The sequence below is a fragment of the Drosophila subobscura genome, chromosome J, assembly GCF_008121235.1.
Source record: "Drosophila subobscura isolate 14011-0131.10 chromosome J, UCBerk_Dsub_1.0, whole genome shotgun sequence".
Classification (NCBI taxonomy): Eukaryota; Metazoa; Arthropoda; class Insecta; order Diptera; family Drosophilidae; genus Drosophila; species Drosophila subobscura.
Genome location: NC_048532.1, coordinates 3,508,752 through 3,648,585, shown reverse-complemented (window position 1 = coordinate 3,648,585; position 139,834 = coordinate 3,508,752). Strand labels below are relative to the sequence as shown.

The window sequence follows — 139,834 nt, the reverse complement described above, 5'->3', positions numbered from 1 at the left end:
TTGCTTTACAAGCAAAAAGACACAAACACAGATACAGCTACAGCTACAGCTACAGAGCTGCAGCGACAGAGGCAGCTACACAGACACAGACACCAACTCAGAGAGAGGATGAGAAGGTGGTTCAGGGCTGAGCAGCAGGACTTGGCAAATACGCAACATAGGCTGGCTTGGGAGCAGGAGCGAGTGAGCGAGGTAGCCCGTCTGCCATACGCATTCACTTCATTACACAGCCAGCCATGCACTCGGAGAAACGAATTCCAGACTGCAGGCGGATCATGAAGCTCCTCTCCTCATACAACTTTTGCTCAGTGCAGTTTGGGGGAAGAACTAAAAAGTTATTCGTTCTCTAAACACAAGCACTTGTCTTCTGCTCCGAGCCGTGCTCTGGATCGGCATTGGCATTGGCATTGGCATCGTCCCTCCCTGTTTGTGTTTTCATGAGTGTGTGCTCCGTAAACAGGCATATTTCAATCAAAATTACATATTGAATTCTCAGCAGCTAACCGAAAAACTCGAAGCGAGAGCACGCACACAGCACAGCACAGCCACTGCAAACTTTCAGCCTCAAGAGCCACTCCTGTTGTTGTTTCTACCCTCGTTTCTAGGGGGTATTTGAGTTTTCTTCAGTCCCTTGCGACATATATACATATATATATTCAAGGATATTCACGGTAGCTCTGCCCCTCTGCTACTGTTATTGTTGCTGCTTGAAAGTTTTGTTTTTATTGCTAGCGTTCACCCACGGTTTGGAAAATGTTTAAAAAACTTGCAATTAACAACAGGAAATTAGTGTTTACAGTTACATTTTGCTCTATTTTGTGTGGATCCCGAAGGGAGGAGGAGAGAAACCAGGCAAATGCAAAACTATTCTCGCAGTCTAATGGCTCTTTAAGCGGGTCTCTTAAGACTTTTAGTGCCGTGTGCTTTATACCCAAAAGCTGATTCATAAGCTCACTCAACCCCCTCCCTTGCCAGTTAAATAATATCATGCAAATAGCCTCGGAAATAAGCCGGAGTCAAAGTCAAAATCGGAGGCGCTTTCGTCTCGACAATGCAAAATTAATTCCAAGTGCTTGTCATTTTATTACGTCTTCAAATCCCAACGATTTTCAACGGCTTTTGTGTGCAAGCTGATGATGATGATTCATCCTTGCAGCAAAAGTCAAATTGAATCAACAATATTAGCAACAAAAGACCACCTCAACTCAACTCAACTTCTCCGAATAGAACCGAACTCAACAGAGAACAGAGAAGTCCTCCAATCCAATCCAATCCGAGCCCAGCCGAGCCGAGCCGAGACGAGTTGAAACCCTTCTTGCACAGCTTCATCATCATTATCATGCTCAATATCTCAGAGGCGGCTGCCATTTTATATTATAAATTGCATTATAATTCAAATTCTGCAATAAATCTCAATTTCAACACACAAAGGCCAAGAGCAGGACGTTGCTTTGAGGGTGGAAAGAGGGTAATGGCAGGGAAGGGCAAAAAGTTTATAGCCCTCGTCGAACGCACCTTGAAAATGAAAAATGGAATCACCGCTCAGCCCAGCACAGCCCAGGCAAATCAATCGATTACGCGACTTAACTTTTCAATGGCCTAAACGACAGGCGGCGAACAGAACTTGGGAAATGGAAAATGGCAGAAAGGGGGTAAAGGAAGTTGAGACTCCTTTATGTTTATGATAATAATAGCCAGCAATGGCTTGGACCAAGAGGATGAGGATGGACTGCTGTCAGGTTAGTTGCCTTTCATTTGTATGACCAGCCTCAAAGGATATTGTTAGAGGAAGTTGCTGTCGATGCTCCTGTCGATGCTCCTGTCTGGCAGAAGTTTATGATTGTATTACTAATAGAGCTCTTGGCTTTGACTTTGAAATGACAGCGAATGGCGCAGAAAAGTTGCCATCATTATTACCTACTTTGATTGTTAAAGAGGTTTAATTTAGCATATCAACAGAAGGGGATCAGAATCAGTGGCTGAGAGACTGACTCCCCCATCTTTAATCATATTCTCTGTGCCATAAGCTTCTCTATTCTCGGATTCCTCTTCCCTGCTGCCTTTCATTCGTATAACCATGCTCTCTCTCTAGTTGTGTACGAGTATGCTTTCTAATAAGCGATAAATCTATGCCAAAGCAGGGCAAAGAAAATTGAATCAGGCACAACCTGGCCTCGAGTCCCCGTCCCCGTCCCCGTCACCTTCCCCGGCTTAGACCCGGGCAAGTGCCAATGGCAACGATATATATTAAATATTTAGAGTCACGACACACAGCACAGCACACAGCACACAACACACAATGCTCGCACAGCACTCATATGGCGTTGTCTCTGCCAGGGTTGCCATTGTTGTGTCTAATGCAATAACTTTTCTGTGAGCCACCGACAGAAAGGGGTCACCGAACAAAGAGCAAATGGGCCGAGACAGGTTGTTGGTTTGCCTCCAAAACACATAAAACATAAAAGAAGAAAAATTTGGGCTTTATTCTTTCTTTCTTGTCTTTTAAGCCAGCGACACTCTCACTGCCTCTCACAAACACACACATACACACAAACTACAGACACGAACACACACTTTGACCCATTCGGCAATTCTTCAATCAATTTTGGGGACAACCGACGTAATGATAATGGCCAGAGGGGATGGGCTGTACGAGCAGAGAGGGGTAGCTGTTGGGTGGTGTCAGGTGGTGGTAAAATATGCATTAGAGTTGCGGAATTGAAAGAGCCAAAACAATTTTTCAGTATTCACACCCACAAATAAAGGATGCTGCAAGGATTAACATAATTTAGCCATTTTCATAACCTAAAAAGCAGCCTTAACCCTTTTGCGCCAAGGTAATGGTAATGGCCATTTGGCAATTTAATTTCTCGCACGCACAATCGACGAACGGCTCGCCCCAGTGCGTCGTCCCCACACTTTCCACACCCACTAACAACACACGCACACCCAGAGAGAGAGAGAGAGTAACGCTTGGTGAAGAATCTTCCTTTTCGCAATATTGCCAGCCATAAATCCTGCTTAAATTGTGCATGCAGACGATTTTTGTTCCAGAACGGCAACTTCCAAGTTCCGCCGCTCATCTTTTCCTCTTCTCTGCGTCTGTGCCACTTAGCCGCCTGGAAATTCCTCACTTGCTCATCCACCCTCTCATTCGCTTCCTCGCTCGGATGCTCCCCTCATCTCTTTCCCTGTGGCTGTCTTTTGGCTCGTGCATATGTTAATAACCGTTAGCTTTGGCTCCTGAGAGGGCCATCTCTCTCCCACTTCCTGTTCTCTTTCACCATTTTTTATTTGATATTATTACGATAATTTATTTGGGCAATAAATTTTGCAAAGAAAAATGCATTTTCATTTTTTCCTTTGTGCCATAATTTCAAACTCTTTTCTACCAGCGGTCACAGTTTACGGGATTACAAGGAGTTGACCGACTCGAATCGATTGCTGTGGGAAATCTCCACCCCACCAGGAAATAACTCTTTATTAAAAGCTCATTCAAATCGAGAATAATGCCATGACTCATTTGTGGAGCATAAAAAACAACAGAAACTATTGAAAGAAATCGTAAATTTACAATGCTATTTCCACGCAATTACAGATGAATGCACTTTTTTAACGACATCATGGTTATTATGATTATTATTACTATGGATATTATGTCTGTTCGATAGATGTTGGGCATGCCAAAGTGTTGAAAAAAAGCGAACAGAAAGCAAATATAAACGTGAAAAAAAAATATATATAGAAGAAGTAATGGATGGAAATACTTAGAGTAGAAAGAACAGACACAAACCGAACCATAGCAGACAAATGAACACACAGCACTACTCGTAAAAACAAAATCATAGCTTTTCTTTATTTTTTTGTTTTGTTTGTCCTGAAGCCTTGTTTGCCGCAATTTCAATCAACGATGCAGATACAGATGTAGGAGATGCAAAGGATTTCGACTCACACTGCAAACCAAAACGGGGACAAAACACAGAAATCATGCAGAAAAAACCCATAAAAGAATGCAGGGCAATATGAAAGGAAAACAGAAACATTTTGATAAATCGAATGCATATAAATTAAAGTAAATAGCTTGTAAAATGCATAAATCAGAGCGTTAATGGGTTTGTCTTTTATTACCCGTTGCCCGTCGGTTTGGTTCGGTTCGTGCGTGAACCCACTGTACTACACACCTCACAGTACACACTCTATACACACTCTTTTGCACTACACTACCAATTTATCATCACTTTGCACAAACACTCGAAACACTTTTTGCTGTCAGTTCTACGGGAGTTTTGTTTGTACGGTACAGAGGTACGTATAAGGGTGGGGAGACCGGATCCAGGACACTGTTGACACGCTAATTTAAGCGCTGGCAAACAAAGTAAATGCTTCGGAGCTGGAATGCCGTAATAAATCATAAAAACAAAACGAAAAGCAGTTCCGATAATAAAAGAACGAAACAAATATCGGGAATTTGTTTGCAGTGTTGTTTTCTATTTTCGAAATTAAATTAGCATTTTTTTGTGCTGTTGCTGATCTCAGTTTTCTGTTTTTATCTGTTGAATCTCTGTGGTGTATGGTAGAGTTGAGTATCTTGTTGATTGTTTTCGTATTCATAATCGTTTTGTGCCATGTTTCATTTGTATACTTGTTGTTGTGCTTGTGGTTGAATATTGTTGTCTTAATCTGGGGACTGCGTGATGAATCAAACAAATATCATAATGAAAAATAAGCACATGGATACCGCTCTCCTCTCCCAAAAATCAAAATCATAATGAAAAGTTAATCAAATGAGAGCGAACGCGTTCCGCGTTTCTTCTTAATTATTTTGTATTTTATATTTACTCTTGTTTTTTTGGTTAGATGCTCACGCCTCACAGTTGGCCTCAGTTTTGGACGGTTTCAATCGGAATTGAACTCCCCAGCACACCAAAACACGTCGAAAACTAAGGTCCATTGTGGACAGTATTACTCTGTATGGTTTTTTCCGGGATCTCTATCGATATAGGTTTGTGGAGGCACTTTGTATTTGTACACTTATTGGACATTAAAGACGGAACTCAACTGATGGATGAAACCAAACGTGCAAAATAAACAAATCCCAGACGGATGTAACATGCTAAGGCATACGCTAAATTCTCTGTTAGTTTATACTGCGATATTGGGATCCTCATACGTTACCCTAGTGGAATACACACGAACATATGTATGTATATTTGTCGGTTGACTCACCTGAAAACATAGACAATACAGATAATCATTAGTTAAAAGACCGCACATTATCCACTATTATAATAACAGAGCAAGAAAATGAACTCCGAGGTCCGGAAAGAAACCGGACCAGAAAGCAGAAGAGTCGCTCAACTTTTTTAGCGCTACGAGCCAACAAAAATATACACTCCGGGACCTGCAGTTCTGCTGCTGGGAAGTATATCAAAACTTGTTCAATGTTTGCGCACTCTGTTCGAAAAAGTTTCCAGCAACCGCCGGATGGACGGACAGGGCAGGACAGGATAGGACTGGATCGGAAATACCGCGCTATGCGCCGCGTTGCATTTTTGTGTCGGGGTCTGGCACGACTCCCCTTCCTGTTGACACTGGCCGACGGAAATCGGAGTCAGTTTCTTAACGCCACATTAGCAGCAGCGGCAGCAGGTGCAAAGCAGAATATGTGGGTTGTGATTGGGCATTTTAAGTGGTGGCAAGCCAACGAGGAGAAGCAGAAAATTAACAAGCTGACCGCATCTAATTCAGGCAGGCCCTTCAAAACTATTAATTATTCAATTCAAATTTTTCTCCATGGAGTTGTCTGGCCGAAGGGAAGTACTCGAACTTCATTGCTCTCGAGTGCCATCGAGCCTCACCTAATGCCAATTCCACTCTGTTCTCAGCTTTATTCACAGCACTCAAAAGCCACACAACACTTCTGGCCAAGCCAAGCCACGACCGCAGGTCCACACTCCATCCAGTCAGCGCACCAGAAACCCCCTCCCAGCAGATTCAATCGGACTAAATTAAAACACGAATTGAATTAAACGAATATGTACGTGTACAGCAACGAAATTCGAATACGAGAGAGCTCCGGGTGAAATATGCACGTGGAATAACCGCACAAGAGGCCACTCTTTGGTTAAGTTGACCGTATTTAATTGGCTTTGCCCCGTCCAACCTCTTCAGCAGGAACTTATTACAGCAGTGTGGGGAAGTTTACTGTGGGTATGAGTGAGTTTGTCTGTATCTGTGATTGAGGATTGAGATGTGTGTATAACGAGCATCGTTCGTACGGCTTGCTCATATTTTCAATAGCTCAAAATAATCACTCGAGCTGGAGCTGGGGCTGAGGCTGATGCTGTGCGCAGGTCAGGTCAGGGAAAGGAGGATGTATGGATGTAGCACACACGCACAAGTTCTAATTAAACAAACATTTTGTAATTTTCGTTTAACGGCAAAACGACGACACGTGGTCCACAGGGTGATCCACAGAGGACCGGCCAGGCCAAGCCAAGGGATGCGACAGAGCACAAACCACTTAAGTGCCAAAGCAATTTAAAGTCGAGGCTAAAATGCCAAAACGAGTTTACTCCACACACAGAGAAAGGAGACAGGAAACAGGGAGGCAGTGAGAGCCGAAGACAGAGGGAAATTCCTCCCCAAAAAAGAGGAAGGCAACATATGATGGCTCTATACTCGGATAAGGATGGAGGGGGGCTCGGAGTGCGGGGACCTACATATGTATTCTGTGTAAATATGTGCCCAACATATTTTGCAAAAATAAACATTGCCTCAAGCTATGGACCGACTGTGTGTATAAACAGCTCTCTCTCTCTCTCTTTCTCTCCCTGCAGATTCCTGTCCCAGTTCCCGCCCCGACTGCTCTGCTATTTTCTGTTTTTTATTTTTTGGGAAACAGCCGGGTCAAATATGCATTTGACAACCCTGACATAGAGGGAGAGCGGCCGTTTATGCATTTTAAATTTATTTGTTTATTTATTAACTGCATTTTATTCATTTCCTCTTTCGGCCTCGGGCTATGGGTTGGTTCGGTTTCGACTGTTTTCCAGATGGGTTTCTGGCCAGGTAGTGCTTCGAGGGTGGTTCGGGCTTCCCGCCAGAACGTCAGGCGGAGTATCAATCATTCGCTATCAGTGCGAATCAAACTACAGGCAGCTATCCAAGCTTGTTCCTCCCAGCCATGACGCTTTGCTGAACTGCGGCTGTCCACGAGGACCCTCCCGCTGCCAGAAATCAGCTGGGGGGCATTTATGCATATTAGCCTGTCGTCGTTTTAAAATGTTGGGGCATGGCAGGGGCTGGGTCTGGGACTGGGCCCACCTGACCGCACTCGGTGCCAATCAATCAAATTACTCAAAATTATTGCAAGGCAACTTCAGCGCAAAATGCTGACAGCTGTCATTAAAACATAACAGCGGCAGTTGGGGGGTGTACACAAAAGACACAGCCACATGGCCAAAAGCAAACAAACAAACGATGAATGAAAGAGCAAAGAGGACAATTAAAACAAGGCCAGAAGGCAACTCCGATTGCTCCTGTTCTTGTAACTATTGTGTCGATGCAATAATTATAGAAATAAGCAAAATACGCATAAAAGTCATCACCGAGTGACAGCTTTCCCTGTCAGCGACAGTCACTGCGAGCACAACTGTACCCCGTGCAAGCTAGTAGCTGAAGCTTGCTAGTCTTCTTTCTGCCCTTCTAACGGTCCATTCCATTCCTGCTCGTCCTGCAGTTGTTAATAACTTGGAAGTCATCAAGGAAATTAAAAATTATTAATAAGCCAGCGACCAGCGAAAGGAGACCAAGGACTCCGCCACCCATTTGATAGTTTATTGCAGTTGCTATTTGCTGCTGCTGCTTCTGCTTCTGCTCAAGAGAGAGAGAGAGAGAGAGAGAGAGAGGCAGAGAACTTTACAGTTATAGCTTTTTAGTGTGCAACTATTTTTGGTGTAAAACTTTTAATGGAATTCAGCAGGACCCAGCAATGGCAGCGGCAGCGGGCAAAAGGCACCACCCTCCGTTCGATAGAGCGAGGGGAGAAAACGCGTCAAAAAATAGACACCAATTTGTGAGGGGAGTGCAGAAGGCAGGGGAGGGGCCTATGGGGGAAGCTGTGACTCCAGAGGAAGTCATGGTAAAATGAGCGGAAATGAATGGTTTTAAATAACAGCAAATTATGAGTTAAGTTTTGCCAAGTAGAAGCGCAAAAGGCGAAAACTTTTCGACTCTACTTGGATGGCTTTATAAATAATTTTTGCGGATGCTTACCGCTCTCCGGTGCTTCGCCAGCCAAAATTACACTCGAAATAATTACAGAGATACTCTGTGTGGTAGATGTTCTCTAGGCAATCTCTGGATGACTTCCGTATAGTAGCAGATCCAGAGAAGTGTTTGGAATATTTTCAAATTAATTATTACACGTGTCCTCTGACAGGACACAACAAATTGCCAGAGCCACTCCAGAGACAGACATCAAGATCTGTCGTTGGTTGGTTGGAGGCCGGTAAAAAAGTTTCCCTAGCAAACTGCAATAACTCAAAAAATAATTTAGATTTCCCCTACAAGTTCTCAGAGAGGAAAAGTAGAAGAGGAGTGGAGCGGGAGTGGAGGGAAAAGATTGTGGCAACTCGGCGTTGTCGTTGCACAATGCCAAAAATGTCATTTGTCAAATGCAAACAGCTCTAAGAATAAACATCAACGGAAGTAATGCAGCCACAAAATACATAAAACAAGCAGCACCAAGACCCTGAAGTACGAGCAGTAAAAGAACGCTAGCAGAAGTACTGGCAGCAGAGCAACAACCCAACCCCTTGGAAAAGAAGGGTCGAAACGAGAGAGAAACAACAGATAGACAGACAGTGCAGCTAATTATCAAAGAACATGGAAGAACTCGGCAAGTCTCTGGCCAGGGCAAACAGACCATACCAAACCATTCCATTCCACAGCACACCACAGCATCCAGCAGAAGAAGAGGTCTGGCAAAAACTAAGGGTATTAATGAATAGCAAACGACTTTGACTTGGCTACCGACACTGCAGGCTGCCTCCAACTTCCCCTTCTCCATTGCGAAAGTGTCTCCCCGTCCCTGTACCACAGTTTTTGTAGAGTGTTGAGTAATTTACCCAAAAACTGAAGACCAAGATAATGATGATGGTAGTGGTAGTGCTAGAGGTGGTGGTGGTTGTAGGTGGAGGTATCCCCCCTCCCTGATGGCGATGATGATGATAATGGAAATGCATCGAGCTCTGCAGCCAGCGACATTGGCTATTAATCATCTTTAAACAAAAGACAGGGCATCCCAGCATCCTCTACAACCAGCAACAGCAACAACTACAACTACAACTAAAACATAAACATCAGGTTAACCCTTTCCGACGTCGCTGCATTATCGTTAACTTAAAACAAAGCCCCGGCACAGTGGTTGAGAGAGTCCATTAAGTGGAAGAAAACCCACCATCAGAAGAATAAGTTTCATTCCATCCAAAGATCGAGGAACTACTTCTAGAAGAAACATTCTCAGTGCACTTTGTTCTCTTCATTTAAAGCAAAAGTGCACATTAAATACCACTGTGGATCGCCTGCCCGTGGGGCCACAACAAGTGCAGTCAAGAATGACAGACGAGCAAATGGTCTGATGTACGATGGGCTGCTTGACTTTGCCTTGGCTGTGGGATGCATCGATGCTGCTGCTGCTCCTGCAGCTGCTGGTGGCGGGGATGGGGATTCCCGTTGATATATGTCGCTGGGCTTGCTTGTTTGTTTGTCTCCCTCTTGCTCTCACTCCCCATGCTCCCCACTGCCCCTGGTGGTACGAGTATTCCATGTTACTTGTCCCTGTCGTCGTCGTCATCGTTTGTCGCATTGTCAAGAAGATGCATGTTGCTTGTCTTGCCAAAAGTGCAGGCCTCCAGCCTCAGCCTCAGTCTCAGTCTCATCCCCCAACCCAACCTATCCACCATGCACTACTCCCTCTCATCCCTACATTATCAACTCCCCCCTTCGTTGGGGGCGCCGCATTAAATCAGCAATTGAAACAACATCACTCATGACACGTTTTGGTTGGGCTGATGTCTCGAGTCGAGTAGCTAAGGGAGGTGCAGCACTGGTCGGGGTGAGTATTGTGTATTTGTGTGTGTGTGTTCGTCGTGCTTAATTTGCGTCCAGCATAGCACACATACAGATACCCACACGGACACACAGAGCGACCCCTAAAGTGCATTTAGTTGCAAGCATTTATTGTTTGCGGTCAAATGTGCCGAGGCAGGACGGTCGTCCATTGTCTTCTGGTCCTGCGGCCAGCACGAAGCCCTCATTGTTGTAATTTCTGTGTATCTGTGTGACGTGAGTGCATGGGTGTACGTAGTGTGTGAGTGTGTGTGTGTGTATGCTTGTGGGGGACATATTGCAACGACATAAATGCATAATTAATTTGGCTTTCTCTCTGTTTTCGGGGTACGTCCCTGTGTTTGTCTTTGGCCCCGACTGCAGCCCGATTCTCACTTTGAACTATTCGAACCGATCCAGAGAGAGATAGAGAGAGAAAGAGAGAGAGGAGTGTGCCTGCCACTCTCGATAGCTGTTAACTGTTAATTAGCCAGCAACTGGACCCAAATATGGCCAAACCCGAAACAAAGCCAAGTACTCGTTTGGCAAAGGGCCAGCAAACACGAGTGGAAGGAGCCGTGTCAAAGGGGGAGCCGTTCTGGAGCAGTTTGATTTCCCGGCCATAAATATCCATTCCTACTCCACCGTCTGCCGCCTCAGCCAATTAACATTTTTACTTCAGCTTTCCCAGGGCACATCTCATATCATGGCATGGGAAACGGCGGATAGCTGGAGCTTATAGAAATCACAGACAGCAGAAGATGCTTTATGACTGCACACAGAGCTCATTAGTATCCATAATTTATGTCAAACTTCTTTATGTGAAGTGCCACAGATTGGAGTAGCTGCTACCGACTAGCGGGGCCATTGCCACAAATAACTCCACGCAGCAGTCAGGGGGCGAAACTTGCCTCATAAAACGTATGAGCATTGGCAGTGCACTCTGCGCGGACTGGCAAGGGGCATGTTGCGCTCGGCGCGTTGCAAGTGCGTTGCAAATAAATTTCACTTATGAATGAGGATTGCGCTGTAATCGTTTCATTTAATGGGAAGCACGTGTGAAAACTGCAATTTCTCAGGCATCAGCGGGGACGTCGCTGATGCCAGACTAAAATTACATTCCGGCAGGGCGAGTGCACTGAGCGAGAGGAGAAAAGAACTGGAAGTGCAACTACAACAGCAGCTCATTAATGCCGATACGACATCTTTCTGTGGCAACCAGTTGGTGGTATTCCCAGCCGATGAAGGAAGCGCCGCGGAAGGGTCAGCAGTGAGTGGCTAAAAGTAGGAGGCCCCTCTTCGATTGCCGCCTAGGGATTCGTTCATGCAACAGATTTGCCAATGATTTAGTTGCAGTCAGGCGTCGAGTAAATCATAAGCCAGGCAGTGGCTGGATCCGATCCTTGCCCCAGCATGTCTGCATAATTTATGCGATTCTCTTTAAAGTGTCACAAGTCGAGGGAACGCGCAACTGTTTTTCAATTAAGGCGGCACAAATGCAAATTAATGCAAATCCTTGGCCAAAAACTAAGCAACATCCGCATAGAACATGGACAAGAGACGACGCCACCCCAACCTCCACTGGTTGTACAGTTGCCTTCGGCCTTCAGCGGCTGCAAGGGGCAGTGGTGGATGGGTATGGGTTTGGGGCGGGCGACGCCATTTTGTGTCATTGTTTTTATGCATAATTTTCACCTAACAGCATGACGGAGCGGGAAGACGACAGACCAGGCTTGGTAGCGGCTGCGAATGCGGAAGCTGAGGCAGCGCACAAGATGGCTGATGGCCAAACTACCGTTACACTACCTTTCGGGTGCCCTACCGTTACATTGCCAGCGTTAAATTAATAAAACGTAAAATTTCCCATTTAATATTTATGAGTTTTTCGCGCAAATGAAATCATCAGGATTTTCCGCCCAAAGAAAAGCTCCCATGGTTGACTTTGGGTAAAATTTGCACCAAAGAAAGGAGGCAATTCAAGAGCAGTTGCCAGAGGGTTTAAGAGGTTCCTGCGATGGATCAATCATCGAGCTGTGCCACTGTCAGTCCTCTTTCTGACCCACACAACCATTTAAGACTGTCAATCGCTTCCTTCAACACACGTAGCCGCACCCCGTCTACGATTAAAATCAAGAGCAATATAAGACAATTTCTTCCATCTTCCACCTGTGGCTGAAAAAAAAAAATGAAACCCATCTAGCTTCCCAGCCACCCTTTTGGCCCTTCGTTTTTCATCTTTCTACTCCGTTTTTGGGTGGTTTTCTTTGTGGGCTGGCTGCCACCAAGTCGGTTGCCCACTGAGAAAAAGAGATTGAAAGTAAATGTGCGAAAAAAACGTCATTCGGCCGCTTCTCGTTCGACAAATGCAGCACAAAAAGCTGGTGGGACGAGTGAGAAGGGAAGGAAAGATGCTGTGTCCATGGCTAAAAGGGCTTCAAAGTCAGCTACAAGTCGTCTCCTTCTGCTCCCCCTTGTGTTATGTTTAATTGAAAGCGATTTCATTACCCCGATGCCTCGCTCTCAACGCCACCCCCAGCATTGGGAAACACCGCACAAACCGCCTCCATCATTGAACGGATTCGAGAACCCTGTCGCCTCTGATCCAACGGAAATTGAGGCATTATTGTGATTCACTCACTGATTTTGCGCTTTCCCCAGTCGTCGTCGATGCTGGCTCGTGGACTCGAATCCGCCGTAGTGGACTGCACTGAAGTGGACTCGACTGGACTGCAGAGTAGAGCAGTGTATAGAAGAGAAGCGAAGAGCGGAGTGGAGTGGAGTGTGTAGCACAGTGCCTTGTTGATTTTGGCATTTCAATGGGTTTTTGTGTGTTGGCGATTCGATCAGGTTATTAAGTGCACACACGCATACAGCGTGGTCTCCGTGGCACCCAGCACCCAACACATCCAGAACCCATCCCGAGCCCATCCTAAACCCATTCCAGCCATCAATCCGTTTTTGGGAGGCATTCAGTTTGCCATTCAATTGCTTTGTCGTGTCGTCGTTCTATGAGGTGCGAAACTAATTTGCGCTGAAATTAGTTTTCTTTCTTTCGACACAAAATTACGTTGCAACCCCGGAATTTGTTGCTGCTGCTGCTGCTATCCCGGGCACGGGGCTGCACTGCTCCGGTGGCGTGGCCAGCTCTGCAATTGCCAGTTTCGCACAACATTTCAATTTTTTTTTTCTTTTTGCCAGCGCCATTTTAATGAGTCGCACATGTCCAAACGGATGGACGAGCAAAACAGACCAGACCATGGCAGAGCACAGAAACGACGTCCAGTGGCCGCTGGCCTTGTTAAACATTTGAAGAGCTTCGTTAGTTGCCTCGGTGGAGGGGAGTAGTGGGAGGAGGGTAAGAAGACGCATTAGCAAGGCGTGTGGCATAGTGATGCCAGTGATTAGAGACATGCGTCGGGGGATTTTTCCGACAAACGTGCAAGAAGGAGGGGAGTGCAACGAAAGTGAGTCTCGGAAAACTGGAATCAATCCCGGAACGATCTTCAGTTGTGCGTCAGCTTCAATCAAGGTGGTTGGCGCAATTTAAATTGTCATATACGAGAGGCGGCGAAGCAGCGATGCGAACCCCTCATTAATGAAGACATTCCCGATGTTCTCTTTTGCGTGGAAATCCATACGCAACTAGGCGGCGAAACCCAAGAATGCACAACAACGGGGGACGGGAAAAGACGATAGGACTCAGACTTCGACTCAGACGCTGACTGAGCCCCCATCTGTAGCTGGAGACAAAAGGAAACGGAAGCACTGAGCACACTTAAGTGAAGCGCGTAATCCGAGCCACACAACAAATGCCACAGCAGCCGAGGATGCGGCTACGGATGGATATGAAGATAGAGTAGGGGATGGTGCTGGTGCTGGGGCTGGTGCAGGGGGCAAGCCCAAGAAAAAGTAAAGAAAATGTTAAGGAGGAAAAAAGGATCAACGGCAGCTTTGCACGTCTGCTGAAACCAAATACACACGCACACACAGACATACACGCACACTGTCAGGCTAGGGTTGGAGAGTACAAGGCAGGACCTTCAGTGGCTGACTGACCAGCGCAGTGCCGCATCCTCGGATGAGAGCAGATTCGGTTATGTCACACAAACAGCAGAGCAGAGCAACTTCTCCGGGCGGCGCATGTGACAACGTTAAACTGGAAATCATTGCACGGTCACGTGTCAATCTTTAATGGGCCCCGTCCCTATGCCCCGTCTGCCCCTGTTCGAGTTCGGCTTCAGCTACGGCTTCAGCTTCATTGGAATGCCGAGGGTGGCTGCTGCTGGTGGCCTGTCAGAACGCATTTGACTTGGCTCTCAGCGAGCTTCCTGCACACAATGGCCAGCAGCTGAATAAACTAACATAATGCTTAGATCTGGGCACAGGGAATCCCCTTCGGGGGTCAGGTGATTACCTGGCATGGTTTACAGTTCCCGGAAATGGATGCAGCTGGTATGTGAAAAGTTTAGGAGCCCAAGGAAGTGCCACAGAAAGTTAAGAATTGAAAGTAATGGTCGAAGAAAGTTCTTTCCATCTCGCCATCTCTTGCCAAATGAATGTGCCCGTGCTGTAATCCCCATAATCCATTGAATATTTAACTGCTCGAATCTCCCAAGATGGTCTCATTAGCATTCAAAGCAGTTGACTATTTGTGAGCGACAGAGCAAAACTCTTGTAATCCCTCTCCATTCAGTCCATTCAGTCCAGTCAGTGCTGCTGTGCTGTGCTCCTTCTGCCACCTCTGACAGCTCGAAACGAGGTAATAAACGTTTCCGGTGATTGTCTCCCAACTAATAAAGCCCTAAAGCCAAGCCCTCTCACACTCTGCCTCCCAATGATAACCCTTTCCACTGCTGGCCAAAAAGGACAAACACTTAATTTCAATTGCTGCAATTAAGAAAAACCCACATGACTGGATGGCGCCCATAAATATGCTTTAAAAAGTTCAACTCCGAGACACACACAACGAGAGGGAGAGACTCAAACCCTCCGCCATGCCCCACACCTCACGTGTCTAATTAAGCAGCCCAGGGAAGGGTCAAAGGTGGCACATGTCACATGTGAAGCTCGCCGGATGACCTTTTTTTCTAAATCACTAGCCACAAAGCCAGGACTCTCAGGGCCACTGTTAGTGCCCTTGGCTGGAAGGGTCAGACGCAGACGCTGCCGCTCCCAGTTAGACATCAGGCTGCGCCACCCCTTTCCTGACTGTGGCTCTGGCTCTGGTTGTGGCTGTGGCTCTCTTCTTGGCGAATCATTCAACCCTTAAATTGGTACGCAATGTTAGCGATGAATTATCTGAAACCTGCTAAACAAGCGAGGCAAAAACGGGACAGGACAGGCACAGGCACAGCCTTTAAGCCATTTACATAACTTTGCTCGAGCGTCGGCCGCCGAGTGGCTCTGAGTGGGTCTGGGCCTGGTCCTGGCAGAGCTTTTGTCAAATGTCGGACGGTGTCAGAGCAGCTCGCGACGAGGCCATAAATCACCAGCCGACAGTCCGGCCATGGTAGGAGAGGAAGCTTTAAAGGATAGGACTTTAAGGTTCACCGAACCCAAAACCGGCAAACTGGGGAAAGGGCTTTAAAGCTACCTTCTTAAAAAGATTCCACGGCATATCGATTCGATTGCACTTTTATTTACTGATTTCTATATCTGGGGAGGACTTTCAAGCATTTAACTTTTGTGCTCCTTCTAGGCAGGATGAGGAGGAGGCGGAGGAGGTCTGGCGTCGGACGCAACTCAAGTGTAAAATTAAAACTCAAGCAATGAAAAATCATCAACGTCAGCCCCACACACCCTCGCTTTTCCCCCGCCCCACAGCGGCGTTTGTAAGAGAAATATGTACATAAAAAACAGTAGCAAAAAATGTTTTTTAGGGGAGCCGCAGGAAGCTGAGGAGGTGGAGCCGCTGACAATGGGCAGAGAACAAAATATGAGCTACAAAAAACGCTGAACGATCAAAGGCAGCCCACAAGCTGCGGGCAAACTCCACCATCCTGACAGGGGAGAGGTCCCATTCCCACCCTTGATGAATGACGGACGAACGGATACGGGGACATAGACGAAATGCGAGGCAGTGCTACGATGAGACGATGACAATGTCAATGCCGACATTGAAACCGGAAAATTGCTGCGGGTCTTTTGCCAATTTTATCTACTCCCCACATTCGCAGTGCCCCCGAACTACAGCCACAGCTACAGCTACATCCCCAGCTTCTGCTCTGATTTCCTCATTTCACAATTATTGATAGTTTTTTAAGACATGCAGCGCGAGAGAGGAGTGTGGAGTAAGGGAGATTCCATGCCTAATTGAAACGATTAGTGGGCGGACTTTCACGGAAAGTACCGTGTCAGGCGGCGACCTTTGACATGAGTGCGTCCGTGTAATTTATAAACTAAATTGCGTCTTCGTTTTCCCTTAGGCTGTAGGAGAGGGGATTCCGTCTGTCATTGACATATTGCGCGTCATCACAAAAATATTAACTGTTCATTGACAGTTGGCTCCTTTCTCCCTCGTGCCTTGTCCTTCGCTCAGGGCCTGTCAATAGAACAGTTTCGTCTTCCGGTTCTTTATGCACTTTGCTTCGTAAAAAGTTGAGAAATGGCGCTAATAAAATTTAAGTCGTGTCTTTCTTTTTCTTACCGACAGTCGCCCAACAATCAATGCGGAGGAGGGATAAGCCGGCGGAGTCCTGTGCCCACTCGACGGATGGCCAGCGACAAGTGGAAACGAATCTGCTCGGACAACAATTTAATGAAACGTTAAATTGCTGACCAAGTCCTAAAGGATGTGTGTGGCAACGATAAGTGACGGGGATAATGGACTTTCTGGCCCAACTTGGCAGTGGGAAATCTCGCAGAGTTTCTCGAGCAACTTGGGGCAACTACTTAAGCAACCCTGCCAAATGCAGACAAACACCAAATGCATAACATTTTCCCCACAACTTAATTAATCCGCCCATTTTTCGGTTTTCTTCCGCTTTCCCTTCTCCTGGGAAAACGTCAATAGCACAAAAATCGCGAACCGCGACTTGCGACGAGGCAAATGGCAGAAAATATGCGAAAAACTACGGAGAAAGACGCCAAGAAAAGTAAAGTTTTTCCCTGTCGTCGCGGAGGATATTACAAAATCCATTAAAATTCTATTTCCTGCCATCAAACCGCCCAAAGTTAAATAAAGCGCCGCTCGGCCACGGGTAAAACTAGGGAAAGAAAACCGAAATAATAATAATAAACGACAAACAGCAAGCGGCGAGCAAACAAACAAGCGGCAAAAAGTTTTCCCTTTTCCTTCGTTGCCTTTTCGGTGCTTTGACCGTGGAAAAGGGGTAGTGGTGGGAGGAGGCTCACCGTAGAGCGGTCCTTGAGCTGTTCTTGAGCCACTTGGCAATGCAGTCGAACAAGCGCTGACTGCATTTTAAAGCAGCAACTTAGGAGGCAATACAGAGGACAAAACTAATAAGCCCATGGAGTGGTCTGTCCCCCCATCCACCCTCCACCCTCTTCCACCCTGCAGCATTATAAAGGTATAAAGCGCAGTTAATAAAGTTGCAAGTGGTCGTCATCGTCATCCTTATCGTCTAGCTCTGGTTATAGCTCTGATTCTGGTTCTGGAGTCTGGAGTCTGGTGATCCGGATTCGGATCGTTCTGGGGCTCGACTCTCGACTTGACTTTATTCTCTGGAAATGCTGCATCGTCGCTTATTAATCCCGAGTGCAAATCCCCCACCCCGCTTGGTCTGTTCCGACTATAATGCCAAGCCAAGCATCAATAAATGTTGTACAACCTCGAACTGCGGCATGAGGGATGCAGGAGGCACCAGTACCAGGGAAAAGTAGTAGAGATGATGCAGCAGGAGAGCAAAAAGTTGAGCAAATAAACCATAGTTTAGAATTTAATGAATGCAGCTTAACTTGGCTAAAATGAGCTGGCTGAGGCCACCTCTTAACCCCACCATAGCCCACAACCATCACATTTTGCTGTTGTTTGCAGTTTTCCACCCCCTCCACTTTTCCGTCTCAAGGCCTGCGTTTGGCATAATTTTCATCGCCATTTGGTGCTCAGGAATTTCCTTCTCTTTTTTTGCTTTTTTTTGGTTGTTCTGTGAGCGCACGGGATTTATGTTTTAATTTTCGCGGATTTTGGCGCATAATTAAAAAAAAAAATAAAATAAAAACTGTTGCTCCAGGGAAGACAGGAGTGGGGCCGAGTTATTGCCAGGCTTTTGGATATTTATGGGATGCAATAAGCAGCTCATAATGAGGCGGCTAAATCCTGCTTTCCAACCCAATAATTCCAACAGAATGCTGCCAATAGGTTTTGGCACCGAATGAATTAAATTTCCATCAGCAGCCCATCGCGGGTGAAATGGGAATATTTACAAATTATTTTTCATCAATTATTGACGAGAAAGTCGCAGACCCTCTTGCCAAAATTTTGGAGCTCACTTTGCACACGTAATTGTTGTGAAAATTGTTTCCAATCGTCAACGAGACGGCTTATTTGTCCAATCATTTATTCAAAGGCAACTAAATGTTTCCAATTGATATCATTCGGACTGGCGACTCCCACAAAACAGATTCCGCGGAAGGACAGGCAGTGTCCCAGTGGCTAGGCAGGGATTGTATTCGATTCGATTTTATTCCTCCGATCGATTCACCCCCCATCTCAAGCGATTCCAATTATGCAATTCTCGGCATTCATTCATATAAGCACACACATTACTCAATATGAATACCCGGTTTATCCCAGGCCCCCCACAGCATTTATTGTTTTACTGGAAAAATAAGGAAAATCGAGAAGAAAAATCAAGAGAGTGCGACAGGGAGAGAGAGTCAAAAGAATGAATAACAAACAACAAAAATGGAAGAATGGAATGGAATCCTCTCGAGTAACTGTCGAAATGAATTAAAAACATGCGCCATCTGCAATTTGTTACGACAACCAACGACAAGGACGAGAACGGGAACAGAAATGGGAACGGGAATGAGAGCAGGCAGGACCACAGAGAAAGGCGCGAGGGGAGAGAGTAGGAACATTGCATTCGCCATTCTTGCCGCCATATTTTTTCGGGTTCTGTTGCGCCTTCCCCTGGCCTGGGCCATGGCTTAGAGCCGACTGGAGAAACTGCAATAATGTTGGATTACGTGTGGAAATTACTTAAAAAGATTTTCAATTGTTCTCCGAGGAGACGGGCGGACGACGGGCAACTGCTGCTGTTTATTTTCTCCGGCCAAAAGGAAAACTTGCCCCGAAAACTGCAGAAATAATGAACTTTTGTTGCGACAAACTAGAAATTTATTGCCAAATGCGCAGAAAGCAGACCCACACCCCGATCCCACACTGACATAGTTGGGCAAAGAATTTATGGACCGTACATGGCCCATACAAGCGGAAGATCACGAGATCCAGACAGAAAATCCCATAGGCATAGAACTCCCTGCTCCAAGGAGTCGCTTCTTATGGATTCATAATCCCATTTCGATTCACAAAGGCGAAGGTCGCAACTCAATTTGTCCGCAAATGCGGGATAGCAATGAAAAGGGAGGAAAATTAATATTTAATACCCGGAATGGCGAGATAGAGGCACTCGCACTCGTTCATCCACTCACTCAACCACTCGCTTCCACTCATTCGTTCATTTTGCCGCCTTGGTAATTACGCTTAACTATCGTCATTGTCAGGAGCAGAAGCCAGATACGAAGCTGGAGCTGGAGATGAGGCCAGAGTTGGAGCAGTAGCAAGAGCTGAGCTACAGCCGAATCAAGGACTCTGAATTAAACATGCGGCACCCAAGGCTAAGGAAATGTAGCCCAACCCCAAGCCAAGCCCCAAAGGAAAGAAAAGAACAGTAAGTAAGTGAGAGAGGGAAGAGTGTATTAAGCCCAAGGAGCGTCTGCCTAGACGGAGACACGTTGAAAACAATGAACCCATGAGACAACCAAATGACACTTAATTTTTCAAAATAGTCGGCGTCGTTGTCGACGACAGAGGCCCAACACCTGTTCCTTGGATGCCAGACAGATCCTTAGCTCTGGCGTCTGGTGTCTGGAGTCTGGGGTCTGGGCTTCTGCATGTCTCCTGGGCAGGCTCTCAATCCTCGTGTTGCTCGCCATCCGCCCGTTTCCAGTCGTGTGTCGTATCCTGTCGCTCTGCGTAATTTGTCGCCCAAGTAATTAGTAAGATTTAAATTGCTTCTCGCTACTTCCACCAAGCTGTCTCTTTCTCACTCTCGTTCTCTTGCCACCTTCACATGCTGCCATCTCTGTTCATCCTCTCCCTCTTTCAGAGTTGTATTAAATGCATTAAGTGCTTGTCGCACCTAACTTTTGTCTAAGCGTTTCAATTAATTTTCATAGTCGCAACTTTCTCCCTCACTCGCTCTGTCCTTATCTCTACCACCCACTTTCTTCATCTCTCTCTCTCCCTGTGGTTCTTAACTTCCATCTGCGATTCGGCTGTTCCTCTCTAGGCCTGTAATTAGCTACAGTTATATCGCGTCGTTTCCTATAATCCGTGTCTTTTATACCCTTTTAAGTTTCTTTTTACCCAGAAGGACGCATCTTCAATCTTATAATCGACAAACTTCAAAGGGGGTCTCAGCTTCGGTGTGAGTTTTCTGCAAATAAATTCACTTTCAGCAGCGAAATATTTTTCAGGGCGGTGTGATCTAGGAGTGGGCGTGGCCCGTGGCGTAATGCGAGACAAACGCGTTAAATTAGCACAAATTGGATTTTAATTATAAAAAAAAGTAATTTCTCTTTCAAGCCAGACGAGGGACTCATCAGCTTCCAGTCCCAGATCTTCTCCAGATCCCTCAGAATGGTCCTCTGTCTGTCACAAGTGTCTTTTTGATTGCGTAACAAGTTGTTTCGTTTACTTGGTTGGAGGAGCTTGCAGGAAGTCTGGAAATAATACCCAACAGCACGCACCCCTTTGCAGACATATTTGACTGGGGACTTGAGATCCGCACACGTGCCTCATCCTCCTCTGCTGGCTTGAGTAAATATAATCAGGCTCGGCACTGGCTCTGGCTCCGAGTTTTTGTTTTTCCAGGGCCACGTGTTTATGGGCAAATATTTTCCCAATCTGTGCGCTGCACTTGCCCACCCAGAAGGGTGTTGGATTGGGGTATGGGCCATCAATTGCGTTCTTAATAATTGATTCGGACAAAGCGGTGGCTTCGATCGAATTTCAAACATTTGCGGTGGCCTTCAATTAAGGAAACCTTTTGGGACACTTTGCCCTCACTTTAATGAACTGCCAACAGACACTTGGTCGCACTTGCCTGGAGGCAGGCAAGGCCCCCTGGGAGGGTGTAGGAGGAAGGACGTATTTCGGATGAGGGCTCCGCCAATCAGTCTTAATTGAAATGTCGTTTAATTAGTAAAACTTACTTTGCTTAATTTCATGTTTCGGCACAAATTTTGCGCTAATTTCGCAATTAATTTGCCAAATTGCACATTCGCATTCATAAATGCAAAATGCAGAAATCGCCCGGTACAGAATGCGGTGTGGCAGAAATGCCGAAATGCCGATTGATGTTGAAGCTGTCGTAAATGCCGCGCACACTTGTCAAAAATCCAATTAGGCGTTGCTCTTGGCATACTTGCGGGGATGGACCCTAATGAGTTGGATAGCTATAAATGTATGTAGATGGGGGGATCACCAGTCTCCTGTTCATCGAAGGAATCTCCAGCAGCCGCTTAAAGTTGAATCTTTGGCAACAAATTCTGAGAAAAGATTCCTTCCCCTTCCGCATGCAATCCGCTTACTACTTTCCACCATTTAATATTAATGAAAAATTACAGAATTATTAACAGAGAACCTGGGACGGAAAGGAACGGAACAGACGACCAAGCGGCGACCTAGTTTTGCTTCGTTTTTCCGCATTGGAAAAAGCAAAGCCAAAAGTGCCAACTGCTAAAAAAGATACAAATTGCGCAATTGCCAGGCGTCGTTGAAATATTTAACAGCCTGAAGAAGGACGAGGGAGGACCAAGGAGCGAGGAGAGATTGCGAACAAGAATCGACGGAATGCCAGGACGTGCTAAATGGGAAAAAAGAAACTTGCAATCAAAGGCAAAACTGCAAGATGTAAGTAATGGCCAGACGAGGGGGAAAGAGCGGGCCGGGCAAGTCCATGTCTTGTGTCGTCTGTCTATCATTTGGTCAATCAGTGGCATGGCCCCGCCTGCCTCACACCCCTCTGGCCATGCAACTGCAGCTCAGCGATGCAGCTAAATGTTAAACGCAATTGCTCAAAACGTCTTGGCGGGACCGGGAATAGGAATGGGAATGGGAGTGGCACTGTGAATGGGAGTGGATCGGGGAGCAGTCTGCAGATGATTTGGTGGCATGGCGCGTGTCCAACGAAATGCTGTCATTTGCCAAAAGCAGCTGGAAAATCGTCGGGATTCAGAGTTGCTTTTCCCTCTCTCTGCAACTTCTTTTTGCCCTGGTCTGCTTCGTTTTTCTTTTTGGTCATAAACTTTGCTTACGTGACAACTTTAGTTTATATCTTAACGCGATGCAGCGGGCAGACAGGAATTTTGGTCGACTGCCTGACAGTGGCAAAAGGAGCGCACAGAGGGACAAAGGAGGCGGCCGAGGCCAGGCGAACAGCAGCTGTTGAAAGAAGAGGAAGCCAGCAATTTGTTCCAATGAGCAATGAGAGCAATTACAACTTTGTCAAGTGTATTATGCAACACGATGTCGGCAACCCTGGCTGGTATAATTCCCGTAGACTACTGAAACAAGAAAGAAACCCGCGGGCTGGCGTAAATCCCTTAGACTTATCACAAAACCCCTTAGCTGGTGGGTCAAACCCAACTCACGCCCCAACCCATATGCTGATGGCTATCCTGAGCCTGTTTGGTGTCTTCAATGTCGTATTACCATTGCAAGGATAACAGTCCTCTTCTCACAGCTCTGACAGGGCCCATCTGCGGTTGCTTCTACTCAAGGCGTAAGCAAACAGAAATTCTGGGAATGTAGGTAAGAGAAGAGGGGGGGAGAGAAACGCTTACATAACCTAGATTTGTTGTGACATAAAATTATTACGAAAAATGGTTATTACCCCGTTTACGTTTGAGTGAACGCATTTGTACGTGTTGACAATTTGTTAGCTTAGATAATGTTACAAGCAGCAAACGGAATGGACCCACAGCCATTGCCACTGCCACGTGGTGGGGAGGGGGAGTGGGTATGATGGGGAGCTGAGGAGCACAGTCATCATTTCTCTAGCCTTGTGTGCCTTTAATGTTTGCAGAGCGACTGCTTTTTCTTTCCATCCTTCGCTGTTTTTTCCCTGACAATTTTATAAATTTTTACTTTGGCAAAGATTTTTGCAAGGGTTAGTCGTGGGGAGGGGGACAGGCGCACGCACACACATACACACATGCTCAGCGGGTGTGACAGTTGGTCTGTGCGTGTCACCGGGCTGTCATTTTGTTGGCCACACCCTCCTACCCACCCACATCCGGCTGACATGCTGGAATTTTAAAATTCTTGCCCAGCACTGCTATGGTTGCTATGGAAATGTCAAAGTTTTAAAGCTGCCCCTCCTGCGGCTCTTCTTTCTGCAGGCAGCTGTTGCCAACGTTTAGCCTCAATCCGAATCTGAATGTGAATGCGAATCCAAATCCCGAACCCAATGCCAATCCATGGCATTCGAATCCTAGTGCTCCTGTGCGCCAATTTTATTGTCACGCTGATTGTCACAATCAGTGGTATTTGCCTTTGACCAGAGCCAGACCAGCTCCGAGCTTCATTGTTTGAAATTTTTGTGGGACAAGGTCCCACGTCCAGTCCTCAGCTCAGTCCACTGTCCAAGCTTACCCAAAATTGGCAGCATTTGTTCAACATTTTTGCTACTTTTCTTTTAGTTCCCTTTCGTTTTTTCAAGTTTTTAAATAAATTTGGTTATGGTTATTCTGATGGCGGGGAACAGAGGCGGGGACATGGCGAAAATGCAATAAAAGAAAATCTAAAATCTGTTGTGAAACGAATCCAGTTTAATTGGTGGTTATGTTTCTCTCTACGTCTGCTTTTTACTGCTTTCCTGATTCCCCAGCTGCATTTTAATGAGTTTTTCGGGAAGCATCCGTGGAAGGAGCAACGCCAAATGGCTCGATGAACGGCACCATATTTCATGTGGAAAACTTCGATAGTAACCTAATAAGTAGCCTATTAAAACTTCAGTTGCCCAAAAACTTGAAACTGGCAAAAGGCTGAGGCAGAAAGTGATAGACACAAAGAGAGTATGCATAACCCTCCGCGGGCACCGAATTAATGTCAAATTAGACTTCAAAATGCGTGCAAATTTCACTCGCGCTCACAAATGAGAATTATACCCTGGGAAAAACATAACAGACCGCAACATCAGCCACATCAACAGCTGAGCAACAATAGTACAAATTATATACCCACAGGGAGATATTTGTACGTAGTAGATGGATAGGGAGGCGCATTCTCTGTCCGTCTGTCAGTCTGCTTGGCTCTCCATCGTACAGACTTTTTTTTGCCGTTGCTGTTAGCCTTAGGCCAACTTTAGCGCTCTGCAACAGCAACATTTTCCCCGCTTTCCTTTCTCTCCCTCTCCCTTTTGGTGCTTTTGCAATGGAAACTCCCCCTGCTGGCTGAGGGCGATTGTGGTGGGGAGAACCCCGCGTACACTTTTTAAAGTGTTGCCATATTTTTGAAGTTGTTTTTGCAGTTTTGCCCCACAGTCTGGCAGTTTTTTGTTTCCCCTCGCATCGTGTCTGGTGTTTTGGGATCATTATTATCTCCGAGGACTCTAGGACAGAGTTTGGAACACCCTTTGGGGCTTGTTGTCATTGGTAATGTGCAGGCAAATTTACTGCCACTCCATCTATCTCTCCTTCTCTCTTGCTCCTGCAGAACTTTGCTGTGCAGTGTAGTGAGGTGTAAATCTGCGTGTCGCCCAATTTTTGTTTGCATGGTGTTGTTTGTGGAGCAGGCGGAGCATTAGTTTCATGAGCGACATACATATCCGGGTGTAGGAAGGAGGAATGATAAGGAGACACTACTTTCTAAATCATGAATGTTATACGAACTTCCACTACAATTAAAACAATTCCCAAAACTGCGGCCACGAACCACGAGAATCAATGCCTTAGAGGAGATCAAACTAGAAAGCTAAAGAAGGAAAAATTGAATCGAAACGAGCTGAAAACCCACAGAAAAATATAGAGGTAGAGAGAGGGAGTGTGTGAGGGAGAGTGTTTGTGAGTGGGAGGCAAAGAGTTGAATGACAGCAAGGTCCCAAAACGAAGACATTCGAAAAACAGCTGCAGGAGCCGCATGGAGTATGAGGATGCACGACTCGACTCCTTGCTGTGCGCGAATGTATCTGTTTCGCTGTCTATTATTTTGTTTCTGTGTGTTAGTATTAGTATGTGTGTGTGCGGTTAGCAAAAGCTGCAAATGCGCTTTCAGTTGATTAAATTAAATCGCTTAAGCAGCTGCAGGCTATGAAAAATGCAGCCAGAAAAAGCAAGAGACTCTCCCCGTCGCTCCTTTAGCATCATCATCGGCATCATCCAGCCCTTTTCGGAACAGAGCGGGATGTGGCCGGGGGGACAGTGCACTCAGCGTAATGGCGACAAAAGGCGAAAAGAACGACGACCGCAAAGTATTTACCTATTTTTTTTCGTTCTGTGGTTGCCTTTCATACATACATGAAGACATCAGCGGGCGCAACCCCAAAGCAGCAGCAGCATCTCAAGGATCCCACCTGCATCCCAATTGTCACACAAACACAGACACAAACGCAGACACAAACACGCACACACATACACATTCATTCGAGACATCCTTGCTGCACTTCCGTTTCCGTCAGGCTGCTTTGGCTTCAGCTTCATTTCAAGTATGTTTCCTCCCCATTTCAAAGAATAACTTATTGGAGGGGAAGTGGTGCTGGAATGGTGCTGGGTACAGGTACAGCAGTCGGTTGTGTCTTCAGGTTTCATCTCGGTTCGCCTTTCTGCTCTGTTCTGTTCGGTTCTGTTTTGTTCTGCTCTCTGCTGGGATTAGAGATTTTTGTCAATGAAGGTAATTTGCGGAAGATTTTGTCTAGAATTTCAATTAGATTGACATTTTCTTATATAGCACGCGGTGTTTTTTTTTGTGAAACACCGTCAGGCTGCAGCAACAACTTGTGGTACATTGTGGGGTGCTTGCGTATATCGTAAATATATATATATTTTTTTCTTTCCCACCCAAAAATGAAAGCCATTGCGACATAGGGGTTGCTTGGTTATCCTGGGGTTTTGCCAAATCGGTTTATGGGATTTCCAATTTTTGATTCTCTTTCATTTGAAAAGTTGCGTCAGCATTTCTTGGGGTTACTCTCAGAGGGGTCTCAGGATCGGTGGCCGGAATACGAGTATTCTTAGCTCTATGAACATAATTACAAATATTCCCAGCTATCTTCCTGTTCAAGTCCTGATCCACTTAAAGCACAGATGCAAATGACTTTATTAACTTTGGCCTTAAGCGGGAGCGGGAGTAAGCCGCGGGGATTATCAGTTGGTTAAATTAATGCTAATTAGTTACAAAATATATGAGAGTCGTTTGCCAAACGTCCAGGAAGGGGCAGGAAACAGTACTAGGGGGTAAAAAAATGCCAACGTTTTGTTGCATTTCCGTTTGGTGCTGAAAAAAAAAATGTGTATAAATGCATAAAATATGAAACAAATGCGTCGCAGACATGACAGCCAGGATCCTTGCCACAGTGGTTGTGAAAACACATTGCACTATGGGGCATTTGACCACTTTTCCTGGCCGAAACTCAGCGTCTTCGCAGATATTTAAGTTTTCGTAACATAACCTAAAGTTTGAAAATTCGGACTTGTTTGCTATGTTTAACTCAGTGAAGAAGAAAATTGCAGAAGAAGATGCCGATTCGCATTGCATTTATGTAGCAATACCTGTCACTAGCTTTGAGAACGATAAGGGGTATTTGTAGACCCTTTGAAGAACTTTTTCTTACAGTTTGTCGATTAAATTGAACAATTTCACGGAAAACTTGAAACAAATCAAAAAAAACTGTGCAGATTGGCTTAATTCGTGCTCAATCGTACAATTATAATAACGTTGAGACATTTCCAGTATCTCTGGACTGACGTGCAGTGCTCTTGTGTCCAACATTCAACAACTTAAAGAAAAGAAGCTGCGTGCAGTATGCAAGGAAGTCAATGTAAAAATCCGAATATCTTCTATTTTTCCATTTTTAAAAATCCGTGCACAACTTTTTTAGTTTAATATGGCATTGCTTTACATATTCCCATCATTTTTAGTTTGATTCAATTTAAAAATAAAATAAAAATTCGATTTTACCCTGAAGAAAAGGCGGTGCCACGCCCATTTTTTTTAACAAACCTTCCTTTCGCTATTATAAACTCATATCAAAAAACTAAATAAAAAAAAATTTTTTCGTTTGGAAGTTATTAATTAATGACACAAAAAGTGGTCAAATGCTCCATAGTGCAGTGGTTGAAAGTAGAGCCATCAAAATGGGACTCCGTCGCTATGCTGTTGGGGCCCACTGTGGCTTTGCCAGGCGCTTCCTGGCTCATAATGAATAATCATAAAAATTGCATAAATTATGTGCCGACGCCGTCTTGCTTAACGCCTGCCTGCGGCATGCGGCGGGATTGGCACTGGCAGTAGCACTGGCAGTGGCAGTGGCAGTGGCAGACAACAAACAGGTGAAGGGGAGTTGCAATGGGACCAGGGGATAGGGCTGGGAGGCGCGGCAGAGTAAGATATAGGTGTAGAAGGAGAGCACAAATGAAATGCAGAAATGTAAATCTAAAATAATTTACGCGTCTTTGTTGACTGCAGTTGCCGTGGCCATAAAAACCTGCCGCTTGCCACAGTGCTTCCCACCCCCCGCATTGCTCTTTGTTGTTTCCTTTTTCCTAGCCATATAACTGTTGCTACACAAAATGGCGTCATCGTTGGCAATTCTTTGCCTGAGCTCTTGGCTGCCTCCACCAAACCACCTCCAACCGCTCCTCTCCCCGCTCTTGCGACTGTTGCAGTTGGTTGGTAAGAGAGAAGTTATACGCCCTAGCCTGCATTTGCATTTATGGCATGGAATAATCCATTATCAGGCATTTTGCAGGTTGCCTTGGCAAGTAATGCAGCATGCTGAGACCAGGAGGCGGCAGACAGGAGAGAGAAGACAGGAGCAACAGGGAAGGCGCAATAGGGTTTGGGAATAGTAGTGGCACTATGACCACGGCTGGAAACTGCCACCCTCCTGGCATGTAGGGGTAGTTAAGCCTTTTGGCTTTAGTTTAAAAGTGGCTCGGACGCTGCAGATTAATTTGCCCTCAGGCTGGGGCCGGAACGGCGGATTAAGACATTGAAAGTTTGCCGCAGTCAGTACAGGAACAGGGAAACATTCAGCAACCAAAGAATGGAACGATATACATATGTCATGATTAAACTCTATCCTGATCCTCTAGCAGCTAAGTAACGAATGAGGTAAGGAAAAGATTCATATAAACATATGTACATACATAAACATATGTACAAATGTATTTATATACATACAGGACATGTGATATTGCCCTATAAAAACAACGCCATTCAAATCATTAATTGGGCAATTTAAGTGTTTGAATAACTAAATGCCTGCAGTAAATTAGATAAGCAACGCAATTGAAGTAATCAATGAATTCATTTACATTAAAATTAAAACAGGGCCGTGCCAACGAAACAAACCGAAAGCGCCCAAAACTCTCTAATGCGCAAATGGCAATAAAACTAACAATCATTAAATAAATAATTGTTTAATTAATAACAATAATTGACATCAATCAGACAACCAGTGCAGAATGCCAACAGAAAAACGAAGAGTTCAGGTTCAGGTGAAGGCAGGAGAGCCGCGCGGCTCCACACGGCGAGGCCAATGGCCAAACAAATGGAGCGTCAATTAAAACTTTAATTAATTTGCCGCACACACAGAGCGAAAACAAGAGCGAAAGAGATGGTGCTATTTATGGCGAAAGAGACAGAAGCAGGCGGGAGGCGCTGGGCCAATCAAATAAACAAATGAAATCAGCGATAAAAAAGAGTCTGGGCGAAAAAAGAAATTCAAAGAACTTAACACCAATGACTTGTTACACTTTAGAGGGATATGCGTGTTTGCAATTGTTTAAGACCCTGGTCCATGATAAACAAATTAAAAGTTGAGCTAAAATGTTGTAAATATTTGAAGATGCCAGAAATTGCGAGGAAAAAGAATGGGAGAGGTTGAGAGACAAGAGATAATTTTGATTGGTTAGGGTTAAGTCACGTGTACCTGATTTTTATCTGTTTCCCAGCCACCCAAACTAAGTTCAATAACAAACTGAACTCCAGGCAAACCAAATGGCAAGTCGCATAAGCCCAAAAATGAAGGGCACCAAAGGCCAGGGCATTGAGAACGAAACTCGCGGTGAAGTGAGACAAATCCTATGAGAGATTTGCGTAATTATTTTAATTGTTTAATGTCATGCGGTCAGGTGTCTGTATCTTTGTCTGTGTATAGCATGAAATCTGTGCAGAGGGCTTCCCCACATTAACAGTGCCCCACATGGGAGGTAAGTCAGGATTTGTGAGGTGGAGCATGTGGGGCCTTCAGCAGAACTACGAACGACTCACAATATAACAAATTGCGTTCCACTTGCGATTGTTTGTTTTACCTTAAATGATTAATGAGACAAGCGGCGTTTGCTCCCACAACATCCCTTATTCACTCCAGCCCAGTTGCAAGTGGAGGGGTAGGCTTTCCTAGTTCTTCTTCTTATGCGTCCCTCTTCCCCTGCTGCTGGCAGGTAAGTTGACACTTTGGGGCATTTCCCACACACAGTGCAACAGGGAGTGGAGTGCGGGTACAGTGTCTAGTATGGGGCACCCGCATAAATAGTTTCTTGGCAAAAAGTTGCAGCCAACACAACAAAGGAAAACCCTAATGAGTTGTCATTAGTTGGCCAGCCATCAAAGCTGGAACTACAGCCAGGTGTATCTGGAAAATAGGGAAGGAAAAGGCAGACTATCCAATAGGAAGGACAAGCGCATGGAAAATACTTTTGTTAATGTGTGAAACTCGCAGCCAAAAAAATACCGAGTTTAAAATATACTCGGTGGAAAACGTATCGCGCGAAACAGCACTGAGTCAAGAAATGATAGTCCCATTTTTGAAATAACTTTTGTTAGACCACTGTCGACCTTGGTCTCGTATCCCCATTTCCATTTCACCAATTCTTGGCTCTGCATAATTACGCGCGAAATTCTAATTACAAAACTCTTAAACCCGGAAAAATAGAGAGAAATGCGAGCAAAATAAAAAATGATTTTTATTCCCATTTTGCGAGTGAAATTAATTATCAAAAACTCATTTGATGGAAAATGTAAACAGTTTTGTGGGGGATGATGGGTGAGAGTGTGGAAAGCTTTAGAAAAATGCAAAATATTTTCTCTGTGCCCCACACACAGAGGGAGAGAGAGAGAGAGAGAGGAGAACTCTGGTTGGAGGCACATGCGTTGGCATGTCCTTGACTAGCTTTTGGTGCCACGATGCCGTTCGTCGTCGTCCCAATTTTTTTCATGATCCTACTGCCACGGCTCCTGCTTTTGATTTTGCTTCTACACTCGTTTCGGGGCTGTTGGGCTGTCAATCATGCAAAAACTGCAACCGCCGCATAACCGCTGGTTTATAATAGTTAGCCAGGAGGAAGGACGATGCGGAGCAGCAGGCCGGCGAGCAAGTCCTGGCTGTTGCCTGATTTCGGCAAAAGCTTTTCAAACTTTTTAATTATGCAGCAAACAGAAAACTTTGTGGTAATTTCGTTGCAACAGTTGGCTGGCAGGACGGCAGGACGACCCGACCGAAGTCAGGGAACGTCAACGTCAGGAGCAGCAGCAGCAGCAACAGCCAGTCAGGTTGACTAATTGAGTTAGGAAAGAGGGGGAGGGGAACAGAGGCCAGCAGACAGAAAGCAGGAGACTGAACTTAGGATGCAGGATGCAGGACCTCCTCATCATGCCTTTTGGCAATAATAATTTGCCAACAATTTTAAAGTGCATCAATCACAATTAGTGACCGGAATGTCCTCATGTAAGTCCGTGTGTGCGCGGTGGGTGGGTGGCCGTGTCGAACCTGGCGCTGCAGCCACAATGAAAATTCATAGAAAATTGTGTCAAATTTGTGGGCGTTTAGTGAGTGACATTTGGAAATGACTTGCATAATACGAGTAGCAGCAGCACCACTTTCTGCCGCTCAAAAGTTCTTGAGAACAACTCGAACTTAGGCTTTCCCCAGTCACACCCCATCTCGAGCTCATCAATATTTTCATCTTCATTCGATTACGAATGATTATCCTGCTTGGCTCTCGGAAAACCAATTTAAGCTCTTCTGCAAGCCGAAAAATTTTGCTTTAAGACCCATAAAGGAATTCTCACATTTTCCAAAGAAAAGGACTAACACACACAAAAACGAACAAGCACACACATGTGTACATATGTATGGCATATACATGTACAATAAATCTAAGCCGATTTAATAAAGGGCATTAAAAAATATCTATTTTGTCGAATGAAAAATATGAAATGGGCACAAAGTCAGCATCAGCAGGAAAAAGGCCAAGTCCAGGGACAACTTATGGGGAAAAAGGACTCACACACCCACACATACACTCACTCAAGTTGATTGGAAAAGTGCCTCAACGCTACTTGGGACGTAGAAGAAGCCCATAAATGATGTAGCATCACATCCCTCTGAGGGAACGGGGATTAGAGATGGGTTCTGAGCAGATGATGAAGATGATGACGATGGAGGAGGGTGGAAAAAGAATCAAAGGCTAACTGACTGACCGCCCACGCATGATTAAAAACCTGACTTTGGGTCCTAAAGGGGGAGGCAGGAAGGGAGGAGTAGAGGAGTGCACCTTTCAAGTTCAGTAAATGAGCATTGAAGCGTTCAAGATTATCAGTATGCATGAATGGGTGGAGGGGTGAGGAGAGGGGCGATCAAATTGTAGTTAAGTTCAAGTGGACACAGAATCCAGAAGCTGTTGGGGATATTGGGTATGAGATTCTGATATGGGTTTGTGTGTGATTAAGTGAGGGAATTGGTACCCTTTCCCTGTATTCCATATCTAAATGAAGTATTTACCCGCTCGTTTGAGCAGACAGCCACAAGAGGTACACGTATAGAATCTTGGGTATGTTTCCTATACGCATGTGCTTACCTGAGATACTTTCCGCCTGGAGAACCACTAAATTGAGCGGGCTCGGTAGTGTAATTAGCCTCTGGCCCCATGTCCATGGAAACACACTGCCATAAACGCTGCAGACGATCCTTCTGCGGGGTCTTAAAGTCTCACTCCATTGATATCGGCTCATCTTTTCCATGAACGTATTTATGTATGTACATACATACGAGTATGTGGAAAAAATCCTCCTCTTCACACCTGTCCTTTATCCCAGCCCTCCATCCAACCATTCCACTTGGCAGGAAAATTTGATAACCACAGAAACATGCAAAAAGCATTTCAACTTTTGCCTAGCCAGGTAATTCGGCAAATAGGTAAAATACTTACCAAATGCTCTTACTACAGAGAGCGCTGCAGAAACACTCGACTATACATCGTACTCTGTGTGTCGTTTACATGGAAAACTTTTCCATGTCGAATCTTTTCCGAGAACCAAAACTTTTCCAAGTTTTACGATGCCGTTGCCATTGCCACTGCCGTTGATGTGCATAGATGGAAATTATTAAAGTGCTCAAGGGGAGCTCTGGGCAAGGCGTCCTATTATGATTTATTCATTTCAATTGACCTGCCGTGCCAAATCCGATTATGCGATTAGTTGAATTGGTATTTTGTGGGAGAAAATGCATTGGAAATGCATTCGAATTTTCATTTCGTGGCAATTAAAGGCATTAAATGCATAATTAGAGCATCACTTTTTTTCCCATTACCATCAGACATAGAAAAATGGGACAATTAAATGGCTGCCAAAACATTTTTCCGCATTCGCCCCCCGACGGGATGCCATCAATCAGCAGCAGCTATTATCGATTGCATGCGGATCCGTTCTCTAGCTCTAATTGCTAATGAGAATGTGGCTTAAAAAATGCAATTCAATTGGATGCGCTGCGATACGATACGATACGAATCCTTTCCTCTCCGGTCAATTTTGCATTTTGCATTTGCTTGCAGAAACATTTCACATTCGGTCAGTGCAAATGAGTGCGCTTGATTGGACGGCAACAAACTGCGGCATATGTGGCAAGCACTCAAGAATTTGTGCTGTCTCTGCCCGTCTCCGTTACGGGAAACTAGGACAGTTTTTGGTCAGTTTCCAGCAATTAAATGCATTGTACGGCATTTCAACTTGATTTGATTTCCATTCTGCTCGGCCCATAAGCGGCAATTCGAAGGGAAATTACTGCTAGAAGGCAGAGTCCTCCTATCGACCTACCGTGTACTTGACATATTGTTAAATATTGGAAGTGCCTGCAACAGTGGGAAGGAATCGTTGTACATATGTACATATGTATGCACCGGCTCTGCATAATATGTGCAAATATTTATCATATGTCACGTAGATCGAGTTAATATTCTTGATAGGATAAACAAAAATAAGTATGTTCCTGTTCTGTACTCAGTCTCAATGCCGAACCAGGTAGGGTATCGGTTTGTCGATACTCTCTCTTCTCTAACCTTCCCCATTGATAAGTGCTGTGCTCGTAAAAGAAAGCCACACTGGAGAAAGCCCAGCAGGAAGTGTTGTAATTCGCACTTTGCCACACACATACACACCCACACAAACACCAGCACACTGCGGCTATCATTTCGTATACTTGATATCTGAGGGAAGAGGCTGACGATGGGGATGAGGTTGAGGTAGATATCTACGCACAACATTTTGCTGTGTTAGCCTGGGTTTTAATTGTGGTTGCTGTGTGTTGCTGTCTGTTGGCTCATAGCTGAAAAATATTTATATGCAGGATATGAAACGGTTTATGTGGCATTATGGCTCCCACCCCCCACTCTTTTTTGTGTGTGTTGCAGGACTAGGGATTTTACGACAAGCCACTTCTCAGTCCCATAACCCGGACACCCCTCTCTCGAATGCTAGTTATGTGTTCTGGCCAAAATATTCGCCTGCAATTAAAAACATTTTCAAGTCGTTTATTCTCGCTCGAGAGAGAGTGGTTCGAAGGGAGGAAATCTGTAGGATTTTGCTGGCAATTGCTGACCAATTTTGTGGATTTTGGGTTTATGCATTTATTGGAATTTTTATGGCCTACTTTTATAGCCTGCGCAGGAGGAGGAGGTTTAGTCATTGGGGTCAGATATCGCAAATTGGTTTATGAATATTAAAAAAGAGGGGGTAGAGTAAATGAATATAGTTAATACTGAGATTATTCCGGGATATAGGAATTCAGTTAATTTGAAATCCATGCGGATAGCCTGCCAACCCTTCCAGCTGAATGTGCCAGGGAAAATCAATTAAAAGCGAATGCTGGGCCCTCAATAAATAAAACCCCAAGAGCCAACCAAGGCCAAAACCCAATCTAAGCCCAAACATTTAGTTTAGTTTTCGAAACACTTTGCCTATGAAAACTAATCGAATTTGTGTGTGAAGTCAAAATGAAATCCTCTTTGCTCTCGAGCCAATTCCAGGACCCACCCATTCCTCGATTTCTAGACATGGCCACAGCAGCAGAAGCAACAATTTCAAATTAATTAATAAAATTTTTGCTTTCAAACAAACAAACAACAAACTGCAAATAGAGACCCTGAGAAAAGTCTTGGCCCCGTACGGAATTTTGGTCAAGAAGTTGCGTGTGCCAAGGCGGCACGGCACGGCACGTGTGTGTGTAATGTCCATTCCTGAAACATTCACCCTCAGACGTCAAGCCTCTTCCTAGGAAGACATGCCAGAAGACTGGTTGAAAGCCAAACCAAATAGCAAATACTTCAATAAACGAAATTAAATATTTGTGCATGGAATGAAACATTTTGCTCGGGCCACAGCAAGGGCTATGTCGAGGAATTGAAAATTGAAAAAGAATCGAACATTTTATGCCTCGAATCGACAACAAATTAAATAATTGCTGCAAAAAGTTTGCCATCTGCAAATATTTCAACAAATGAACGCAAATATACCCACCTACCTACCTACTATTGTTTTTCCACGCTTTTTCAATTATTGTCTGAATTTTTGGCCAAACATTGCCTTTTTGGTGATTTTCTATGCATTTTAATATATACATATGTACATACATTTTGTGGTATTCGCTTCGACTTCTTTTTAATCCACACTCTCTTCCTGATTTCCACTCTCGGGTGGCAGCTGTCAAATATTTTGTTTGGAAAATTGTTTAACTTTTGACAACAACTTGTACAGAACTCTTTCCTCACGCAAGTTTTCGACGCTCATTAGATGTTAATTGGGCAATTGTAAGCAGATCCGAAAGGTGGTTCTGGCCAAGTCCCCGCCTCGGGCCCATAGAAAACACCTTAGTGATGTCTGCCCTCTAGCAGGAGGCGGCAGCGTGAAACGAGCAACAGGCAGCGTCAGCGACTACTCGGCGCTGAATCAAACTAATTAGGCGCATACTAAATTAATATTTGATGAATTATTTGACCTTTTGTCTGATAACCATGTCTGCTCGAAAGAAGAGTAAAAAGTACCGAGGTTCCATTCGCAAAAAATCTGGAAGTGGCCCGGACAACCGACCGCCGACCCAAAAGACAGAAAAATAAAAAAAACTTTTTAAGGTTTTTTCTAAAATTGTGCTTCATTTGGCCAAGAAGAGAGGCTATGATAAGCTTGTCGCTAGGCAGGATGGGGCTACCACCAAAAGGACAAAAAATAATGCCTATGGGTGGGGAGTGAGGAGTGGGGACTGCTTCATGGTGCAATTCAAATCATAAAACGGTAAGGTGAGACGAGGCGCAAAAGTTTTTCTAATGTTTATTGGTGAAACTTTTGAATTTTTTTTACAACTTTTACAAAAAAAAAAGTTTTCCTCTTAATTCTCTTCGTCTGTCTGTTGCCCTGTTGTTGCCTAGGCCCCTGGTCTCCTGGTCATCTTAAAGTTTAAATTATACTCTGAGAAAGATAGAGATAAAAAGAATGCGAACAAAAGGAGAGAGTATGGGGTCTGAGTGGCTGGAATTCAGAGATTGTCAGCACATTAGGCCTAAATGGACGGAGAAGCCTTACTTCGAATTAAACTTTTATCGCATCAATTCCAAGACTTTTCCCAGCGCTTCCGTTGCCATTGGCAAAGTTTCATTGTTGACGAATTTAAGATATTAATTCGTTTATTTAAATTTGACCGAGTCCGACAACGCACAGCACACTTACCTGAAAGAAACAAAAAGAGAATACAAAATAAATTAAAATTACTTGGCTATTCATAAGGATCATCATAGAGCCCCACATCCCAGAAGCCTAGAATCGCAGTATCCCGGAATCGTATTATTGTCAGTTTATTGTGCTCTGATTGTGCTTCAAAATGATATCAGTATCTGCTATTGCTTTGCTCTGCTACAATCTATTGCTGTATTCGCTGGCATGGCACATCGGGAGAATTGAAGAGGGTAAGTGCCACATTTCCAAATGCACAATTAAATAATCACTGAAACGCAACCCATTTCCAGATCCACCCGACTATCAGCACAGCCTCTTGCACCTCATACCGATAGTTGGGAAATTTATTGCTCCCGAGCAGCCACTGATGAAATGGATTATGGACGACCCATTCAGCGAGTTCGGGGACAAGTTTTGGATCACAAATCTAGGGATAAACCTACTGCTACTGATGCCAGCTGTCTTCCAGGTTAGATCTTCAAAGACCTGTGCTTGAAATTCTATTCAAAGATTCCCCAACCCTATTTATAGCCCCGCGAACTTAGAACCAGGCTAGTGATAGCTCCAGTGATTTTTATTTGGAATTTGTTTATCTTCCAGCGGGTTCTGGTGTATATTTTCATGACCGCTTGGACACTCTGGCAGGGACAGATGGGCCACGATGTCTTTCAGTTTATCTTTTGCGGCCTGGCGATGAGCACCCTTCACATGGCTCTCATCTGTAGGTCTATATGTTTCTTAGTGGAAGAAGAAATCTGTAGCAAGTCCTGACCTATGCTCAAAATGATTCCGACACAGTTCATGGCGCCTTTAAGTGGGTCCCAGTCCGCCCTTCCGACATCCGTCACCGGCTTAGTCTTGCTACAAATACTGGGCCATCGGTTCAACTAATAAATATCCCAGAGACAAACACACAGAGAGAGGTATCCCCTGTACAGAAACTGAAACGGAGACACAGATACTCGCACGAGCATGGACAAATGAATCGCAGCTGAGCTGTCCAGGGCAGGGGCTGAGGCTGGGGAATGGGGAAATAAAACCATTAAATATTTGCGGTTAAACGCACCAAAAACAAACCGCAAAAGTAAATCATATCCAGAGTAGACATCGGACATGCCAAGGAATTTCCTCTGCTCTACTCTTGTACGCAAAAATATTAGATTAGAAATTAGGATAGCCAAGGCCATGGACAAGGATTGGGGCTGGGAATCGGAATGGGACTGGGCAGGCAGCAGACCATAGCGCCATTTACTTGAACATGGTGTGGGGGGTGGAAACACGAGCAGGAAACCAGTTACCCAACGGCCTGCCAAAAATTCCAAATGGTCCATGGGCGAGATGCATAAATCATTGGAGCTGACATTTCACCATTTCATTTGTATATGTGTATGCTAAAGGTTGCCCAAGAGGCCAAAGTCGAGGGGTTGCAAGATGTTCCACCGTATTGGTGAGGGTAAAGATTTTGCTTAAGAGATTTGTCGATTTCCTCAAATTTTGCCCTCTTTTTGCTTTGAAGTGAACGAACTAGTTCTGTGAGCGCGCACAATAAGATCAGCACTGGTCCATCCCTGGTCCCCGCGGGCCAGGGGCGCATAAAAACCGAGCCACATAAATCATTTTGCAATTGAATGCGAACGACGCTGACGGACATCCGAGCAAAGTGGAGGAGGATGCGGGACTCGACTCGAATTGACTCGAGCCCTTGCTCTGGGCATGTGACTGTGGATCGTAACTAAAAGTCAGTCGCCAACAGCAGAAGTATAGTGGCATTTGGGTTTGGTTTTAGCTGATGCAGAGTCGGCTAAACAGACTGGGTGTGTGGTTGTATCTAGTAACCGTATCCTACTCGTAAGTGAGTCAGTCGAACGCTAATCGAGTTAAATACTGGCTAAACTACCAACTCTTTGTTGGGTTTGGCAGTGTTGGCTAACGAATCAATGGAGACAAAGCAATCATACAGTTGGCAGGACTAGCTGTCAGCTGATTTGTTACACAATTTCATAGTTTTTTTTAGCATTTCTGTAACTCTTAAAGCAAAATGTCGCTGTGGAAACTACTGCGAATCTGTGGCTCCAGCCGCTCCAACGCGCTCTCAGTGGCGTCTCTGGGCAAGGCAAAGTACGACTACGATCTGGTGGTGCTGGGCGGCGGCTCGGCGGGACTAGCCTGTGGCAAGGAGGCCGTGGACAGTGGCGCCCGAGTGCTCTGCTTTGACTACGTGAAACCCACTCCCGCGGGCACCAAGTGGGGCCTGGGCGGAACCTGCGTGAATGTGGGCTGCATTCCCAAGAAGCTGATGCATCAGGCCTCTCTGCTGGGCGAGGCGGTTCACGAGGCGGTGGCCTACGGCTGGAACGTGAACGACCAGAACATCAAGCCCGACTGGAAGAAGCTGGTTAATTCCGTGCAGAGCCACATCAAGTCCGTCAATTGGGTGACGCGCGTGGACCTGCGCGACAAGAAGGTGGAGTACGTCAACTCAATGGGCGCCTTTGTCGACCCCCACACCATCGAGTACTCCGTCAAGGGCGGACCCAAGCAGCGGGTGTCCTCCGAGTATGTTGTGGTGGCGGTGGGTGGACGTCCGCGCTATCCACCTATCCTGGGAGCCACTGAGTTTGGTATCACCAGCGACGACATCTTCAGCTACGACAAGGAGCCCGGTCGCACCCTCGTAGTGGGTGCTGGCTATGTGGGTCTCGAGTCCGCCTGTTTTCTCAAGGGCCTGGGCTACGATACCACGGTGATGGTGCGCTCGATAGTGCTGCGCGGCTTCGACCGTCAGATGTCCGAGCTGCTGGAGGCCATGATGTCCGAGCGCGGCGTCAAGTTCCTCCACACAACGATCCCCAGCTTGGTGGAGCGCCAGGGGGATGGGCGACTGCTGGTCAAGTACCGTAACACGACGACTAAGAAGGAAGACAGCGACACCTTCGACACCGTTCTCTGGGCTATTGGGCGCAAGGGTCTGATCGAGGACCTCAACCTGCCGGCAGCCGGGGTGCAGACCAAAAACGACAAGATCGTGGTGGATGCCACTGAGGCCACCAACGTGCCACACATTTTTGCAGTGGGCGACATCATATACGGCCGTCCGGAGCTCAGCCCGGTGGCTATTCTGTCGGGCCGCCTACTCGCCCGCCGTCTCTTTGCCGGCTCCAAGCAGCTAATGGACTACGCTGATGTGGCCACTACAGTATTCACGCCGCTGGAGTACTCCTGCGTGGGCATGTCCGAAGAGATGGCCATACAGACGCACGGCCAGGACAACATCGAGGTATTCCACGGCTACTACAAGCCCACAGAGTTCTTTATACCACAAAAGAGCGTGCGCCATTGCTACCTCAAGGCTGTGGCCGAGATCACCGGCGACCAGAAGATCCTTGGGCTGCACTATATTGGGCCTGTGGCTGGGGAGGTCATACAGGGATTTGCGGCGGCCCTGAAGTCAGGTCTCACCGTGAAGACCCTGCTGAATACGGTGGGCATTCACCCGACGACTGCCGAGGAGTTTACGCGCCTCTCGATTACCAAACGCTCGGGTCGGGATCCCAAGCCATCCTCCTGCTGCAGTTAGCTGAATGGTGCCTCAAAGTATATTAAAAAGAGTTAAATAAACAACATAACCAAAAACTGCACACTTTTCAGGAACTGGACTGGCTCTCTCTGCCAAGACATCATTACACATGGCTGTCAGGGTGGGTGTGGAGTGAGGAGTGCGAGTCAGAGTGCGTGCACCCCGTAGGGCTTTGGGTCCTGGCCATGTCAACGGAACATATGCTCTGGGTTGGCTCCGGTCAAGATCCGCACTGGGGAGCAGTCACTGCCTAAAAAAGCGGACTCACAGTGACAATTTTGCGCAAAACGAAGACTAATTGTCTGGCACTTGACTGGCACGCTTCACGCACTGCTTGAGGAGGCACCCACAAGGCCCAGGGCACCACCAGTCGTGGACTGCATCCCTGCTCCGCAGCACACGCAACACACACGTTCTGCTGATTTGACACTTCAAAATAAATGACATCCCGGAAAAGCGAAAAGAGTCGAAAAAGGTTGGAGACGGCGCGGAATGGCTGGCTGGCAATTCTCAGGGCGTTTGCATTTTTGACATACGAAGTTTTAATTTATGAAGTTCTGCCAGAAAAAAAGCTCAGCTCTGTGCTACTTTTGGAGGTGGTCTCCCATATCCGATTTGCATCTTTGACCCAGAATGGCACCATAAACTGTGCCACAAACACAAACACACACAGGAAAACACTTTCCATGGCAAGGGATCTCCTCGGTATAGAAAAAATTTTGATTAATGTTTACTTCCGATTTGCATAAATCTTGCTTTAGCATTTTTTTTTTTTGGGGCAAATTTCGACTCTCCTCCTTTCGGCCTCTTTCTTTCGTTCGTTGCTTTGTTATAAATTATTTTTTTTTATTGCAGCATCCACCTCATCTCGTCGAAGGACGAAGGACGAGCGTATGGTCGTCCCCGGTTAAAATGTTTGCCTCGGCGTTATTTATTCGTTTGTTTGTGCCGGTCATCAGGAGTGGCCACCGTGGCCAGGTGGCAGCTCTCGTATCCAGGTCAAGGCGCCATTTACAGTGCATTGCAGTACAGTCTCCACCACTTCAGTTCTCCAGCCATAACTTTTCGATTAGCTTTGCCAACTCATTTAACAAATGGTCTTGCTGGCTGACAGAAAGAAAATATAACAAATTCTATACCCAAGAAAAAGGAGAGCAGCGCCTGCACTCGTGCTCGTAGTTTCCATTGCAACACCTTGGAATCATAAATTGTGACCTGACCGCCCCGAGATCTAGCACCAGCTTCAGCTCCAGCTCCAGCTGCCGGACGAGCAACTGGAGAAGCACTGAAGAAGGGCACGGGTGAGTGGCCAGTGAAAGTTTTGTTCGTCCGAAAGTTCGGCTGTAAGTTAAAGCACCCGCGGGTAATTCGATAAAGCGTAAAATTTTGCACTTAAACTATTTTCATCTTCTGTTGCACCCCAGCAGCCAGCAGCCAGCAACCGGCACCATCGCTCTGGCATTTGGCAATTGCATTGTTGCTCCCATTATTGTTCTCCGGTTTTTCGGTTCTTGTCAGCATGACCTGTTCCGTAGAACAGAATAGCTGGAGAAAAGTCTTGAATTACAATACACTGCAAGTGCGGAAAGTTTTCTCTCTGATTGCGTGTCCAAGTGGCTGGGCTGGGCAGTCCCCGAGTCGTTGCTCACTTTGTGGCCAACTGCCACACAGCTTGATTGAGTGCTCTCGAGTGCGAAACTGTACAGGAAATGATTTGCGAACTGAAGCTCTCAAGCTAAGACATTGGCCAGTTAATCGGATGCGATATGGAAAACAAATCTCGTTTCGGGACAATGCAAGAGGTGAGCCTTCCCTCCGTTGGTGCACACAAATTGCTCACAAAATTGTGCAATCAGCGCCAGAACAAAAGCGTATTCTACTCACGCTGTGCCAATAGACTAAAGTAAGTTAAGAATCTCATTTAAATTAATCCTCATTGAGGGCACTCGGGACTGGCCGCTCTTCCCTTATCGATTGGGTTCTCTTTCCTTCCCTCCCTGCTGTTTTCGTTCTCATCAACGCATTACAAACAATTCCACTTAAAGCACGCAGCCACAGCAGCTTGTGGTTTGCTGCATGGTGGCATTGCACATACTCTCATACCTTCGACATCGAGGGCCCAGGAGAAGCTTAAGTCTTGTTTAGCAATTTCGAATTTTTAAATCCTGTTAAATTTTGCAATCACCAATCGATTTGTTTGCCTTGGCCAGAATCTTCGCCAGAGACAGACCCTGGCAGACTCTGGCAGACTCTTGGGGTGCTCGGATTGGGAATCGGACACGTTCCACATATTGGCTAAGTCAAAGGGCTTTCAATGATTCAATAGTTTAATTTCGAATTTCCATGCAAATAAACAAATATCCATTAGATACAGATACAAATGGGAGGTGGCTTTGAAGGGAGCACACATCGCACAGGAACAGGAACAGGAATGGCTTTCTATTTAGTTTAGTTATTAAATGTATCCATTTCCATTTACCAAATTATACGAGTACCACAATTGTTGTTCCGTCCATCTGGCTGTCTGTCTGTCGGCCAGTCTTGTTTGCCATTGTTGTTTTCAGCTCCAGCTTAGATATAACTTTATCTGCACTTATACGAGCGTGTATCTGCATCTGCATCTGCAATCTGTGTATGCCTCTTGCATATGTAATTACATAAAAGTTGGTAATGTGTTGATTATTTGATGTATTTATGTAATTTCCAAGGCTCTTCCTTCAATTGCAATTATTTAATTACATTTGCAGCTTTAACGTGCCACTAGCAGTGGCAGTGGCCATCTGTCTATTGTATTTTGCGGTCAGTTTGTCATTCTTCTTCTCCGGAGTTGGAAAAAACCCGAAAGCTTCAAAGTCAAAGCGTTGCAAAGGCACTTCTGCTTGTGTTGATTGCATTACATGTCATGATTGAGGTAGCTGTGCTGACTCAATCCGACGTCAGACAGACACTTGATGATAATTCTATATTACATTTTCATTCAATTAACAGTGTTATTCAAATGAAAATTGCTTGTCTTGTCGATGGCTGTGGACATTAATTGATTACTTTCGACCATTCGGCGTCGATAGTTTCCTTCACTTGGATGCAGATTTTCTGAGCAGATTTCAGATTGCAAGCGCCATTGCTCCATTGCTTGTGTGTCTATTAACGCATGGAAACCACAAAAGTTGCCAGTTTTCTTTTCAAGTGCCCTTCAACGGGTGTTTAAATCGTGTGTGGCGTAATTTAATTTCATAAAAGCAATTGTACTTGCTGCTCCTTCTCCTCCCGCCTTGCCACAAAGTTTGCTCGCATTCACAGAATGACAAAACGATGTGGTGGCCAGGAGGAATGTGGCAAGGACTCAACTAGCAGCGAGAGCGTCCGTTGCAGGGATGGCCGCGTGACTGGGAGCCAGGGTTATCGCTTGCTCGTGCTTGGGCGGGCTCCCATCTCTGGGAGCAGGAAGAGAGTATTTATTTTGTTTTTTAATGCCAACGCCAAGGGCCGCCAGACGCGGCAAACAGAGTGGGGACAGAGAACGGACAGAAGACGGGAGACAGAAGACAGCAGAGACAGATGGGGAAGTATTTTCATTGTCTTGTTTGCCAGCGACGAGCTCCGAGCTGCGAGTTGCGAGCTACAAGAGTCGAGAGTCGCATATTTGACATTGGAATTGTGTGCGCTCTGATAGCGTGCCAGCCAAAACATCACAAATGGCTGGCAACTCTGGCAAGCCGGCCGGCAAACACACACACACACACACACAGAGATACAATCGCGACACATAATTGCGAGTGTTTACTTTGTGTGTGCGTTGATTTCTCTCTTCTTTTTGTCAATTTTTTGTGTGTGTGTGTGTCGAGTCAACACACACGGTGGCGTATGTGCAACGTGTGGTAAATACAACTTGCCCGAGGCAATGCAGTGCAGTGGCAGATGGAGAGGGAGACACTCACACGTACTGAATACAGGAGAGGGAAACAGAGACACATCATTTATGCACAAACGTTGCCAACTTTGCTTACAACAAATGCTGCAACAAAGTTGCAAGTCGCGACTAGCGAATGTGCCTTTTGCCCAGTTTTGCCAGCATTGCCAGTTCTGTGGAGTGGAGTGGAAATGGTGGCAAGGCAGAGATACGGATGCGGCACACATGCGAACGAGTGTGTAACAATGCCATGGAATTCTAGTAACAAAAGTAGAAGCAGAGACAAAAAGAATTCGCGTTTTAAGCATTTTCAAATTAAATTAAAAATGGCACCAACAAAACGTGAAAACCACCAGATAAAGCATTAACAAAAAGCGCCAGCAAAGAGGGAAAGCAGAGTCCGGGATAGAGCAGAGTAGAGAAGAGTAGAGAAAAATCCAACCGGCAAGCCAGCAGCAAACAAAAAGCCTTGAAAACGGGAATGGAAATGGGAATAGAAAAGGAAAAGCCGCCTTTGAAGTTTTTCTGATGCTTGAGCACTTTTAGTTCCTTTTGATTATTTGAAGAGGCGACTTGGGCGGTTGGCTTTCGTTTTGTTTGGCGACAGCTCTGCAGGAGGAGGATCAGGATTGTTTGGTGCCTAGACAAAAGCCACATAAAAGTTGCACTCTCAAGTTGTTGGTTGGGCAAAAGGTTTCTGATGAAATATGGATACCGCCATCAGCCGCTCCGTGATTCCCGATTAAAGCAATCTTAACCTTTATCCATAATTCACATACATACGTAGTGCCTCTCGGTGGGTGTTCAGTCCCTTCTTTTGTGCAACTCTTTATTGTTTGTGCAACACAAATGAATGCGAAGAGAGGGCAGGGCACCCGCAACCAGCAAAGAAATCTCATCTCTGGGGCACGTGCCATTGATTCAGTGGAAAGTCATAACTAGCAGGGAACAATGAAAGCACAGCAGCTGAAGGAGTGGATTTTCTCCAGAGATGTCAATTGATGGCTGCCAGATGGCGCCATGCATCTCCAATAATTCTTTATGTTTATCAATACTGTTGATCTCTCCCTCCCGATAATATTCTAAATTTTGTTGTTGGTTGCATTTGCTTTTGACTTTGGCTTGGTTTGGTTTTGTGTGCTGTTGCTGCTGCTGGTTGCAGTTTTCCAAGCGGAAAATTTGTCATTGTAGCCATTGCGTTTATTAATTAATTTGGCCGACCGACTGCATGTCTGTCTCTCTGTCTGCACTGTCCGTGTGGACAATAAAATATTTGCACATGAGTGAAATTGAATAGTTGCTTGGCTGTTTTGGCTGCAATTCTACATAATTTGCCATTGCCATGGCATCGCATCGCATCGTATCGCATCGTTCATTGAATCATGCATGGTGGGGTCGAGGCAACTCGCCGAGGCGTATGAACGAGAGTATGAGAGGTTTTTAGGCCAGAATGAGCAGTGACCGCATCACCGCCCAGCCACCCATTTACCCTTCACCCGTCCACCCATCGGTTATGCATAATTTAATCAATTCTAAAGCTAAACTGAACTCTAATTGAATGTCTTGTCCTGTCTCTTCTCTCCTGTCGCCTGTTCGTTAGGGCCTATCCGTAAGTCAACAACCTATTAAGTCGCACTCCTGCCAAGTATAGACAATGATTCCTGTTGTCATGTCATCAGAACTTGCTTCATACATCTGGGAAGATTATTTTCTGCCTTTGCTTTTTCTTCTGTTTTTTATTTTTCGTTTTGAGAAAACCACAAAACCGAGCAAAAAAATGCCATCAAACAGTCTAAAAAAGTTCCGCACTGGAATGTGTCCCACACACTTTTTTTTCACTCCTTCTTTCTCATGGCAAACAAGCCTTTTGTTATATGAGAAGCCTCGTCCTGGTGCTGGTCCTGGGTCTGGGCCCCAGACACATGGTAAACATGTCAAATTGACGGCCTGCGAAGTGAAAGCGACGTCAGCCCAGTCTGTCATCCCCTCCAATGGCCAGCCACGCCCATGGGTTCTCCCCCGGTGTCTGCTTTCCATTTTTTTTAACCCATTTTTAGCCCCTCCCACTGTCGCTGTCGTTGCCGTCTCTGCCTTTGTCTTTCGTGGTGTGAATTATTAAAAGCCACAGAGAACAACGTCTAAATTAGCAGGAAGCAGCAGCCCCAGAAGTAGCCCCAGCTACCCCAGAAGAAAGGAATCAGTGGCAGCAGCAACAGCTCCAGCCGCCCCAGCACCAGAAGAGGCGAATCAGTGGCATTGCATGTGTGCTGGCAGGATGCTCTTGCATTGTTTCACTTTCAGCAAATGCAATCATCATCATCATCATTTTTAGCATCATTATGATTATGATTATCATTGTCATAGGCTGTCCTGCCCCACTGCGCCACCCCTCCGACGGCATGTGGCACGTTCTGCGGCGTCTCCATGTCCTCTCTCGCCTGTCACTCATTCGCATAAACAGTTAATTATGCATAGTATGCATTTTGCTGTCATGTTGTGCAATTTTTACCACCCACTGTGTGGGGTAGCGGCAAGAGCGTCGTCTGCCCCGCCCTGAATTTTTATTAGTCGCCAGCGCTTTCCACCCCTTCTCTTATTGTTGCTGTGTCGAGCAGAGCGGTAATGTTTTTAATGCCTTCATTTGTGTGGGTGCGATTGTGACTATCTGTGTGAGTATCTGCTTATCCATGGCTTTGTTTGTGTTTGTGTGCGTTGCGGTGCGTTGGGTAATTGGCAGCCGGTAATTTAATGCATCGTTAGGAGGATGTTGAGTTGCAACAGAAGCAACATCGGCAGAGGATGCAGCAGCAGGAGCACCAGGAACTGGATGGATAGTTGAAGGAGCTGCTGGCTTAGTTGGAGGCAAGCAACAAAGCACCGAACAGAGCACAGAATCGTCGGTGGAAAACATATGGTGTGACGATAGCTTAAAGGGGATAGTCGAACCAGCAAGTACACCCCGTAAATTACATTATCCCCTCGCCCATTGCCCACTGGCCGTAGCAAGTGCCGCAACGTATGCAGTGGAAATAAAATAAAAGAGAACAAAAGATAGAGGACCAGCAAAGCGATTTGCATAGCGAGCGGAAGAGCGGTTCGAGCGGTCGGTTAGCATAAAATTCACTTTAGCATTTCCGATGGCTGGGCTATTCTTGCGTGGATCGCGTTTAAACTAGTGCCACACACTGCTGCTGACAATTATTACATCCGCAGGACATTCCCAGTCTGCCCAGCCCCCTCTGACAGAAAGTGAGACGGAAAGAGGAAGCGGGAACACACCCACACACACATGCATATGCACAGAACGGAAGTCGAACAGTGGCAGGGTGTGGAGAGGAGAGGACACGCCAGGACACGGACACTCCCCTCGAAAACGAACAGAATGCAGGAGAAAAAAATAAGCAAACGAGAAATGGAGCGAGCAAATTAAAAAGGAAGAGGAAACGCATAAAAAATGGCGACGATTGAATTTAAATGTCCGGCTACTTGAGCCAGAATTCGAGCGTGGTGTCCGTCCTCCTCCCCCCACAAGTGTCTTCGTGTGTGAGTTAATTTCCTTTATTTTCCCATCGTGCTTCGTCCTGCCAGTGTGCATTTGAGTAAGTCACGGGTGGAGGACGTTTCCTTGGTTGCTTCTGGTGCCGTTCTGGTCAGTTTCGCTCGTCTGCCATTACGTGAAAGTAGGCTGTTAATATGCATGACCGTGTGCCTCAAGTGGGATCCGAATCGGCTCCTTTTACTAATCTGACTTACTCTCTCTCTCTCTCTGTCTCTCTGTACAAAAGACAAAGGCCAGTGACAGTGTCCCTTTGAGTGGAACAAAACTTGGGTAGCCTTGATTTCTCTTTAAAGTTTCCTTTCCGCTCTGCTCCTTTCTCTACCCCAATTAGAAGTATGTCAAAGTAAACATTGAAACTCGCAAAGAAAGCTCCTGAAAATGCCGATTCCACTTCCACCTTCTACTGTGATGCTGGGGCCAATCAAGCAGCAGTTCCTGAAACAAGCTCCAACCTTTTGCTTCTCTCCCCCATTCAGGCGATTCATTAAGTGTTGAAAAGTTTTGTTTTTGGTCAGTTCTCGTTTCGGTGTTTCGGTGCTTTCCTTTTTCTCCAGTACCCGGTTCTGTTTTCCCTTTTGCTGGGCGCCAAACAATTTGCATACATCGAGGAGCAGCAGCACAAGTTTCCGCTCGCATGAAAAGCCAATGAAAGCCAAAGAGCAATGCTTGAATGGATCGCACATGGAGCTCAGCTCAACCTTGCAGCTCAACGAGGGGACAATGCCACAGCACAACGGACAACGTACAACCTACTGCGGACAGCGGAGAGTGTGTGTGTGTGTGTCTGTGTCCATTGTGTGACTGACTGAAGAGACATTGAATTAAATTTATTTGAAAACGCCAAGCAAAGTCTCCAAAAACTAAAGTTTCATAGAACACTCTGGCCTCTGCCAGCCTGATTTTCCCCTTTAGCCAAAGGCAAAAGTTGGGCCAGAGCTTTGGCTTTTAGCTTCTCCAGCTTCCAGCTCTATCCACAGCCACATCTCGTGTTATTCCTCATGTTCTGTTGTTGCATGAATATTTGGATATTTTACGCTTCTCTCAGTTGCAGCTTTCTGTTTTTACTGTTGCATATTTGCTGCTCTTTCCGCTCCCCTACCCGCTCCCGTTCCTGTTTCGGATGATGTTGCTGCTGCTGCCGGACTCTGCCCGAAATTAACTTTGACAATTTTAATTAAATTTTTTGGACATTTTGGTTTTGCAGCTACATAATCAAGAAATTTTAGCCAGGCCAGGCCATCCCAGAGATACATAGCTCTAAATTTTCCCACTGAGATATTATTAATTCTAGAGTCTGCACAAAGCGAAAATATTTTGCAAAAGAAGTTCTCATTGGGATAATGGGATGCAGAAGATGTCATATAAACGAAGTGGTTTTCATTTAGCACTCAAGTGTCTGGCAAGGAAAGGGGCTGTCCCGGGTTGGCATGGTGACCCCGATTCGATGAAAGACTCACTCCCCTTTCCTACTACTCCTTTACAATCTAATTAACTCACTCTCAACCGTCAGAGATCATTAGGAGCTGCATAATGCGTATCTGGAAAAAAGATGAAAATTCCCATTCTTTCCATTCTTATTTCCATAATCAGCTCAGCGAACGACACGAAGAGAGAGAGAGGGAAAGGGAGAGTGAGAGTGCTCCTTGCTAGATGTAATTTCATTACATGGTCTATGAGAGAAGCCAATGAGACAAAGGCGTAGACGGGGCTGGGCATGAGCCAGAGCATGGGTTGGGGCAGCCGCAAGGCCTCTGCAATCCAGAGAGAGAGAGAGAGAAAACGGAAATAAAATAAAAAATATGTTGCATAATTTTGAGCTTTGTTCCGACTTAGTACCTTTCCACACACACACATCTGCCAGCAGGCAGATCCTGGAGATCCTTTTGCGTCAACTTAACAGCGTAGAAAATATCCAAGGCAACAATAAGAACAATAGTTCCCCAGGGAGGTCCCTGGCAAAAAGGCAGCTCTCCCACACACACACACACAGATCCACGCATGCAAATCCTTTTTGCCTGACGGCAGATGCTGCTGCTTCTCATCCTGCTGCTGCTGCTCCTGTTGCTGCCGTTTTTTTTTTACTTCCTTCCCTTTTTGTATTCCAACATTTTTATTTTATTTTCACGACGCCTTTTGTGAGCGTCTTTTGGCCTCTGCACGAGCCACGCCTTAGCGCCTGCCTTTTTCAATTTTTATATCCCCCCTCAAACGCAAACACACACACACACCCACCCACCCACAATGTAGTATGAATGTGAACAAATGGATACAATTTTTACATATTTTTTCTTACCTTTAAAAATAAATTTCTCGAAATTCTTTCGTTGGCTTTATTTTCGTAGCCGCTAACTTGAAACGGAATTCAAATGTATATTTAAATGCGAGCGGGTGAAAGAAAGAGCGCACTTGGGAAGAGGCGCCTTCACACATGAACACACGCTCCTATGCAGGAAGGAGCTGGAGGAGCAGCAGCAGCACCCAAAGGCGGAGCAAACTGCTAGGCAGACGGCACGGGCGCAGACAAAGAAAAGGCAAATGGCGGCAGGAAGAAGAGACAATCAGTAAAGCAACATCTCATTCGTGGCTCCCTCTCTCTCTCTTTCTACCTCTCTGTTTCTATGTGTCTCTCGGTCTATCACTATCTTTTTCCCACCCTCTTGCGAGTTGAGGATATTCTTTTTCTGTATGCAAATCGCATCTGTGTGGTTCCTGCCACTGCCACTGCCCTGCCACTCCTCCCCGTGGCAGAACTAAGGGTGCATATGAATACATCTTCAAGGATATTTCGCATGTAAAAGTGAGTAAAATAAAACCTACATGAGCGGCCAACAAAATTGAACAAGCATGAAAGCTATAGTTGACATTCTCTGTCCACGATACCTGCCACTCGTGGCGACAGTCTGGCTTTAATTCGCCAATTGATCCATTGAAAAACGGTGACGAATGTTTCTCGGAAGGACATCACTTGTAAGGACTGTACGGGAATCTGTAGTAGCCCATGCAATCACAAGCACATCCAATCATCACAGTTCTGCCGTCAACTGCCTCAGGTCCTGCCTTCCGGTGGCATAATCATTGATCAGTAATGTGCGGCATGAGGCTTTTCAAAACAATAGAGGAAAATATGTAAATTGCATCCAAAAGGAGGAGCTCTTCTTGCGTCTGTCCTCTCCAACGCCTCTACTCTTCTGTTCAGGTCCTGTATATATTGAGTGCGGTGGGCTGGGCGTATGTGTAATATGATTATCATAACGTCTCTCCAGTCTCCAGTCGTTTGCTGCATGGTTTCTTGAATATGTTGTACGACTACGTATTTCCTCCAAGCTGCCAGGAAACCCATTGCCACCAGACCGAGACCGAGACCAAAACCAGAAACCCCTGCATCAGTCGCAGTCCCATTCTCAGTATTTTCTATGGTTTTTCCGGATGTTTTCTTTCGTTCGTTCTTGAGTTGCTTTCTTTTTGTCTTCAGCTGCATTATTGATAAAATATTTGCAAGCATTTTCTCGTATTTTCTTTTAATATGTAATGGTCCAGAGTGTGGGACAGAGCAAGCCGAAGCCGTCGAAGCCCCAGGAATCCAGCAGCTGAATTCATTCTGTGGCGTTAAAAGCCTTTTTCTTTCGCCGACTCCTTTGGATATGTACTGTATGCGATGGAATCTTATAATTTATTTGCTTATTAATATGGGAACACGTAACTCGGATATGCAACAAGTGAGCGCAGGACCCTGCAGTTAAGGAGCAACTAAGGATAACACTAATTTTATATTCGTTGGCTTACCTTCTGGACAGTCAATTTCATTGTACATTTATTCAATACCATCAATACGGGATGAAATCGATGAGCCACTGATTGACGGAGCACAAAATGATTGCAAATTCGTTTTTCTATATCGTTTATCGCTTAGAAAGTTTTCACCAATTTCAGGAGGTAAAGAATTATGAAATGAGCGCGGATTTTAAGTGCATTTTCGCATTGAAATTGTTTCGTTTGGGTTGTCGATTGTTCGTTATTTTTGATTTTTGATTTGTGATTGCAGGCTTCTGCTGTTGTTGTGGCGAAATGGTAATTGAAGAAATTTCTGGTACTCGTATTTCTGTTTGGGGGCAGGACAACAGCTCTGCCTTTGATGGTTGATTAGTTTTTTGGCAATATTCGATTTAGGCAATCGATTGCCGGTTGTTTGCACGGCAAATTATCTAGCTCTGGCTTCTATCTAACTGGTTCTACCACACACCCCCTCATCCACACACACACGCACACTCACACACATGGCCTCCGCCCTCTGTTTGTATATTAATTTGAATTTTGGGCAAATATACGCGATTCGATGCGCCGTCGGCTATTTTGGCAAAGTGTTTTGGTATTGTTTTCGTTTTCAAGTATTTTCCCATGCCCCGTTCCCCAAGCCAAGGAGTGCTAGAATTTATGGCTGTCTCAGTGCCTGCGGCAACCTCTATTCTATTACCGCGAAGCGATTTATTTAGTGTTGGGTTCGGTTGCCTGTGCGTGAATTTAATTCACACTTGTGTGTGGCATTATCTCTGCAAGTTTGAGTCTTCCACAATGGATTGCGTATACGCACCGTGGCTGAAAATGTACCCAGTACAGCTGGCAGGCAGGAAATTAAATCTCACATTAATGGCCAGTGACTTTTGGAAAACATAGAAGTCGATTGCGGGCATCACATGTACAATTATACAGCTGGCGGCCGATCATAAATAATTTTCATGACTGACACTCCGGTGTGAGGACCAGAAAGTCTTACCGTCTGTGAGTAGGGTCAGCAGCCGAGGAACTGGCATTTTTTTGGGCCAACTTGTTACACACACACTCTCACATACACACACCCTCATTCGGTATGTTGGCGCCAAAACTGGATAATTTGCGTTTTATTTGCACACTTTTGAACACTAGCTCTGAAACTAGGATTGAATTAAGTTTTTGCATGGGTTTTTCGTAAATTGGCGAGCCGCGCTGGTTGGAAATGTTCGCCAAACTGCAGTTAGAGCAGCAAACAAAAATTAATGCAAAATTGCATACACACGATCCGACTACAACAACGACAACGAGAACTTGAACGACGACGTGAACGATGATGAGACCGATGATGCCGAGTAACAGTAGCAGGAGCAGGCACAGGAGCAGCGGCAGAAACAGCAGCTCATTGTTGCGCTTGCCACATTGAATGCGTTGCGTTTTATGGCGGCGTTAGCCAGATGCGACGATGCGACTACCGGCCGCATTTTCCAGCTCCGGCTTTCAATACACACACACACACACGCACACATGCACATAGTTATACAGACACACACCAGTGCACTCTCCAACAATCGCACACACTCACAGACAGTCAGACAGAGAGAGAGTCGTCGGGAGATGAGCAACAGTCGGAGCTAGCAGCGACTGAACGAGCGACCTTAACTTCTCGTCGTGTCGACGTTGTCGTGGTCGTTGACGGGGCCGTTGCCTCTCCACTTGCCTCCAAATTTGGCTAGCAGCTGTGCTTTCAACAATAAAAGTTATGCAAAAGCCGAAATAGCGGCGCAGCACCTAAAAGTATGCAGCACGAATGTAACAGCCGCAACGGCAGTGGCAGTGCCAGCAGCATCGGCACTCACTTCGCTGCCAACGGTGACTGTGACTGCGACGTCAACGGCAACGCCGACTGCAGCTATGGCTTCAGTGTCTGCGTCGCAGCAGCCATTAATGAGCAGCAGCAAATGGAGTAAATCTCTCACATTGTTGCATACTGCGGGAGGGCTTCCTCTATGGAGAGCTTTCACTGTTAGGTGTTCACTTCCCCTACACCAACAACATCAACGTTTAAGAGGGGACCACCACGACCTTCTGTTCAGTAACAGAGGTAAAAAGCTTTAAGCTGTTGGTGAAACCCGAAAGCTTTGTGTGTTAGCTATCTAGATCTAGGGACGGGATGGACATACTCTTGCTCAACATTATTAAATAGGGAGACCATTAACATCCTTTTAACAGCCCCAAAGCTTCCTGTAACATATGCGAGGTCCCAACAGTTCCATAACATAATAACTGACATTCGGTTGTCCTGAAGGGGTAGCACTGTGGGGTAACATTATCTAATCACCCCTCACTGATGGAGGGGTAGATAATGAAACTTGACGAAACTTCTGCAAAGTAACATCAGATGATAGAGGGGTAGTAAAAGAGAGAGAGAGAGAGCGCAATATCAGAAAGAGTGCAGACCAGAGGCACAAATTCTGTTAGGGGTAGAAAACTGTTAGTATGCATTCCCAGTTTCTCACAAGTTTCCCAGTTTCTATTGCAAATGAATAAAGGCAGAGCAATAAAAGCAGAATTTCAGCAACTGTCGGGGATTATTTATCAAGTGAATCATAAATCGAAATTTTTAAATTATCCTCAATAAAATGTCAAAATTCCAAGTTAACTGCCAACTTCTCTGGACAAGAACTGTAAAACTGGCTTTCAGGCTTTTATGGCTTAGCTTTTTCAACAACAACAGAACTAGTGGCATGAGAGCTTTGGCATGAGAGCCGGGGCGAGCCCCATCCCTATGCCCCTCGCTTGCAACTATCATAAAATGTTCGTTTTATAGCTGAAACTTGCACCATAAAGTGCACTATAATGAAATGTTCATGAGGGGCCAGACTGCGTTAGAGGAGGGATCTCTAAGGGAGAATCCACCATAGTATGGGATTACCTGTTCATCAGTGGGTCAGATGCTTACTTTCTGCATTCGTAGCACTTTTCTTTTCCATCTTCAGCTCCCTTATTTCCCGGCACTCGCTCGCCTCTTTTATGATATTCATGACTCTCTGCCTCAGGAGTCTCTTACGTAGCGTCTCTTCGCAGGTTGTGGCCGTGTGTGAGCATCTCACGTATAAATATTTTATTACGTCCTTCAGTCATTTACTTTTATTGCAATATTTGCTCACTCAACGTTTATGATGATCATTTTAAGCCATTTTTATGGGCAGATGCTGCTGCTGTTGCATGAATCACAGTCGGCGGGGCCCAAAAACACCCAGTTTGCCTGTGTCCATGTGAGGAGTGCCCCCAAGCCCGTTGCCGTTGCTAAATATTTGTCTACCTTCGGCCCTGTTTCCGGCACTTGGCTACTTTGCTGCTTTTTATATAAATGGCAGCTCATTAAATTGCTGGCATCGTTTTCAGCTGCCAAAAGCGTAAATTGGCCAGCGGAATGTCTGTGTGTCTGTCTGTGTATAGTCTGGAGAGGGGTGCGGATGAGGCCAAACCACCTGCTCACGCACTCATCTTTGAGAGGGAGACCTGTGTGACTCCATTCAAAGGTGTTCTGCTGCCCACTACAACTACTTCGGGCGAAAATTCTAATTTGGAGACAACTTCTAACCTCGTTTAACCTGCTGACCACGTAATGAGCAATGGACATCTTTCGCAGCAGCACGTGCCCCGTGACCATGCCCTGCCGTGCCCGTAACTGTGTCAACTGCAGTAGTAATGTAACCATGCAACAGTCCCGCAGTCCAAGAGTCCACCACTCCCACAGTTCGGGGCTTAGAAACTATGCTAAAGTTTTGTTGGAGGCTTTTGGCCCGGAACTCGACTTAACGCTCGATTGCTTTGCCTTAAGCACTTTCAACTCTTTCAAGCTCTCAATATTTTAGTGGGTCTCGAGTGCAGGCTACACTCCACTCTCCGCTCTGCGCTCTCGTCTCTTCCTTGGAAGAATGCCTTGCAAAAAGAACACTTCATTTGATTTAAATTGATACGAAGTCAGTTTGAATTTCATTTGCAAAATGGAATGCCCAAAACAGGGACGGACATGAGTGCTATCCCCAGTTATAAGTTATAATGGCCTGACCACAATTTCCCACTCGACAATGGCCAAAAGACATGCTCAAGTCCTCGCTTGGGAAGCAGTTGAAAGGCAAATGTTGTCATCTCAATGGAGATTGAAAACTCACTTTGTGCAAGGGTCTCTCCCTTTCCTCTCTTTTTCTCTTTCGAGATATATGTATGTATATGTGTTTGCGTGTGTGTGTGTTGGTGGCATACTTCAGATTACCAAATTACAGTTGCACAACATTCAAGGCATACACTTAGGCGCACTTAGGGGCAAAAGTCGCTTTCGGGTTATCAATAACCATCTATGGCAATGTCGATGGCTTAGTGGGGGAAACTTTTTCATGGCGTGCACTTTGGCTTGGCATTCAGACTAGCGCCTAAAAGGCGGCTGCACTTTTTGTCTATTACCCGCCCTGAGTGCATCAAACTGTCATTTTGTTTGCAGGATTCTGCCAAGTAGTATGTGGGTGGTCGAACGGCTGTGCTACAATAAACTTTGCCGAGTCTCGCCAAAGCACAAACGCTGGCACAGGTATGGTTGGATGACTGCATGATTGGAGATTGCCTTTACCCGAAGTTTTGGGGAAACTTTAACAAAAAGAATCGTGGGTTTTGCTTCCAATTCAATTTGTCAGCCATCTTTCTCTCTCTTTCTCTCCCTGCGAAAATGTCTACAATAATCCAAAATTGACTAACCAAATAGAAATCAAACACAATAGCATGACAAAACGTTGGAAAAAGAGAGAGAGAGAGAGAGAGAGAGAGAGAGCGAGAGAGTGAGTGGGCGGGAGGGGTGTGTGTCCTTCGTTGCAGGGCAATGCGAATGCAATGAAGCGTTCATTTATCCCGTGTTATTCAATTGGACATTTGCGAAAAATTAAACACACAGTCTGCAGCCCGCTCGATCCACAAAACAAATGCAAAATCTACTCGGACCCCAAACCTGAAACAAGTACTCCAACTTTGACCCACACCCACAGCTGTAGTATTAACAACAATTGCAATTGTAGGACAGGATATGTAGGATGTTACTGCGGAATCAACATCGCTACCCCCCACAAAACACAGTCCATTGCACACACATCGACAATGACAAGTACATGGGCATAATAAAGTCTTGGAATTTATTTTTATGTGCATATAATAGAGGGCTGCACCCTCGCAGGCTGGGAGGCAGGGCGGTAGAGCTCCCTCCCCCAAAACATACACACGCACGCCCAATCATGCAGGCCAGCAGACCCCCAGGAGACGCATTTCATCTGACAATGCGCAACATTTTACGAGGCCAGGAAAAACAGCCATACAGGAACCAGCCCCCAGGAGCTGGCACCAGGCAATGACTTCAAATCGTGTCCTGTCCAGACCAAGAGTCCGCAACGAATTTTCGAATTTTGCCAATATTTGCGTAGTCATTGGGAGATTATCCTAATTGAGAATCTCGGCGCTAAGCTTGGAGGGGTTGCCGCTGCCCTCTGCAAAGGGCTGGCACTGGAGTTGGTGCCCCATGACAGGGGCTGTCCATAAGACAGTGTACCCAAATAGATGGATATATAGATGTCTCTGTCACGGGGTCGGGACGGCTCTGGGTAGATGAAGCGGAAGCATGAAATTGTCGCAATCTAAAGTAGAGTACACTGTTAGAAACCGGGGTAAAAGTGCAAGTAAATTGCTTTTGGTTCAACAAACTATCGTCTGTGTTTTCCCACTCCCTCAGGAAGACCAAATGAAGCACAAACAAGGCCCTATCTTGACTACTTTCTCCCCTCTGCCCTATCCGCACGCGTCTTATTTCTCCTGTCACAATTCATTACGAGCTCTCAATTCGAGGCAAAAGAAAACATAAATAAACTTTTTGTTTTAGATTTCGTGACAAATGTACAGAAATGGCCTTTTCCATCAACTGTGAGACCCAAACTCGACCCCAAAACCCATTCCTGCCCTGCTGCGTGCGGAATTATCACTGGAAAGAAAATATTTACACAGGCGAAAGGTCTCGGAGACCTTCGGCGCTCGGGCGGACAAGTGTACGACCTACACTCCCACCCACACAGGAAGCCGTCCGTCGAAGCCAAAAAGGATTACTTATCGCATATTTTGACATAAGTTAAGTTCATCAGTGAAATACGAGAGTCAATTGTTCCATTCGGAGGGAGGTGGGGTGCTTAAACCAATGTCCAGACAGCCGGACAGTCAGAGGTCCGACATCGTCTGTCTACTCGTTCGTGTGATGGGTCAATTGTGATAAGCCGAATGTCCGAATGGCCACCCCTGGACGGCGATTGCTGCTTTGTTCTAGGCCCTGCCACTTCTGGGCCTGCGTTTATTTGCATTCGGCTTTGTTTCTGTTTGCAGTGAAATCGAGGCAGGACGAACAGAGCAGGACGACTGTAAAATTGGCAAATATCTATCGAACAATTGACAGTTTAGGGCGGAAAGCCTCGGCAAAAAGCCCCCTTTGCTATTGATGGACGACAGAACCACATTCTGGACATATGCAAAGGGCCGAACCGAGTTCGAACTCAAGCGAATGTGAGCAAGGAATAATGCCAAGATTTGGCAAAATAAAAAAGGATTTAATTCCCAGCTTATTTTTAGTCTTTATTTTTAGGTCTTCGCTACGAAAAAAAAGGGTTTCCCACCCTCCAATGCCTTTGTTAGCGTCTGCCCAAAACTCCGATTGCTAAATTTGGCATTTCAATGGATCACAGTGATTTTTATACCCGGTACTCGAAGAGTAAATAGGGTATATTGTATTTGTGCGGATAACGGTTGTATGTAACGCACAGAAGGAAACGTTTCCGACCCCATAAAGTATATATATTCTTGATCAGCATCAATAGCCGAGCCTATGTCTGTCTGTCTGTCTGTCCGTCTGTCCGTCCTGATGAGCGCCTAGTACTCAGAGACTATAAGAGCTAGAGCCACCAAATTTTGCATCCAGACTTCTGTTTGCTCACACTGTTACAAGTGTATTTCCAAAATGAGCCACGCCCCCTTCCGCCTCCGCAAAAGGGCGAAAACCTCCCAAATTGACAATTTTAAAGATAGCAGAAAACTAAAAACGCCATTCCGTAGGGAATGACCATATCTATCAGATCACCAAATTGGGATCCGATTGGATCATAGCCACAATGAAGAAATTAATTTTCAGTGGCCAAACCCACCCCGTCCCGCAGCATTCACACTCTGCTTAAGCGCTGTTTATGGCCTCTCCCCCTGACACGTCTCTGCCTCTGCCTCTGCCACGACTCTGCCCTGACTCTGCAAAGTGTGTCTCTAGGGGAAGGTGGCGAGCTAAAGGAGCGTGTTGGCGTGAGCAGTGTTGTTGATGTAGATGACAGATGAAGAAAAAATGTAAAATTTGACAAATAACCGCTAAAGTGCTGATGTTGTACTGAGTGCCGGGTATAAAAGTTGTGACGCGTAAGAAGCGTCTCACACGTCCCTTCTCGTTATGTGTGGAGAATAGAATATTGCATAAAGGGAAGAATTAGAAGAGCTGGCTAATGACCCTCAGCTAATTTTTTCCAATCTAATTTACTCATTGGAACAAATAAAGAAAAAAAAGCAAGCAAATTCTCAAGCAAACTCTCACCGACCAGATTATGATAATTTTTCCCACAAACAAACTAATACAAACTCTAATATTTACTATTGTAGAATTAGGTTTCTGAAATTACGAAAGTGCTATTAATTATATAGGCTATTTTAGTGCAACGCTTTAAGCCAAAATAACATCTGGCCAGCAGGCACGAGTTTAGCATCTTGCTTGCATCTATGCCGATACCATTGGGGGCAAGGCAAAACTATGTTGCCACGGGCCATACACAAGTCCAAACAAAACAGAACCTCACACACAAAGGACTCCAGACGCATACTACAACAACGACGTTGTCTGGCGACTGCCACTGCCACTCATTCTACTCATCCACAGCCGCGCCTGGTTGTAAAGATATAAAATCAGACAACTGCAACAACATAACTACAAGGGGCTCCCGAAGGAAGCAGCGCAGAGCAGGGCAGGATAGCACGACTGCAGGACAGGCAGTTGGTGTGTCCTCGTCTTCGCCCTGTGTGTGGGTGAATCTGTATGGGTGTGGGTGTGTGTGTGTTGTCAGCTGCAGCGGCGATTTGTAACGCCACAAGGATAATCACACTTTTAATCGTGATTTAAGTTTATGGCGCTGGGTGCTCGTTTAGTTTCCTGTTACTTGTGCTACAACAACGATGCATCTCCTTGCAGCGTCTGAGCACTTTTTTTCAATTCCTTTCTCATGGCTTCATCAGCCTGAGCGTCTGCAGGAGGCGGGAGGCTGGCGGAGCAGGACCAGAGGCCTGACTGCTTGTTAAGTTTCCCGCTTTCATTTTTATATTTTTAATGATTTTTATTGCATAACTGGCGGCGTCTTCTCGACCTCACCCAATAAGGCCCGGCATGGCCCGGCACGGCGCGACCCCGGCCAGGCAATTGCACTTTGCCACATTTTATGGCCAGTCCCAAAGAAGGAAGGAAGCCAACAATGGAGCTAGGAAAAGCCAGAGTCGTGATTTGTTGTTACTGCTCGTTGAGCCAAGCAAATGACAAGGGCAGAGCAGGGACAAACACGATAAGCGCTGCAGGAGGAGCCTTAAGGATATAAGTTGAGTGAAAGTAGACCAGGAAGAGATCAAAAAGCTCTTGGAACAGTTTTCGTTTATATCCCTAGTTCTGCCAGTAATCCTTGAGCGATTGATTCCATGATCCATAACTTCACAGGTTTTTATTCTGTTTCAATACCCTGCTATTTGCGAATTTGTGACTCAATCGTTTGGATTGACATATCACTTCGTGTCTGCACTAATTCCTAATCCAATTCAAAACCCTCGATGCAGGATGCACCCACATAAGTCTGACTACCACATTACCCCTTACCAAGTGATCCTTCGTGTAATTTGTTGCTTAGCAAACTCTCATTTAACTCTAACTTTGGAGCCTTTCCGCTACTGTACCTTCCGCTGGTTCGTTTACTTTTACAAATTATAAGCACTCACATAAATTTCACTTACGGCCGCAGTCGCCGCCGACGCCGCAGTGGGTGCCAAACCATGTTTGGCTCCAGTCTGAGCCAGAATCATGGGAGTCTCTGAGCTATGAGCACCTTTTCGTGAGACGTAATTAGAAGGGAAATCAGAAAAAGGAGAAGGAAAGAGGCCACTGGTTCTACTGGCTACCAACTTAAGATGACGAGAGGGCAGTACCATGGAGCAGGCCAGGCAGGTGAAGGGGAATTGGCCACTTGAAATGCAAATTGCGTGCAAATTATGGCAAGCTTGCAGCCAACCGGGCAGGTGAACAAGTTTTCCTGCTCTCTTTTTTCCCCTCTGTTGTTTTCCTGATTCATTGCGGAAGAGGAAATATTACTTAGGAGCCGGAAAGTTGTTTTTTAATTGCTGGAGTTTTAATTCAATTTCCGGCTATGCATTTTATGAATCTCTTGCACAAGAAGAATCCTGCGGAGCATTCACCCTACTGTTTATGGTTGACCCCTCCCATATAGTATAACCTCCCACACTTACCGTTATTATGAGTTAAAAAAGCGTTCTCTGCTTCCGAAGACGATGATCCTTGATGCTCATTATTGGCATTCGACGAAGGGGATGAGTTGGAGAAGTCGTAGGGATGGCTTAGACTATTACTTCCCCCAGCAGTAGTTGCAACCAGGGCCTTGAACAGGTGAGCAGTGCGTTGCTGCTGGGTCTGCTGCTGCTGGGTCTGCTGCTGCTGTTGTTGCTGCTGTTGCTGCTGCTGTTGCTGCTGCTGCTGTTGCTGTTGGGGTGGTATGTAGGGATTGTTGTAGATGTTGCGAGTGTCATTCGAAGGTTGCAGATTAAATTGTTGCTGCTGCTGAAGCGTGTTATTGGCACTCAGACCATTCACCGTAAAATGCCGCGATTTGGCTGAAAAAGAAGAGCAGTGGGAAAATATGCTAAAAATTGAAGCTAACATTTCGAAGTTTGAGAAAAGATTTTTAAAAAAGACAAAAAAAACCTTGTGTTCTTGTCATGACAGTTGCCACCTACTACTCCCCAATCCTCAATCCACCCGTCTACCAATTCTCCTTACGCTTAATTGCATGCATTGAAATATGCAAATGAGCCCAAGGGGCATGTGGCATGAGGCATGTGTGTGTGTCTTCGTTTGCTTCAATTAAAGCATTTTCGCTGCTGTGCTCGAAAAGGTTTGGGGTTTTCCCCATTTCCTCTGCTCATAGTGGCCGCCTATTGTTGCTGTTCTCATATGAATTATGCATGGTACTGACAACTCGATGGGTTTTCTGCCGAAGCTCTTGATACCCTAGCATTTTCATTGATTTTACAATAGCTAATGGATATAGACTTCCGATTTCGATTGACCATGTCTGATATATGATGAAACTGAAACAGGGACAGGGACTGTTAATACTTTTAGTCAGTGATACTTTCTTCTCTGTTAAAGTCGTAATACTCTCTTAAAGGGTATCTTCCATACCTCACGCTCTCCTTAAGTTTTGCGGAAATAATGTTGACGCGGAAGCTGTGATAATGAAGCAGGCAAAAAGCAAAATGTCACCTCTCTCCGCTCCCCTGCCCGAAAAAATTATGCTAACCCTTTCAATTTTCCACAAGCAGCCCGCCCGGAAAAGTTGCTCCTTTCCGAGAACGAGATTGCCTTTGCTGTTGTTTTTGTTATTGTTGATGCTGGCTGCTACCGCTTTTTGCATATTAATTATGCATGTTTTCGGTTGGTGTGAAGGCATCAACACATTGTTTGAATTTAAAGCAACACAAGCGACAAAATTAGGGGTAAACTGACTGCCAGCGAAGAGGGAAGGAGAGTCTCCCTTTTGGGTTTTTCACACTCTAATTTGTTCGGCAGTGGCCCCAACTGTGTAAATATTAAGTGCAAAAGATAACGAGCTAATAACTCACTTAATTCTTGGCTGTTTTGTGTCTGCCTGGATGTGGGTATTCGATGTAAACACAACTTAGTGCCAGAGAATGGAAAAAACCCCCTCAACACACATTTCCCAGGCGATCTGCGCACAACAAAACAGTCGTGACGTTTTGACACTTTCTACGCGGTACTCAGTTTGGACATGGGAAAACATTGTTTGGGAACGAAATAAAAGCAGCCTTCGCTTCATTGTGACATTACTGATTCAAAGAACAAATATAATTTATGTAAGCAGAAAGAATTACATATTTATCTACATAGTAAGTACGATTATTATAACGCATTGAGGACATCAGGGCAGCACCGACAGCTGTCCCAGGCCCTGTTTGGTATGCTCTTTAGGCTCTTCATGTAGGTATCGGGCTGCACTTGCAGGCGCTTCAGGAAGAGTTTAAATGTGCGTAGGTTAAGCTGTCGATAGTTCGGGCAACGAGTATTGTGATGGTGGGGCACACCGCAGAAGACCCACGAACGTTCGAGCTCCGCCATGTTTGGCGTATTGATAAGCTTGGCGACTCCATGCTGGCGAAGATCGCATATGAGTCCTTGATCATCTCAAAAAGCCAGTCTTGGAAGTCGGATGACTCAAAAACTTCACTAAGCATCTGGTTCTCGCACTGAATGGACACAGACCGTAGCAGCCAGGCCGGAAGCAGACAGAAATGCATGTTGGATTTCAATTCGAAGACGTACTGCTGTCGCTTCTCCCATGCGTGCTCCAGCCAGATGAGGCTGGCGAAGAAGATTTCCTCCTCGCAATTTACGCAGATCGTTTTCAATCGTAGGAGGTAGACCACCTCCTGGACATCCAGCTCGAGAAACTCCCGAGAGGCAGCCAGAAGAAGGAAGCTCTTGCGGACTCGGGATCATCATATCCTCGCAACGGTGGGTGCGGGCCGACAGATAGGTGTGGAGGGCATTCTGTTCCCAGACGCCGCCGACAGGGTCCCGATCGAATACGGCCCAATATTGGTCGACCAGATCATCGATACCAAGGAACTGGGCTGCCTGGAAGAAGGGTATCAGCTCTCTGTCGATCCGAATGCCCTGCTCATTCCCGAGCATCCAGTCATAGATCCTGTGGAGGAGACACATGTCCACATTCTCTATGGGCTGCCTTTGCAGCTCCCAAAGTTCTTGGCAAAATATGTGAACAGAGACCGATCGATGTGGAGGAACTGGGACTTGATCAGTACCTCCAGGTCATCGAACCAGTAATTGCGAATCGCCGACAGCATGACATCGTGTTGAGCTGAAACGAACGGATTCGAATCACTTATTACTCCCTCATCAAGTGGAAAACTTACCCAGCTGGCACTGAGCATTTTCCATCTGGATTTTGGCGCATGAAATCTTTTCATGACGCCATAGCACCTCATAGTCGTGAGTGGTGACCTCTTGTTGCTCTTGGGTTTCCGAGTGTTTCTGGTTCTTAATTGCCAAGTGGGAAGTGGGAAAAGTAAAGTACCTATGAGTCTGATGCAGTCTGTGCTGTCGAGCTGCTATAGAATGCTATAGAAATGTGGTCTGACTCGCTTAAGGGAAAGTCCGGATCTATGTACAGTGTACCATAGTTATACGGGCTTAGACTTGATTGGAGCGACAGCGGAGTGTTCGGATTAATGTCGCTTGCCTGGACCAATGCCTCGATATGCTTATGGGGCACAGTACGCTGTTCGATGTGCTCCGGCCAAAACCATTCTGGCACCCATACCTTCGTTTCCTGCTCCAGCGGGCTTGACTCTTCCTCGTCCGCCATTATGTTGGCTGTTGTGGACTAGTAGTAAACTTACTAGTAAATGTATGCTAAGATTAAACTATAGGCTTACCTCTGACTGGTTATTTTTATCTTGACATCTATACAATACAATTTCAAATAATATGCGAAAAAAATGTCTTTCAGTTTAGCATTAAATCTCATGTGAGAAAAAAATTAACGAGGCACAAGCAAAGCGATTTGGCCGGACTTTAGTAAATTGTATCGTCCCAGGAGAACACACTTAGCTCTCTTGCCATTGCTTGCAGAATGTTTTAAACGTTTTGGGAGCTTTACGAAACTTCCTTTCCTTGCATTTTAATTATACCCGGTACTCGAAGAGTAAATAGGGTATATTGTATTTGTGCACAAAGTGAATGTATGTAACGCACAGAAGGAAACGTCTCCGACCCCATAAAGTATATATATTCTTGATCAGCATCAATAGCCGAGTCGATTGAGCCATGTCTGTCTGTCCGTCTGTCCGTCTGTCCGTCCGTCCGTCTGTCCGTCTTGTTTGTCGGCTAGTTCTCAGAGACTATAAGAGCTAGAGCCACCAAATTTAGGGAATGACCATATCTATCAGATCACCAAATTGGGATCCGATTGGATAATTATTATAGCCACAATGAAGAAATTAATTTGCAGTAGCCAAACCCACCCCGTCCCGCAGCATTCACACTCTGCTTCGCGCTGTTTATGGCCTGGCCCCTGACACGTCACTGCCTCTGCCTCTGCCGCTGCCTCTGCCGCTGACTCTGCCGCGACTCTGCAGTGTGTGCCTATAGGGGAGGGTGGCGAGCTAAAGGAGCGTGTTGGCGTGAGCAGTGTTGTTGATGTAGATGACAGATGAAGAAAAAATGTAAAATTTGACAAATAACCGCTAAAGTGCAGATGTAGTACTGAGTGCCGGGTATAAAAGTTGTGACGCGTAAGAAGCGTCTCACACGTCCCTTCTCGTTTTTTTTAATATTTACAGAGGTTTATTTTAAAAGAAGTAGGCTAACCCTCTCCACTCTGGAAACCAGCCATTTCTTCTGCTCAATTTCCTGCTTTAAAGGTCAGTTCCATTTAGTTCTAAATCCCGACTTCAATGTCAATTTCCTGGCGATAAAATTGGGGGGTACAACACGCATCGCGGTTTAAAAAGCAATGTCAATAAATTTTCACTAGAACGAATTTATTGGTAAATCCTCGCCCGCTTTATGACACAGAGCCACAGCCTTAGCCATAGCCATAGGCAAGGCCAGGCCAGGCCCGGACAGGAACAGAGACACAACCCGTTGATTCCGGGGACAAATCTGCGACGCGTCTAAATGTCAATAAAAAACACATTCCGCCACCCAGCCCAACGATTTTCAGGATTTCCAGGAGAAATTTGCTTCCTTTAGCGACGAAATAATGACACAAAATCGCATAATTCGACGAACAGGCAAAAGGGTTGCCTTTAAACCAATGCTGAAGCGTTGAGGGGCAAAAAAAAAAACTCTGACCAAAGTAAAAGTCAAGGAAGCAACATTGAAATTGCCTGATTTAGTAGACGCTTGGGGACAGTCGCGAACCCTACGTAGAGGGGATGGTTGAAAAATATTAGCAACAACAAAGGAATAAAGCACACACATAAGAAAAACTAGCAAAAGAAAAAAAATTTTGTGGCAATACAATTTGCGTAAATAGTCCAATTTGCATTGAATATGGCCCTTATTTATGGCACTGGCACTGGGACTGGGGCTGTTGCCCGGGAGGCATTGCGCAATCAAGCAACCCTAGAAAATGGGGGCACGAATGGGTATTCGCATGGGGGACTGGAGTCGGGGGTTGTGTATTGTTAGCAGTGTGCCCTTTATTATTGTTGTTGCTACCGCATTTGTTGGCCAAGTGTAAATTTGCCAAAATGTTGTTGAAAGAAATATAAATAAAAAATGGGCAATGGCTGGAAATGGTAATGGGACTGGGAATGGATCTGGCGAATTTTGGAATGGTCTGTTCCTTGGCTTTCCCGAATTATCAACGGCAACTCAATTTGAATTATATCCGTGGAGAAAACTTAAAGTTCAACTTGTGATGGTTTGATGGGGGGATGATGGACTGCCACTAGAAGGGAGGATTATGTAATCCATATAATTAATTCAACAACCAATCAATCCGCAATCGCAGGGGCAGCTCACCTTTTGTTTCGTTTCGGTTTTCCAAACTTTGGCCAGACGAAAGCACTCGAAACTTTCTACTCACAATGGCCGCAATCAGGTCTCCGGAACAATTAACAATCGATGCATCCAATTAACAATTAAAGGAAAGCCCCCAAAATGGAATGATGGTAAAAAAAAGTTGGCTGCCACGGAAAACTTTGTACAGCGATGGAAAACTTTCCATTCGATTGGCCCGAGCTGAACAAATTTTATAAATAAAAGCTAAATCCCCCATAAATATTTGAAATCCTCCAAATATACAAATTCCAAGAACACACACCCCCATCGATGCTCCCACATCAACTATTTATGGCAAGACATCAGGCGATGGAACCAATTGGTTTTCACACGCACGATTCAAACCGGGACCTAAAGACCACAACTAATAATAAATACACTTTGGAATTTTATTTTGGATTGCATTAAAAATTCAAATTGCAGCAATTAGGGTGAAAATTAAGTGCTGATAGAAGCTTCATAAGAGGTTTACGGGTTTCTTTAAGCTCTTCACCACTCCACTCACCACTTACAGATGGACTAAACGCATTAGGATCGCGACAGGATTGGGCCCTGAGACTTGGGACACTTGAACAGATGTCCTGGCATTTGAAATTCACAAAACTAAAAGCAAATGGGGGAAAATAGGAAATGTGAAATGCGAAATTCCGCTGACTCAATCTCAGCCAGAAAAGACAAAGCCGAAGGACAGGCGAAAAACACCTTGTTGTCCCTGGCTGAAGGATGTGAAGATAAAGCCAACGAAGCTGTCAATGACAGTTGGCTGTTGTCAGCACCCTCACAGCGGTGGAAAATTCGCACAGCTGAGCGTTGAAGAAGGGCCAAAAGTTATCTGCCTGAATAAATCCGGGAAGGCTTAGAGTTGGAGGTGGACTGGGCCATGGGGGAGGCGCAGAAGCAGGGAGCCAAGTTCCGTCCGTCCTCTAATGCATGTTTGACATTTACATAATTCCCATTGGCCATGGTAAGGGGTAAGGGGATTGGAAGCACTTGACTCGCACCAGCACAGCCCAAAAACTCAGACCAAAGCAAATATCAATTACAATCACGCAATCGGAACAACACGGGCACGGATCGGGGACAATAACAAGCAAATTAATTGAAATCAATGCAAATGCCCAGAGCTCAGAGCAGGATGCCCACAAAAGGAAGGATCTACGTGGACCTTAAGGGTTGCTACTGCTGCTTTCTGCTGATTCCATTTCGGGTTTTTCAATTTCTATAGGCAATCGCATTTGTCAGTGGCTTAAGTCGCGCTGCGCTACTCTCTCTCTACCCAACACCCTCTCCCCGAGGCCATCCGTTCTCCTCCATTGTTGTCCAACATGTCAAAGCAATTGCAAACATTCGGGCTGCCTTTCATTTATCAGATGAGCCCCGAGAGCGAGAGCTGAATCGGTTTTACTTTTTCACTCGTCCACTCGTTCGCTTGATCTATGGATTCGATTTCGCGGTTTGCTGAGCACCGGCAGCGGAAAGATAACGCTCCGATAAGTAGAGTCCCGTTCGGTACTCATCCTCGTCCACATCCACCGCTCTCAGTGCGATAAGTAAACCATTTGTGCAATATGTCAACGTGTTTCTGGCGGCTTCTGTGGCCATTCAATGGCTGAGCTCTGCGGGGCATACTGTTGTCTTCCCCTGGCTCTGGTCCTTGAACAAATGCCACAATTAAATGTGTCCTTTAAAATGGCAGTAAATGCAAGTAAGGAAACGCCTTCACATTGCACAAGCAAAGCGATCAGACAGGGATTTCAAGGTACACAAAACTACTCTTATATTATGTCTTTAATTTCTCGTCTACTTCTCCCGAGGCTGCCGCACCACTAAAAATTCGTTTTCATTTTGCATGTTTCCATTTTTCCCAAATATTTTGCGTAATATTCAAATGCTAATGACTACATTTGCCAACCCCTGCCTGACGCACAGTCAGTCAGCAACCGAGGGGAGACGAGAGACCATTGACATATTCAACTCATTAAACCAACATTCAGCGCTGTGCCCGCGACACAATACCAGAGAACTCATCTGTATAAAACGGAGCTGAAAAGGCAAAAAAGGATCGCCGGCTGCCATGCGGATATATTTGCCAGGCTAATAATAAACACCCAGTCAACAAAAAAAAAGAAAAAATAAAAATAACCGACAAAAAGAAGCCAGGTCCAAGACCAGGGCGCAATGAAGAATGCGAGAGTGCGAGAACAATGGCCACAATGGGTAACAGGATCAAAAATCAGCAACAAGAGAACAACCCAGATTCAGACCCAGACCCACCAGGGCTAGGCTAGGGGCTGGGCAAAGAGGGTTCATTAAAACTGCGTCTCGTCTGACATGGGGTTCAGATTGAAGATTGAACTACCCCTGGGTACGGAGATCAAAGCAAACTGCAACTGCCATTAGCACTGAATCACACACTACACCGAAATGCTACTTCGTATTCCACTTTTTATGGCCAGGGCCCAAGAAAAACTTATTACAAAAAGTTGACATTGTGTCAAACACGGCATAACGAGCGGAGGAGAACAACGAGAGCCACACCTTTCGCTCGCATCCCGAATCCCGTCGAGCGTCGTGCGGTTCGCAGTCGCAATTATTGCATTTGAATTGTCAACACCCCCCCGTTGAGAGATGTGGCAATGGGAATGGCACAAGAGGGGGCAGGGGATTGGCATTGAGAATGCCGTATAGCGTTGGTCAAAACCGAAATACGCCACGGGTCATACGCCGCACCACTCTCATTCCTGCTCGTTCTCTCGTTTACAAGAATTTCTCTCTGTTTCTGTGTGTGTGAATTGTGTGGTGTGGGTTTTTAACGCGTCGGGTGTCGATTGTAACAATAACATTGCCCAGAGCGCAGATTTGCGCCTCTCTAACGATGATGATGACAACGACGACGGGTTACTGCCCCATTCCCAGTGCCATTGCCATTTCCATTGCCATTTCCCTCCCATCGATGGTGACCCAATGGAGAGATGAGGGAAATGTGTCATTATTTTCAACCATTTTTTCGTGTAGCCGTGTGGCTCTTGGCACCTTCTGTAATTTACGACCTTCGCTTCTTCTGCTCTGATGGACTTTGATGATGATAATTGCGGTAGGATGCGGATGCCTGCCCTCGACAGCTAATGGGGCTTGGACTCGACAGTGGTAGATTATTAGCACAGAGTAGGACTTTGAATAATTGCTGAAACTCCCCCGCCAGGGGGCTATTCGTCAGCTTTTAGTCCTCAATTGTCGGTTAATTCTAGTGAGCTATTGACTCAGCCGCAGTGTAAACCATCCTACAACACTTCATCATTATATGCATCGGGAAAAAGGAGCGAAGTGCAGATTAAATCACAAATGAAGGAGCACAGGGATATGTAGTGAAGCCCATAGATAGATTCGCACAGAATCAGTCCTATGGCGACCCAGCGAGACGAGCAGGCAGCCAATAAATCAGATTTATTGGTTTTCAAAACAGATTTTCGGGGCGACAGAGACCAAAACCACAATGCGAGTAAAACGAAGTGAATGCAATCTTTTTCCAGCCCACCTCCTCTGCAATTCGCAATCCGCTCTGAATGTTGCCATGACACTTTTGGCCATATGGCCGGAATGCCCGATGCCCAATGAACAACTATGGCTCTGAAATCCATCACAAGGGGCACGGACGCATTGATGACACAAAGCGTGGAAGGATTAATCCGCCGCTGAGCGAAGCGCAGAGGAGTAGACAATGAAAGTTCATCATAGCCGCAGGACGAAGAGCAGAGCAGAGCAGGTCCCAGGATGATGCCGGGCACTTGGTCGACGTTCGCTGGCAATTTGTCGCTCGTTTAGTTGAGTTGTGCGACAAAAATAGAATAAATGGTACAGATAATGGAAAAAATGGACAGCTGGATGGGCTGGGATGGATGAGGGGCACAGTAAACCGCTGGCCAGGGCTGCAGCCACGTCCATAGTCCTGCAGCTCCTGGTAATCCGACGATTAATTAAAAATGTTGTCCTCGGTAAAGGGCTTAAAAATTGAAATTGATTGCCGCCGCAGCGGCTCGGTTCGGCTTATGCAAAGTTTTTGCCCCATCCAGTGAGGTTTTCTTTTTGCAATTTGAGTAAACTGCTTTATGCTAAATAACAATAAATATAAATACAATCGCAGTTATTACTAAGCGAAAATACTCCAGGGAGTCGAAAGTCATCAACGAAGAAGCAGAACCCATCAACATCATCATCGCCATTCTCCACCTGATGGAAAAACCGCTTATCAAGCTCCCGGGCGGAAATCCCTGGAGAGATGTGAGGTCCAGGGAATAAAAGTAAAACGGTGAAAGTCAAGCCAAAGAAATCGTGAAATTTCATTTGGAAAAGTTTACATATTTTGAGCACGAAAGTTCAGGACAATTACTGAAGCAACATTTTTATTTCTAATCAAGACTCCCTTCTGTCTTTATGTGAATATTAAGCCATACCCTCAGGGAAAAAAGCCCTTCATTTTTAATATTTACTCTTAGATTAACAAATACGAGTAACAATAAATTTGTTTGTGTTTAAAATAAATAGTCTATTCCCTGTAAATGTTTGTCATATTTAATTGTAATATTTTGTAGACTTCGAATATGTATTTATTTAGATACGATTTTCTAAATATTTATGTCAGATATGTTATTACATTTTTGGCTATTATACTTACATAAGTAATAGGTGTATGTACATACACATATAAATATGTATGTATATACATATGTATGTATGTACATGGGGGTTGGGATTCTTTTGAACATTAGTTTTCCGCTAATAAGGAAAATTCACATGCAAATAAATGTGGAACACCGCACCACCACCCGCTTTTACATCTACAGCCCCCTTCCCATTACTCACACACGCGGCAGAAGTTTTCTTTCGTTATGATTTCCATTGAATCAACCCCTGCTCCGAATCGCTCTTTGCTGTACGCTGTCTATGGACCAGTTCTGTGAACAATGAAAAGCCAATGTCATTTTCTCATATCAATTAGTTACAAGCGAGTACATTTGATTCATAAGCGTGATAATTACAACCAGACAACGCTGTTTGGCAGCAAACAGAGCGCAGGATGAGGCCATGGCGATGATGATGAGAGCTTGACATGTTTTTGAAAAAAGTTTCCCACGAGGAAAAGCTTCAAAAACAAAGCCAACCCACTTTGTCACGATGAGTGGGTGAGTCCTGAAAATCAAAAAAAAACCTATAAAATATCCTTGCAGACCCTTCGTGCTCATAGAATTAGCTATTTTTCTCTACATTACAAGTATCTGCGGAAGAGCATAGCATCCCACCGCAAGGGAAAGTCATGCAATTAAAGCTTAAGGTCGAAAAGCGGTCCGAGAGCGGAAAATGAAAAGGGAAAAAGTGAAATGACAAAGTCAACAGCCGCGACAACAAATTGCCGAACGAACGAAGCATGAAACTCGACTCGGATGTATCTTCAGGTAGCTACTAGCCGAGGATGGAGTGGAGGCTGAACGGATAAAAGGTTGGATGGATGGCAGAACAACTACAGAAATGGAATATACCCGAAGCCAAATCCCCTCAATGATAATAAAGTGAATCCTTTCAGCTACAAACGACAAACCCTTTTAATTGGACTACAAAGCAGCAAAAGGCGGAGAAGTGGAATTGCGGAATTCTTTTGCTTTAAAGCCCTGCCGGAATGGCCCTGCCGTTGAATATTGCACAATGGTAGGATAGCTGCTGATACGTCTGTTGTCAAGACAATTGATTTCATCTGTCCCATAACTCATCCATCGACTAGAACGAACCCCTTCATCGGCTGGTTCACATTGTACCATTACGAGTATCTATGAGTTCGATTCAGAATTCGCGACGCATTTTCCCTTTGAATTGTGTTAAATTATACCTTATGCTCCGCTCGTGTCGTCTCGCTTCAAATCGAAGCCGAAGCTGCAGCTAAATCTGAATCCACCCCTAGGCAATCCCCTCCGTTGGAAATTTTGTCATATTTACCCTTGTGTGCGCTAATTGCAGTTTGTTCAGTTGTGTTTGTCCCGATTCTGAGGTTAAGTCTTTGAGTACTTGCACAGCAGATTTCTGTCTGATTTCAACTGGTGGTCCCACAGTTCCCGTTTGAACTTGATGATGTGATGTGATCTAAATTGAAATGTAATTTACTGCACAAACAGGGAACGGTATAAGTCCTCCTGCAAACAGATAAACTTTGGAACCTTTGACACACTTCCAGGCTTGTTTTTTTATTCTTTTTGTTTTTGTTGCAAATCAATAAAAAAAATGCAATCCCCGGTAGGGAAGAAGAGCCAAACAATTATCACATAACAATTTCCCCTGGAGCTCAAAGACGGAAAACTCTCTGCTCATTTCCCCCCACTCAATGTTTAATTTCCTTTCAATTTATGCTAGAAATCGGGCAAAGCCAGGGCCAAGTCAAACCAGGGACAGGCCAGAGCCAGGAGCTGAAAGCCAATTTGCCAGCCCCGATCCGGAGCTGATGATGAAGCTGTGTATTGATGAGCTGCCAACTCGTCGCTGGAGCACCGCCAGAGTGAAGTTATGTGTTATATGTGGGATGCTTATTAGATGAAGCCTGGCCTCGACGTTCATCCTGCTCCTCACATCCTTGTCACTGTCGTTGTCGTTGTCGTTGCCGTTGTCGTTCCACAGAGTCAAGTGGATGGGACGCATATCAATGGCGAGATATGGTGGAAGAGGAACAGCAAACAGCAGCAAGCAAAAATTTCGCTTCAAGTGTCAATCAGTGACAACACAGACACCCTCCCACACATACACACACTAATATAGATACAGCCACACACATCTATGTATGCATGAGGGTGAGATGAAGCACAGACTGCTAGAAGCTAATCGATTTATGTTGTAATATTCAAAAAGTTCCCCATAAGGAGGACCTCGGAGGACGACCTAATCCAGCTCGACTCCCCCGTGTACCATCGTTGTTATAATTTCTGCACCATCCCCATTGCCATTCCCAGGCAACCAGTCACCCAGACACGTGTTCGTTGAGGTTTTGATCCCTGTTTAGGGCCAGGAGCTTCGGGCCATGTGTTTGTTACGAGTCCTCCTCGTCTGTTTATCTGCCTGCATTTGTCGCATTAAAATTGAATAAAAAATCAATCTCAATTCTAGCATAATTTGATTCCTGTCTTCGATTATAATCGGAGCGATGTTTTCCGACTGGCAAACTGTAACTCAGGAGGCGGGCAAAATAAAGAGAGATGCAAAAGAAAGCAAGAAATAAATAAGTAATAATTTGTAAGGACCTTTGCCTGTTCAAATGGGATATTTATGTCGGATCTCTTTTTTTTCCCCCCTTTTCAAGTGCATTAGCAATCCACTTTCTGCTCACATTTCTCTCGAATCTTTTACTCTTACTCGGGCTTAGCACCAAATACTACACTTGACTCAAAGTTTATCCTTTATCCTCCTCCCTCAGCTGGGAGACTCAGCTCATGTGGGGGAAAGAAAGAAAGAAAATCGCAGAGAGTTTTCCTTTCGCTGCTCAAATGCCAGGCGCTTATTCCAATGCATTTAATAAAGTGTTTATTTCGGTTGCAACAAATTTGCCAGCTCAGTGCGGAAGGAAGACAATGCCAAGTGAAAACCTGTGCACGACACAAAGGAAAATTGCTTTTCCGCTGCGCAGACACACACAGACGCACTCGTGAGGGAAAATACTTCGCACGCTTCGTGGCAGAGGAAATATGTGCCCGGCAAAGACGCATCCCATTCTCTCACCCCCACAGAAAATGGAGACACGACGCCGCGCTCATGGGCAAACCTATCGAAGTTTTTCCGTATGACGTATGGCTCTAATTCGAGGATATGGATGTGTTCGTGACACGAAGGAGTCATCGCCGTTAAATGATTTTGAGTATTTTGAATCGGAAAAAGCTGATATATTAAACTTGCCTCATAGAATTTTATCAATTTATCCCATCTCTATAGTTCTCTAGTATTTTCGGTTCTCGGTTATTCGGGTTAGGGAAACTTTTGCAGTTCCTCTCCCTCCATTTCTCTCTGTCTTTCTCTCTGTATTTCCGCATAGTTTTATTTTGTTTCAAAGTTGCCTTTTACTTTACTTTTCTTTTCTATTTGTCTTTCGGTGGATTCAACTCCAATGGTGGCATGCGGCATGGGCGTGGACGGAGTTCAGTTTGAGTGGCACATTATTTGATGATGCTTTTCGCGATTTTTTCGCACTTGAATGCCTGATTTTTATTAGTTGAATTCTTTACGGTTTAGCTGCGTTCCAGCCAGTAAAAGTTTCAGTTCCTTTGCCATTCTTCCCTCCGCGGAAGGAGGAGTTTCCAGAGGAAACTTTCACGTACAGAGATTTTGAAATATGGATGGAAAAGTGTATCCTTGGTTGGCGATAATCGAAAGTTCCTTTGTGTGGCAGGGTCCGTTGTCTGGGCAGTTGATCATTTGGTGGCAGTGGCATTTAAAGTGGATAAAACGAGTCATTGGATAGATATCCTCCTTGCGGGTTCTCCTCTCATCGCGTGACCAACCAGGCCGCGAAAAGCGCAAAAATCCCGTTGAAGAAATCCACACAAAAACGTAAAACAAATGAAGGAATCAACGAGCGAGCAAACGAACGAGCGGAAATGAAAGTCAATTTGAATACATTACCAATTCTAATTACGATTTTCAAGTACAACGGGGGAGGGGTGCGGTGGGAACAGCGGGAACAGACAAATACGATGGCTTGAATAATATAATATTGGTTGCTGGTCCCTCCTGGCCCCACTCCCAGGCACAGGACCGCCATCCTAGGAAGAAACCACGAAGCATTCAAATTGGAATTTCAAAAAAGCGAATAGACAACAAGGCGACAGACATCCAAGGGACAGGAGAATGCGCTCGTGAAGTGGAGTGGTGTGGAGGCGAGTTGGATAGTTGACCAAAAGATTAGCCTGGGCAAAGCCAGCGAGGGAAAGCTGTGAATTTTCACAGCCAGTGACAGCGACAATGGCGGCCACGAATCGTATTTGAATACATCTACTGCTCTGAGTGCTTCTCTGTCGGTAGTCAGACTTTTCACAGCAGCAGAAGTTTAGAGTAGGAAAGAGTACCTGGCATTCCGTGTGGCGTCCTCATTCTCAAAAGAGGGATTCGCATTTCATTTTATTAAAAATTCAAATACCTGACGTTATCGCTTTAGACGCAGCTTAAGCCACCTGCAAGCATCAACATCGCATACCCAATCCACAGCCATATACAAGCCACCAGAAGCACCACCACCCGAACCACTCGAACCCACCCAATCACTTGACTTGCGGCACACAAAAAACAAACTTTAGCTATGAGAATCGCTGATTATGCAGGCTTCTTTCTTCCAGCTTTCCTTATGCCAGGGCCAAGGTCTTGGTCTTGGTCCTCTTGTGGTTCAGTCCCTGTGCCTTCCTCCTCCAAACCGAAACGAAGGGTGGGCCGAATTAGAAATGAAAATTAAGTAAATATTATAATATGTTGCCACCTGGCAGGCAGGCAGCCATCCACAGAGGGATTCAGACAGAACGAAGGGAGAGGGTCGCAGTTTGGTTTCGGTTTCGGCTCTTGGCAAATAAATGATAAGCATTACATTTGATATTCATTATTTGATAACGTGCAATATGAAATAAAAATAAAAACGCCAACTGAAATGGAAATGTTGCCTCGCTCTCGGAATATGTTCTATCCTTCAGAGTTGCCGCGTCGGGGGAGGAGGAGAAGGAGGAGGCCATCCAAGCCTTGGGTATGGGTGGGTGCCAGACAAGTTGCCCTATCAAATGTTTGCCTAAGTGAAATATGTTAAATGTTATGATATGTGTGGTATGCGCCTGCTTCCCCTGTTGCTGCTACCGTTTTCTTTTAGCTTGTGATTTATGAGATTAAAGTGGGTGGCCCGAGATGGAGCGGGAGATGGAATCTTGGGGTAAGAGCTAAAATAGATGAGTTTTTCTGCCTATGGCATGACTTGCAGCTGAAGGATAATTATGAAGGGTTCACCAGACAAGACAACCTCTCCCTCTCCTCTCTCTTTGCCACCTTTTATCAGATTATCTGGTCAGACTAATTCGCTTAAAAGCATATGAATACACCGAAATGAATCAATTCAATGGCTTCAGAGCATGCAATGAGTTTTTCATTTTTTTTTCCAGTCATCAACAACATTCATCAAAATCTAATAAAGACAACTATCTGTCTGAGAGCACCCTGGGTGTAGGGAAGGGAGCTCGGATCGAAGCTTGTCGATTCTTCATTTAAAAAAAACTTCTTTGATTCACATTACAGCTCCTCCTTTTTTGCAAACTATCCAAACAATGGAAAAGTTCTGTAAAAGCAATGACCAAACTCCACACACAACACGACACATCCTAAGCTTTCAGCGACTCCGCCGCACTCAACTTTATTGGATTTCTAGAGATGTCTGCTCCCTGACTCACCTCACCGTTTGAGGCTGTTTCAAAGCCAAATGTTGGTGGAAACTGTGGCGTGGAAATGCTTCTAGGAAGGGCCGAAAGCACACACGAATGCCAGCCGAATTGAGGACGCGTGTGTGTTCAGTTACCGTAAAATTATGAGCACCTACAGCACCAACAGCACGACAAACGACAACGTCAACGACAAGCTTAAGCTGCTTAAAACAAGCCATTTCCCGTGGAGAGCGAAAGGGGTAGGGAAACGTGGTAAGCCAAGGTGATTTTTGGGGGCAGGGTGGGAAAAGTGAAAGTGTCAAGGATGCGGCAAGCGTTTCATAGTCAAATTAAATGCCTGCAAAGGGAAGAGGGAGGTGAAGAGGGGAACCCCTTGCCATGTCTCATTCGCAGCCACAGTGAAAGGATAAAGCGAGCATAAAAACATTTTTAATGAAATCGAGACGACTTCCAACCGAGACAGAGACGACGAAGACGACAACATCCCAACAGCCAAGACAGCCATCTTCTAAGACTGTTACAAGTGTGTTTTAATTTAAACCTTGCCTTTACCTTCCTGAAAAGCATGGGAGCATGGCGCATTAATTTCATATCCCGCTTGCCGCTTGAAAATTTTAATTAATTTTCAGCTTGATTGCGTTTTAAAGAGCCGCTTGGTTTATGTCTCGGCGGTTGGGGTAAGGGTAGGGATCCCAAAAGAGCCTGTGGTTGCCTTGGGCCTGAGAAATTTATAGTTATTGTGGTGGAAACTGGGGAGGGGGAAGCGTCCGTCTGTGCCTTGTAGTTATAGTGGATAACCCTTTGTTTTGGTTACTTTGTGCCTGGAAAATTATTTGGTCTTGCGCTTTAAACCATTCCAGACAATTTACTACTTAATTCATTTCGGATCGGATTGTATCGGCGAAAGAATAGATACGGGAAGACTCACCTTTAGTGGTATGCCTGTCCACGCTTGGATCCTTGAGGCCTGCAAAGACAGAGAGTAGTTCGATTAAAAGCTGCTTCTCTTCTCAGTCATGGAGGGGTTCTGCGCTGTTAGGGTCCCATTAATCTCTGTCACTCCCTTCCAATTGCAAACCGTTTGTCAGTCTATCGCCCACACCGATAGAGAGATGGAGGGAGTTGCATTCCTGCGCGGCGGCACCTCTCAAATGTTAATCGAAATTAATTGCTACTAATTGCAGTTCAAAGCTGCATCGAAAAAATATGTCATAAATCCTGGTCCGATCTACAACTCCACGCCAACGGAAACACCTTCAGCAAATGGCTTAAAATTTCCGAAAAAATGTCTGCCAATTGGCCAATAAATCGCTGGATAGGCGGGGCAGAGCAAGACAAAGAACGAACAAACAACGAACCGGATCAAATGGTGCAGATAACACCACGCCACACTGTCCAACAGGGTCGGGAATAGAGAAGGACAGGGATAGGGACTCGGTCGCGTGTCTGAGCAAACTTCTAATTAATTTCTCGCCTCAAATCTAAGCTCGGGTCGGAAATGAATTTAAACTTTCAGAGCGGAAGTCAAGAGTTGCAATTTTTCTCCTGGAATTGTTGTGCAGCGAAAGGAAATGCCTTTCCATTTCCCCTCAACCCCTTTTCACTTACCCTTGCCACTGCCTTGTCATTGTTGCAAACATTTATTGTTTACGTAACAAGAGCAACCCCAACAGGGCGGAAGCGAATGTCGGACTTGGAAAGAGAGCGAACTAAGAGAGTTACCTAAACTAAAAGTAAAGTCCCTCTGCAAGATGTCCCCAATATATATGTATGTACATCTTTGGCTTAGTCCCTTATTAATGGGCCGCTGATAAGCAGAGGCCTTCTAAAGTCTTTCCTTCCTTTGCCTCCTTTCGCTTTAAGTAGTCCCAAAGGAAGCTTTTGGTATTTTTATTTTAATTTCATTCGCCGCGACATTTAATTAATTCCCAGTTATCACCGCAAAAGCAGTCGACAGCTTTGCTCTTTGTTCCCTTTCCCTCGCTTCTTGGCGGTCTAAATGATGTCTAGCCATTGGCGAGAAAAAACACAATTTCAGCTAGGGTTTGTCGAGTCATTCAATGCCCTACAGATCATGTGGAAGTAGAGGAGTACTGCAGTGAGCTCCACGAACGCTTAAACCCTTTGATAAGTGTATGAAAGGATAAAATTGCAGACTTATGGGAAAATTCTCCACATGCCGCAGACATTGCGGTGCTGGTACCCCAAAAAAACAGACGATTTCTGATGAGCAGTAGCTGCTCGGTACCGGGCACAAACGGCTATAAAGCGGTTTCAGGGTTTAATTGCAGTCGAGCTGCTGGGGCCAGTCTGGAGCTCATCTCTGCTCAGCGATAATAGACGGCTGAAGAGAGGGTACAATAAAATAGAAAAACAGTTCAAAATACTTAAACGTGAAAATTAATGCAACAAATGAGATTCAGCCAATAAACTGGTTGATTGTCACCAAAAATCACGATTCCACTGACTAATTTTAGAGATTTGATAAACTTTTATGAACTCAGGATATAAATACTGGGAGAACACAAAACTGCTCAAGTTTTACGAGCTCTAGGCCTAACCTCCCTAACCTCTATATCAGAGCTCGGCACCCATACAATTAACGAGTCGTTTTTGCGTTTGTGTGTGCAGACGCACGAAAAACGGAACATTTCAATATATTGATATTGGTAGGAATCACTGTAATACGCATGTACGTGAGCAGCAGCGCAGCAGCAGCGCCTTGTCCTATACCCTTTGGATAGGGCCGTGCCGAGCCCTGCTCTATATCATCTCCAGCCCCATCCTGCATAACAAATCTCGCATAATTATGGCCTAGACATAATAAAATTTGATGTTTGCATCTTGTTAATGCTCCCCAGATCGAGTTAGTTGTTTGGTGGGGGCATAGGCAGTTAAGTAAATTATCACGTCATGCGGGAGGGCATGGCTGGAGTCCTCCTCCTGCAACGCAACGACAAAAGTTTTACGACAGCTACGTGCTCATAAATTTCGATGCACTTTTCGCACTTTGAGACATTTGTGGGTTGAATCATTTTATTAGTGTCTAAAATTAGCCTTCGCTTTGGGCCTGCGACTGGGATTGGGACATGGAGTAAAACTATTTCAGCTGGAGAAATGGATACGAAGTGGTTCGTTGCTCTTTCTCTCTCTTGCTTTTGTTGCTTTAATTTCAAAAGTTGCCACGGCGTGGCGTTCTCTCTGCAGGGTGAATGGAGGGTTCATCGCACTGTATGGCTCTCGGCTTGGGGTTCACCATTAGCTGCAGGTCCTTCAACAAACTTTAAATATGCATTGCCCTTCCAGGAAACGGAGCAGCGGAGCCAGGAGTGCAGCCAGTGCTGCAATCAGCTCATCTCAATGGCAATCACTTAATTCGTTGCCACTCCTCTGTTACACTGCCCCTGCCACGGATCATGGTCCATGGGCCTTGGGCAAACATTTTTGTGAGCTCTCTCCCTCAATCCGCACACTTGAAATATTTACGCAATCAAAATTAATGCAACTGTCATGTTTTGCCTCCCGCAGGCTCGGCCCGTTCCCTTCCTCGGCTCCTTCTCATCCCTGTTGGAATGCATTTAGCGTTAAATGCAAATACACTTTAGAACTGTAGCCGCAGTCACTGCCTGCTGCTCCCTCCGCTCCCACTGCTTCTGATATTCCTTCTGCTGGCTGATGGACACGTTTAAATTTAAACAGTAAAACCAAACTCATTACCAACAACGAGGCCAGGAGCGTATTAGCCAGTGAGCAGGAGTTGGGCGCCTGAAGAAGGAGCTAAAAGGCAGATTCCACAGGGTAGATTGGCGAACCTTTCACGACTCTTTCTAAGAGGCAGAAGCTCATACGAATCAATTGCTAAAATCACGATGCGTTCCGCTCCTGGTTGTGGACGGGTGACATCGTTGAAATTACCAAAATGTCCTTTTGCGCAATTTTGTGGACATTGGAAATCGCTTTGATTGAACCGCATGCCCGGACGGGCAGACAACATATACAGTACAGTCCCATGTCCAAGGGACACTGGACAATGGCCACACATAAAACAAACACGTAGCCCAATCCCACATTCATTCCAGCCCCCCACCCGTACCCTGACCCAACTGGTTGCAGGAACAACTCCGAAATCCACTTGAACATTGCAGCTGCAAATGCGCTTCGTTGCACTTACACTGCACATCAGAGAGCGAGAGAGGAGACTGAGAAGTGGTGTGAAGGGATTGGGGACTGGGGATATCCACAGTCTGTACATTTTCCAGCGAATGCGGATTGGGAATTGGTTTTATGTCGCTTGCGCCTCAATAGAGATGCATTTTACACTGCCCTGCTAATCTCCGAGTGGGGCGAAAGCGAAAGCGGCCCTCTCCTCGCTTACTCTCTATCTCTCTCTTCTCTCTTTCTCTCTCCCTCTCTGTGCCTTCCCGCTCTCGCTTTGGATCCCTCGAGCTCTCCCCCTGGCAGTACGCACCCGAGGAGTTGACTTTGAAAATCAATTAACAACATCAAACAGAGGCCGGATGCTGACGTGGACAGCTGTCGGCCAGCCTCCTACTCTCCCGATCAGAGTCCTCTGTTCGGAGTCGAGACCCACCTCCGTTCCTCCTCCCTGGGAAAGTGCGTAAATTGCAACTGTAAATCAAATATGACAACGCGAACGAACGGCGGCAAAATCAGCATGTGTGTCAGTCACATTAATTGTCCCCCCCCAGCGGTAGGGGGTTTGGTTTGCATTTTACGAGCATTGTTGTGTTAATGAGTGTGCATAGGCTGCATCGATGGATGGCAATTTGCGCTGATGTGACAGAAAAATGTGTTACCCCACGCAATAGACGGAGGCGGAGACGGAAATTAAATTAATTGTATAGAAAAGTTTCTCAAAATATAGAATATTAATTGGTTATTAATGGCGGACAGAATGAATGCCTGATGAGGGAAAAACCTAGGTTAAAAGAATCAGTTCCATGTGAATCCGTGCACTCGAATCGCTTCATACATAAGAAAATAAATCTATCGATTGATCCACTTGACAAAAATATAAATAATTTATAGCTGAAGGTCGAGGCACGGGATCTATAATGCAAATTATGGCGAGAAAGTTGTTAAACAATCGAAGTGAATTTTAGAAACGAAAAACATTGCTGCATCTTTAAGCCGATCCTGAAGATTGGTCTAGTGTCAACGATGGTAATTCAAAATAATAATTAACTATTAATAAAAAATAATAACGTTAATAAATTTATGCTGAATAAAGCTTTTTTGGAAAAGAAATGTTTCTCTAATGAAATTATTATATTTTGTTGTTAAATATCCTTAATAGATACCACGTTTAAGGAAAGCACAAAGACATATATTTTCAGAGTACAGTTTTCTTGTTCGTCGCTTCATTCCATTTGGGTTTCTCTCTGCTTGCAAAACATTTAGAAACAAGAAATATACCCTCTTTAAGGGTAGCATAATGCATGCAGCATTTCAATTTGTCTGCAGAGTCGCTACGTAAAGACAAACAGAAGGCGAAAGATAAACAAACGGCAAAGGAAGAGCACAGAAAAGCTTTTAAATAAAAAGTTGATATTTTGCCTGCTGCTTGTTAACTTTTTCACGATATTGATGCAATGTCAATCGGGCGATCAATAAAACAGAGGAGCCACAGCAACCTCGTCGCTCTAATTTCGCTCTTTTTTCCCCCATCAAATGCAAATTGATGACGCAATTGAGACATAAACTTGGGGGTTGATAGGGAGAGAGAGAGAAGGAGATTGGGGGACAAAACTGTTTTATTGCCACCCATTTGATTTCAATATTTGTCAGTGTATTCCTTTGCTCGATATTTACGTCTCTCGCTTATGTTTATTAAATATTTATCCTGCGACATTTATTTGAACATTTATGCATAAAGTGAGCTACGATAAGGGGCTCCCAGAGTGGGATGTAGAGGGATGCAGGATTTATGGAAATTTGATATCAAAATGATGCGGACTGACCTTGTTATATTGGAGATTCTTTCTCCAATATGCAAAGCCATGTATCTGGAGCTCTCCTTTGCGTATACTTGATTTGCAATCTTTGTACGCCTTCGTGTTTTGCATATTGTTTGTTTCTTTTCCTGTTTCTGTTGCTATTTCTGGTTCTGGCTTTGTCTGTTTTAAATGAATATACCCTTGCATAGGGCTGTATGGTTTACCACCAGATATTGGCATCGTATTGAGTGTACCCAGAATATTCTTCATCATTATCGATCGGAATGTATGTTTCCTTGTAGGCTAGTAAGCTCTATTAAAGGATCATAGTTTTTGGAACGACAAAAGAAACGATCAATCTGCAAATGTATTAACAGAGTCGATGACATTTCCCTTCGTTTGAATATGCAATCGCACTAGACAATAGCTGCCTGCTCCACTGTTGACCATTTGGAGCCTCCTCGTATCGCATCCATATCGAATTCATTTCCCAGTTACAATATTTAATTTGCTCTTACACAAATTGTTGCCATTTACGTTTTGTTCTATGCAAATTTTCTCAGCTGCTGTGTCTGTGTCCCGTCCCCTCGGACACGCACACTTTTTGTCGACTGCACAAAACATGCTCTGTGCTCTGTTCTTCTCTCCATAAATATAGTATATTTTAAATTGAAATTTTAAAGTAAATACGAGAGTAAAGAAAATTGGTTTGTGTACTCCATTCTCCATAAAAACCTTCAAATTCGTTTATTTTACGATTTCTTTTTGTTTAAATATTTTCTGCCACACTTTAAATCAAATGGAATTTAGTTGAAATATTTTTCAATTTGTATTCCTTCACTTTCCCTAATCGGCAAATCGAAAACTTTGCAATTTATAACTCTGTCCGGCTTGGAGAAAACTCTGAACAAAGTTCCCCTTCAAGTCGGGATTTTATGCCAAACAAGCTTCATACTCGTAAACGGGGAAAAGTGTTTTGACATACAGAGGGATATTGGTCGGTGTCGAAACTATCTGCATCGGCAGGGCTTGTGTTCGGTGTCGACTTAATTTCCACAGGACAGAACAAGAGCAAGCTGCAACACGCATAAACACAGAAGCACAGGAGAGCCGGAAACAGCGATCAATTGTCGGATTGTTGGCTGGGAGAACCGGAAGCACGACAGGAAGGAGAGCAGGTGGCAAGTGGACGGAGGGAGCTGGAAGTGGACGTAGCAGGCGCACAGCATATTGTGCAGGTGGAAAATTTATAATTTGCGAAATTGCCACAAACACACGCACACATGTTGGCAGCATGTTAAATGGACAGCAGAGGTCCTGGTCCTGGCCCTGGCCCTGGCTCTGGCCCCTACTCCTGCTGCCTTAAATTATGTTAACCTCAAACGAGAAGGGACTATCCCCGGGCCCTACGACCCGGCACGACCCGTACCCTGGACCTGTGTTCAGAGTTCGATTTAAGGCCTCGTTTATTTTGCCACTCAGCAGAGGTGGAACGGAACAGGAGCCAGGAGATGGAGAAGGAGCAGCAGCTCGTCTGGTTCGTTGGTTGCATGTTGCAAAAGTTGTTGCCGTTGCACAACCGCATGCCACAACATGCTGAACTGGCCGACGGTGGTAGGAGGAGGACCCATTTGGTTTGAGGCGTTTTGGTGGCGTCTGACATGCCCCACTTGGCAATTGCCAAAACTATTTGTTTGCATATTTAGACCAGGCCAAAGAAGAAAGCCAACAAGGCATGTTGTCAAGTCATGTTAACTGTGAAATATGCGCATTTAAATGTGAATGAAGGGATAGGGGGAACGGGTTCACATATCCCTTCTTCACGAGTTGCCTGTACCTGCCACCTGGAGGCATATTGATTGCAGGGCTTGCACTCCATATACTCGTATGACCATCTATTCTGCTGCTCATCTGCTGCCAACCCATTCTTCCGCTCAAGATCAAAGTTCTTCTCTCCAGACGTAATTAAGCCATTTGCTGCACGTTTTTCCAATTCAAAAAAATGTATACCCCACTTCATCTCTCTCCAACGTCTCTGAAGCATCTTCTTATCGCTGCCTGCCACATCGAATGGGCCGCAAAATGCAAACCAAGTCTAAGAAATCCTTAAATGGGGGAGAAGTATGAATTGCGCCCAATAACAAGTCAAAATTTCATCCCCCCAAGGCCACGACGAACCCCTAAGAGTGATGGCGGAAATGGGAAGGGTGTGAGAATGGTGCCGTGCCCTTTGGGCATGGAATTCGTGGAAAAATCACGCGCGCTTATCTAGCGCGGCCGTAACCTTAACCAAACCCATGCAATTAACGCCCATTGGGGGCTGTCAGTATGAAAAATGAGCAGAGGGGAGGAGGCACCCACAGAGGAATACCCAACCCCAGGGCATGGGGATGGAGATGGGAATTGTGGTGGAGAGTGTGCCCATTCTTAAGCAATTGTGAAATGATTTGCAAGGACGACGAGCCAAAGAAATCGAATTCTACGCCACTCCTTCGATAGCTACAAATTTTAATTGCTTCAGCGATAGCGTAGGAGGACTCCGGGCGTGGCAGGACTCTATGTAGGACTCGTGGCAGACGGCTGCGTCCTCGAAATACGAATCGCATTGATAAGACGGTCACGTTCTGGTGGCGGGGCGACGTAGTGGGTGAAGCTGTGGCAAAGACAATGTTGTTGCTGTCTTCATTATCAATGACAGGAATGAACGGAAGAGCGCGCGGGTTATATGCGAGGTATTTTGGGGGGAATCCAGGGGAAGGGCGGCAAACAATGGTTACTCTTTTATTGCCAGTGCCTCAGAGTCAAATTGATAAGATGCTGAAAATGACTTGGAAAACAATAAACGTGGGCATGAAACGAATAAAACGACCAAAGGAACATTTTTGTTCAGTTAACAGTGAAATGAATGGATAGATGGGCGTGGCAGGGGGTTTCCCTCCCCCATCCAGGAGTGGTGCATAAACAGAACGTTTGCCACATTTTAATGAGTGTTTGGGGGGAGTCACCGATTCACTGATAAGTACTCATTCCCACCAATTCAAAGAGGTGCAAACTTTTGTCTCCGAGTAAAACAATTTCCAGTCTTTCAAGTAGAAAACTTTTCCCCGAAAAATACTTGCAACTGGGTAAGGACTTGGTTAATCATGGAGTACCAGCTGAAGCTGAGACTGAAATGTGAGCTGTATTATCCGGATGCCCTTTGCAACTTTGTTTACCGATCATCGTCATGGCCCTCTCGCTTTAAGTTGACCCATTTGCTAAGTCAGCCCAAAATCGATGCTAATTTCATAGCCAAGTTAAGGAGCCAAGAAGTTGAGAGTCATTTAATAAAATTGCATTCCTCCCCGCGAATAAAGACAACAAAGTGTCAAAGTCCTAGCCAGGATCCATTCCAAGAGTCAAACAGTTTTGATGCGCAACAAAATTTTATGAAATACTCGAGTACTCGAAACGGGAGATTCGACATTTTATGTGTGTGTTGGAGGAGGTAATAAAATTTTAGCGCTAGCACAAGTCTCCAAAGAGCCTCTAGCGGTTCGCCCAGGACTCCCCCTGTCTTGCTTTGTCTGCCGTTGGCTCGCCTTTGGCTAATAATACCAGAGCATTTACACCTTTATGGGGCGTACTTAGAAGCGTTTATTTATGCTAATGGCGGAGGGTGAGTGGCTGTACTGAGTGGAGTGTCGGAGGCAGTGGGTTGTGCTTGCCACTAATTCTACCCCGAAGCACTGTAAAAGCATTGAAAGCCAAACAACATGGGATACTGAGCTTAAGATTGGAGCAGGTAAACTTCCAAGGATGTGCAATGTAAGTATATTTCATCACACAGAACCCCCGAAAGTTCGAGCAGCTCTTGACCTCCCCATACCCCATCTCATCCACCCAACAACCTACAACATACATCCAACGACTCTTTCGAGCTTCACATTCCTGTCTCGAATGTGTTTGTAATTTCCCTAGAGTGTGTTTGACTTTGACGACTTAAGTTGTAAAACTTTAACATTATCATTTTCACTACGAGACGGGGCGTTGGGACGATGGGACGATGGGATGACGACGAGCAGGCAGCCAGCCATCCTGTTCGAGATCCTGGTAGCATGTGTGTGTGCTTCAGATGTTTGTCCTCTGGCCAGACAGACATTTTGATGATGTTGACCTTCGCTACTTTTACTTTCATCCTCACATGCAGCCGCAGCGCAAGGAGTTCCCTTCGGCGACTTCTTTTAAACTTTCCTGCGACCCCAGGACACTGTTGACATATCGCATTACAACAGAGGAGCATACTCGAGAGAAGCAGACAGAGAAAGTTCAGGCAGCCAGGCCGTGCCGGGCCTTCTCTGGTCTTGGCCTTGGCTCGTATTACCAAATCCCAAACCGACATTTAGGTGGATTTCTCCTCACATGTGTCAATTAGTTCAATCAGAAGGCGAACACATATCGACCGCATGTGCCACCACCAGCTGAACCAACCCCTAGTCTTCGAAGCCACCCTTATCATACTTTAAAGGCTTTCCGGCTCGCGCCTGCAGTTTTCCACCAAACAAAAAAAAAAAACCATCAGAAACGGAAACAAGGTAAACCAGAGAAGCAGCAACCCTCCGCCCTACAGTTTTTCCCGATCCTTTTTTAAAAAATTGTATCAATTAGTTTGATGTATTGAGCGAGTGTTGGTCGTGGGGCAGAGTTGTCTCGGCACGTCCCCTAGGTCCCGTGCAATATGACGCCTGGGTGAAAAATTTGGGCAACAGCTTAGGTAAATACCCGTAGATGAACTCGACTCGGATTTCGTTTGTGCATTTCCAAATGGGGAAATTTAAAGATATTGACTCCCCCTTCATTGAAGGAAGTTTAAAGTTTTGTTATAAAAGGTGTCTGGAGCCACCACTAGACTTGGTTGTACTAGATTACTTTGTGGCAGAGCTAGCTTATGGTTAACATACAGATGTTTCCAATCCAATTGCTCTTCTAAAATTTAACGAGAAGGGACGTGTGAGACGTTTCTTACGAGTCACAACTTTTATACCCGGCACTCAGTACTACATCCGCACCTTAGCGGTGTTTTGTCAAATTTTACATTTTTTCTTCATCTGTCATCTACATCTACAACACTTCTCACACCAACACGTTCCTTTAGCTCGCTCCCCTTCAATAGACCCACACACTGCAGACTCGCGGCAGTAGCCGCACACAGCAGAAGCAGAGGTGAATGAGAAAATGTGAAAAAAACAAATATACGCTGTGGGACGGGGTGGGTTTAGCCACGGCTGAGGCAGCGGCGGAAGAACGGCAGGGACAGAGTGGGCATGGAAGAATGTGCAAATAACAAATATAAGCTGCGGGACGGGGTGGGTTTGGCCACTGCAAATTAATTTCTTCATTGTGGCTATAATAATGCTCCAATCGCCAATTTGGTGATCTGATAGATATGGCCATTCCCTACGGAATGGCGTTTTTAGTTTTGTTTTATCTTCAAAATTGTAGATTTGGGAGGTTTTCGCCTTTTTGAGGGGGCGGAAGGGGGCGGGGCTCATCGACTATATCGACTCGGCTATTGATGCTGATCAAGAATGTATATACTCTATGGGGTCGGAAACGTTTCCTTTTGTGCGTTACATACAACCGTTATTCGCACAAATACAATATACCCTATTTACTCTTCAAGTACCGGGTATAAAAAGTAGTCAGGAATAGACGATCCATCGCTAATCCTAGCAAACTTCTTATCTTATCCCTGTTTCTTGGCTTCAGCTCACCCACACACCATTTATTTGCTTATCACTTCATACACATTTTGATAATTGGTGACATTAAAGAAAGAGAAAATACAGTAAAGAATGTACCATAAATATTAACCTTATATTTAAAGAATTGAAAATAAAAACTTTTTTCAGGCAATCTGTAAGTTTCCCAAGCTCAGCTTTGTTGCCATCTTAAAACATCCTTTTGTATTCCCACTAAGCTTTGTATTCCCCCTCTTTTTATTTCCAATTAGATCCAATCCAATACAGAACAAAACTATTTTCATCACCAGAACCAGTTTTTTTTCTCACATATTGAATCAATTCTCTCCGATCGGTTTTCCCCCTTTCCAGCTCATAAATATTAACCTGATATTTAGCTCTTTCAGCTTATCGCAAACGATTTCCCCGTGCGCCGTAAATTATAATCAAATTGGAAGAGAGAGTCAAGCTGATTTATGCATTTACCATAAGTATTGCCATGCAGATCCCTCACTTGTGCACAACACGAATATAACAACCCCCAACCCCAGCCTGAAAAGCCAAAAGGTAAACACGTCAGGAACGTCGTTCGGCCCGGCTCACCCTTTGACACGCGTCCAGGCCCTGGTCCTGGCACTCACAAAGACATAATCAGCTCGATTTCGTAATCTCGACAAGCTGCTTATCCGATGAAATGTGAGCAGAGTTCCAAGGATCTACGTCCCGTCCGTGATTAACATCTCTCGCTCATGTTCACAGAGCAGACTTCCGGCCCTGGGCATGGGCCTCTCCTGTTCTGTCAGGCTGACAGCGAGGGCTTCACAAGGAAACGTGCTGAACCACTCTAAGTACAGTAAAGCTCGACGCGTGCTCCTGTCACACTCTAGTTGGTAGTGTATGAGGGGTGGTGGTGAACAGGGATCTCCGCACTGATTGGCATCGGAAATTGAAGTGTTTTTATTAATTCCAAAGTCGACTTTTTGCACTGTCTTCGATAATATTGCGAATGTTTCATTTCTAATCAAGTTCGAGTTGGGGAGGGAACTTCCGCAGCTTTGTTTCTTTTCTGTGGCCATAATTGAAATTCATCGCTGGCAGATTTCGTTCCCAAATTGATTGACAGCTGAGCGCGTGGAGAAAGATTGACGCTTATTGAATTGACTCATCCACTGATCCACTACTTCACCCATTCATCCATGCATCCACCCATCTGGAGGGTGGCATAATTCAAAATCTGACGCAGCAACTGTTGCACGAGCTCGTGTGGAAGAAACGGAAGGAAGCACCGTTTTGGAAGTGGAAAAAACTATTGAAGCATTTGACTCTGTTGTCAATCCAATGTACGCACCACATTCTAAATTCGAATCAAAATTTTCGATTATTTTTCACTATATAATTTCCACAGAAATGCCTCCCAGGCCCCAGCACCGCGATGTAGCCCAGTTCCTGAGCAAGCTTCGTGACTTTTTCCTTGGCCGCAAACACAAAACGGCCCACCGCTTCGCGGACACAGTGTCACCGCGCACTCAGCCCCAGCCGGGCATTCCATCCGGGCCGTACCGACGCCTGTTCGGCAACTATTACTACACCAGAGATCCACGGAGTAGCGTGAAGCCGCCCATTGATGTTGTCCAGGAGCTAAAGAGCAAGTTAGCAGCCAAGGCTGCTGCCAAGGCAGCTCCAGCTCCAGCACAGCCGGGCGTGAAGCCTCCTCCTCCACCAGCTACGCCACCAAAGGCAGCAGAGTCCATGAAAGCTGACAATTGTGTCGAGCAGAAGACCGATTCCGGGTTAAAGATTCTTCCCACTCCAGGAATGATGCATTCCTGGGAGGGGCCGTCAGATTAAAGAAATTCCTAGTAGTTCTGCTGAAATTTTATTAATATGTACTTAGAACCTTTTGGGTATATTCATTAAATTCCTGTCTCCAGTCGGACTTAGGTATCTTAGGTGCCCGGGGAGACAGAATCGACCGAGCAATTGATTCACAAAGCAGCGAGTCATAAAAAATGTAAATCTAATTAGATGACCGCTTCGGAAAATCATTTATTGCACCTGCATGAAAATTTAATTAAGCGCACACACAATTATCGGAAGGACAGACAGAGAGTGACTGAGAAAGTGACAATGAGGGCCAATAGGGTACACGGGCGTACAGCCATAACAATAAATATGCGAGCTTAATAACATTTAATGCCATTAAAATTCCGGGTTACAATTTAAATCGAGGAAATTTGCTGGACGTTGAGTGGATTATGGGAAATTGTTAATGATGATTGCGGGTCGATTGTTAATTGTCGTCTGTCGTTTGTCGTCTGTGTGTCGCAAAATGTATGCTGATGTGTTTTGCCCATCGATTTATTTATTGAAGTTTTGATTTCATTCCCACTAACGCCACGCCGACATCATTCAAACAGAAAAGAAAACATAATCAGATTTTGTGTGCTATGCAAAAACAGAAAATAAATATCCTTCGCTCAATTTACGAGTATTGAAATTACCCTTATACTCGAAAAGAGCCAGAGAGACGGAGGGTTGACTTTTCCCCACTCCATCCCAATCACCCTAGCTGGAGTGTCAGATTTGAAAAAGGGTGTCAATTGGCTGGATGCTCGGATGGGGGGCTGTCAAGTCAACATGTTGCCGGGCTCTTCATCCGCCAGCAGTTGGCGAAATATGAGACTGTAGCACACTTTCTGCGTCTCTTATCCGAATTACATATTTCGAGAATATAAGAGGAAGGATGTGCGTGGGTGCTTGAGCTGATTTGTGTTATTACCTCATAAGAATGGTATGAATAATACTCTGGCAAATGTATGTATAGGACTCCATTCTGGTCAAGATTGGCAATCATAAATGCTAATTTTTTGGCACAATTACGCTCAAGTGGCCAGAAAGTGGAAACAGCTCATTGGGGGAACCACTTTAAAGAATAAATATTCAAAAACATACAAAAATGATGCCCACAAAGCAAACACCGCCCTTTCAACCCCTTAGAGATCCCTTGCAGTCGCCGAAAAATTGCTGGGATATGGCGACAGCTGTGCCGCAGAGTCGTAGAGTCCCAGAATGTCAACGCTCTCCTCTCTCCGAGAAATGTTTCTCAATCAGAGACGCGTAATTAAAATATGTACAAACAGACCGGAGCGCTGCGGCGGGAAAAACTCTCATATAAGAAAACACGGAGCAGAGTAGAGCAGCCCTGGCTCTGTTTGCTTTGCGTGTTTTCCTATAAAACCAAAAGCAAAACCAAAACCAAAGCAACAAACAACAACATCAGCGGGAATCGCGTTCGGGCAATAATAACAAGAAAAACATTTGCATAAAGCAACAAACAGGGAGTGTGCCGAAGCCGGGAGCGCGGAATGGGCAACGGGAATCGGAGACCGACCCCGAGAGTATCAAGCGGAAGTTAATGAGCTGGATGAGGCGCTTGGAGATGATTTCGTGACACGACCCTAGGGATATATTTTCTCTGCCTCATAGAAATTGAAAACACAAATCGAATAACGACAAATCGAGCACTTAGCGGACAGCTGTGGATCGCGTTTAAGATCTCTCTCTCTTTAAACGCTCCTAGAGGATACAATTAAAATAGTGGAAAAGCCTCGTTGAAGTTCCTCCTACATAAATACATACATATGTAGGTTCGAAACGCGTGTCACGCTTTCATCTCCCGCGTTCCTCTTTTGGGAGTGTAGGAAAATCTAAAAATTCAAATGCTTCATGGAAAAATCATTTCATTAATGCGTCATTTGTTAAGGAAGCCGAGCCTGACCAGGACTTTGGCCATATGCAACATTGGCCCGGAGGCAACACGGAAGTTGTCTCCACGCTGGGCTCGAAACTTTGCGCCAAACTTGCCACCAACGAGTGTCGGACGCAGATGGGGGCTGGGACTGGGGAGCGTGTGACAGTCGTGTAAAAGTTGATTATTTTTCAGCAGGAGAGAGATAGGGCAGGAGAGTGGGTGCCGCTGGTACAGTGAATAATGACTTTTGCCACCGTTCGTGGGGCTGCGGACTACGGACTGTGGACTGCCGACTGCCGACTAAGGACTGTGTGAGTGAGTTGCCTTCGGGCCAAGTATACGTGCTTTTTTATCTGTCGCCCTCTCGTAATTTGGGGGAGGTTCCTTAGATTTTGGTTTCCTTTCGACTCGCTCCTCCCACTCCGCACTCTCGCTGCTGTCGCAAAGTTATGCAGGCTCATTAAGTTGTTGTACAGTTTAGAGAGAGAAAATTGTCAGCTTGCTTAATTTGACCAAGTCCTGGGTGCGTTTAACGGGATGCGCGGTGCTGGCTTTGGGGGCAAACGGAACTCGAGTATAAACAAAAGACTTCCTTGCCACGGCCCGTCTTTTGTGCTCCTTCTGGCTGGCAGTAGCTCATGGCGAGTGTTTAATGAAATGAATTTTAAGAGAGAATTTATTATTATTTTGCCCTAAAATGAAATGAAAAGTGTTCCCCAGTCCTCAGTCTCCTCAGTGCCCCCTGATGCGTATTCCGAATATAATTAAGCGAGACATTGCCAGAAATCCTTTAAAAGAGGAAAGTGCCAATTATGCTTATCAGAGCGGGAATATTGCCGGCACGAGGACGAGTTCTGATGATCTATTTCATAGAAATGAAACCTTAACAAATGGGAAACTAGAAGAATGGGTTTTTACCTTTGTACACCCAATGGAAAAGTAATCTGAAAGTTTAAAACTTCAACTTAGACTTAAACGGTGATTCGAGCACGAGAGTGGAAATATCAAAATTTAGTTAATATAATTGGCATTTACGTAGTTTATTTAAATATTCAAAATTCAAAGGAAATTCAAATTATTCAAAGCAGTCTATTTTCCAAGTAACATTTTCAAATTATGCCGTAATAAAATTTACAAGGTAAAAATGTATTTTGCTGTATTTATGTATTTTAAAGTGTTGCATATTTATGTAGATGAAAATATATACCATATTAATAATTAAAAACAGTGAATACGAGTTTGTGCGAGTTTGTGTCTTTATTTGTCCATTCCATTTTTCTCTGAGTGCAGGGGAACTCTTTCCAGACTTTTTCTGAGTACGGCCTATCGTAGTTTTACTTAACATTCAAAGTCCATCGGATGAGATATTTGCAGTGACTTCCAAACTATTTAGTATCTACACAAATCCACCCTCTAATTTCTGTCAAATATCATCTTTCATTGGGATAACTTCAGCCACCCGAAACGGTGCACCGTTGACCACATCAACTTCTCTGCTCTGACACAATTTCACCTTCAATTAAACTTGAGGTAATTGACAGGGAAAGAAATCCCCATTCGGGTAACCACAGGGTGAATGGAAAAGTGGGGAAAAGTAAAAGGAACCAACCAACCATCGAAATCCCAATCCCCCGAGTAGTCTCTGAAGAGATAAATGGCGATGCCTTAAACTGATTGTGTGGATTAAATTGCCATATTGGCGAAATTGCCAGAGACACGGCGTCACTTCATTCGACTCCCCTCCTATACTACATTTCGACTTGACTCCCTCACTCTCCTCGGCAAGTATCGAAAACTTATTTTTGATAAGCGCAATTATAATTGGATTTGGAGGAAGTTGCCATCGCAAGTTGCGGGCAGGTAGCACCACAAGAAGTCCTTCCCTCGATCTTTCGGAGTTGAAGATGGAGTCAGCGAATGATTAATCTACATCGGGAGTATTTAAAAGCCAGGACTTCTTCCAGACGCAGAAGCAAGCCAAAAGGAAAATTGGAAAATGCGTTGTTTGGGTGCGATAAAGACGTGTTGTTTGGTGTTGGGTCTCCTTCCCTGCGTGTTTTCTTTTTGTAAATGTTAGCTGTCAAGATAAGGACAACACAGCGTGTGGTGGCTCCTCCTCCTCCGATTTGGATAAGGGTTCTTCTCCGCGGGGAAAGGGAGCAAAAGGAGTTTGTTAGGAGTGGAGTTAAGCGTTGCTAAGACCATGGACGGGGACTTAACAGGAGACAAATGAAGTTGTTAGCGGGTGGTCTCCCCACAAAGAAAGGACGAGACAGATGCAGTTGCTTGGATCTTGGCTTTGATGTGTGCCCACTGCTCCAGCTGACTGGTCATTCGGTCGTTAATTGAGTTTAATTATTGGGGCGTTAAATCGGGGGATGGAAATGGCATCAGTCAAGAGGGCACCAAAGGTCAGGGTGGGCTGTACAACCAGGGGATCTCGAGTTAAGCTATCATTACAGCCAGATTAATCGATGCCTAAGCAGGTCCTGGAACTTATAGCCAAGCTTTGATTAGTTCCAGAACTGTCAAAGATGCCACAGAGAATACCCCAGCTTTCCTCTTCCTCCCACAATGTCCATAGCTCATTAAACTCTCCGCATAACTCAAGACAAGCCAGGAGGCATCTGTACCACCTAACCCAAAATGATAGACATTTATTTGTTCCCATAATTAAACGCAGACAATGCCAGCCAGCATTGTGCGGGGGCACTTGGCCACGGACAGTGCCACGCCTCCCCTGTCAAATATTTCAGCCCTGTGTTGGCAACAATTTACAAAATGCAAATGGCAACGCTTCCGCCTCCCCTCCGACACCGCCTAGTGCCCCCCTTCCAGCCTTTAATCAGGCTGCTGCCAAGTCAAGGCATACATTTCCGAAATTTCTGAAATTTTGGGTACTTTTGCCTCCGCCCGGGTCGTTTGTCCGTCCATCCGTCAGAAATCCCTGCTACATGTGACTTCCTCCAGCGCCTCATTGTTGATTTTTCTAAATGGAAAACCAACAATTGACTTGGAAAATCCTGGAAGTTTTCTTTGAAAACTTCCCGTTGGATGGCAATTAAAAATTGCTATAAGATTCTCTACCTCTACTCAGTCTGGCAGCAGCCCCTTCACCACCCTCTTAGGCTGAACGGGCGAGATGAGAGACCCTTTTCAAGACGACATCTCTCGCAGTAAGCGCCTATTGTTGTATGCAAATTAGTGACGGCAATGATTATACCCAGTAAACCCAAAACAGAGAGGTATATTGAATTTGAAAACGGGTTTGTTCTTGTGTATGTTAAAGTTGTTGTCCAAAATGACAAAAGGGTGTTGATGTCAAAAGAGAGATAGAGAGAGAGGGAGAATTTATGTAGCGGAAGTACAGATTTGACACGAGAAGGGACGTGTGAGACGCTTCTTACGCGTCACAACTTTTATACCCGGCACTCAGTATTAATTCTGTACATTAGCGGTTTTTTGTCAAATTTTACATTTTTTCTTCATCTGTCATCTACATCAACAACACTTCTCACGCCAACACGCTCCTTTAGCTTGCCCCCCGCGCCAGGACCCACACACTGCAGACTCACGGCAGAAGCAGCGACGCGGCACTGCGCAAAGCAGAGTGTGAATGAGAGAATGTGAAAAAAAAACGAGAAGGGACGTGTGACCGGCATCTTTTATACCCGGCACTCAGTACTAATTCTGTACATTAGCGGTTTTTTGTCAAATTTTACATTTTTTCTTCATCGGTCATCTACATCAACAACACTTCTCACGCCAACACGCTCCTTTAGCTTACCCCCCGTGCCAGGACCCACACACTGCAGACTCACGGCAGAAGCAGCGACGCGGCATTGCGCGAAACAGAGTGTGAATGAGAGAATGTGTTAAAAAAAAAAAAGCTGCAAGACGGGGTGGGTTTAGCCACTGGAAATTAATTTCTTCATTATGGCTATTATATCCAATCGTATCCCAATTTGGTGATCTGATAGATATGGTCATTCCCTACGGAATGGCGTTTTTAGATTTTATCTTCAAAATTGTATATTTGGGAGGTTTTCGCCCTTTTGCGGAGGTGGAAGGGGGCGGGGCTCAATTTTGAAATACACTGGTTCTGGTTATAAGATAACTAGTGATGGTCTTCTTTTTTTAGCTTCATTAGTTGTTTGTTTAATGTCTCATGGGCAAACAAAATTAAGTTCCGTTTTGTTATCGGTTATACCAAAAAGACAGAGATCTTATCTGCCCCTATACCAAGTTCCGGGTATACTTATTTTCGGGCCGGGAAACGCAGTGAAGAAAGCCCTTATTTTTTATAAATTATATTTTGCACTACACAGCATAGAATGCAGGCCAACCAAAAAGTAAAGTAAATCCAAGTGAGTGGTATCTTTCGGTCGACATCTCCGCTTGAGCAATTGTTTCGTGAACAACAGAGGCTGTTGTTTCGTTTGTGTTGTTTCTAAGTTTTAATTGTGCCTGTCTAATGGGAAGAGGTTGAAATATGGGAGTGGTTGGCAACTTGGCGACTTAATTAGCTTAATAAAATAATTGAGTAAAATAAAATTGATTGAAATATTTTTTTCCTATAAGTGCCACCCTGTCACTGCTGATCGGTGAGTCTTTAATTTGAATCTTTATCTCGGCTGGTATTAAATTGCCCCCCAGAGAGAGATAGAAAAAGAGAGAGAGAGAAAGAGAGTGAGGAAAAGGGTGAGAGAGAGGCAGCAAAGTTTTTCCGAGCCCACACCCATCAATCCCCATCAGGACAGACATCCACGTCAAAGTTGCACACTGCGCTTTTATGCAGATAAATTGTCGGTTATATTCTCGCCCCCGACACACAGCCAAACCCAAACTCAGTCCCAGAGCCAGGAACCAGGCACCAGAACCGTTCCCCCTGAAACCTCCTGAACGTTTCGTTTGGTTGCCTTTGCTGTCGCGTCAGTTGTTTTGGGCCAGGCCAAGAGCCTAGGAGGGGAACAGGAGATATGGAGATGGTGCCGGACCGGATCCGAGGCCAGACCTAACCAGAGTGTCGGAGAGAGCTGCCTTTGCCTGATTGTTTCATAAAACTTTTCTGCAGCAAGGCAGGCAACTATTGTTGTTGCCGCCTGCTCCTGTTGTTGCTGTGATTTGTGCAAATTAATTTGCTTATAATTTTTACGCTTAGTTAAACACAATTTTGAGTGATTTTCACACAGAGCAAAATGCTTGGGTGCCAAAAAGTTTTCCCTCTTCCTGTGGCAGGCGGCGGCACAGTGGTCCGCACAGGGCTGAATAATTTTCAAAAATGGGAATAGGAATGGTAATTTGAATGGGAATCTATATTAAAGTTGAATCCCCATTTAAACTGGTAGAGAGCCGATGCATTCCCCCGGGAGCAGCCGCATCGACCATTGGCTTCGTTAGCGACTACAGAAAAAGCAAAAAAAAGACATTTAAATTGCATTTCCGGACAGCCCACAATCGCATACAGGTTTTTCCACCCGCTTGAACGTTTTTCATATTTTTATAAATTGCTATAAATTGAGATATTAATACGATACGCGACAAAAGTCACAGGATCCGGGCAGGGAGCAGGTCCAATTGCTACTCCTGCCGTCACTGCTGCTGCTGGTGTTGTTGGTCGGTTCGCTGATTCCACTCCGATTCGATGCGAACATGTGGCAAAAACCGTCGAGACATTAAAAAATTGTGTGCGCGCAAGTGTGGCACAAACAAAATGTTCAGTTATTTGAATAAAATTCGTTGCGACAACTTTTTGCCCTTTCAAACAGGGCAACATTTGGCCGTAAAGAGTTGGGCCGGGCTCCAGCCCCACTGATAATGATGAAGTTTCGAACCGTCCAGAGTCCTACAGCAGTCTGGGACTTTAAGCTGAAATTTAAACAGGATACTGGTCACAACAGACTGCAGTAAATGTGGCACTGCGACCTGTCTGCAGCTTAAGTATTCCATGCACACACGCACATCGTTTCAGTCCACACATTTCGTCAGTTGCTTCAATTGGACTGATTTAATTGAATCAGTTTGGTCCGTCTAGTACGAGAATCAGTACTGTGCCGCCTCTCTATGGCCTCTTTCTGTGTCTTTCAATTTACTACCCCCGCTGCCCCTGCTCAACGCTGCGTTGTTTCGGGTCTACTCTAGACTCTCCCTTTTCCTTCGTCTGCTCTGATTTCGTCTTTTTTTTTGTGCACACGTTTGCGTGCCATGCAAGGCATAAAAATTTTGACACAAAGGCCGTTGCATACAGTTGGGCGCACAGACCTCACTCTCGGGCTGTCTGTGCATTTGTTCGTGTGGCCCCCAGTCGCAGGAACGTGTGTTGAGGTCGTTGTCATGCACTGATTTTGTATGCAGCAGCCATGACAATCTCACAGTCCTTCAGCTTAGATCAATTGAAGATCCATTTTCAAATCAATTTCCCATCTTTGACTACATTCCCTTTGTTCCATTCTCCACTTTTCAGTTCAACTAAATACCTTCGACCTCACTGAACTCACGCACAACTTTTGCTGAGCACAATAGTTTTGCGGAAAACTTTCCTTGGTCATTTTATCCCATCTCTTGTGAGTATAAATAATGCTAAATAAATTACCTCACGCATAGAAAAACAATCATTACACTTGTGAGCCGAAGAAACCAATTTCGATTAGGAAGGGAACAAAAGTGAAACTAACTTTTACTTCATTCATAAAGCAAATGAGTGGTGTGGTCTAGGAGGAGAGAGAACTCCGTTGTGAGGGCTTGTCACGTATGAGATTTCTTATTTACGATAAAGAGACACACAAAAAATAGCAAAATAGCAAAAACAAAGAAAAGAAACGGCCTTTCCCAACCCCCCACCACCCATCTAATCCCACTCTTCCGTAGAGCCAGTCTGGCAGCAAAAAGGCAGACTACGGCAGAGACAAAATACATGAAACGGCGGCCCCGCCACCAGTAAAAAGGCCAAATATTGAATTGTGCGTAATTTACGATAAAAAGGGGAAAATTGGAAAAGTTTTACCAGTCTCAGACGGGGGGATGTGAGATGGGCTTTCCTTATTTATGTAGTTCGTGTCAAGGGGCTGCCAGCCAAGCACGTGTTCCTCCCGAATACGGAGGCGTGGCCTTAGGCCTCCACATAGGAGGAGACACATCGTACAATCATGTAAATAACAATTTTAATTGCCCGAATCGAAGCGAAGGACCTGCGCTCATCCATGCGTAAGTGTGTGTATGTCTGTGTCTGTGTCTCCAGAACCAATTGAGGCATTTTTATTAAATATTACAAGTAGATAAATAAATTAGGCTAGGACTAGGCAGTGTTGCCTGGAAATGGATATTGGGCCCAAGTGCATGGGAAAATATTCAGTATTAACCTTCGGCTGTAATTTTTTGCCTTTCACATTATTAGACACATAAATCGGTCACAGCTTTACACTTATTGTGTGCCACATGAAGCTGTCATAAGTCTTAAGCAGATATTAATATTTGGATAGGGACTCCTCTTTTGGTACACTTCCTAAAAATGTAATCTCTGCCAACAATTTTCGTAGGATGGTTTTTGTCCACATCCACATCCCCTCTCTATTTCACAGAGTTCTGTACGAGATGTCGTATGCGTGATAATGTGAATTTATGCCTTAATTGCCAAGTCCTTTACAGCTAATATTTCGATTGGAAAAATATCATTACACCCCCTTGCCCGCCCACAATGAACTGCAGCTGTTTCGACGAAGCCCATTAAATCGCATTTGGTTAGTCGATTGTGGGGCAGTGTAGGCTGTGGCTGCATTCCTCCTTCCGCCAGACTACAAAAAACATTTATGTAATTGCTGTTATCGACAGCAACGGACTCTGGAAAATGGCCTCGTGGCCGCTTCCTGGATCCGGCAAATGGCCGTTAACGGGCCTTTAATACACTTTTGATTGGATTGTCGCACAAGTTAATTGAACGGCGCAGCAGCAGCAGCCGCTGGCATCGACGGCATCGTTGAGGATGCGAATGAGGACAACGGCAAAACAACATTGTGCGGCTGTTGTCAACGCCTAGCCTAAGCCACTATCCGCGTTTTTAGCCTGGCCAACACAACACACAAAAACCCGTGGCAATTAATTTTGAAACTAGTTGGCAGGGCATCAAGTCCCGTATCCCGCATACCCTCCCCGCCCCTTACTGCATTGATGGCTCGCTCTATGGTGCCGCCGATTCATGCCGATTCATGGAAGCTCATTAGGTGGCAGACTGGCCAACCCCCAAAAAGTATGCAGCAGTTTCCTTTGTTCGATTCTATCACCCCCACCCATGCATGGGTGGCCATGGTGGCTTCATGGCCATGAAGCCTCTAAATGTTTCCTCAGCTTGTTAGTGCAACTTTTCCCGGCGACTGTCTGTATCTGTATTTCGGTCTGTCTCGGCTCTTTTTTAATGCTTGAACGCACTTTTATCTTTTGTTGTCGGTAGTCCGTGGTCCGTAGGGTAGCTCTAGCAAATTGTTTGAGAATGACCCGCGTAAATTTGCTTTCTGCTTGATTTACTGTAAATTGTATTGTGGCAGTGATTTGGCTTGGGGGCCAATCCCATAAAGAATTACCGGATCTCGAGTATGAATTGTACAAGTGTGCCCGACATGTATATAAATTGATTGAGCTGAAGGCCAGGTCGCAGGGCTTTGCATTTCCCCATGATTTGTGGGTGACTTGAAGCTTCTACACGACTGGTCCGTATCAAATGGTCAGCCATTTGGCATGTGTCCTGGGCAGGCTGCAAAGGAACTTGCAGGTAACTTACCCTTCTGATAACTCATCATTGCAAATTAGTGACGCATATATGTGGGAGGGGGATGAGAGCCCGATGCTTCAATGAAGCAGCGCAACAACCACCAGCAGAGACACCTGAAAGAGAAAGGGAATGAAAGATCAGCTTTTACGATTGCCGATTGACTTGTTATGTGTTTATGACATAAGAGTATAAAATATATTCCTGCAATGCAATCAGCATAATTAAGGGCCGCCTTCGTCTTGGACTTTTGCCACTTTAGCACATTTTTCGACGACTACTTGAGGCAGTTAAAAAACCTTTTGCATTCGTTTGTTTGACTTCTCTTCATCCAGCCAGCAAAAGATTGAAGAAGCAGCAGCATTCTAGATGGGATGTGTACTTAGAACTGAGAACCCGCATCCCAAAAGCCCAGTCGAAGAAACAGCCGAAGACGTTCTAGTGGCAGAAGCATCATCAGCATCATCTGGAGGCGAAGAACGAGGGACTCTCCGGGTAAACAATCTCAAGTTTTGTTGGCGTTAGTTTTGTAAATTGCAGGTTGCAACATTTTCATTAAATTAAGTCAAATAGCAAACAAGTGGATAGGAGCGAAGCACGAGCACGAGCACCGGCACGGGTAAACAATCAAGGCAGTTTGGCTGGCAGGCTGGCTCTTCCCTGAGAGTCCTGTCAACAATAACCGTAAACTGTAAACTGTAAACTGAAAATCGGGCAAGCTGCCTGAGCATTAACGAAATTGCAGCTCAAAGAGGCTCTTCGTTCCGGCTCCACAGTGAACTTTGCGTAGGAAGTGAAGTTGTCATAAGCTGGAGAGGGTTGCCAAAGGACTGCCATGACGTTGCCAGGCGATGGATTTTGGATTCAATCCCTAAATAACGATTGAAAACGATGTAATATGATACATCAATTGTGGTTGTACCACCGATTAATCGCTTCTCTGGCTCATAATACTCGGTCCCACCCACTCACAAGAGGGAAACTGAAGCCCAAACGTCAGCTGAAACTGACAGCGTGTCCTTAGAGCTGCAGTTGGCAGTGGCCTCATCATGGCTGCACATTTTTGCCTGGCTTGACAAAAGTCAAGAGCACCCAGCCAGAGTGGGGTGTGGAGGCTGGCCCTCCTCAGCATAACATTAATTAAGTTTGTAACGACAAATGCCAACACGACACGGGACATACACACAAATCAGACCAACTCCCATGCAAATGCAAAGCGACAACAGCAACAACGTGCTCAAAGGATTTTACCAGGACTCCTGGTAAAAGACGTGGAGACGAAGAGAGCGTCGCCGTGTGCAGTGCCAGTGCCGTTGCCGGTGCCGACGTCTCACTATGGGGCATTTGACCACTTTTTGTGGCATTAATTAATAACTTCCAAACGAAACATTATTTTTTTATTTAGTTTTTTGATATGAGTTTATAATAGTGAAAGGAAGGTATGTTGAAAAAATGGGCGTGGCACCGCCTTTTCTTCAAGGTAAAATCGAATTTTTATTTTATTTTTAAATTGAATCAAACAAATAATGATGGGAATATGTAAAGCAATGCCATATTAAACTAAAAAAAATGTGCCCGGATTTTTAAAAATTTAAAAGTAGAAGATAATCGGATTTTTACATTGACTTCCTTGTATACTGCAAGCAGCTTCTTTTCTTTAAGTTGTTGAATGTTGGACACTATAGCACTGCACGTCAGTGCAGAAATACTGAAAATGTCTCAACGTTATTATAATTGCACGATTGAGCACGAATTGATCCAATCTGCACAGTTTTTTAAGATTTGTTTCAATTTTTCCGTGGAATTGTTCAATTTAATCGACAAACTGTGAAAAAAAGTTCTTCAAAGGGTCTACAAATATCCCTTATCGGTCTCAAAGCTAGTGACAGGTATTACCACTTAAATGCAATGCAAATCGACATCTTCTTCCACAACTTTCTTCTTCACTGAGTTTAACATTGCAAACAACTCCGAATTTCCAAACTTTAGGTTATGTAACGAAAACTTAAATATCTCCGAAGACGCAGAAAAGCGCAAGAAAAAATAACATAAATTGGATTAAGAATTGAAAACTCTACAATATCTATGCAGTTTATTGCTTCCGGCGGGAACCGAACACTTTGTAAGTCTATTCAAAGACAAATTTTCGTCACAAATATGGACTTGTTAAAAAACTAGCCATTAAACATATTATGAGGTCAATTTTTTAATTTCAAACTCACAAACAACTCTTTAATACCTGTCTGAATCAAGAATGTTGTAAAAAATTTACTTAAATTGGTAAATTTCGCAATTTTTGCACTTTAAACTTCATAAAAAAATCAGTTTTCCGATAACTTTATATTGTTCGTAGCAAACAGCTGACTTTAACAGCTGTTATCTTAACAGTGGTGCGCACTGTTAATTTTCTGGGTATGTTACATTACGGACTGATGTTATCCCTATGTATATCCGTTAAAAAAATATTACTTTTTTGACTTTTGACAAATGAGTTTCGGCCAGGAAAAGTGGTCAAATGCCCCATAGTGGCGTCTGCTTGAATGTAATGACGATGTTAATTTTATAAACTCTTCAGTTTTTAGACTCCCTCCACCTATCATCTCTCGCAACAGCTGCAACTGCAGCTACAGCTTAAACTATTCCCGTTGTTGTTGTACCCTGCAGAGAAGGGTATTTATGACTCTGAAGAGAATGGAGCCATTCCCGGACAGACACAAGTTCTGCAGGGATATGCAGGGTACTAGAAGACCGAAGCTCTAGTTCCTGGCTCTTTGCTGCGTGTTTGTGTCCACGCTAGTTAACGCCTGCGGTGGGTTTGTGTCTGCGCTGTGACGGATGTGATGGGATGTGCGTTTACTTCTCTGGCCTGCATATGTACATATTTATATGTGTGTGTCAGTCTACAACTGTATTTTTGCTTGTGCTGCTGTTGCTGTCTCGTTAACAGGATTTAAGGAGTCGCTTTAGTTATCGCCTCTGTTGTGGCTTCTCCTGGTCGTTGCTGCTTTAAAAACTGCACCAAAATGTTGGCTTGAATCTCTTTCAAGTTTTTCTTGGTTCTAGCTCTGCGTGCCCCGCCTTTGTCTGCACACGATCCAGCTCTGATTTATTTAAATTTCCAAGCCACGTGCAACATTTTTCTATTTACTTGACGCGCCGCTTCTACCCACATGGCAAAATGGTGCAAAACTCTAGAAGCCAGCGAAACGTAGCACAGCAATTGAGGCCCGCCCCAACAAAAGGTTTGCTTCTTGTGAGGCAGGAAACGCCGACTTTGCTCTGTGCAACAGCGCGTGAATCGGTATATGGGAGGTAAAAATGCAATGTCTAGGCAAACACACTGCAAAAATAAAGATTCAGAGTATGTATACACGTTTGTACACGTAAATGGTAAGGTTGGGGTTGCACAGTAGACAGCCTTTTATTTGTTTATAGCACAGAAAGCGGCGTGCAAAAGTGCAACTCAGCTGCCGGCTAAAATAAGAGAAGAGAGAAGAGCCTGGATTTTTAGGACCTGCCTCATTGTCAAAATGGGGCATGGAAAGAATGTCTATTGTGTCTCTGGCTGCGTTTGTCTTTTTTTCTGTGTGTCGCACATGTGTGTTTCTTTAGGGTCATTGTAATCAGTTTGTTCTTGCCGTAAATTGTGTAAAAGTTAAAAGAATTTGTTGCGCTTTTGCCCCGAGGAGTATAAGTATTGTCATTCCAATGATTTTTTTCCTTAAAGGGGTTTTGTGTATTGAAATCTAGAGCGAATTTTGTAAACCCCCGCTAATTTACACCATGAAAGTCATTGAATGTAGAAAGTCCGTTTCAATATTTTTGTGAACAAATAATTTAAGATAATTGCTTCAAGAGTTAGGTCGAAAATCTGCTGTAAAATGTAAAATGAAAAAAACTACTAAAGTACAGATGTACTACTGAGTACCGAGGATAAAAGTTGTGACGCGCAAGAAGCGTCTCACAAGTCCCTTCTCGTTTTATATTTAGTTCACTATTATTATCATATGATGATTAGTTTTCAAGCCATTTGCAATTACAAAATTGGGACATCAATCTTCCAATATGTTGCAGCTTAAGCTCACAGCCTGAAGAAAAAGTATTCACAAACAAAATTGATAGTTTTTTTTAACAGTGGCTAATCAAGTCTCTCAAGTTTCTGTTCTTGAAAAACAAATTTGGAATTTTAATTTCTTGAATGTACGTCCATATGTATGTAAAACTAGTTTCGATTTACTTATAATTATATTTGAATCAATAACATTTAATTTATTTAGCTTTATGTGGCATTTCAAATAATTTAGTTTATCTTGTTGAAATATAATTTTCAACAATTATTGCTCATATTTACAGTGTTTCATAATCGGCAATCATATTTGTTCAACTATTTGCATACATTTGCTTTTGTTTGGCCTGCTGCTCTCAATCTGCCCCGGATTCCCGCCATCCAGCCATCCGAGAGAGCGAAGTGCTACATAATTTAAATGGCAACTTTAAAATGTTTGCCAAACGCTTCATCGTAGTTGTAACGGGAGTTTACGGGCCAGCAGCTAACCAAATACACTCACACACTAGCACATTCACACATGCAGGACCACACTCCCCACACACACAGCATCATCCAGCTGTGTCTGTTTCTATTTGCGTTTAAACCCACCGACTGGCAGGCGCACGCTGAAAAGCGTTATATTTTTATCCCGCGACTCCGTTGCAGGCGAGAAAAGATATGCCACCAAAGGAGAGGGAGGCAAAGAAAGATGCAGGGGCAAAGCGAGAGGCAGTAGCAAGTTCACCATTCTACAGACAGACAGACAGACAGACACCCATAGAGAGGAGAGACTTTTGTGCTCATTACTGTGGCAAATTTTTTTGTTCATGCTCCCGTTGGATTTTAATTAAAATTAATTACATTAAGTGCAGCGAGCAAACAACAAACATCAGTGTAGGAGCAATCCGCGAAGCAATCGCCGGCCGCGAAAACAGACAACGACAACAAATGAGAATCAAAACAAGCGGGCGGGAGAAAATGGAGAACGGAAAATGGAGAGAGCTTTAATACGATTTAAGCGGCTCTCTGTTTTTATGTGGACGACCATAAGATCTTTTTCTGCAAATTTTCTGACACACATGCGAGAGCGTTCGGTCAAATGGTAATTTTTTTTTGTTGCTACACAACGAATTCCATTTCATTTAATTTTCATTATACCAGCAAGAGCTAAGGCAGAAGAGAGCTACATGGAAAACATGTTGCCGCAGTAATTAGAGCATTATTTTTTCTAAACAAAAATACCTATGCATGGCAATGTCCTGGGTATCATGTTCTCGAGGCTCTTATGAATAGATTTTACTTTTCCCAAACGAGCCGTTTGCCAGTGTTACACTGCCCGGAATGGTGCCTTCGAAAAAATGTACACAAAAAGAATGCATAGAAAGCATAGAACACACACACACACAGATCAGTACTTTCATCAGTGACCTGCATTCCGCATGAATGCTTTAATTTTAAAGTAAGTACGAGTAAATCTCATCTGATCAGAATACTCTGCTTCCCTCTTCTTCGCAGATCTCTCTGCCTCCTCCCTCGAAAGTATAAAAAGTTTTCAACTAAACTTCAGCTGACAACAAAATGGAAAATACAACAAATTGTTCAAGTGTTGGGTCCGAGCTCTAACCGCCCCACTACCCCGAACGCTCTCTGGCCAGAACTTTTAAGCAACATCATAAAATACAACAATTGACAACATTTTTATTGTGTAAATCGTATCCATCGTTTTTTTTCGGAGAATATTTTTCTGAGCAATTAAATGTTGCCACTCGGCAGCATCAGCAGCAGTAACAGCTAAAGTTGCGCATAGAAAAGTTGCCCCAACGGAAAGTTGGAACGAAAAAAACGTCAAGCGGAAGGAGGAAAAAGTACAGGCAACAATCGATGCTGAAATCCCACCCCAAAAAGAGGGGGAGTGTGGAATTTCGCTCCCTGATCCAAAAACCAACAGTAAATGACAATAAAAATAAAAATAAGCCAAAGGGAAAACATTCTGTGGTACCAGCGAAGAAAATCATAAATAAAACGCATGTAATCCACGATTGAGTGCTCAAGTTGATGCCAGCAGGACCAGTCTTCGGAACAGGATAAGGGGACGTCCCCTAGGGGGAAATATTTACATTTGTGGCTGATGCGGTTGCCATATTGAAAAGTCATCAATCATTTGGTCTGGCAGAATCAGCGGACTGAAAAATTTGTCAGTTTGGCAGAAATTGCGGAGGCTTGAAGCCTGACATTTTCCATTCCCTCTTCGTCGTTTATTTGGGGTCCACAAGTGCAGGCAAATGAGGCAACTTTAAGAGCCTTTAAGTGGAGGTGGCTTTGCAGTGATGTTGCGAGGGTCCTGCTTCTGTTCGGCCAAAAAAAGGGCAGTCAGAGCTGAAATGAATGGCTGAATAGATAGAAACACCAGGGAAGAAGTGGCGGCCATAGAGCAAAAGTTTACATAACATTAAACAAAGCGCACAATGGCACGAAACGGCAGACTTGAGAGCCCCTGTCCGTGTGCTTGTCCCTGTCCCTGTCCTTGCCATGCTGATGAGTGCGAACGGACAGACAGACAAGCGGCAGGGCAGTTTGAGTGCAGGGCAAGAAAAGAAAATTTGTTTAGACTTTCTGGCCCGAACATCGTCCTCAGCCCCCGTCCTCATCTCTGCCCAAGTCAAACAAAAACGAGTTGCGCATAATGAAGCACAAATGCACAAAGGACTCCAAGGGCTTGAAAGCGGGCAACCATGGGCTAGGCTACATTTTACACAATAAATGTGGCCAAAAACTCTCGAGTTTTTCTTTAGGTGGACTCCAAGTACAACTTGAGTACGAATCTATGCCAAATTATCGGCAACCTGGCAAACTGGCGGCCGCACAACTTAAACGCTGATTTTCACTTTCGTGGGCAACTTGCAAGAAATTATTTCATTAACAACTCCAATTGGCAGTTGGTTAGGTGGAAGTTGCCACCCATTACTCCAGTAAGTAGTTTCCCAGCTAAAGTTTTCCGTTTCGGTGAAGTTTGTTTTTGCTAGAGTTTTATTTGCTGCAAATGTTATAATCGTGTTAGTAGCCAAAAGTTGCGGCTGGCGGATTGGGGATATCGGATAACTGTTTGCCATTGAGGGAGTTGCAATGCTCTAATTGTGTACGAGCTCTCAGGAGGGAACCTCAGTCCAAAGTCTCATCTGAGAGTCTTTCCACACAAGAGATATAACCTGCAACTCTTTATGGGTCCCGGCCCCAATTTGCATAGTGTGCCACTGCTGCTACACCCATTTCTCGTCTAATCCCTCTTTATGGCCGACTGAGCCATAAACTGTGCGCACTTAATATGAAACATGCTTAAATGCGATTCTCTTTTCCACGGGGGCTGCCATAAATAAATTATGAAAAACGCTTAACTACTTTCGACAGCTTATAAACGCCTACGGAATGTGCGCAGCACGGACCCGGACGCCCGCAACTATTTATGTACGAGTGTTTGGGTGCTCGAGTATCTGTGTGTGTGCCCTGGGTGTTGATTTACAGTGGCATATTCCTAAGACGGAGATGGAGACGAAGTCTGAGACGGAGGCTCCTCCTCGACGAAGCGTCGTTTGGGACTGCGGTGGCTCGTAAAGCAATTCATTTCCCTTATGCATTTTATAGTACGAGTACAAGGATGTGTGCGCACCAGAGGGACTCTGCCAAAGGCAGTCACGAAGCCAGAGCAGGGCAGGGCAGAGAGGGCGGGACAGGACAGGTGGAAAACGTCTGAAAATGGCGCAACGGAAGCGCTTTTCAATGAAATTTATGACGCATGGAAACATTAGACGATCGTTGACGTTTACAAGTCCGCGAGCCACAAGGCGCCTGACCCGCCGACCGACCTCTTCCTTCAAATGCCCTGACACCCGAGAAATTTATGAGTTTAAGAAAGTTGTGCGCTGTCTGTTTCGGCCTCCCAGCCGCTAATTTTTCCCCCCTTTCCTTGCTTGCTTCCGAAAGAATTTCAATTAAATATAATTTATGTGGCCCAAAATGTTGTCAACTTTGATGTGACAACACACAGAAGGCAAAGAGTATGCAGGCAAAGCATGCTGCTCGTTGGACTCCTAAAAACCAGACTTTAAGTCCGTCCAACACGGACCTAAAATATTTGAGAAAGCCGTCAAGTATCTCGAGAAGTAGCTTTTGAGGAATTGCTAGAGTTTCAAACAAAACGGAAAAAGATTTTTATCACACAGATATTTGAAATGTTATTATAACGATGAAAAAAAAATTCATTCAGAGCTAAACCCATTATATAAATCCTATCAGAACTATACTGGTAAATTTTCTGGTATCCTGACAACAGCCAAAAAAAAGGCAAACGAGGAAGAATCCAGCTTGCAGGAGCAGAAAACGGAAGTATGAGAGGCACAATGGTTTTGGCCGGAGCACACCGAAAATCGTGGTCCAGGCAAGCGACATCAATCCGATCTAGCCACTGTCGCTCCAATCAAGTCTAAGCCCGTATAACTATGGTTCACTGTACATGGATCCGGACCTTCCCTTAAGCGAGTCAGACCGAAATCTAAAGCATTTTCAATGGAGGTGGACAGCACAAAGTGCATCAGACTTATAGGTTTTGGACTTTTCCCACTTCCCAGCGAGCCAATAATGACAAGAAAAATGTGCCAATTAATAACCAGAAACACTCGGAAACCCAAGAGCAACAAGAGGTCACCACTCACGACCATGAGGTGCTATGGCTTCTTGAAATGTCATGCCTCAGAATCCAAATGGAAAATACTCAGTGCCAGCTGGGTAAGTTTTCCCCTTGACGAGGGAGTCTTAAGTGATTCGAATCCGTTCGTTTCAGCTCAACACGATGTCATGCTGTCGGCGATTCGCAATTTCTGGCTCGATGACCTGGAGGTACTGATCAAGTCACAGTTCCCCAATTCGATCGGGGTCTGCTCACAGGGCATTCGGATCGACAGCGAGCTGATACATTTCTTCCAGGCAGCCAAGTTCCTTGGCATCGATGATCCGGCGACCATTATTGGGCCGTATTCGATCGGGACCCTGTCGGCGGCGTCTGGGAACAGAATGCCCTCCACACCCATCTGTCGGCCCGCACAAACCGTCGCAAGGATATGATGATCATGTTGCCTCTCGGGAGTTTCTCGAGCTGGATGTCCAGGAGGTGGTCTACCTCCTACGATTGAAAACGATCTGCGTGAATGGCGAGGAGGAAATCTTCTTCGCCTGCCTTATCTGGCTGGAGCACGCATGGTAGAAGGGGCCGCAATACGTCTTCGAATTGATGTCTGCTTCCGGCCTGGCTGCTTCGGTCTGTGTCCACTCAGTGCGAGAACCAGATGCTTGGTGAAGTTTTTATGTCGTCCATTTCCCAAGACTGCACTAAAGGTAGCCAAATATATAAATATAAGCATGTCCAGACGTTCTTGGTTGAAGCAGTGCGCTGGTAATGCGGTTTCTGTCAACCTGCTAAACATGAGTTTGCTGGTTAAATGTAAAATGCAAGTTTACATATGTACATATGTATGTACACACAATGTAAAATATATATTCTGACTGAGTACCGGGTTAAACCATAGTCGCTTTTGAAGGCGACTCACAACGTTGTTGCTCGTTTTTCTTGTGGAATATGTAGTTTATGAGATACGGCCTCTTCTGCCAACTGTCGTCGGCAACTCACTTTGATAGTGTCTAATTTGGTATTCCTTTATTTCAGTTGGTCTCTACCTAAACAGTCCCTTTTTGCATATAATTTTTCACAGATCCTGTTTCTATTTCCGCAATCGGATTCGATCACATTCCTATAATCTTTCGGAAGAGTTCTATCGTTACAAGATGTCTAGAGCCTCGGTCGCTGAAGTGTGGCTACTCACCTCGGGCTTTTTTAGCTATCTCACTTGCGAGTGCGAGTGCTAGAATTGCTGGGGGAGCCAGAAGCAGGCTTTGTTTTTGCAGCCGTTTAACAAATGGCTCGACCCTACTCCACCCGACATGGAAATGGGAAGCGAGGAATCGGGGTAAAGGGGTCCACATCGTGCACTCGCTGGGCGTGTAAGCAGCCAAGCAGCGGAAATGATTCGTCGTAATTTTCCTTTGTGTAATCAACTCCTTTGTAGGGAATATTTCGTGTGTTCATATGCCTTGCCGACGACGTTGCTCTTGACTCCCGACTCCGGGAACAGTGCCGTCTCTAGCTTTGGCTCCGAGGAGTCCGTGGCGACTCCCACACGAACCCATCCGACAGCTCTACTACGCTTTTTGTAGCATGCTTTTAGGCGGCGGTTCCTTCTTTTATAGTTTTATTTATTTCTCTTTCCATGCCCATGCATCCGCGCAACCCACACCACGAAGCTTTCAAGAGCTAGAAACTTTTCATTTTCCTGCTTTCCAGGCAGACTATACGCCTGTCTGATTTTTATAGAATTTTGTGGATCCAATCCGAAATTTAATGAAATTTCTCCTGAAACTCATAATAATTATGCAAATATTTCAATTATTAAATGCCGGAACGGGACAGTTCCAATTTGCTCTTTAATTCGCCCGCTGCTTAGCGCTTGCCGTCAACTTTCAATGCCTGCCAAACCCACGTCAAGGCGAGGTCTTACGGACGAGCAGGTGTTTTGCCTCCCCCATCTGCGGCAGCTTCACGGCAAACTTATTATCGCCTTATCTGTCCCCGCATTGATTATTATGAAGTCTAGCTGTCAACAGGCCCAAGAAATCCACTTAATTTCAAAAGCCAGTCCTTAGCCTTCTTTGTGAGGATTCTGTGCGGATGCTGTGGGCAAAGTTTGACGCCATCAATTGATCATTATTCAGTTTTGCTGAATGCTTTGTAGCTTCCTTCCCCGGAGTCTCCGTTGATTGGGTGTAATGGAGGTGTAAATATTGTTGGCAAAGATTCTCCAGCTCCTTGGTGGAAATATCTCTGCAAGTTTTCAATGGATTTTGAATCTATTTTAAAGCTGCTTTCCCCCATTTTGCCATTCCAGAAAATGTTGCAACCGGCCACCCGCAGAAAAAGTAAAGAAAATTGTAAACAGGAAAAGAAAAAGAGTAAAAGGCTGAAAGCAGAGAAGGCCGAGAGCAGATTGCAGGTCACCATATGAACATCAAAGCGTTGTACAAACATTTATAGATCAAAAAGCCAAAAGCCCATTTAACCCACACACACATTCACAGATTCTCATACAGACATGTTCGGGCCATGGTCAAACAGCCGCCGCCACAGTTCGTGTTGATAGAGACCTATACGAGTAAATGGGAGTAAGGGTGAGGCACCACCACTGACCACTCGGAACAGCCTGCCTCAGTCGGTTGCATTAATAAAAATTGCTCACCATATTGGTAAATCCATTATGAATATTACGGGAGAGTAAAAGCCAGTGGGCTTGTGGCAGGGGGGCCTGTGCCTATCCAGGGGCAGAATCAGGGTTAGGGAGTGTACTCTGGACTGACTGTGCTGCATAAAAAGATTGAAATTGAAATTTGTGTTCTTTCCACTGCCACTGTTGCTGCCCCTGGCGCCCCTGCGGTGGCCGGCCCGTACCGCCCCATCCGTAGCTGCCCTCCGTAATTGTGTGCGAAAAGCAAAGCAAATGTTTACGTAATAAATTTACGTGATTGAAATATGTCGAGTTGGCAACAAAAATGGCCAATGGCTGACCCGCTCTTCACATCTCCTGCCATTCCTGCTCCTGCTATTGCTCCTCACTGCGCACTGCAGCCTCCTCGTCTGGCTAACGAATGACGCGCATCATCACACCACTCCCCAATATGTGGTGTAAATTTTTACACATGTATAGAAGCTGAGAGTTGCCAGGGGCAGCTCGGGGATAGAGTTGCTCATTTCGATACCCAGTATCCCAGCGGAAAGCACAGGGGTATACATATTGCCTAGGAATCCTACTTTTCCATTTAATATTTTCATCATTTTATGAATATATAATATATTTCTTATCACAAATAGTGTTTAATACTTTAGATTATGATTTTTCACTTTGATTTTCAATATAATGAATTTATATTTATTCAATAATATTAAATAGAAATATGTACATGTACATAAAATAAATGAGGTGGTACATTACGTAGCTACAAACAACAAAGACTTTTAAAAATCAAACACATTCATTTTTAAATTAAAGTAAATTCTAGTTATTTTAATCCATGAAGTTTATTTATCTTAGTATCTAAGTATCTTATTTAAATGAATATCTTAACATTAAACAGGATATAACTTTGACTTAAAAATGTATTCAAGAATGTATTTTAAATCAATCCTGATCCTAACCGAAATCAAATGTATTTGAGTAGTTTAAAGTAAATTTTATTCATTTCCACAATGAATATGGTTTTGTACCTTTTTACTTTGCAATTTCCTTTGAGGGTTGCCTTTAGCCGGATTCCAGATTTAAATATTATCTACCAATCCACCAAAATACTTCGCTAACCGAACAAACTATTACAGCCAGCAAAAGGATAATCAGTTTGGATGTGGTGCCACCAAAAATTGAAACTACTGGTTTCTAAAACATATCAATTTAATAAACCTTTTGGATCTTAGTGAGGGGTATCTTAAAGTCGGGTTGAAGCATTCCTAATTGTTATTAGTAGCCAAAGTATTTGGCGGTTGCTGCTGCTGCTGTTCGCTTTTCGTAGCCTGCAAAACCGCAATTTGTGCAAAAATTATGAAACGAGACTCTGGGCAAACACAATCAACGCTTGAGTAAGTTTTTATGCATTTAAATTAGTGTGTTCCTTGTGCAAACGGGACTTGCCGAAGAATACAAAGGCCCCCCCACCCTCCACGTGGTGCGTTCATAAGCGGATGAGTGCAACGGATTTGAAATGTGCAATTGAAAGGTGCATGTGTGTGTGTGATCGGAAGCTCCCCAGAGATGCCCATAATTATGTTGTTCTTCTGAGGAAGCCAAATTGAGAGCCGAGCCCCAGTTGTTGGCTGCACTATTCTGGTATTGAGACACGATTTTTCTGTTCCCTTCCTCCAAGCTGACAGCTTAGCCATTCACACCTCGTCAGAGATCCTTTCCCTCCCCCTTTCCTTGGGTACACATGTCAAACTAGGAAGGATAAAGAGGACGGGAGCTGAGAAAGAAAAGTCTAACCACGCGCAATTTGTCGTGTCGTGTGTGGATGTGGATGTGGAAATTGATCCAAGTGATTTTCCTACCCATCCCGGCCAAGTCTGTAAAGTATTTACTGCGTCGTCAGTCATTCAATTTATCGCATTTCTTTGGCACAAGCCAAACAGAGGAATCTGTCAGAGAGGCAGCGAAAGAGAGCGAAGGAGACTTCAACTTCATCTTGACTGTAGCTCCAGCTTCAGCTCTACCTCTAGCTCGGCTTTTGGCTTCTTTCTCCTTGCAATGACGACAAGTTCATACGTCTTATGACTTCCCGTTGACGGAAGTGAGCTTCATGTGTGCCCCGCGTTGGTTTCTTGGTCGGGGTCTAAGTCTGGGTCCTGGACTCAGTCTTGTGTCTGCGCCTTGGTTCGTGCAGCTTACAGCGAAATCACTTTTATAATTGGCACGCAGCCAGCCAAAAGAAAAACTACCTCCCAAAGAGAAAGATACAAAAAAACACACAGAAAAGCAGAAACTGTCTGCAAGGTTTTTCGCGTGCGGAGGACCGAGATCTGTGGGAGTGATGTCTGCAGATACTATTTGTCAGATGTGACATCATATTAATTGAAATTATTTGTTGGACCCGATACAAAGCAACTCAATCCCAGAGGAAACTCCATTTTGATGATATGTTGCAACAACAAGTCGCGGGGGCAGGCACAAAAACTGTCACCCTAATTGAATTGGTAAATATTTAAATAAATATAACCGCAAATAATTAAAACAACAAAAGCCAAGCGACAGCAATGGACACGTCTAAATTAAGAGCCTCAAAAACGGAAAAAAATACAGGTGGAAAGTGGAGAGTGGGGGTGGTGAGAGTGGTCCATGCACAGGTAAAAAGGCTGGGCGCTCATGTCACATTCCAACCACAAAAGCAATTAAATTTCCAATTAAATTGCATTCACTTTGCAACATTTTGGTTCGATGGAAACGTCGTGCGATTTATTTAAATTGTTAATTAGGAAAGGCAATTGCAATGACAAATTGATCGGGTGTGAATGCTGCTCCCTAATACGCGGAACTGCTCTCTCACCTCATCCAGAGTTCTGCAACAGTAATGAAAATACACATAAAGTTGCCGCTTCATTCAGCATTCAGGATTCAGTGCCTTCTTCATGGTGAGGACTTCCCTAAGGACGCTCACATCCTCAACAAAAGACACCAGCAATTTCAGGCATCCTACAAGGAGGACTAGCAAAAAAAAGAAGTACATAATTTTCCGTAAACGTTTTTATAGTGTTGTCATGTACGATTAATTGCGGCTCATTAAACTTTATACGGCTGCAGACGCTTTCCCAGCCCCAGTCCCAGTACGAGCCTGAGCCTTCCCTCCACCACGTTTGCCACATTTAAGGCCGTGGCATCCATCCAAACAAAACAGACCTTTGTTTGGGGCCCCGACCAGAAGCAAAGGAGTATTTTTTGTTTCCTCTGTGTTAATTGTCAGACGAGAACAGTGCAATCCGTGACTCACCTCCGTGCAAAGAGTGCGAGTTGGTGAAGCATCTATTTCGATTTGGGCAGCATAAATTGTGTCTGGGTCTGCGATGTGTCGGATCCGAAGAGCTTTATGGCAATAAAAGCCCGGTAAGGAAATAAATGGGTTGCATGCGTCCAGGATATAGTTGGGCATTCAGTTATTTTCATTCACTAATTCTCAAGGGAATCCGCTTTCGAATATTACTATCTAAGACTAGACAAACCTTCTCTCACTTCTGAATAAATGGAGTTCTCTGCATTATTTTTTATTTCATTATCTTTTTTACCAATCTGGCAACAAAGTCGGATACGACAGAAGTTTCTCTCGGAATAAACTATATACATAGACATTTTAACTACCAAAATGGCTTAATTTTCAAATAATCAAGTTAGTTTTATTGATGGCTTACACATTTGTTGGCTTAGGTAATTCCAGTTGGACGGAATTGTGTCTCTGATTTTCCTGTGGTTCCCCTTTCAAAAATACCAAATGTTGCCTGCCTGCCTTCAAATTAAAACATCAAGTGACAAAGCGGCGGACAAGAAAACAGAACCGGAAAGCAGAAGCACAAAAAATGGCCAAAATGTCGGCATCGAATCGTAATTGTTGTGCTGCCAATGGCTGCCGTTTATTTGTTTGCAGCGATCCTTCCAGCCAAGTGCCGCTGACGAGGATTCCAAAATACATAGCAGGGAAAAGTGCAGCACTCCGGCAGCGTTTTCCGGAATGTTTTCAAATCAAATATCGGCAACTGTCGGGAACATGGACGGGGGACCTGTCGGGGCCCCGACGTTGATTGCCTTTGACTGCGTATTTATTTGTATGGTCTGTCTGTCTGCTGGTCGGTCAGTCAGTCCAGTATGTCCGCAGGTTTTTTGCAAACATTGTAGCTATTTTTCTCGACGTTTTTTTCCCCGCTCTTTGCATGTTGCATCATTTTCATTTTGTGTGTGTTTTATGCTTTTTGTCAACGTTTTGTTTTCGGCTGCTTTTGTGTGTACTTTTCCACTGGCTGCGTTGCGGCCTTTAATGAAACGTTTCATTCTGAAACATCTCTCTGCCGGGTTGTACCCCAGCTAAAAAGTATAAAAATTCATATTAAAGGAGACTTTAAGCCAAATTGTAATAGGTTTTTTTTTTAATTTTCAGATTCTAATCAAAGAGCCACTCCCAAGGCATTACTTGTAATATCCAACTGATTTCCCCCAAAATAAACACTCCGCAACGATCTCTTTCCACTCGCCAATTGGTTTAATGACGCAGCAAAGTATTCACCAAAATAATATAGCAGGCAGACAAACGGGGCAAGAACCAGACATCATCGCGTCATCTCGTTCGGAGAAGCCTTTGCATTTGCCTTTCACTTGAAATCACTTGAACAGCTTGCACATTTATGCAATTCACTTCACACAAATTTGGGACTCACAGGATTCGGATTTTGGGCTCGGATCAATGCAAAAATCACTTTTCTACAATTTACTGCACTGCGCTCCTCCCCGTCGAATCATTCGCTAGGGAGGATGCAACGCAGTCAACTCTGAAATTGCTTGGATTGACGGCTATATAGCAACTGTCGCAAGCCTTTTTCCATCCCTGCTGACTCTAGCTACGCTGACAATGAAATCTGCCGATGTTGCACTTGACCAACAACTGGCAAAATGCAATTTTAGAGCCGAATTTTAATTGAATCTGATGTGTCGAATAGGCGGCAAGAAAATCAATAGCCAGAGCCCCAAACTGCAAACTCAGGGCCCCGCATCGCGAAAGACTGATGGACAATGATTACAATGGATGTTACCACGCTTTTTCAATCTGTTTTCGTAGTAGGATTGAGTAGGGGGCTCCGCAGTATTTTAATCAAAGGGAATTCAGAGCTAGATAAACTAGAATCCTCAATCCAAAGTTTTGTACATATTTAAGTGATGGACATTAATTGACTTGTTTCTTAGAGTTGACTTTCACTTACCATTTATGGAAATGTTCAACTCAAGAGAGCTCTGAGTTTTTCGAAGCTCGATCGTGTTTCTTTCACATTTTCCAAACACTTAAACTGGCGTTTCTTACTTACAGTTCTTGTAAGCACTATTTTCAATGGATAACTTGGGATTATGCCCCGATTTTATTCACTTCACTATTTTCTGAGAACTGAGAGCTACATTACTACAGTACGCGATTATCCTCCTAAGGCCAACCCATTCTTGGGCGATCTATTGGCTAAGTTATCTTCGACACTTACTCTGCTTTATGGGATAGATAAAGATGCGAAGATTCTACGCAGCTAATTCGCTATTTGCTTACTACAGTTCACAACCATTCAACGTTTAAGCGAGCGAAGTTCAGAATTGGATCGGTATTACTTTGCCTTCTTCTAGCGAAGAGTTCGAAGCCCTCCTGGGATTCTCTTGATGTTCTCTGTGCGATTGCAACTGATATGATAATTCAAAGCAAAGAGTCTTAGATTAGCACTCCTCTACTCCTAGATTAGGTTCCTATTCCTATTCCTATTTTATATTTATTTTGTTATTATCTAAAAACTATTGACTGTAAACGTCTAAAAATGTGGAAAAGTTTCTTGAATTTCCTCAACTACGAGTATTGTCAGGCTCCTCTCTTCTTCTTGTGACTTAGGTCAGTTACGACCTTAATGTGCCTTGTCGTAGGTCAGTTCCGAAGTCGATATGTGTGTGTTTCCGAGATATATTCTGGGGTGGCGAGTGTTGTTTTCAAATCTCCAATAAAATCGTTTAAATTTCGCGAAACAAACACCGAGACACACACTGAACACAGACACACAGTGAGGCGAACGCACTCTGGGAGATGGTAATGACTGGCACTGTGAAAATGTTTGTTTTGGACGCCGGCCCTTTGTCGACAGCAACCTTTCGTAACCGTAATTCGCGCAAAACTGATCCTTAACGCATTCCGAAAAAAATCTGATGCTTGGCCATCCTCTGTCGAATTGTGCAACGAGCACGAACCTAGCCAACTGCACGAGTCCTTGCGGCAGCCGACGAGGCGCCGGAACGACGACGACTACGAAAGGACGAAGCTGTCGACAACGACGAAGGAACCCGAGAAGCTGGAAACAACCGAAGCATTTTAGCCGGCAAATAAGGAGAGCAGCCACGGCCAACATGTCTTGTCTGTATTTTGGCCAAGTGCAAATGCGAAGCGTTCGCAAGGAACCGATGATAGGCCTTCACCAATAATGGAGGTTTAATACACTTCAACGAATCAAAATAAAAGAAACTATTAAAAACTGTTTAATAATAGAAAATAACTTTATAATAACAAGCATTTTTTTTTGCATTTCGTTATTTATTTTAGTTGATTTAAGTGCGAATGTTGTTTCTTTCAGCACCAAAAGCATGCAACAGCATTTTTGTTCAGCCAAGCAAACTCGAACATGTTGCATGCCTCTCTACCGAATTCGCCTCAAACAACAACAATGGCAACAAGTACAAGCGTAACTCTACACTCGCCCCTTAGTAATTTTGATTTGTATGCCCGAGAGCTTCTGCCAGTTCACTGCAAGAAAAACTGTTACCTAAGTACTACTTGAATTCTGTGCAATTCCCAATGAAAAGTTAGCTCTAAAAAAACATTTTCTCGCAGTGAATTAAAGCTTTTGCTGCCACGGCGAATTAAACTCCCTTTTGTGTAGAGTTGCCAGAAAAGCAAGCGGACGAGAAAGAGAGATAGAGAGACAGAAAGATAGAGAGAAATAATTTAGAGGAGAGCAACAATGAGAGCGAGACAGATGCGAAAGTCTCCACAAAAGCTGAGGCCCAAGGGTATTACTTGGGGTGGAAACATTCAAATGGAAAATGAAGGCTAAAGTAATTGTAATTGAATGGAAGGCCCATTGAGGACAATAAAACAACTGAATAGCAAAGACTTGATCGTAATTCAAGAATGCGAGATCTCCTGCCATAGCTAAGGATGTATATTCGCACAGATGTATTTGATACACATCATAGGTAAATCTAGAGAATAATTCTTTGCCTTGAGAATACAATTTCATAAAAATGTTGAGATCAATAATCGAACTCTCGAATCGAATGGCTCCCACATTGATACAAATTGAAAATGCAATCAATGTCAAACATTCGAAGAGCGCATGCAAATACTGGACATCGCAGTACATCGGGAAGATGGACATCAACATTCCAATGCAATTAGTTCGCACATAAAAATGTGCATGGGTGGAAAAACCACCACCACTTGAGAGCAGTGGCTGTCCCGACCCGATTTTCACCACGCGCAAAGCAAAGCTTTAATCGCAGGACGAACCGAACGAACCCTCTTAACTGTGGAAAATAGCCAAAAAAGTAGCAACATACTGTAGCATACCGTGGGGGGCTCCTACTATTTGCTGAGCGCATCCTGGCCCCGTTCTCTCTCCCCGCTCATGCGCACCACGATCCTCCCCTGGACTCACAAGCTGGACCAATCCCGTCCGGCCATGAAAACTTTATGAGCATGCCGGTTGGCGACCAATCCCTGGGTTGCACATTTCCAGGCGAGCCGTGCATCCTTGCCCCTACAATTGCATGCCAGTAGGCGCAAACGCAGCGAACGGCAACGAAGTGCGACACGGAGGCACGGGCAGGCGAGGGCAGAGCTCTTTCGGCAAACAGTTTGCCTCGCCCAAGTGTCGATTACTGGGGCCTTCTTGTTGTACAGGCGTTGCATATCTACAGATGTAGGCTCGATTACATTCCACACACACAGACACAGAGGCACACACACAGAGCATTCGGTGGTGTTTGCTCTGCTAGGTGACAAATTTTCATGCCAACGCCTGTAAATATGCAGGGATTTTTCGCTCCTTTTACCATTCGCATGAGCCGAACCAAGGGTAATTGGGGTCGTTTCTCGTTCTCGTTGTCCTGTGTTGATTTTTCGCATTGCACATTTCCAGGCGCCTCTGATTGCTGCGCCTTTCTGGCACTGTTGCGGCTGCCTTTTGCTGCCTTCTGTCTTCTGGGTCCCATTTCGGGGCATTTATGATGACGTTTTCTTTCGCCTCGCACGAGTGCCACTGCCACTGCCAATGCTGCTGCTACTGCACTGCTCTCTCCAGCCTGCTGCTTGTTTGCACTGAGGGGTCAGCATATTTGCCAAGCAAAATATATATTTCTTTCATGCCAAGTGTGAAAATTGTCTTCCTCCGTTGCACTTTTGATTGCCGTTTCAAATTGGAGTGCCAACGAAGAGGAACGCAACGAGGAGAAACAATATTGTCTGGCCAAATCAGAATCAGAAATGCGGTCGAAATCGTTGACGAGACAATTTCCCATTTCTTTTTTGCTTGTCTGTAGCATTCTTAAGGCAATCAGTGGGTAGAAAAATATATGAGGACAGTCGCAGCGATTATGGGAGCCCAAGAAAGAAAGTTTGACCATATGCTATTGTTTCTCATCCACTGAACTTTCGATTGAAATTAAAGTTTTTAGAATGTTTACAAATGTTCTTTCTATCATACCGATTTTTTCTCCGCGCTCCTTATCCCACATAATGAGTAGTCTTCGAGCCAGCATGTCATTAGAGCAAAGAAACATCGAATAGAGTACTTTCTAAAGCATTAAAGTACAAGTTGCACTTTAGTCGGCACAGTCCACATAATCCGGAAACTTCAAGCAACAAAAATCACACATCACGTTTGTGGTGATGGTCACGGTCCAAAGACAGCATCCCTACACGGGAGACCTACACAGGACGAGGCAGAGCACGTACATAAATGCATCCGCAAATACATAAAGCCACACTCAACCACACGCACACATAGCCATACACACAACACACTCATTTCTGGAGCGTAGAGATGTAGGTGTACCTGGCGTGTAGGGCCGCCTCGAAAAGGGAATTGAGTTAGAGGAGAGTGCAGAGCAGAGCGAAAGAGCTTAAAATCAAAAGTCAGACCAGGCCTATGTAAATAAATGCAATATGCAGGCACACGGGTACAGGAAGGAAGGCATGAAGGCAGTCACTAAGGCTGCCAGCAGAAGGAAGGCCACGCAGTCAGGCGACCGGCAGTTACGGAGTGAAAGCCGAAAGAGGGACAAACAGAGAAACAAAAGGAGAAAGAAGTCAAGACATTTATTTGGCCAACACCAGGAACTGGTTGCTGGTAAACGGGGAACTCGGGAGTTCGGGCTTAGGCCGAGACAACGTTGGACAATTGAAAATGGCGCCTTAGTTTCGACAGACCCGATTCTGATCAAGCGCATAGGTCGACGTCTGACAGCCCAACTGTCTGTCAGGCAGTCTGACTATTCGTTTGTCATTCTCTCCTCCGTCTGGCTGGCTTTTTGCCTCTTTGTCACTCTGTCTGGCCATCAGACTGTCGCAACCACAGGAAGGGAAGCACGGGGGTACAAAAATACAGAAAAACAGAGGGCTCCATCAAATGGTAAGGCAGGTTTTCTTTTTTCCGTGCCATCCCAATCCGTGCATTGTAGCAATGTTACAACGTAAGCAGAATTACGTGCAATTGTTTTCTGCAGTGGTTCGTTCACATAGGCGCCCCGGGTAGGAGCTGGAAGGCGACCACACGCTGGATAAACATAGACACGTTGACTGCATTTCGGATGAGATGAGCCCTACACGAATGACTGACTGTCTGACTGTCCGCCAGAAGTTGCGGATTAAAGCTCAGGGAATAGCGCACCTGAGCTTAAAGTTTGAATATTTAATTTTTGTTTATTGTGATAAGATAATTTAAGTACTTGTCCAGCTTATTTGTGTCTTCATTCTTTATTTTAAGAGTTTTAAAATCACTCTAATCAAATCAATTTGGATATAATCACACATTCGACCAATATTACGTAGTTTTTTCCACCCAAGCTTCCCAGATGGGATATAATTTTACTCCGATAGTATCCTGGGACTATGAATTGGGGTACGAGATCGTCACTTAGCTGCCAGTCCGTGAGATAATACGTGCCTGTCGACCAAGGGCACCTCCTAGGAAACTGTCCGTTCTTGAGCAGGCTGAGGGCCCATCTCTTGAACAAGTTACTGCGATAAGAGACGATCGTCTTGCAATATTGGAAAATGTATTGGAAAAATGAATTGTAGGGTCCCACAGGGCTCACGCCCCTTTCAAGGCCCATGTAAAACATTACTCCCGATGGGATCCTCACTTTGGTCTGCAACTCACAAGAGACTCGGTTTTAAATAGCTGATATATTGAAGCTCTCGATATATTTTCCGTTGTAGTCGCACTTGGCACTCTGAATATTCAAATTTTTCTAAAGAAAGTAGTAAATTGTTTTGTAATTATTTAAACCATTTAAACTTTATTACACTCACACGAACACCTTGAAGAGTCCAGGCCCATAGTATAATTATTAACTGGGAATACTTTCGGATATTCATATTTCACTACTGTGCGAGAAACTAATTCCATTTGGCTTGGTTCAACCCAAAATAGACTTAATTGTGGCTCGGAAAACACTGATAGGCTATCGCAGCCATGGCCTAATGAGCATTTGTCATTAGCATAAATTATTGTTTCTCCCACAATCGGTGCATCCATTAAATGTTTTGTTTGATTTCACAATGAAAATTAAAAATGAAAATCGTTGGGAAAACATGGTCCAAATTCTACCTTGAATCAATTTTGAAACAGCTCTTAAATGCGTAAAATTGTTTACCTCAATTTGGGATGGATCTCCATTCTCAATTATTTTAAACGTTTCGGGCGTAACCACCCGCTTAAGTCTGAAACTTTTTGGACTTGGGGTTCAGTCAGCATTTGACATAAATATAGAAAAGATAAATGAAATTCCGTAATTCCGTACGATTCGTGCTCATTTTTTGGTTTTTTTTTATTGTGTCAGATGTGGTAAATATTTCTACGCCCTAGACGACTTGCACTATAAGAAACACCTTCCAGATGGGTAAAATAAAAATGATAGATAGTGTATGCAGCGACTTCAATCGGAGCTACCTTTCGAACGTGTCACTTGTGGTTAAGAATTCCAGGGTATATTTCGACACATTCCTGCTACGTACTTTAGACAAGGGCATCACGATGGACTTGGGGTTCCTCATAAGCCTTCAGAAGTCTAGGGAGTACAAGAGGATCTTCCAGTACTCGCTGGACATGTGCAGCATACTGGCCCTGAAGAAGAGCAGCATGTTCAAGCGATGGTTTTCCACCCTCTTCGAGGCGGGTAACTTTCCGCGATACTGTCCCGTGCAGCCCAGCCACTACTATCTGAAGGACTACAACTACAACACGCTATTTCTTCCCACTTTCCTGTATGCGGGACAATATAAGGTGACATTCAACATGACACAGTATCAGGATAAGCGAAAAACTAGGGACTTTGTGATCGCATGCGCCTTCTTTGTTGAAATAAAATAACCGACAAGTGACATATAACCCATCAATTTTACTGCGGCCTTCAATTATAATCAATTTAGTATAATTCTTTCAGTTCAGTCACCAAATTATGTATCGAGTCTCATTCTGAAATTGTCACTGGCAGGGAAATGTTGAAATTATTCACAATTATTTCGCTGCTTTTCTTCCACCATTTGGTGGCCACGCAGGCTGTGAGTATTGCATGGAAGATCGATGAGATCGCTAGCGTGCAGGGATTACAGGGACTTGTGTCCCAGTCAAGCTTTATCTTCCAGACGGGCAAGTGCAGATTCAATGAGAAGTATTTTGATAACTTCACGATGACCATCGTCAACAACACCTTGGACTTGGACATGGTGACTCCCAGGACTATTCCACGTGGCCTAAAGGTCCTAATCGATGTCCAGATCAGCCTTGACATGGGGAAGAGCTACCAGCGGCTCTTCGCTCACATCCTGGATGCCTGCAGCGTTGTCTCCTCGGTAAAGACCAGCATTTTTAAGAGCTGGTTCGAGAGCATGCGCAAGCACGGAAACTTTATGGCCAACTGCCCAGTGCCCGAGGGCCATTACTTCCTGCGCAACTGGAAACTGGATTCACAACTGGTGCCGAACTATCTGATGCCCGGCGACTATCGCGTATTGGTGCACTTTTTCTACGGCAAGCAGAAGACCAACCATGACGAGTTTGCCCTCGACATGGACATCTACGCGATGGTGTCGAAGTAATAGATTTATTAGGAATAGCTCTGCGGACTTACACTGCATTTGGTTAACAATTAAAAATCTGGTATAAGGTGCAAAGTCTATACGTACTCCTCAACTAAGTCCAGTGCCCCATTTCACAGTGATCGGAAGTGAAATGTGAAAGAAGGAATTCCTGGAGCCACTAGAAACCAGAATCTAATGGGCTCTGCTTGAAACGCAGACACTAAGCTAGTCGGAAGTCCGAAATCCTTCAGAAGTTAAAGATACTCCTGCTAAAAAGTTACATTCCACCGGCATTTCAAGGCCGGAAATGTGTTTAGATGTGTGACCCACAATTCACAATTTTAATCCGTGGCATCAATTATAATCAATTTAGTCTGGAACGCAGTTCAATGAGTGGTCGAGAGAAAAATATTTTTCAATTCTCATTTTGCAGCCGTCATTAGCGGGGAAATGTTGAAACTATGCACAATTATAACGCTGCTTTCCTTCCACCATTTGGTCACTACGCAGGCAGTAAGTAATTCCTGGTAGAGTCGGCACGAATAACATACATTTTTTTCCACAGTCCACTTTTCTCTTCCAGACGGGCAAGTGTAGATTCAATGAGAAACACTTCAACAACTTCACCCTGGAAATCGTCAACAATACCCTGTATTTGGACATGGTGACGCCCAGGACGATTTCTCGGGGCCTCAAGGTCCTCATGGACGTGCAAATCAGCCTGGATAAGAGAAAGAGTTACCAACGGCTCTTCGCTTACGTCCTGGACATCTGCGCTGTGGTCTCGTCGGTGAAGTCTAGTATGTTCAAGAGCTGGTTCCAAAGCATCCTCGAGCACGGCAACTTCATGACTAATTGCCCAGTGCCTCCAGGACATTACTTCCTGCGCAACTGGAAGCTAGACTCCCAACTGGTCCCGCACTACCTGATGGCCGGCGATTATCGCGTGTTCTGCCACTTTTTCTACGGGAAGCACAAAACCAGACATGAGGACTTTGTCCTCGACATAGACATCTATGCGGTTATGAAGGCAGCATAGATTGGTACCTAAAATTGGCTCTTAGATAAAACGAGTATATGTAAATACCAACATCTATAAATAAACCAATTCCCAATGAGCAATTTCAGAGTAATTTAAAACCAATTAGCAAATCGAATGCGCGTGCAACAAAACCACAAATCGAACAATAAAAGTCGCTTTCCATTGCACTGAGACCTCAAATAGGGAGCAGTTATGTCAGAGAACGCATTCATCCTAGTTCTCTTCCTAGCCCTGCCAATGGCTCAGGTAAGCATTGGAGGAGAAATTAAATAACCCGAGAGCAGGATCCAACAGCCTCTTTTTCATTGCCAGCCCAGTTCGGTGAGCTTGAGCCGCCTCCAATGTGAGAAGAACCCAAAGTATTTCAGAACCCTGAACGTGACCTTCGCCAACAACACCATCACGGCGGATATATATCTGGAACAGGGCCTTAAGACAGGCTTCCGGGGTCACATAGATGTCCAGCTACGGCTGACGAATGCCAAAAAGTTTCAGAGCCTGGTCCAGACCGACACGGACTACTGTGAGCTGCTCTCGAGCCTTAAGGAATCGCTTTTCCGACGCTGGATCAAGAGCTTGGCCAAGAACAGCAACTTTATGGAGAACTGTCCCATTCCGCCCGGACCTTACTATCTCAAGGGCTATCATGTGGATATGGGTCTGGTGCCCTCGTACCTCCTGAACGGTGATTATCGCCTTCGGGCTCTGGTCTACTACGGAAAGTATCACACCAAGAGCCGGATATTCCTTATCCAGTGCACTGTGGAGGCATCAATGCAAAAAAATTAAAAATTAAAGTAACACGCAATGGTAATTAGTAGTATCAAAGTATTCCGATCTATCAATCAATCCCGTTGTTTCAATAACAACCCCATTAATAGACCGTAATATCGTTGGTTACAAATGTTTGCCTCATTGGCAAAGTTCCCGTTGACATCATCCAGCAATGTTTGTCCCCAAACTTGGTCAAAAATTTGTGATTTTTATGGCTTTGGAAGCCCTATGTGAAAGTGGTCTGGTAAGTATATCCAGTTTATATCTTACGGATGAGCTGGCCATCTATCGATGCAATTTACAGGCCAGCAAAATGACCTTCAAGACGGGAAACTGCAGATACAACCGGCAGATATTCTCTAATTTCACGATGCAGATAATTAACACCAAACTGTTAATGGATATGGTGCTTGTTTCGACCCTTTCGCAGGGACTAAAGGCGCACTTGGGCTTCGAGTTCCGCCTAACCAAGGGCAAGCCCTACCAGAGTATATTCCAGCACGATATAAACTACTGTTCCCTAATCAGAGGGGCCCAAGAGTCGATCTATAGGCGGTGGTTCACGTCCATGCTCAAGGTGGGCAACTTTGCCACGAGCTGTCCCATCGGGAAGGGCTACTACTATCTACACGGCTGGACGTTGGACGCCAGCTACGTCCCCTCTTTCTTTTATCTAGGCGACTACCGCATCTCCGGCAGATTTTTCTACGGCCGCTTCAAAAAGAAAGAAGATAATCCCCTGCTGGAGTGCTCTGTTGAAGCCGTGCTAAACTAAAGTTGCATAATAGTCATTTGATGGGGCTTATGAGATCGTCAAGTTGAGTTAAGTTTAAGCGTTCATGTACATAGTATGTACACACATACATACATATTAATGCATATTTGTAAATAATTCCGCTGATTTGGGAGGGAAAATAATTACAGTTCCTGTTAGTACTGGGTATCAAAAACGAATCGGTACGTGTCGGTCTGGGTTTTTTATTCGATTTTCATTTTGTGGCAGGAATCTATAAAATTGTGTCACGAAGTTGAGAATATGTATTTAAAAATTTAAAAAACGAGTTCCAAAAAAACAATAAACGAAACTTACCTTTTCATCCAAAGTGAAAAATATAAAAACCTTCCGCGCGTGTTTTGCTTCTACAGACTCAGACAGAGACGCCAGTGCTGACCAAATTTTCTGGGTGGGATAAATGCATCAAATAATATTCTATATGAAAGTATGTATGTATGTTTATATATACATACATATATACATACATACATATGTATTTGGATACTCCACTATGTTCGTTCCTTCTACTTATTTCTCATCTTCTTGTAACTGAACAACGAGAAGGGACGTGTGAGACGCTTCTTACGCGTCACAACTTTTATACCCGGCACTCAGTACTACAATGTTCGGTTATTTGTCAAATTTTACATTTTTTCTTCATCTGTCATCTACGTCAACAACACTACTCACGCCAAAACGCTCCTTTAGCTCGCCACCCTCCCCTAGAAACACACACTGCAGAGTCAGGGCAGAGTCGCGGCAGGGGCAGCGGCAGAGGCCATAAACTGCGCGAAGCAGAGTGTGCTGCTATAAGCTGCGGGACGGGGTGGTTTTGGCCACTTAAAATTATTCTTCATTGTGGCTATAATAATGATCCAATCGGATCCCAATTTGGTGATCTGATAGATATGGTCATTCCCTACGGAATGCCTTTTTTAGTTTTCTGCTATCTTCAAAATTGTAGATTTGGGAGGTTTTCGCCCTTTTGCGGAGGCGGAAGGGGGCGTGGCTCTTTTTTGAAATACACTTGTAACAGTGTGAGCACACAGAAGTATGGATGCAAAATTTGGTGGCTCTAGCTCTTATGGTCTCTGAGATCCAGGCGCTCAACAAGACGGACGGACAGACGGACAGACGGACGGACAGACAGACATGGCTCAATCGACTCGGCTATTGATGCTGATCAAGAATATATATACTTTATGGGGTCGGAGACGTTTCCTTCTGTGCGTTACATACATTCACTTTGTGCACAAATACAATATACCCTATTTACTCTTCGAGTACCGGGTATAATTAAATACAAATACAAATGAACAACAAATGAACAAATTAACTTTTTAGACAAATTTCTGAAAACACACATGATGTCTTCAGAAAAAAATAAATTGTTGGCTTTAAGGCCGCAACAAACAGGATAAAGGTTGTTTTTAGATGTATTCTGTTACTCGCGACGGAAACAAATCCAACAAATCAAAAACCATGGCAATCGGTCCAGCCGTTCTCGAGTTATAAGTGTTGCACAAAAAACGACTTTCTTTTATATATATAGATTGTATTTGTGCGAATAACGGTTCTATGTAACGCACAGAAGGAAACGTTTTCGACCCCATAAAGCATATATATTCTTGATCAGCATCAATAGCTGACCGTCTTGTATGTCGGCTAGTTCTCAGGGACTATAAGAGCTAGAGCCACCAAATTTTGGCACCAGACTGCTGTATGCTCACACTGAAACCAGTGTATTTCAAAAATGAGCCCCGCCCCCTTCCGCCCCCGCAAAAGGGGGCCACCCAAATCAATTTTGAAGATAACAGAAAACTAAAAACGCCATTCCGTAGGGAATGACCATATCTATCAGATCACCTAATTGGGATATGATTGGATTATTATTATAGCCACAATGAAGAAATGAATTTGCAGAGGCCAAACCCACCCCGTCCCGCAGCTTATATTTGTTTTTTACATATTCTCTCATTCACATTCTGCTTCGCGCAGTTTATGGCCTCTGCCTCTGCCCCTGACACGTCTCTGCCCCTGCCTATGCCGCGACTCTGCCCTGACTCTGCAGTGTGTGTTTCTAGGGGAGGGTGGCGAGCTAAAGGAGCTTGTTGGCGTGAGTAGTGTTGTTGATGTAAATGACAGATGAAGAAAAAATTTTAAATTTGACAAATAACCGCTAAGTTGCAGATGTAGTACTGAGTGCCGGGTATAAAAGTTGTGACGCGTAAGAAGCGTCTCACACGTCCCTTCTCGTTTCTTATATCGATAGTTGAAATATCTAAAAGTCTACGCACTATATCGAAAAGAAATTCACATAAACTCATTAAATTAACTTAGTACTCCGATCTCAAGAAGAATTATTCCAATGTGTCGTGAGAGTGAGACGATCACAAGAAATGTAAGGTAAGGTATTGTGCTATGAACATATAACCTAAATAACTACATGGTGGTGGATAAATTTATGCATCATGATCACTAATAATGTGCGTTTACCAGAACCAGCATCAGCGAGTAATCACTGAACAGATATCAAATTGGAGTGGCGAACTCGTAGTCAATGCTAATAGAATGACAAGCGACGCTCATTACTGTTATCAGGGTATACGATTTTACTCAATCACGCAGCTGGAATCACCAACCCATTAAATATCTCTATTTTCAGCGTTTACAAATATTTTATTTTCTGCCATCAGTTTGTATTGAAAACATTCAACGATGTTTGTCCGTAAACTTGCTAAGATTTTGTTGAATTTAACTGCTCTTACAGCCTTTAAGCCTGAAAGTGGTCTGGTCAGTGCATTGAGTTTGTATCTAACAGATCTTTTGAAAATTGAACAATCAATGACAGGCCAGCAAAATTACCTTGAAGACGGGCGGCAGTAGATACAGTCCGCAGATATTCTCCAACTTCACTGTACAGATTATCAATACTAAACTGATGATCGATATGGTCGTCGTCTCGCCGCTTTCTCAAGGACTAAAGACGCACGTGGACTTTTTATTCCGCCTTGGCAAGGACAAGCCCTACAAGAGTATATTCCAGCACGATATAACCAACTGTTCCCGGATCAGAGGGGCCCAAGAGTCGATCTATCGGCGCTGGTTCACATCAATGCTGAAGATGGGCAATTTTTCGCTGGTCGCTGGACGCAGGCCAAGTGCCCTCGTTCTTCCACGAGGGAGACTATCGCATCTCTGCAACGTTATTTTTCGGGAGGCTCACGAAGAACGATGTGAAACCGATTCTGGAATTTTATGTGGAGGCCGTGCTGAACTAAAGTTTTATCAGGCCAATTATATACATATGTATCTTTCGCAGACAGAGGAAGCGGTTATATCTGGCCGTTAGGCCTCAATGCTTGAATTAACTAATATATTTGGTATTGGAATAGTTAACACAAGCTGACTCCTGGGTTTAGTAAAGATGAGTCGTCAGCTGATGTGGATATTACAGCTTATGGAGTTTCTGTTTCTTGCTTCCGTAGAGGCGGTGAGTATTTTTAACGGAAATGTGCATTTAGTATCATTCGCTCTGTACCGGCAGGATCGCAGCATCAGATTCATCGCAGGTGAAAGCAGATTCAACCGCGAATACTTCGACAACTTCTCCTTTAGCATACGCAACGATCAGATATTTCTAGACATGAACCTAAGGCAGCCCCTGCGGAGAGGATGGCGGGCCCATCTGGATTTCCAGCTGCGAGTGGGAAACTCGAAGAGCTTCCAGAGCCTTTTCTCAACCAACGTGGACGTGTGCCACATTGTGAACGCCGCCAAAATGAATCTGTTCAAAAAGTGGTACACGAACATGCTCAAATACGGCAACTTTCTGCGCCAGTGCCCGCTCAATGCGGGACACTACTATCTGAGGGGCTGGCAGTTCGGGGAGGGCCTGGTGCCGCCGTTCATAACTAGCGGATCGTACCGCTTGCAGACCTACAACTTCTACGGAAAGTACAAGGGCAAAGACGAAGACTTCATAATGAGCTGCACGGCCGATGCCATCATCCATATCTGATCTAATATCCGATGCATCTCGCTTGGCTATTGGCTAATGACTTGGAAATAAATGCTCCCCCATGTCCATAATTGGTTTTGATATTTTTTTCATTTTTCATTTGAGTTTTGTCGTGGGTTCTGAAATGTGGAAATTGCTGAATTACTCCGTGATTATTTTTCTTTCCTTTAAATCTGAGCTTGTTAATGGGGTAAGATGTGTCTCGGAACTGAATTGGATTGCATGCACCTGCTTAAGCTTAAAATCTCTTACAGGAGCGTAGTGTGGAGTTTCTGGCAGGCAACTGTACCTATAACGAAAAGTACTTCAGGAACTTTTCCCTGACCATTTCAAAGAATATGATGAACATGGAAATGGACTTGAGCAGACCCATTGTGAGGGGCTTTAAGGTTCACTTTGATATACAGCTGCGACTTGCGAATGCCAAGAACTTCCAGTCTGTCTTCAGCCAGGTGAACGACGTCTGTGCCGCCACCTCGGCTGTGAAGAACAGTCTGTTCAAGTCCTGGTTCAAGGATATGACGAAGCACGGTAATTTCATGTATAACTGTCCCGTCCAGGTGGGCCACTACTATATGCACAACTGGCGCATGGGCAGCACCATGACCCACAGGTTCCTCATTCCGGGCGAGTACCGCGGCAAAGTCGAGTTCTTCTACGGGAAGTACAAGACCAAGACCTACGAGGAAACCCTCACCCTGATGATTGATACGATCCTGTCGAATTAAACCACACCCCAGAAACGTAATAAAAAACCAGCTCGGCTATAGTTCAAACATAATCGATGTAATACTCGTAATGATGTTGACACTTCCTGCAGCTACTGAGCCAAGCAGCCAGACAGCCAGCCATCGAGAATGCAATCATTACTGCTCCATCTCTGCCACTCTGATTCCTGGCTGCGTCTGCAGTAAATGTGGAGGGATGGTGGCAGCTGTTTCATGGCGAGAAATAATAATATCCTGTACAAGGCTGCAACATGTTGCACTGCATGGCGTTGATTATCGATGCGGAGAACGGGTGAAAGATGCTCCGAATGGAACATTCAATTTAGCTGCAGAATCCTCACCGTCTGCCTTGTGTCTTGTGTCGTGAGCAGGGATCGCAGCTGTCGCATGCAGCAAAAGACACAGCAGAGGAAATCACACAGGAAAAATGTAAGAAATGTACATGGTCGACATGGCGACTAGACAATAAGATACCCACTAATATGTTACATATATGGTGCACTAGATACATAGATAGTTCGTTCATCTACAGTATTCCAAGATTTTATTTGCACAAATATACCTTACTTCTAAACGAATAAATGGTGAAAAAAAACACACATTAGGCTAAAATTGTTAACGCTTTCTTTAACTGCATTTGACTTGTTCTCGCAATCAGCAGCAGCTCCTTCCGATGTGGCGGAGGGGGATGGACATACATATGTACATACAAATGTGTGCAGCGTTTAGCTTTATCGCTTCCTAATTGCCGCTGCCACCCACTCTCTGGGCGGTCCACATGATTTGCCCGAAGCCTTTGTGCACGCCAATTTGTTCCGATTCCCGCTGGTATAATTATAGGTTGTATGATGATCCCCAACCAACACCAACCCCAACGACTACTCCTCCTCCTGTTCCTGCTCCTGACAACGCCTGCAGACATGTCTGATGAGTAATGAGAGTATGTCAGTGAGTGAGTGAAAGTCAGGTGAGGCTTTGCCTAATTAGTTCTAATGCCCAGCCAGCCATCTAATTGGAGGCCTTTGAAATGATGCCACAGAAGGGCTACAAATTGATTCAATTTATTGTATATTATTCTGGGTTAGGGCCAAGCCCCATAAGCCGCATCGGGTGATAGTGGTCTCCTTCTTCTGATCCGATGGCAGCAATTCGGCGGTCGGTGTTCCTTTGTAAATCAATTTCACGCCAAACAAACATTAAACGTTATTTAACACAAAGTGCGACAACTGCGACAAGTATAATGATGGCAATTTCCTTGAGTACACGATGCCACTTCTCCTGTGTTCCCCATTCTGATTCCTTCTCCATTTGTTTCAAAAGAAGCTCCTACTCCGTCTTCAACTCTGGATCCGGCTCCGGGTCTGGTTGCATTGGCCCTGCCTGGCGTTTGTTCTTCCTTTGGTTCTTTCGATTTCTTCGACAAAATACAAGGAATTGTGCTTTGCCCCATCATTCCTTCAACGGAAGTGCAATTGATGGCAAATCCGAGGAAAGGAAAAGGAAAGAACCCAGTGCGAACGTGTCGAGAGGAAAGGATGATGACGATGGCAAGGAGCAACTTGTCGATGGAAAAATACTTTGTCCCCAAACTATTATTGACAGTGTTTAAATTATTTTGCGCTTAGTTTGCCCGCACTTGCACTCGCATAAATCGCAGCATGCAGCCCCACGTAGCGTACTCTTCTCGAATCTGTGTCCGTGTCCGTGTCGGTGTCCATGTCCGTGTCCTTACTGGAGAGCTCATTAATTTATTTATGCGAAATGCACGTGCAACGATTTACTCGATTGGAAGTGAGAAATTGTGTTAGCCAGTGGAGATTTGAGCTCTTCAATGATTCATTGCGTTTTAATGTGACAAATTCGATGGCGCCGGTTTACCCATTCGCCGGAGCCGTAGCCTGAGCTTCACTTCATTTTGATATCCACATAAAAAATAGTATTTGTCAGGTTATCGTTGTGCCACTGCCTCATGTAAACGTTGGAGTCGATGCTGAAGCTACCCGATCGTATGAATCGGGGAATAGTCTCCTTATCGGCTTGAATGTTCAACATGGTATAGTTTCCCTGGAGAGCAAAGCTCAAATTCAAAGTTTATATATAGTTTTGCTATCCTACCTCCTTTAAGGGACAATGCATGGGCATATTGGAATCCCTCATGATGTTCTCCAGCCAGTAATTGATTATGCTCTGTCCTTTGCCCTTGCCCATTATGTGGCACAGATTGACATCGTAGGTGAAGACATTCCTGTAGCTGTTTTTCTTCTTGGACACGCGCTGTGCCAGCGTGGCCCTCAGCCACACATCCACCGTGATGGTATGCACAAAGTTTAGGGTAAAATTGACAGTCGAATAGTCCGCACTCACCGATGCTTCATAGTTCGACACATGTTTGCTGTTGTACTCGGTGATAATCTTCCGGAAGAGCAGGGAATTCAAGGACTGCACGATAAAGTCAAACAGAAGTCACATAGAGCGAGAGGTGTAAGCATATTTTCACCTTGTGTCCCTCTAGCAACTCCCAGGCACTGCCAAGTAGCAACCCGACAAAAAGCGCTTTAAAGATCACTGCCATAGCCAACGTTTCCCATTCACCGATTGAATTAAATTGGATTGAGTTTCGAGAGGCATTTTATGCCCGACTAGAGCCTGCTCTATTATAACATCGTCAAAACTCCATTTACAATATGTGTACTCATCATCAAGATCTGTCCCACGCATAACTATCAGAGCAAGAGATCTGCCGTCCATCATTCCGATGGCTTATTGGAGCCCCTTTGGACCGCAGCTGCACTTCACCCCAGGTACTGTCCATCCTCACAGCGCCTCTCAGCGTAATTAAATTGCACTGTTCAGAAGTTTTTAGCCCCCAACCCCTACTGCTGGCTGCAGCCCATATAATTTGTAAGAGACTGTCGCTAAAAATATGATAAATTACCGCGGTTATGGGCAGCAGGCAACAGAGCAGCAGCCGCATAAATTCAAAAAGAGCCGCTATTTGCTGCTAACCAAATCTTAATTATAAATCTAAAGGAAGCACTTGCAACCCAAAAATAGAGGATACAAAAAATGAGAAAGAAATTACCGCAAGCGCAGTGCAGGAGCAGGAGCAGTAGGAGGACGCGGGGGAGGAATGAAATGATGATTTAATAGAATGGTCTGCGGGCACCGCCAGCTGCATGGCTGCCTGAATGGCACCCTGGATGCCTGGCTGAGCCGAATGAATGGGATCTGGACGAGGACGAGGACACAGCCGAGGACTCCGACTCGGACTCCGGGGAGGAGCAGGCGGAAATGACTCCATAAGCTGCTGCAACCATAAACCGGAAGTTAACAGACTTTCGCTGATGTGGCACTTTTCAGGGTGCTGCTGCTGCAGCAGGACTTCTCTGTGGGACTTCTCCTCGACTCCTCGACTACCGGACAGACACTCGGTCGACACGCTCGGCGGGCAGTCTGCAAAATTGTGACAGCGCATGGCCGCAGGATAATCAAATAATTTTTTTTCCCTCTCAGACTTCTGCATTTTTTTTTCTGGGCTGGACTGGTCTGGAACTCCTGCTGGCTTGTGAATTATTGTTGCAACATTGCCACAAAATGCTAATTGCCCCATACGATACGATCGAAGCAGAGGAAACCCAGAAACCGAATCATGAACTTGGCTCCTGCACCGTTCGGCTAAGGTTCGGGTGGGGGTTTGATGTGCAAAAACTTTTCCAAATTGCAACTGTCATTGATTTTGCCTCATTTTGACAGTTTCCATTTTCTTTTGAGGTTCTTTCGGGGCATATTCTCTTCTCGCTTCTGCTTTGTTCCTGCTCTTATCGCAATCTGTCAAAGATTGGCAAGTTGCATTGGCTTAAACATTAATAAATCACATGGAAAATGTCCAGGAAACTTTTCCGCAATCGAGAATCGAGAATGAACTATGATGGGCTCCTTCTGCATCGCTGATAACTCTGTACTGTTCCCAGAATCCTTAACTGCTGCAATTGTATAGCTATTAAAAAAATTTACGCAACACAATCGCATGCTCAATTTCATTTGTAAATGTTTACGCCTGAAATGCTTGCAATAAATGTGGAAATAAATTGTAAATGAATCGGAAGAGGGCCAATGGTTGTTGTGGCATTGTTCTGTTAGGGAATGAACGAAGGAAGAAGGCCTCCTCCTCGGTTATTTCTCTGGCACTGAATGGTGAAGCCTGCTCTTTTATACTTAAATATTGAGTTAATTTCATGTTGTACATTAGCCTTATTCGCAAGGAATGGGAGCAACTTTAAGTGCTCTCTAGGCAACTCTAGGCGTCGCGCCAAGAGTTAATGAGGAACCAGTAGCAGCCACGTTCAGGACTCCGAAAAAGTTCGTCCAACATTCCTTCAATGGATTGCCGAAGAGACGCGCGACGCTCTTCAAGAAGCGACTGCTGTTCGGAATAATGACGATGATTCCTCCGTTCATTTGAATTGTGATTAAAATGCAGCGTATAATTTCTGCACCCTGCTCCAAGGAGTGTCTGAGTCGCTGGCAGCATGTGCGCCGTGACGCGCGTGGGTCCTGGTCCGGGCCCGGGAATGAGTCCCAAGAAGTTTTGTGCCTCGTTTCACACTTTGTCTGACGGTGCAGAAATTCCGGAGAAGCAGAAGAATGCGGCAACGTTGTGGGAACTTGAAGAAAAATTGCAAAAACCGCAACTCGTGTCGACTTGATGTTAGAATAATGAAGAGGCAAAACTTTTGCGCAAGGCATGTAATTTTTCGCTGTGACAGCCGGCCCTAGTATCCTCTCTCTCTTCACTCAGAACCCACCCGGGCACTCCGCCCAACGGAAACGGAAGTTGTCATTCGTTTTGTGCATTTGTTAAAAAGTTACAGCTAAAAACAGAAGAAGAACAAGACGGCGAGGGGGGAGAAGAGTAAGAGGCAAAACGTAAACCAAAAACAACTCGAAACAAAAATAGCATGAAAACTTCTGTTGCAGGATCTCATTTGTTGCACTTTTTCTTGTCTATTTCAACTGGGGGCATTTCAACTGTTTTTTCACTATAACTATTTCTGTTTCGGTTAGGCCTAACAATTGGCAGAATGTCCATCTGTAGAGCCCTGCCCCGTTTGCCTTTCATATAAATCACAGCGGACGGAGCCCACGGCCAGACAGTGGAGTCCGAGAAGCCGACCGCGTTATAAATGCGAACAATGACACAATTGATTGGCCAATTACGTGCGCTTCGGGGTGATTATGACGTTACGTTACGTTAGGCGAGGCACATCAGAGTCGGAGTCGGAATTGGAAGGGGCGAACTTCATCATGGTGTGGGAGGGAGGTGTGTGTGCGTGTGTTGATGTCTGTCATGCCTGGCTAAATTTACACAATTAAATGCGTGAAATTCGTTTGAATAATTGACCAATTTTTCGGTTACTGCGTGGAAATGGGGGAGAAAATCACGAGAAGGTACAGGGAATTCAAGCCATATACATACACATGCATATATGTTTGAAAGGTTTACAAGTTTCCACCATTAAGGAACGACTTCATAAGGCGATCTGTAAGTTTGGGGCCATAAAATGTGCAAGCCAAAATCAGAACCACCCAGCAAGATAAAATTGCCTTAAAGCCGAGTCAACATCCGAGTTGAGGATGCGACAGCGGGCCAGAAAAAAATCGCTATTAGTATGACCAACTTTATGGCCAATGGTCGAGAGTCGAGAGAAAGCCGCAGCTAATTTATTTGCCGGCCGGGCCATTTATGCGACACAGCAGCAACCAGCAAGCAAGCATCGGCAGGACACGGGTCTGGAGACGCAGCAGGAGCAGGACCAAGCACTTCATTGTGCAGTGGCTCGTTAAAAACGCTGATTCAGTTTCATCATTAACCAGATTAATATGGCATGGCCAGGGCCCTGACAGGCCTCGCCTGTAACTCGAAACCCGGACACCCCTTTCCGGTAATGGTAATCGATGCGAATGTGGATGTGGAGGGTCATGCCATACCATGTTCTAGTCATTGCCCAGCGAAACGAGATGGCCATGTGGTTCTCCATTGCAGGGGCACTTGAAGTTTATCGCTTTGCAGTTTGCCGAGCACCAGGCCACACGACGCGGCGTATGCGCAATATTCGAAGCAATGAATTTTTATGCGCCCCCCGTCGCTTGGTTAGTTAAAGGGGGAGGGGGTATCAAGGTTTTCGGCTAATTTGTCCAACGCATTGCCCTGCCTAATTGGGCATACAAATATGCGAAGGGGGACAGATTAGGAAACAGATTAGGATTCCATTGATGTGCTCTATAAATGCTCTTCGCTACAGACTTTCTATTTTTATACCCGGTACTCGAAGAGTAAATAGGGTATATTGTATTTGTGCACAAAAAGAATGTATGTAACGCACAAAAGGAAACGTCTCCGACCCCATAAAGTATAAATATTCTTGATCAGCATCAATAGCCGAGTCGGTTGAGCCATGTCTGTCTGTCCGTCCGTCCGTCTGTCCGTCTTGTTTGTCGGCTACTTCTCAGAGACTATAAGAGCTAGAGCCACCAAATTTTGGCACCAGACTGCTGTATGCTCACACTGAAACCAGTGTATTTCAAAAAAGAGCCCCGCCCCCTTCCGCCTCCGCAAAAGGGCGAAAACCTCCCAAATCAATTTTGAAGATAACAGAAAACTAAAAACGCCATTTCGTAGGGAATGACCATCTCTATCAGATCACCAAATTGGGATACGATTAGATTATTATTATAGCCACAATGAAGAAATTATTTTGCAGAGGCCAAACCCACCCCGTCCCGCAGCTTATATTTGTTTAACACATTCTCTCATTCACACTCTGCTTCGCGCAGTTTATGGCCTCTGCCCCTGACACGTCTCTGCCGCTGCCCCTGCCGCGACTCTGCCCTGACTCTGCAAAGTGTGTCTCTAGGGGAGGGTGGCGAGCTAAAGGAGCGTGTTGGCGTGAGTAGTGTTGTTGATGTAGATGACAGATGAAGAAAAAATGTAAAATTTGACAAATAACCACTAAGGTGCAGATGTAGTACTGAGTGCCGGGTATAAAAGTTGTGACGCGTAAGAAGCGTCTCACACGTCCCTTCTCGTTTTTTTTATTTATTTCTGTTTTACATTGAAAATTAGTTCTTCAGTCGTGGATTATGTGACATCGTGTCTGCTTCCATCAGATCCCCACCTACCTGATCCTCACTTGCTTCCACACCACACTGATTGCAATTGCAGGATATTTCCGGCTCTTTCTGCCCTCGCTCTTGCCACGACCCAAGCCAACAGTTTATTTAGTATCTCTGGCAGCAGCAGCGGCAGCAGCAGCAGCAGCCGCGTGGAATTGTGATAATATTTGCCAGGAAAAGTATTTACATTTGACTCAAAAGTTGGTAGCTTCCACCAAGAGTGGAGACTGCAAGGAAGGAGTTCAGCGCAATCACAGTTTTCGACATTTTGCGAAATTGTATCGGCGTCGAAGTTTTCTTTGCCGCTTATTTGTTTGTTGTTCTTCCCGGTTCGCTTTTTTCTTGCTCGTGAGAGAGCTTTACGCGAAATAAGAAAAGTTTTTGGCCTTTATTTAAACAAATTTCTGGCGCAGACATGCGTGGCAATTCTTTTCAAGTTTTCCCTGCCAGTTGAAAATACTTCAAATGTTGCAATTTCGATTTAAAAGCGACCAAAAAGTGGTCAAAAGATTCGGTTTCCCACCCGATGGAACTCCTAGGCCAACCAATTGCCAAATTTCAAGCATCAACCGGAATCATCCCCCAACGCCCCCTCAAGTGGTCTAA

The 139,834-nt window shown here is 44.8% G+C and overlaps 13 protein-coding genes across 13 annotated transcripts; 11 read left to right on the top strand and 2 right to left on the bottom strand.

Moving 5' to 3' along the window:
• The first annotated feature begins 36,611 nt into the window (after positions 1-36,611).
• Positions 36,612-37,516, top strand: LOC117894029. Its single transcript, XM_034800868.1, has 3 exons — positions 36,612-36,753; positions 36,814-36,992; positions 37,055-37,516. Exons 1-3 carry the CDS (start codon positions 36,669-36,671, stop codon positions 37,292-37,294), a joined length of 504 nt encoding a protein of 167 aa, XP_034656759.1. The 5' UTR covers positions 36,612-36,668; the 3' UTR covers positions 37,295-37,516.
• Positions 37,517-38,539: 1,023 nt separating this feature from the next.
• LOC117894867 (thioredoxin reductase 2, mitochondrial) lies at positions 38,540-40,106 on the top strand. Its single transcript, XM_034802127.1, has one exon. The coding sequence runs from the start codon at positions 38,562-38,564 to the stop codon at positions 40,098-40,100; it is 1,539 nt and encodes a 512-aa protein (XP_034658018.1). The 5' UTR covers positions 38,540-38,561; the 3' UTR covers positions 40,101-40,106.
• A 19,845-nt stretch (positions 40,107-59,951) lies between these two features.
• Positions 59,952-117,757, bottom strand: LOC117893231 (putative uncharacterized protein DDB_G0282129). Its single transcript, XM_034799783.1, has 5 exons — positions 117,595-117,757; positions 100,964-101,067; positions 77,694-77,732; positions 60,953-61,333; positions 59,952-60,010 (listed from the first exon to the last, which is right to left on the bottom strand). The coding sequence occupies exons 2-5, from the start codon at positions 100,980-100,982 to the stop codon at positions 59,952-59,954; spliced, it is 498 nt and encodes a 165-aa protein (XP_034655674.1). The 5' UTR covers positions 100,983-101,067; positions 117,595-117,757.
• On the top strand, positions 89,783-90,338 carry LOC117894879 (NADH dehydrogenase [ubiquinone] 1 alpha subcomplex subunit 7). Its single transcript, XM_034802147.1, has one exon. The coding sequence runs from the start codon at positions 89,850-89,852 to the stop codon at positions 90,288-90,290; it is 441 nt and encodes a 146-aa protein (XP_034658038.1). The 5' UTR covers positions 89,783-89,849; the 3' UTR covers positions 90,291-90,338.
• Positions 117,758-123,531: 5,774 nt separating the features above from the next.
• Positions 123,532-124,005, top strand: LOC117893228. The gene has a single exon (XM_034799764.1). The coding sequence runs from the start codon at positions 123,532-123,534 to the stop codon at positions 124,003-124,005; it is 474 nt and encodes a 157-aa protein (XP_034655655.1).
• Positions 124,006-124,133: 128 nt separating this feature from the next.
• On the top strand, positions 124,134-124,802 carry LOC117894628. Its single transcript, XM_034801793.1, has 2 exons — positions 124,134-124,196; positions 124,281-124,802. The coding sequence occupies exons 1-2, from the start codon at positions 124,134-124,136 to the stop codon at positions 124,731-124,733; spliced, it is 516 nt and encodes a 171-aa protein (XP_034657684.1). The 3' UTR covers positions 124,734-124,802.
• A 220-nt stretch (positions 124,803-125,022) lies between these two features.
• Positions 125,023-125,754, top strand: LOC117893225. Its single transcript, XM_034799762.1, has 3 exons — positions 125,023-125,034; positions 125,118-125,228; positions 125,299-125,754. Exons 1-3 carry the CDS (start codon positions 125,023-125,025, stop codon positions 125,752-125,754), a joined length of 579 nt encoding a protein of 192 aa, XP_034655653.1.
• A 156-nt stretch (positions 125,755-125,910) lies between these two features.
• LOC117893224 lies at positions 125,911-126,546 on the top strand. The gene is made up of 2 exons (XM_034799761.1): positions 125,911-126,003; positions 126,070-126,546. Exons 1-2 carry the CDS (start codon positions 125,950-125,952, stop codon positions 126,544-126,546), a joined length of 531 nt encoding a protein of 176 aa, XP_034655652.1. The 5' UTR covers positions 125,911-125,949.
• Positions 126,547-126,844: 298 nt separating this feature from the next.
• On the top strand, positions 126,845-127,310 carry LOC117894675. The gene has a single exon (XM_034801853.1). It carries the CDS (start codon positions 126,845-126,847, stop codon positions 127,304-127,306), a length of 462 nt encoding a protein of 153 aa, XP_034657744.1. The 3' UTR covers positions 127,307-127,310.
• Positions 127,311-129,790: 2,480 nt separating this feature from the next.
• LOC117893222 lies at positions 129,791-130,587 on the top strand. Its single transcript, XM_034799757.1, is given in 3 exon segments — positions 129,791-129,820; positions 130,158-130,444; positions 130,446-130,587. Coding segments are annotated over 3 exon segments (459 nt in total).
• A 146-nt stretch (positions 130,588-130,733) lies between these two features.
• LOC117893221 lies at positions 130,734-131,327 on the top strand. Its single transcript, XM_034799756.1, has 2 exons — positions 130,734-130,799; positions 130,854-131,327. Exons 1-2 carry the CDS (start codon positions 130,734-130,736, stop codon positions 131,325-131,327), a joined length of 540 nt encoding a protein of 179 aa, XP_034655647.1.
• A 124-nt stretch (positions 131,328-131,451) lies between these two features.
• Positions 131,452-132,055, top strand: LOC117893220. Its single transcript, XM_034799754.1, has 2 exons — positions 131,452-131,517; positions 131,582-132,055. The coding sequence occupies exons 1-2, from the start codon at positions 131,452-131,454 to the stop codon at positions 132,053-132,055; spliced, it is 540 nt and encodes a 179-aa protein (XP_034655645.1).
• A 1,905-nt stretch (positions 132,056-133,960) lies between these two features.
• Positions 133,961-134,627, bottom strand: LOC117893219. The gene is made up of 3 exons (XM_034799753.1): positions 134,553-134,627; positions 134,171-134,494; positions 133,961-134,119 (listed from the first exon to the last, which is right to left on the bottom strand). Exons 1-3 carry the CDS (start codon positions 134,625-134,627, stop codon positions 133,961-133,963), a joined length of 558 nt encoding a protein of 185 aa, XP_034655644.1.
• Positions 134,628-139,834: the final 5,207 nt, after the last annotated feature.

What these genes read in the sequence shown, in the direction of transcription:
- LOC117894029 (XM_034800868.1), top strand. Translation starts at nt 36,669, where the DNA reads ATGATATCAGTATCTGCTATTGCTTTGCTCTGCTACAATCTATTGCTG. An exon ending in CATCGGGAGAATTGAAGAGG is followed by an intron (nt 36,754 to 36,813) that starts GTAAGTGCCACA and finishes ACCCATTTCCAG; the next exon opens with ATCCACCCGACTATCAGCAC. An exon ending in TGATGCCAGCTGTCTTCCAG is followed by an intron (nt 36,993 to 37,054) that starts GTTAGATCTTCA and finishes CCCTATTTATAG; the next exon opens with CCCCGCGAACTTAGAACCAG.
- LOC117894867 (XM_034802127.1), top strand. Translation starts at nt 38,562, where the DNA reads ATGTCGCTGTGGAAACTACTGCGAATCTGTGGCTCCAGCCGCTCCAAC.
- LOC117894879 (XM_034802147.1), top strand. Translation starts at nt 89,850, where the DNA reads ATGCCTCCCAGGCCCCAGCACCGCGATGTAGCCCAGTTCCTGAGCAAG.
- LOC117893231 (XM_034799783.1), bottom strand. An exon ending in GGACAGGCATACCACTAAAG is followed by an intron (nt 61,334 to 77,693) that starts GTGAGTCTTCCC and finishes CTTCTTTTTCAG; the next exon opens with CCAAATCGCGGCATTTTACG. An exon ending in TTTTTTAACTCATAATAACG is followed by an intron (nt 60,011 to 60,952) that starts GTAAGTGTGGGA and finishes CTCCTCCTGCAG; the next exon opens with CGCTTATCGTGTTTGTCCCT.
- LOC117893228 (XM_034799764.1), top strand. Translation starts at nt 123,532, where the DNA reads ATGGGTAAAATAAAAATGATAGATAGTGTATGCAGCGACTTCAATCGG.
- LOC117894628 (XM_034801793.1), top strand. Translation starts at nt 124,134, where the DNA reads ATGTTGAAATTATTCACAATTATTTCGCTGCTTTTCTTCCACCATTTG. An exon ending in ATTTGGTGGCCACGCAGGCT is followed by an intron (nt 124,197 to 124,280) that starts GTGAGTATTGCA and finishes TTTATCTTCCAG; the next exon opens with ACGGGCAAGTGCAGATTCAA.
- LOC117893225 (XM_034799762.1), top strand. An exon ending in ATTTGGTCACTACGCAGGCA is followed by an intron (nt 125,229 to 125,298) that starts GTAAGTAATTCC and finishes TTTCTCTTCCAG; the next exon opens with ACGGGCAAGTGTAGATTCAA.
- LOC117893224 (XM_034799761.1), top strand. Translation starts at nt 125,950, where the DNA reads ATGTCAGAGAACGCATTCATCCTAGTTCTCTTCCTAGCCCTGCCAATG. An exon ending in TAGCCCTGCCAATGGCTCAG is followed by an intron (nt 126,004 to 126,069) that starts GTAAGCATTGGA and finishes TTTCATTGCCAG; the next exon opens with CCCAGTTCGGTGAGCTTGAG.
- LOC117894675 (XM_034801853.1), top strand. Translation starts at nt 126,845, where the DNA reads ATGACCTTCAAGACGGGAAACTGCAGATACAACCGGCAGATATTCTCT.
- LOC117893221 (XM_034799756.1), top strand. Translation starts at nt 130,734, where the DNA reads ATGAGTCGTCAGCTGATGTGGATATTACAGCTTATGGAGTTTCTGTTT. An exon ending in TTCTTGCTTCCGTAGAGGCG is followed by an intron (nt 130,800 to 130,853) that starts GTGAGTATTTTT and finishes CTGTACCGGCAG; the next exon opens with GATCGCAGCATCAGATTCAT.
- LOC117893220 (XM_034799754.1), top strand. Translation starts at nt 131,452, where the DNA reads ATGTGGAAATTGCTGAATTACTCCGTGATTATTTTTCTTTCCTTTAAA. An exon ending in AATCTGAGCTTGTTAATGGG is followed by an intron (nt 131,518 to 131,581) that starts GTAAGATGTGTC and finishes AATCTCTTACAG; the next exon opens with GAGCGTAGTGTGGAGTTTCT.
- LOC117893219 (XM_034799753.1), bottom strand. Translation starts at nt 134,627, where the DNA reads ATGGCAGTGATCTTTAAAGCGCTTTTTGTCGGGTTGCTACTTGGCAGT. An exon ending in AGTTGCTAGAGGGACACAAG is followed by an intron (nt 134,495 to 134,552) that starts GTGAAAATATGC and finishes TTTATCGTGCAG; the next exon opens with TCCTTGAATTCCCTGCTCTT. An exon ending in TGCATTGTCCCTTAAAGGAG is followed by an intron (nt 134,120 to 134,170) that starts GTAGGATAGCAA and finishes TTTGCTCTCCAG; the next exon opens with GGAAACTATACCATGTTGAA.